The sequence below is a fragment of the Saccoglossus kowalevskii genome, chromosome 10 (genome assembly GCF_978046115.1).
Source record: "Saccoglossus kowalevskii chromosome 10, keSacKowa6.1, whole genome shotgun sequence".
NCBI lineage: Eukaryota > Metazoa > Hemichordata > Enteropneusta > Harrimaniidae > Saccoglossus > Saccoglossus kowalevskii.
The window spans coordinates 29,755,849-29,857,847 of NC_140650.1; the positions used below are offsets into that span (position 1 = coordinate 29,755,849).

A 101,999-nucleotide genomic window follows, 5' to 3' on the forward strand; every position below is an offset into this window, starting at 1 on the left:
ACTGTCTGAATAATTCTAAGTGTTGCCGTATAAGAGGCATATATACAGCACTTCGTTTTTTTCAGCATTGAATTTCGTCTTACGAGTGTTTGCGAAATAATGGTTCAATCGCGTGGTGGTCGTCAGTATCCAAAGTTTTAAAAAAGATCAACGAATAAAGCCTAAATGGTGTTGGTTTTCTGAAAAATAAACTGTTAAGTATATAAGAATCTCGATGTACTCAATGTTTCAAACTATAACTATTGTTTGTTTTTTTTCGATATTTCTAAAATTCCCGTTATAATTTCTGCATACTCACTCCAAGGCATACTAGTATCTTGGCGAATCTGGACCAGTCTCAGTTTCATTGTTTGTTCAGGAAATGTATTACAGTTGTTCATACTCTCTGAATGTAACGAATGGTATAGTTGGATGTCCATCGTAAACTCCGAAGGAAGGAACTTCGGAGCCATATCATAACTCCAAAAACTTTTTAATCAAATTTACGTCTATGTGTATTCAAACTTGTTTTTGTATACTGGAAATATTTTAGGTATAAGCATTACTATAACAGGGTCGGACAATATTCAACTTTATATATATATATATACACAAAATAAACTCACACAAATACATCATTAATTATTAATTAATTCTATTGTGAATATTTTTCCAAAATATTAAAGAAAATAGTGTTGTGCTAGTGTTGTAGCACATTACATCACACATACAGTAATCCAGACTCGGCAAATTAAAACAGTTAAAGATAAACACATGGTTGAATAGGAAGACATTGTTTAAGGCATTTCAGCCATATGAGAGAAAAACTCATCTCTCTGGTAACATTCATAATGTACCCATTTTAATATTTCATCATTATGAGAATACACTTTTTAATTAATTGGCTACATCTTGAATTAGCAAAATTTCAGATTAGAGCTAAATTATCTAAAATAACATGCTTGCTAAAAAGACATCTTTTGCAGTGTATGAATAGAAGATATAAAAATGGTCCTGTTGTTATTTGGTTGTGAAATCCAATGACCAGTTAATGTCGAATGGCAAGTCACAATAGATAAAAAACGACTTAGTAAAAGATCATGGACAATATTGGCTGGATCCATTGGGAGTCCCCATCCTTGACAAACCGGCGACAAACCCTAGCCCACCCCACGGGATTAGCGCGATGTGGATTACCTTCATGATTTCACTAAAAAGGAGAACAAGTGTTGACTATTTACTCATAATTTAGTCTGATCACTACGTACAAACCTCTCACACAGTATACCTGCATTATTACGACTGTAATTGGTGTTTTGAAGCTTATTCAACTGATTGTATAATCACTGTGACAGGTACAGCAATGACGTGAACAGTGCAAATAGTAGAGAAACGCGTAGTTTCTAATTCCAAGATGTACAAAAACAATTAAGCACTACTATTATGCTCAGAAATCTAAATGAATAAAATGTTACTAAAGCCAGAAAGAAACAATTAGCGACCAACCGAAATAAATACAGCAGCTTGTCAAAGGTTAACCCATGTTATCATGTAAATTAGTATTTCAAAGCAAACATGTGCTTGTCTTCAAGTACTCTGTCGTCGTATTTATCGAGGGGCTGCTTTTAACTTTTGCTGGATGGACATTTGAATATCCATTGTCCACACAGTATATTTAATACCTATCACGTAACTCGGTGTGACCATACTAGCACGGTGCACCTTATCACGCACACACCACACTGATCACCACTACGGAGAGCAGTGTAGATTTTACCGGACTCCAGTTTAACTCATTATCCAAGTACGTCAGATATGCACACCTGATTTGAACACTTCATCATGCGAACGAAATTTATCGCTGCGGTTTTAGTCGTTTGCCAAATTCGAGGTGAGTTTTTAAAATTATTGCAACTACGTCAAACCACAACTTGGTTAGATTGTTAGTAAGGAATATAACGGTGAACTGCCACAGTTATGTACATGCACCAAACTTGAGATCGCCAGAACTGGAACTATTTTAAATGATATGTCCTACGTTGTTAGTATTGTCAACTCCTATGGTCGACGGTCGACCGTGTTTTGTTAAAATAATACTTGACCATGGCCCGTGACCGTGGAAGTTGATGGTCAGTCATATAATGACTAGTTCATTTTAACATTTGACTTATGTAATAATATCTTCAGTTAATTTCTTTTAATTTGTTTTGCTTCAACCGTTACAAGTACCTATTTATATTCATTTAATACACGATGTATCTTACATTACATATAATTTAGGTTGCGTTGAAAGAAATATAATTATTTCATAATTGATTACATACCAAACACAAGCCGGTGGGCTGATTTCCGACCCACTCCGACCGACAACATTTTTTTGGGTGTTGCCATTGTAGGCCATGAACGTAAAGCTAACGTCGGTTTATAATTAAATTAAAACCCCATGTACGAAGTTCGGAAAGAGCATCTAGTCTTCAGAAGTCACTTCACGTTATTACTAGCGCGTCTTTTGCTGTTATAATTATCATATTCACACAGGTTGGCCATTTGATCAAGACTGTGCAATATTCCGTTAGAATAGTGAAATATGAAACCACTTTTTATTTTTCACTATGACACCAGGGACGGACTGGGATAAAAAAACAATCATTTGCTTTTCCGCCAATAGGTCCACCAAACAAAACGGGACAGGGGTAATAGTGATAGCTATAGTGCCTGTGGGTATATTGTCTGTCATAACTGAATTCATACAATTGAACTATTTATGATTTTTTATTCACGAACTTAAGAACACTAATATTCAAAAACTACTAAAAATCACTTGCATCTTCTAAACAAAAATGAACACATCCATATTGCAGTCATGTCTATGCTTGCATTTTAATAAGGAACAAAATAAATACCACTGTTATTTGTAAAAGTTTAGAGCAATTAGCTAATACGGCCGTAGACTGGACGGCCGTTCTTTACTTTTCCATAATGCAGAGATTATCAGTCCGCCCCTGTGACAGGTTACTACATTTTAGTTACCATTTATCCATCCCCGGTATGATGCGTTTGATTTTCTATAATAATTGTCCACGGACCACGTCTATTATACTACATTGATCACTGTACCCCAAGCACTCTGTCGGCAGTTGTATTGCGTTCTACCTTTTTTTCTTTGAAATGTGCCTGTTGATGCCGTCATCTGATGAGTTGCAAATACTTGTCTACGGACGATCGGTATTTTCGTTTCAGGGTAAAACAACTAAATTTGTTCGCATTTCGAAGTGAAGCGTGATTTGCTTGTGAAAAATGTTTCCGTGACTTGTATTCAATGCGTAGACGTAGTTTGCGGCATGTTTATAAAATATAGAACCACAAAATAAAGTCACTGAGTGAATTGTCGGCTACAGAGCTCGTGATAACCAGTTTGTCTATTTCATATCTTGGATTTGTTATACTGCAATTATCGGACCAATGTCATCCATGGTCAGATCCGAGGGTCAGATCTTCTCTGATCATAGTCAAAGACAGTTCTACTTTCATGTAGTGTATCTGGTCAGGATCATTGCATTCGATGGTTGACCATCAAATGCCTTACGATCATTAAAAAAACGTTAAAAAAAGATCGACCATGGCCAACATTTTGCCGGGGGACATCAATCCGGCCATCTACTGACTTACCTCATCAATTTACTGACCAAAAGCCAAGCTGGGCGGTGGTCTTAGTAAGCCTGATACATTTTCTGACAATTGATACACTTACCATCCTCATATTTTAATGAATTAACATTGCTCGTGATATTGTTAATCTTTATTCCGGGGGTTCTAGTCTGGTTTGGTTAGGTGAGCGAAAATATGGGAACACTGATCATTTGTTGAGGTCTGGATACACACACTCAACAATAGAATAATTTGATTCTTTGCAAATTGTTTGCAGTCTCCCCTAACAACTTATACGCTTACGTCACAATTATACAGTTTGAAGATGACGATACACACGATAGAAGGAATGTGCATATAATATGCATACAGTGAAATGACTTTTCACTAAAATTGTAACTCTACAGTCGATGGGCATTGTTTTAACGACATTATAGCATGGACGATGAAAGTCATATGATGTCCGTTTTTGGAAATAGCAAAAGCAATTTGTATCCGTATGTAAACAAACATGTTTAGATTTTTTCTCAATAAAAAACCGACGTGGGAAGATCAAACACAGAACGCCAATATTTCTAATTACTGAACCCATAAGATTTGCAATCACAGCACAACCCACAGTATATGCAGCAGTATCACACAATGCCGGGAACAAATGTGTTTGTATCGATTTTGCAATATTGACACACATTGTCGCCGAATCAAACAAGGGTACCGGTATTTATTTTCCCCTAGTGACGATAACAACTATTTGTTTTGTTTTTTCTGTGGTCGACATTATTTTTTCGAAATGTACTGAGTCTAATGTTCAAGAATTAAGATTGAAAGAAGACAATTTATCACAAATGTGCACACTGTTTGAAAACAATAATTTAATCCAGCGAAGTGTCTTTTCAAAGTCGATGGGTTCTGTGGAATTCTCGTGACGTTACTTCACCATCTGAACCAATATATGTATTGTTTCAAGATTTGATTTCCATGTTGCTAATGAAAAGTATAGTTCGTGTTAATTCAAAACTGTCGATTGATTGTGTCGACTCGTATTGAAACGGCAAACTAAACTGCGCATTACTACAGTGATTTTAATAACCAGATCAAATTCGCAGCCTTGTACACGTGTGGCGTTCACATGTGTAGCAAATCGCGGAGCTTCACCGGAGTTTATTTTAACCCACTGTTGAAAAACACGGTGAACGGATTAACTCAGTCTCAACCCAGGTTCTTTTAGCTGGTAGTCAAAAGACAGGTAACGACCTCGAGTTCTGCTACCATTTCATGGGTGAATACTTTGAGTCGTATCAGTGAAACTAAAAAAAATGGGTGACATGAAAGAATTATTGTTCGTGAGAGAATTCTCACATATTATGTTACAAGTATGTTATGTCACCCGCACGCAAAACTCGGTCGCCGTGTTGTGTACAAGTAAAGTTATGATCATGTGGTTTACGACGACCATCTCGTCGAAAGACCATTTCGAAATGTAGTGTGTTCCAGGGGCTCCTACTAAGAATCATGACGCGTGTTCACAGCATTCGCAAACAAGGATTACAGAAGAGCATTGTGCGTCATAGGTTGCGTGCAGACATTCTTTGCAATCCTTCAGAAATCTCGTTTTGAAAGACCCATTGTCTTGTTGGTACCAAATAAATATAGTCTTTTTAGAAGTTAGCTCAATAATTATTTAAAACCCCTCAATAAGTTTTTAAAAACCTTGAAACAACTTCCTCGGTTCGTTTGCCCCTTTTCGTATGATCGATGTTAAAGTGACTGGTGAGCAAGCAGAGTTTTAACGAGTCGCTTATGTCGCACCTGTTATTGTTGCCATAACGACACATAAACACAGGGATCATCGTACATCTCCCTTCATCCCCGAACAAGTGCGATTTTGAAGTTGTATTTCAAAATTCTATCCGTGTTTCAAAATAATTTGTGTTATTGCTGCATAGCACGCTACAATTTTGTAATCGGCGTTTACGCTATTTTATTTAAATTTGTACACGCGATCTTTGTCCGAGTACATCGTCAATTCCACCATTTTGTACATCATAGTTGGTAACGAGAATTGTAGTAGGTAATAGTAGCTCTTGGTGATTATTATATATAACCAGACATTTCGAGCAAAGACTCCCAGCACATCGTTTGTTTGGGGCATCAGCAACTTTCCGATTTAGTTTGTAGCTAAGTAAATAATTTGACACAAATTATGTATTCGCACGCATAAATAATAATAATAATAATAATAATAATAATAATAATAATAATAATAATAATAATAATAATAATAATAATAATAATAATAATGAGGGTATAAATGGCGAAAGCCGAGTTATCGAGAAAAAACAAGGGACTCTTTCGAGATATACCCGCTTTCGCGGTAACACGGTTTTCGCCATTTGTACACTCGCATACAATTTTCTTTCATTGACAACACACACATTAAGACAAGCGAGAATGCATACAAGTGTAATTAGCACCTTGGACTTAGTAGATTCAGTATCGCCTATTGACTTTATTGCCCAATCAGTTGATGGAATTATCAAGGCTTTAATAGTTCGGTGTAAATAACCTAGCTTGACCGGTGTTCCTTGTTCTATATATTCATTGTACTGGACCACGGGTCTTTTAGTGCCACAATGAAGACGGAGAGGCTTTATTATTGGACATATTACATACATATTATGTCTATTACTAGTACAATGAAAGTCGCGGTGACTTTGACACAGATAATCCAATGGTAAAGCATTCCAATAATAAATGAGCGTCATTCTGGTGACCGCCAATTTTAATATTTTTATATTGTCCGAGACTATTTTAATTTTTGAGTATGCTTCTTCCTTAAAGGTAATATCCAGTATGTTAAACATTAAACGAACTGTATATTCAATTTCAAGTCAGCTTGCAACATATAATTTCCAACTTAGCGAACCAATCAAAACATATTCGTATCCACGAACTCGATATTTAATAACCCCAATATATATAATTATACAAAACATTGTCCATTTAGAGAAAATAGTGAAATGACACAGCATCATGTTTTTTTTTCTAGTTAACTCTTTACAAACCCCATAAAGATGAGTGTCTTAGCCACTAAAAGTCTTCCTTCCATTCTTCAACAAACACGTTTACAATTTATAAATGTACTCACAATTCTTATTAAATTAAGTAATCAAATGAAAAACTTCCCAATCAATAGGACTTTCGACAAATTTGAATAGTGTTGTGATTCTGTGCATACAATGCTAGCATTGTGAACTAAAATGTTCCGTTTGATCCCAGACAACTAATAAATTCATCATTCTGATGTTTGATGACTCATAATTAATTACAGATATACGCATGTACATTTAATTAATAGTACGTACCCGTAATTCATGTACACTTATTAAAGTATGAATGTTTTCAATGGATTTCGATTGTTTGTTTTTTTAAATACAAAATGATAATATTAGTGTGACGTATCGGTGTTTAGGTTTTGTTACTATTACAATATATTAGGGCATACTTCAGGCCGCGAATGTCTGTAGATATTCCAATAAAATAATGTTTTTGTTTTACAGTGTCGCTCTCTGTTGTCGCCACAGGACCAAAAGTTGACAAGATTTCACCGTCATTTGGTAGCGTCAGAGGTGCAACTAAAATCAGAATAGAAGGGTCAGGTAAGGTCAATTAGAATATTGCTACGCTGTCATTATAAATCAAACAAGGGGGTTGTTTTTATTAAGGGTGTACCAATATTCCTTCTTCTGATGGGGACTGAAGTCTGGGACGATTACGCGTAGACGCCACCAACGACCAACTTAGTCATTTTTTAGAATGAGCTTAGGCCGGCGTTATGTTACTTTCAAGTTGTTGGCGATAAGAGGGTAACTGTACCAATCATGTGATTTCGATGATAAATAAATAAATAAATAATAATAATAACTCTAATTGAATGTATCTGTTTTCAACTATCCAGGATTCAGCCGGAATCCTTTCAATTTTGGTCGTGGAAATGAACACCGTGGCAACAAGGTATTTTTGGTATCAAAGACGTCATCGATCAGATGTGATGTAAATACGTATTATTCAACTGATACTCGTATCGTCTGCGATACAAGGTATTACACCATTAATCATTATTTGTATATATGTGAACACTGTTATTGATAATCCGATGTGAGTATATACAAACTTTTGGGACTTCTTGAGATTCGCGTGCTTGCATTAGTCCACGGTTACTAAAAACCGTGATTAATCTGAACTCTGAATAGTTAAAGGGTGGTGGTCGTCGCGCCGAGTCCTGTTCGATATGAGACTCAGAGCGACGTATACAACGCGTGTAAAATACATTGTTTATTTACATGAAATTTGAACACGCGCTGCGTGACAACCACCGCGCTTTAACAGCTGTTTGACTTGATTTGATTATTTAATAACTACCAAGGATAGAAAAGCTCCGCTTCTCGGGAAATTGTAAAATGGACCAATTTTATCGTTTTACATTATGTAGTGACATTCACTGAGTGATGCAAAGTTATTAATTATTCCATGCTGCGTGTTTCTCTGTCGTGATACAGGAGAGCATCCCCAGGAAGCTATACAATCCGTGTGGCGGTCGACGGAAAATTCATAGAAGATATTGGGGGACAATATTGTGACGATATGGACGATTGCATTTTCACGGTAGGTTTAAAAACAGTAGCCCTATTACACGGAAAAGAGACTTACAAAATAGAAACCTTTATTCAATGGTGGCATGGTCACATAATTCCTGCATATTTGAAAAACAGCACATGTACAGTAAAATGACGTCAGATCTATTTTTCAATTTGTCTATTAGTGAATGTGATACAAATGTTGAAATTTCCGGTATTCTGGTTAGTTCTATGGAAACGTAGCGCACATTGTACAAAGTAGTACCGAGCTCACCAAGGAGTGGAGTTAGCACGGAGAAAGATGACTTCGAGACGCTTTACGCAAAAGTGAAAATACGAATACGTGTCACGATAGCTTGAATATAATATTGTTTTTGTTTACAGTATTCCGTAGCGGACTGGTCGCCGAAGATTTTGTCAATAACACCATCGAGTATGGTGCCAGGTAATAGTAATACTTTATATGCCTTATTTAAAGAACATTCCTATGTAATGCATGTGTAAGGTAGCATTGTTCGATCTGTTTCAGCTTTTCGGACCAGTTTGATGATAAGTTTATAAATATTGCGAACAAATAGAATAATTTCAGATATTTGAACATAATTGTTTTCTTCTCAGTGCCAGTAGACATGCTTGGCAAAAAGGAACATTGAACGGATTATTGTTGTCAATTTTACATGTGACTTGTACATAACCAATTTTTACTGGTTCATTTCAGGAACTATTCTGGATGTCAGAGGTCAAATCTTTACTGACAAATATTTTCAAAATGACGCAGAAAAGGACGAGGATGCTCCAAGCATTTTAAGGTAGAAAAGTTGTTCGTATGTTATAATTTATTGCGACAGGCGCCAATTGTAAAATTTTTATTGTTTTACAATCTATATCATATATCGGACTATAAAAAAGGCACAAAACAAAGGCTTCGTTTATAAACGTGCCGATATTTAAAAAAAATAGTAAAAACCGATTATCACAGCTTTAATTCATATTCAAATATCCAATAATAATTGACTCAAGAGCTAAATATCGTCTACGCCCATAAAGCGCGTGCATGCATTCACGTAACTGCGACCAGCCACGTAATCTAAATGAGGCGCTCGCTGATATACATACGTTGACGTCTATTCCTTTTCTTCATCGGTCAATTTGAATTCTAACATCCATTTTGATTTATAAAAATATATATTTATTTTTCCGAACTCAGCTATAAACCATTTACTGTATATATCCAGCACGTTTTGATGAATAATTAATTCTATTATAACCGGACAATCTTCCATCTAGTAAATTTATACCCCATACAAATGCTTATGAATGCGCATTGCGAGTAAACTTTGTATTTTTAATTTACGTTACTATTACTCAAGCAAGGCCTGAAAAAAAGAAAAGTTCTCATATTACCCACAATTCAATGCACAACCATAACAAGATGGCGGAAACTTTAAAGTTGTTGTTTGCGGGCTATCTGGTATTTACACTATTTTTCTCACTCCATACGCTGCCTCCATGAATCATGTCTATTATTTTTATAATGGTTGGCTAATTTTAGGTCAATTTCGAGCAGGTTTGAGGTTCGACAATATATTCTGAATATATATTTTGAGTCTTTTGGTGATCGGCAGACGGTAAACAACTCGAGCAATTTTTCCGGAAATGGAGATTACTGTAGTATCTCCAAATCGGCAGACATTTTCCAAATTAGTAATGCATTATAGCACAGTGTAGCGGTAACATTGGTTTAGGTTGTATTACTGGCCGACTGCATCACTGGGCTTTATTTTTGACAATTCATCCTTGGCTTAAAATAAAGTTTCACGAAAAATAAAAAAAAAAAAAAAAATTCTCATTTTTGGTACACTTGGAATTTTTTTTTATTGTAATCTATTAGCAATAATGAAAATCAGTGCTCATCGACCCAGTTTTTGACAAATTTGTGTGTTTATATTACGCAGCTATGTGAAGAAAAAGTAAAACATGACTTTTTCAAAGATATAATTTATAAAAAACAACAACATTGTAATGATGGGGTTTGTACATTACTACAAATATAAATAATGGATAACCGACCTTTGTAAAGTGGTATTGCCATGGTATATAAACAAACTTGTCTTTGATACTTATGCCATGGCTAGTGTTGTGCAGCCCAGGCTGGCTATGTTGAGAGCAGTCTTCTTATATTTGTATTTTGTTCTCAATTTGTAGAATCTATAATACAGGCCAAGAATGCAGCTTGTTATACACAGATGAAAATGGGAAAAAACAACTGTGAGTGAGAAACTTCATATACATTTAAATGATATAATTCCACTTGCTATTTGCCCTAGGGCAGCAGGGCAGCAGGGCAATGTAGTAGGATTATAGATTATTCTTTGTTTCATATGTTGAGGAAGTGTTGAGTATAATTTGGAAATGCCATACAGTGCAGTACATGTATTGGAACCGGATTTAATTTGTTTCCACATTTATGACAAAACAATGCTACAATCAGGTGGTCATTAGAAGAAAACTTGTTCATCTATGAACCAGTGGGAGTCAATGCCAATGGAAAACTACAACCCTATAACAATTTTTTTTCTGCGATATATATATAATCATATTATAATTATAACTCTGGTTGGGTTGGTTCGATGTGAGGGATCAAATTTCTATTAAAATAAAATACACTCATTCTAATTCCTCATTTAGTCTCATTTCTTTTTGTCACCAGAAATGTTTCCAGTATAATAATTTGAAGGCATTTGTGAGGAATTAAATATGAAATATTCTGCGACTACATAATTTCATGAAATACTGTCTTTGTCATTGTTACTACATAATTTCACAAAATACTCCTGTCATTATCATTGCTACAGGAAATTAATACCCTGATGTGAGGGCGCAATTCCTATACTGCTACAAGGGCGGGCAATACTTGGTATATTTAACATTTATGGCAGAAAACATTTATAATTTATTCACCATTTTTGTTATTTTATTGTTCATTAGATATGGTATCACACTTGATAGTGATAGTACTTGGGGTAATTTCCAGTGTCGTCCAGGAGGCACATTTATTGGTAAGTACCAATATATATTTAGTGACTACATACTTTTGAATAATATTTAATGAAATGGGCTCACATGAGAATCTTTGTTTCTCAGACAAACCTAATATGTTAGTGAATACATGCATATACAGTATTTTTAATACTCTGTTAGAAGTGCATCTCCAATAGAAGCGCACATAACCCCAAATTGCATGTACGTGTATGTATACTGGGTCATTAAAATAACACTTATTTTGATCATAGATACACCTTTGTCATTTATATAAGCTCATGTGCTACTAGGAGAGCAAATACTGTATTGGAAAGTAATCTTTTTTACCTTGCCTGTATCATCAAAGATGGAAGGGAAAGGTATATTAAGGGAAAAATGTCTAATATCGTCGTTGTTAATTATTGTTTATGTTTGCACGATAACTTTACTAATTCTATTCCAAACTTTATCAAACTTAGGCACCTTATTCATCAATATAAAATCTTCTCTTAGTTTGAACAACAGATGTCCTGTATAGAAATATCATGCAAAAATTGAGAAAATCTGTACTAAAAAATAGTTTTTTTGCTGAAATATATAAATTTTGAAAATCAAAATTCACAGGAATTTGTTTCAGCTATTTTAACAGAATGATAGAGCTTTTGTAATACTAATTTAAAAACGCACTTCAAAAAGAAAGATTGCATGTTTGAAGTACTGTTGACTTCTCTCTTCACTGGACACCAGCGAACTATTTCCATTCTTTGGCAATTCAACATCTGTCCATTGTCATATGCTATGTCAACTCTAATTAGCCATATGCTTTACATGCATTCCAATCACTATAACTATCTGAGTTGATTTGCAAACAGAGCAGAGCTTGCAACATGATAGGTATTCCTTGAGGGCGTTTTTTTACTTTTCAAATAATACAGTAGTCACACAATGAATATAATAAAGCAGTTCATATTTGTCTCAGTGAATCGTTAATTTTTGACAGACACCTATACAAAATACTTGGGCAAAAGCCAGCTAAGATTTTCTGTTATCTTGTATGTTTTACAATTCACATCTAAATGCAGAACTTTTTTTCTGAGATTTGTTTTTATCCTTAAATATTTGAAATTATGTCCCTTAAAATAGTTAAACAAATTAAGCACCAATGTTTTTGTAAGATATTTACATCAATCAAGGACATTCGATAGACTGCTTTGCCACTGCTGTTTCAATCCTTAAACTTGTTTTAAGTCAAAATTAATTATGACAATGCATATTCATATTGAAACAAACTATGATAAAGGGAATTATATTATACAACAAAGGGCAAGGTCACAAGAGTTCAACTATGTTATTGAAACTACTGATAAATAAGTCTGATGAAACCTGCAAAATTTGTGTACTGTGAAATATTTTAGCAAAAAAAAGTCACCTTACCATCCCATTTTAGACCAGAAATATTTTTTATTCGGAGGCCTAGTACGTTTATTCAACTTGTGTATTTTTTCCACAATTCATTGGTACATGTGACAAGTTGAAGGTTTATGAGTTGTAAAGAATGTGTTTACTTGTTTATGCCTGTACATCTTTAAATTGTACCTCATGTTTGGTATCACAAAGGTACTCAACTACTTTTTGTGATGTCCTCCACCCTGGGGAAAAAGGGATGAGTCTACTTATTAAAAATGAATGTTTACATTCCAGGCTCACAGAATGTATCTATGATTGTTTCTGGTTATGGACGTTCCTTGGCTTTACCTCAGTTGTTGAAAGTCAGTGCACAAAATAAGCTGTACATGTTTCAGACTCATGCAGGTGAGTACATCTGCAACCTTATCTCTACAAACAACCTAATTCAAATTGTTCTTGATTTTACCAGAAACAGTTTTATATTTCTTAGTACTAGTGAAAACTATTTTTTTAGTTCTACTTAATAACATATACGGGTAATGATAAACCATTGTTTTTTAATTTTTTATTCCATGATTACATTCCAATAAAATGTCTGGTTTATAGAAATCATCTCTGTTAATCCAAGTACTGGCAGCACTGAAGGTGGAACTCATTTGACAATTACTGGAAAACATTTTGATACTGATTCTACAGTTTTAGTAGGAGGTAGGTGAAGTCATACTGTTAAATAGACATCTGATTGGGTGGTACATTATACCTGTATAGCTTTTCCATGAAAGGCCCCTTCTCCCCTGGGAATATATAAAGAAGTTGATAAATGATGAGCATGTCAACTGCCATGAGGGAGTTTGATGAGTCTGACCATTGGATACATTCCTGTTCTCAGGAGTTCCTTGTATCATTGATGACATCACCACAACTAGCATCACATGTGTGACTGGAGCCCAGGCTGCAGCACAGTCACCATATCCTGGAAATAGAGGACTACTCCGGGAGGTATGGACTGGCACCACTGTCAACATGTAAGATATACAATATTTAGTTGTTTTGAATTGATTAGCAAAACACGGCTTTCATTATAGGAGTAAACCAGACATCTTTTATTAACACTTCAAATTGATTTGTTTTACCTTTCCACCACCAGTATTAGTGAGATTGCAACCCTGGATGAATCGTCACCTGGATACTTTGATGAGATTGTTGTTGATGGATCCAGTGAGTCTGGTTCTGATGCCGGTGACAATTATGTCTCCAGATTGAGTGGATATTTTGTGGCTCCTTATGACAGTGACTTTACATTCTTCATCGTAGCCGATGAGGAGGCTCAACTCTACTTCAGTGAGACTGAGAATAGGAGTGATAAGGTAAACACCATTAGTGTTTAGTAAACTTACTTGTTCAATTAGAAGTTGGATACACAATATTAATTGTGCTTCTATAATTAATTGATCATCTGATCAATTAGTTCCTGCTCGAACACAATCTGAAAACAAGGACTTATGAATTGACCTCTGTGTGTGTGCGCCCTTCTCTATTTCGGCTGATTACATTCACGATCTGATCCAAGATCATGGTAGCCATCTCTACGCCTAAAATTTCGTGTAAAGATGTATTTCACTCAGCCATTGATACATACATCAAGCATAATTAGACCTTTATGCACATCATTTCTTTTCCGATTAGATTCAAAATAGGCATACTTGCGACCATTCTCAAATTTGTTTTAATAAATGCTGTTTTACAGCCATATTTCTGACATGCCTTGACCGATCATGTTCAAACTTTATATATACATCTTGTCACACATGTGCACACTCATTGTTAGATGGTCTTATTCAAGGTGGCTAATTTTTAATGTTAAAAGATCATCAAAATCAATTATTTCTACTATTCTAGAACCAGATCTTGGTTGTGTATAGGTAGATTTTGTTCAAACTTGGTAGATACAAATTGGATATAATAAAACCTTGATGCACGTCAATCTTGTTGTTCAGATTGGATTCAAAATAGCTCACCAATGGCCGTTCTGTTTTTCAAACTCCATATTTAAATTATAAATCAAGATGGCCAAATGGTAGCCATTTTAATATTAAAGATGCATCAAAATGAAGCATTTCTGCCATGCTGGGCCTGGATTATAAACACACTATTCCATGGATAACTTGTACTTAGTCTATAATTCAGAATTCTCCCATTTTTCGTGACAGTCATATGTAGCCCTCATAACACTACATATCATTTGTCAGCATGGGTCACGGAACAACATTTTGGGATATGATGGAATGTTTCTGCCATAGGAACAAATTGTAAACTACTCATAAAATGCATTTTTTCAAACAACCTTAAGTGTTGGACATGCTGAATATCAATACATATCAATAAATTTCCTTTTCAATTTAAATCATGCAATAAGGCAAAGCGCTGTTTGGTGAATGGCAAAATTATTAAAAAAGTGATAATAAATCTGTCGCTGGTCATGTTTACTAGTGCATGTACAAGGTTCGAAATTGTCTGATTGTCCCGGCAACCCTTTTTGGCATGGTACAAACAAATCTTGAAACCGATTGCCCATTGGGACAATCATTTTTTTTTAATTTCAGTGCAGTTGTAATATTTGTTTAAATCAATAAAAATTATTGTACAATTACATTTTCCTGTGAACAACCAGGCTTTTATAGTTGTCCCACTGGACAATCAGGTATTTTTTTCAAATTTTTGAGAATTGGTGTACTAGATTCATGGATTTCTTTTTGTTGCTTTGGTCATTGCATTGTGTTCCCAAATATATTTGCTCTATTTTCAATGTTGCTTGTTTCACTGAATTGACAAACCACCTGCTGTTCTGTTGTTTCTGATTTATATTTTTCTTTACAGCAACTGATTGCCTCCTGTTCCTCACCTACATCAGATTGGTTTAGTTTTGATGAACAGAAATCTGAATTATTCTCCCTTACTGGTGGCACTAAGTATTATATTGAAGCATTGCATAGGGAATACTCTGGTGAAGGCTCTGTGAAGATAGGGGTCTTGGTTGATGATACTCCATTTGTACATAGCCAGATTGAATCTGCTGTGAATGAATTTCAGAAAATACAAATAACATCTGTGACAAAACCAGAGATACAGGTGAGTGTAGGGACATATTATGATAATAATATTAGACTATTAAATAATTATTTTTTACTGAAAATATGTGCACTTTATTAATTTTGGTGAGAAACTTCTGTGAAAGAGATGAAATATTACATTATAATTTGTAATGTGGTCTTTACCATAAAGTTTCTCTGGTGTTTTTTAGAGGCACATCATGTGAGTTGTATAATGCCTGGGGAAGTCATAATATACTTTCTTTACTAAAATTGTTCATTAATTTAACCCTTAACAATAATCAATGTACATAGAATGTATTTCAAATATCATTTTTATTTTTTCCATTCCAGAGTGTCACACTCTTCACGGAAGATGTGTTTCAATTTGTGTATGACGGGATTAATTCAGATCCTCTGTCAATATTATCTGAGGCTGCCGAGGTAAGTAACACTGGTCATCAGATTTCCTGTGGTATTTCATGGCTCTCAGTAACACTGGTCAGCAGATTTCCTGTGGTATTCTATGGCTCTCAGTAACACTGGTCATCAGATTTCCTGTGGTATTTCATGGCTCTCAGTAACACAGGTCAGCAGATTCCCTGTGGTATTTCATGGCTCTCAGTAGCACAGGTCATCAGATTTCCTGTGGTATTTCATGACTTTCAGTAACATTGGTCAGCAGATTTCCTGTGATATTACATGGATCTCAGTAATGCAGGTCAGCAGATTTCCTGTGATATTCCATGGATCTCAGTAACGCAAGTCAGCAGATTTCCTGTGACATCATGCTTGATGCTTAAAATCAAAGACATAGGCCCAAATATTAAGCATACCAATTCTTTTTAATTTTTTTTGTAAGGCCAAAAAAAAAATCTCATTTTAACTTACAGGCCAAAAAAATGTGTTCCTTGGACAGTTCTTTTTGATAAAATAGAAAAAGTTTGAGCCTAATTAATTAATTAATCGATAATGAAAATGCCTCCCTTTTCAATCAAAATGGTTTGCTTTTGTTGTGTTAGTTGTATCCACCACCTCTCATGAGCCATGTCAATAAAAAAAGAATTAACAAATTTCCAACTTCAAATGATACAAGTACAGCTTTTTTCCTGGCCAAGTGGTTGCTGCTGAAACACATCATCCTTTACTGTAAACACAACACTACTATGGGAAGACTGTCTGATTGTGTTTGTGTAAGATGCCAGGGTGGCTTTGAGTCAGTTATGAATTAAAAACATACCGGGTAGTGCTTTTTATGTAAATTAATAATAAATTTATTACATCCTTAGAAATAGTTTCTATTGGTTGACAGCAATAAAATGTTAATTAATGATAAAATATAATACATGTATATAATACAAAAGTAAAAATGTCAGTTATTGCTATTCTAAGGGTGTTTTGGGTAGCCAATATCTACCTTTCTCTATTTCTAATAAATACCAGTAACTTACTGCTTATTCTGAAACAAGTCATTATGTTTCAGATTATGTAAGAGCAAATATGATTACAAATATGTATTAGTCTTTATATATGTTCTTAGTATCTTATTATCATTCGTTACACTCAACTTCCGAAACGAATATTATTTTGTACGTGTTTTATTTTACTGGGTGTCAATTTTTGAGGACTGGTGTGACAGACAAAAGACAAATTTTCAGTATTTTCAGAGACCATGTTTTTACTGATGTTCACCAATGTAAATTTTGTAAAGCTTGTTTGTATATTATTGTCTACTAAATCACTAATATGATACCTATATTTAATAGGATTGTCCTGAATATCTTTGAGTAATGGAATGTATACATTCTAGCCTTATCTCAACTCTTTATCCTATCCCACTATCAACAGTACTTGGTAGTACATGAATTTCGAAAATCTGAATGACTCCAGATCTAAGGGAGGTGGCTTCTTGACTTGCAGAGTTGAGTTGATCATTTCTTTACTTTACTTTAATCTGTTTGTAATTTATTCACATAATTTTTCTAGATGCAAAGTGCCCTACTCAAAATGTTCAGTGTACAATGTCTAGAAACCCAGAGAGCTCCAACTTGGTTCCTAGATGATTTTGAAAATGATGTTGGCCTACATGAAACTGGTGAGAGAGTTCAAGACGAAGAACCATTTTGTGGACAGACCTCTTTGAAGAATCCAACCGATGTATATGTAGCTCCTGATGAAGATGGATTTCCTGTTTCAGTGTATAACACTGTAAGTCAATTGTGCTTGCTTGGATTTCAGTGAATAATAGAATTGGAGTACAAATAACAGTTTTTGTAACACTTAGAAGTTTGGTGAGAACACCCACATAGCATCATTGTGAAGCAGAATAAGTTCCTGTATCTAGTCTTTGTTACAATATTTCCAAGTACTATTTCCAATATAATCGCCATTCATACTTTTCAGAATTTATGAGAGCAATGTCAGAAACATTGTCATAATGAAATGTGATGCATAATTCTGTGGTACCTACTTATGAGTGCATATATAAATGTAGTAATGCTTTTTTCTTCCAGTTCTGTTTTGCTTACAGAGGGGCTATCAACCCACACTTCAAACTAAAGTTGACATGGACCGATAGGTATTCAAAACGTAAAAAGCGTGATGGATGGTATTATTTTGGCGATGATTTTGTTGTGCCTTCTGATGCAGAGTAAGTACTTGTTGAAGTAGAATCATTTTTAGTCTTCACCTGGCAATGGGAGCTTACGGATTGATCTCTGTGTGTTCATCCCTGGTCCGATCACATTCAAACTTCACACATACATCTTGGGATACATTGTCCAATAAAACTATTATGTTTTTCGAATCAGGGTAAAAAATGGACGAATAACAGAAATTTTGTATTAAAGAATGCTGTTATAGAACTGAATGACTTTACACTATCATGAATTTGTTTGAAGTTCTGATTCATTTCTGTTTTGTTTACTATTGAACCAACAGGCATTTTGTCATGTCATGTCTTGTAATAATTATAGTACATTTTCATAAAATAATTTAGTTTCATGTTATATTGTTATGTTTTATGGAGGGTTTTAAGATAACAGTGTGTTGTACTGGTATATTGATTTGTGGTTTTATTAAAATTATTACTCTTCTTTATACAAGATAATACATGTAATTTATATTTGTAGTGGCATAATTATAGTACATTTTCATAAAATAATTTAGTTTCATGTTATATTGTTATGTTTTATGGAGGGTTTTAAGATAACAGTGTGTTGTACTGGTATATTGATTTGTGGTTTTATTAAAATTATTACTCTTCTTTATACAAGATAATAATTTATATTTGTAGTGGCATTCCTCATGTAAGCTGATCAGGGATTAATTAACCTGTGAATATATAAACTACATTTATGTTTGTTTAATATAAAATGCTTTTACTTCTAGTCAGTGGTTTCATACTTGTGTTGATTTAGAAGATATATTGCAAGCCGGTTCTAAACTCCCAAGGGAAGTCGCCTTTTATATTTTGTCTATAACTTTAAAAGGAGAATACGAAGAAGATTTCTATGTTGACAACATATTCATTGGTTCTGGTCGTGTAAGCTGTGAGTATTAATTTATGATTAGGAAAAAATATTTGGCCATAATTATTATCCATGGGGTATTACATCAAAATATACATGAATGAGAGTAGCAGCTACTATATTGTAGTATACATTTTTTGGTTTAACCATCTGAATACTACACTCCGCTTTGATTGCCTTTCAGAAAATCGAACTTGCCTACATTTTTTTCCAAAATTAGGACCTGCATAATCAGTAGGAATGTATGTTAATTTGGTCAAAAATTAACAAAGAAATCACAGAAAAACACATAAAATTTTGCAAAATGTGGTACAAAAACTTTGGTGGGAAAAATTAATACATTCAATAAGTTACAATTGGGTATTCAGTGTCAACTGGTATTTTCTTTTATCCCAAGTTTCAAGTCACTTCCATATGCTACTTTCATAACTGTAGTTTTATGTTTACATATTCTGTAAATTCAACTAACTTTAAAGTACAAATTATGTAGTGTAACAGACAAGTATTCGACAAGATGAGTGGTATTTTTAGGATGAACCTTCATCATTTTGTGTGTAATTGGTGATTACTTTGCATGTCTTGTATGTAAATTATTACCTTCAATAATTTTTCAAAAAATATGTTTTCTTATTCAGACCTTATCACATCACCTGCTGCAAAACCGAATGGAATATTTGTCTCAAATGTTAACGTCGAAAAAATCAACAATGCTTTTGACATTGTTATGTTCCCAGAAAAATGTGGATTTGATTTTCCATTATTTGGGATAAGAGATGTTGGTATTATCTCTGGGAGTAGAGATGCTGATAGTGACTATGTTGAGTACTGTACCAGTGCTGCTTGCGGTGATGGTGCTGATATTGTCATTAATAGGGAGCAGTCTGCAACACCGCCAGTTGGTGGTACATTCCAGATTGAACTTGATGGCAAAAGAGCAGTAGGTATGTTGAGTACGGTAATTGTTATTTTCATCTAAGAAAAATCAATTGAAAATTGGATGTTATTTTTTAGTTGTTTTTCTACAAGGTTTATCGTTATGTACAGATCTGTGTTCATATTTGTTTCAAAATAGCTGTCTGATTTTTAGGTACACACCTAAAACTATCTTGCATAATAAAAATGTCAGCAGCTGACTTAAAAGCTACAGAAACAGTGTAAACACTTATAAAATGTTGTAGCAGGTAAAATATAACATAGTTGATATTTTGTATAAAAAATGCATAAATAACATTCATGTTTTGTAATTGATATTGCAGTCCCAGCTGATGCTACAGAAAGTGATATGCAAGAAATATTTGACAACAGTTTTGACATTGGTGTGTCTGTGGTAAGAACTGATACATGTGCTGGCTACACTTGGACTATAGAATTCGTCAAGGCTGGTGGAAATCATCCTCCTATGAGTGTAAGTTATTTGATTTTGTTGGTTTGACTCCTGTTGTCAGCTTTCTTCTCACCAGTGCTAGAAGAATGGCTTTTAACATTGTGTATGGTAAATTTCTGAAACAGATATTGAAAGTTGACTTGTATATGAACTCATGATAGATGCAGTAATACAATACACCATACTTTAATTTGTAGGTTGACAACAGTGGTTTAACTGGCTTGGATGTAGAAACTGTGACAGAAACATTGAGTGATGGTGGATTATACCTGTTTCCAATTCCTGGTGATTATCTGAGAACTCGAGATGAGACTCCTCAAGTAACTGTCAGTGTCAACCAGATTCCTTCTACTTGTACTGGAGATTGTAGTTTTGAATTCTTGGCTGACCTTGCACCGCAAGTGACCGGTATATCTCCAGTTTCAGGTATTTTATAAACTTTGTTTGCCAATTAGACATCATAGATGAACAACTATTACAGTATTGTTATCAGCAGGGTTTTTAAACAGCGCCCCCTATCTTAGATATAGTGCCCTTATGCTGTCATTTTGATAAGATTGAGTATACCATATTTGCTGTAATAGCACATGTCCTTATGTAATTGACAGAGGTGTGTCTATGGTCAAAACAAGTCATATTTTAATGATCCAGCATACAATAGATGCAAACTTGTTGGCTTATGTGAGCTTCTATTAGAGATCTGTTTCTGATAGAGCATATACGGGATGTGAGCTTCATTCTTGTGATAATTGTAATTTTATTTATTATTGTTGTTGTATTGAGGTGTTGTACAACTCATGCTTTGATTAGTTTTGATGATGTGGCCAATTGTACATGTTTGAGTAATAACATCGCGAAAATTCAAATTGCTGTGATTTTTTTTATTAAAAGGTTCAGCCTCATCATCAACTGAAGTGACTGTCCTAGGAGTTGGATTCAGTGGAACCACAGATGACAATAAAGTCACCATTGGTGGTGTGAACTGTGTTGTTACAAATGCTTTAGACACAATGATAATGTGCCTGATTGGTGAAGCTCCTGGCGGTACTCAAGATGTAGTAGTGTATGTTGCACCAGATGGTTTAGCCACACACCCTAGTGGCACTGTGCAATTCCAGTATGAAGTGGGAATTACTGATGTCAATCCATCTAGTGGCAATACTGGGGGTAAGTTTTAACTATGTTTACACTAGATTAAGAAGGAATTTAGTGGTGTATATTGCACCAGATGGTTTAGCCACACACCCTAGCTGCACTGTGCAATTCTAAGTATTGAATGGGAATTACTGATGTCAAACCATCTAGTGGCAATACTGGCAGTAAGCCTTTATTTCTGTCTCCATTACTGGACGAATAGTAATGAACCAAACTGTTGACTCTAAAAGCTCTGTAATTTGTCATGTTGATTACAGAAATTTGCTGAGAAATCTGTAATTGGTAACTGGGTTATATTTCAAATTAAATTCTTTATAAAGTTCAATGCAGTCTTTCTCAAATTGGCTGCTGTTTTGGTATTTATTTTTACAATTGCTGTTTTAGCATTGAAATGATGATTTTCCATTGTCAAGTCACTGATATTTAATACGAATTATTGACTTATGTGTTGGTATTTCAGACTTTTAATGTGCCCTTTGTATTGGCTTGTTTGGTGCAAATATTTAGTGTTACTTTATAATTCATAATTGTTTGTCAATGATTGTTTTTCAGGAGGCTTGGAGATTACAATTACAGGTTATGGATATTCAAATAATGTTGATGATTTAATAGTACTCATTGGTGGCGCACTCTGTGATGTGACATCATCAAGTCAAAATACCATAATATGTATATTACCAGCTGGGGTAAGTTTCACATTTATTGATATCCCTTTATAAGACATAGTTGTTGGAATTCAAGATTCATCCCAGTTTGTAGTCGGTTAATCAAATTTTGGGTTTTTTCTTTTTACTTCATTATTTTTGGTTATGTCAGATCTCATTTGGTGATCTTCCCGGGCTTTCACATTCAGACAAAAAATCTAGCTGTCATAAAAAAAAGCCAAAACTATACAAAAATAAAACAATATACCAGGTAACTAATTCAATAAAATTGATAATATAAGACCTTACTTCAATTATATTGATTAATCTCAAACATTCTTGTATATTAGGTTGCAGGCAGTGTGGATGTGAGTGTCAGTATTAGTGATGTATCAGCTACCAGTGTGAATGGTTTTCAATACGATGCCAGTCCCACTCCATCTATCACACAGTTGAGTGTCACCCAGAGTAATGTTGCAGGTGAGTGTCGCATCAATATTAGCAACTAAATCTCATTTGTTGAAAAATAAAACCCTTTTTTTGGAAGTTATGTTTAGACCCTATTTTTAATAGTTTTGACAAAAGAAGATAATTTTTCAGTCTTTAAAAAGCTATCTTTTGCTGTATTCAATCAAATACTGTAGCATAATGTTTGACCAACTATTATCAGAATCATCCCTAGTTCAAATCTTGCCTTTGATTGTCTGCAAAAAATGAGCACCCAAATGAGTGACTACTGTGTAGGTGGAAGCGAGGTGAGGGAGGGAAAGGGATGTGAGGGGAGAAGACATAGAAAAGATGAAAAGAAATACAAGGTATAGTCGGAGATGAATATAGCAATGTGGAGGGTAATGAAGAGGAGGAGGAGGGTTAACATTTACGATACTGTATTTCTAAGGTGGTGCAACATTGGTTGTGAGTGGTACAGGATTTGGTACAGATGAGGCAAGTAGTGATGCTCTGAAGATTGGTGATGTTCCATGTCAGCTAATATCCTATTCTGATAACACAATAGAGTGCATATTACCAGCCCAATCACCTGGTGTATATGATGTCAGACTTTATGTTGATAATGTAGGATATGCAGATTCTAGGTAGGTTAACTGTAAAAATCATGGTTAATGTCATTACCACAAAAAACTACCAAACAAACTGTAATTCCATTTGCGGAAAAAAGTTTGTTATTGCTATAGGCCCTCCCTTGTACTGTGACATAATTTGTTTACATTTTTGCCAACCAGCTTGCGAATGTCTGATGAAAAATATCAGTTACTAATCTAGCTATCTTTTATATCTTCTAAACAACATTGCCCAGAAGTTGTTTTATTAACAGGAACACATATGTGTATATTTAATAGCAGCAGCGAATGGCAGTATTATTTTATCTTTGGGTGCAAACACTTCAGTGGTTCTCACCAATTGGTTACAACATATGTGTGTAAAGTGTGTAAACAAATGCAAGGTTGTGTTTTTTTGACTCCCATGTGCGAAGCACAAAATGGGAGTCTTTGCAGTTAGTGTGTCTGTATGTGTGTGTGTGTGTGTGTGTGTGTGTGTGTGTGTGTGTGTGTATGTGTGTATGTGTGTCCGACTGTTCCACTGCTATCTCAAGAACCATACATCGGTATTTGATGAAACTTGGTGCATAGATGCTCTGGGCCAATGCGCAGATTTGATTAGGTTTTGGTAAAAATCCATGCTCGTTAATTACCTAATTTGCATGATAATTAGCTAATTTTTAGCTGTTCTATGACTGTTCCACTGATATCTAAAGAACCACTCATTGGATTTTGATGAAACTAGGTACATAGATGCTCTGAACATATGCGCAGATTTGATTAGTTTTTGGTAAAAATCCGTGCATATTAATTACCTAATTTGCATGATAATTAGCCATTATTGTTCTCAATGTACATGCCTCCATTGGGCGAGTTATTGCGACGTCACGGCGTAAAATATCATTTTTACGCCGATGACACACAGATTTATTTATCGGTTTCTGAAGATGATCAAATTCACGCCCGGGTGATATACTTCAGACATGTATTCAAGATGTTAGCGATTGGATGTCTTGTAATTTCCTACTTTTGAATGTGTCGAAAACTGAATTTGTGTGCATGTCGTCTCGGAGATTCTCACAAGACTCGTGTCCTTTGTCTAGTATCGCAATTGGTGAAGAATTGGTTAGTGCTTCGTCAAGTGCTAGAAACTTAGGTGTCTTGTTTGATTCGCAGCTATCTATGGAAACACACATTTCTACTATTTGTAGATCTGGATATTCCCATCTAAGAAATATTAATCGTATTCGTAAATCATTATCCCAATCTGATACTGAAAAGTTGGTACATGCTTTCATATCTTCTCGCTTAGACAGCTGTAATTCATTATTGTCTGGTCTCCTTGTAACTAAGATAAAAGCTCTTATTCGTGTACAAAATGCAGCAGCCTGTCACTCGTGCTCGAAAATATGACCACATTACAGACATTTTTATTAAACTTCATAATTGGTTACCAGTTGTACAAAGAATCAATTTCAAATTACTTTTACTAGTGTATAAATCTTTGTATGGTTTTGCCCCAAACTATCTATGTGAATTAATCGAATTTTATGTATCGAGTCGTAGTTTAAGATCTGAATCGAAGTTTCTTATTAAAACTCGTCAGATGTGTAGTAAAAAGTCCAAGGTGTTATATGTACAAAGACCGAGCTTTTGAAAATTTAGGTCCTAAACTTTTTAATGAATTACCTGTCTGTTCGTTCTAGTCCTTCAGTAGACATTTTTAAATCCAGACTGAAAACGCACTTATTTAAATGTGCTTCTAATTTTTGACTGATTGTTTATTGTATCAGCACCTTTGGTCTTCATATGTTGGAATTGTTGCGCTTAATTAAATAAAGTTATTATTATTATTATTATTTTTTAGTGGTTCCATGACTGTTCCACTGATATCTAAACAACCACTCATTGGATTTTGATGAAACTTGGTACATAGATGCTCTGAACTAATGCTAGGTTTTGATTAGTTTTTGGTAATAATCCGTGGATACTAATTACCTAATTTGCATAATGATTAGTCAATTTTCGGTTTTTCCACTGATATCTCAAGTACTAATCATCACATTTCAATGAAACTTGGTACATAGATGTCATATGACACTGCACAGACCTGATAGTTTTTATGGTAATATCAGTACATATAATTTACCTAATTTGCATAATTAATTAATTTTCAGCTTTCACACTGATATCTAAAGTACTAATTTCCATTTTAATGAAACTTAGTACAAAGATGCTCTAGGACAATGTACAAACCTAATTAGTTTGGGGCAAAACTCTGTTCATATTATTTCCCTAATTAGCATAATAATTCATAATTTTTTGGTTCTAATCACATTTCAATTAAACTTGGTACATAGAGTTTTTGACTCCCGTGTGCGAAGCACAAAAGGGAGTCTTTGCAGTTACCCTGTCTGTATGTCTGTATGTATGTATGTATGTCACTTTTTTTGTTCCACCGTTATCTCATGAACCACTAATCAAATTTTGGTGAAACTTGGTACGTAGATGCTCTGGGATAATGCGCAGAGTTGGTTAGGTTTTGGTAAAAATCTATGAATATTTATTACCTAATTTACATGATAATTAGCTGATTTTTAGCTGTTCCAAGACTGTTCCACTGATATCTGAAGAACCACTCATTGGATTTTGATGAAATTTGGCACATGGATGCTCTGAACTAGTGCACAGATTTGATTAGTTTTGGGTAAAAATCTATGAATATTAATTACCTAATTTGCATGATAATTAACTGTTTTTAAGCTGTTCTATGACTGTTCCACTGATTTTTGAAGAACCACTCATTGGATTTCAATGAAACTTGGCACATGGATGCTCTGAACTAATGCGCAGATTTGATTAGTCTTGAGTAAAAATCTGTAAATATTATTAATTACCTAATTTACATAATGATAATGATTAATCAATTTTCGGCTTTTCCACTGATATCTCAAGTACTAATCATAACATTTCAATAAAACTTGGTACATAGGTGTCATATGACACTGCACATACCTGATAGTTTTTAGGGTAATATCAGTACATATTAATTACCTAATTTGCATAATTAATTAATTTTCAGCTTTTGATATTTCGAGTAGTAATGATCACGTTTCAATGAAACTTGGTACATAGTTACTTGAGGACTGTGCAGAGACCTAATTAGTTTTTGGGTAAATATTTGTGCATATTAATCACCTTATTAGCATAATTAGTTAATTTTCAGCTTTTCACCTGATATCTCAAGTACTAATCATCACATTTCAATGAGACTTGCGACATAGATATTCTAGGACTATGCAGAGACCTGATTAATTTTGGGATAAATAATTGTGCCTATTAATTACCTAATTTGCATAATTAGTTAATTTTTTGCTGTTCTATGATGTCTAAAAACCACTCATTGGATTTCAATGAAACTTTTAAAGAGTACCCATCACCATCACATTTCAATGAACCTAAGACTATGCACCATATTAGTTTTTGGTAAATATTTATGCTTCTTAATCACCTAATTAACATAATTAATTAATACTGATATCTCAAGTATTGATCATCACATTTGAATAAAACTTGGTACATAAATGCTCTAGGACAATAGACAGTCTGATTAATTTTTGGTTAAAATCTGTTCATATTAATTCTCTAATTAGCATAATAATTAATATTTTTTTGGTTCTAATCACATTTCAATGAAATTTGGTACATTGTGCAGACCTTATTAGTTTTACACTTGAATCTGTTCATATTAGTTACCTTATTTGCATTAGTTTTCAGCTATTCCATCAATATCTCAAGTATAAGTAATTTTGAATTAATTTTTAATGTGTCTCCAAAACTCTCAGCACACGGGAGTTCTTTCTAAGCTTTCCTTGATTGTTACATTGCGCAGACCTCATTAGTTTTAAAATCAAATCTGTTCATGTTAATTTTCTGATTTGCATAATTAGTTTTCAGCTACATTGTAAGTAATTTCAAATTATATTTAATGTGTCTCCAATACTCTCAGCACATGGGAGTTCTTTCTAAGCTTTCTTTGATTTTTGTCTGTTCTGAGTTCATTTATTCATTGTTTGTCTTATTCTTTTATTTTTGTACACAGTTCTGGAACAGCTATTACCTATCAGTTGAGTGTGACTGCAATCAATCCAGGTTATGGATCCATCAAGGGAGGCACTCTGGTAACAATATCCGGGGAGGGATTCAGTAATGTCAATTCTGAAAATGTAGTATTATTTGGTAACATTGAATGTCTGGTTATAAGCAGTAATTCTAATGAGATACAATGCATTGCTGGAGACAGTGGCACCACACATAATGTTGATAATTCAGGACTTCATGCAGGTAAGAATGTATTGCAATATTATCATCATCATTTTTTATCTGTCCCCATGTCAAGAGTGCTGTGTGAAATGTATTTAAAACAGAAAACATGTGAATCAGTGCACATTGTCGGATTGTAGAAAGGTGAATGATATCCCCAGCATTTACATGTAGGTACAAACTCTCATCTTGGGCAGGTTACTGTAAACCATTAAAATCTTGTTACTAGCCATTGATTTTCCTTCCAGTCCGAAAACACTCAACATTTTCGTTTTATAGTACACAAACTACTGTATCAGGAATCAGTGGCTGCAACCATACAATATTTTGTCATCATCTTCAACAGATTATGGTTTAGGTTATAAATGGAGTCCACAGAGCATAACAATAGAAGCTGGTGACACCGTACTGTGGGAATGGGGCTTACCAGGATACATCCAGGGTATCACTTATGGTGTTCAGCAGACTCGGGATGCTAAATCTGTTGTGTATGATGGATCAGGATTCAAAACACAAAGCAGATCACCAACAGGTATAACACTAACCTCTGATATTTAAAATATTTCCGAACACTGTTTCTAACCAGTTTTGATATCAAAGTCCATGTATGCACAATTTTTAATTCAGATAATGTCACTCCACTGGGTTTGTCAAAAATATTGTTAGGAATATAAATATACCATAAAATTTGACAAAAATATTGTTAGCGTTATAAATATACCACAAAATTTGACAAAAATATTGTTAGCAATAGAAATATACCCCAAAATTGACAAAAATGTTATTAGTGATATAAATATACCATAAAATTTGACAAAAATATTGTTAGCGATAGAAATATACCACAAAATTGACAAAAATGTGTTATTAGTGATATAAATATACCATAAAATTTTGACAAAAATATTGTTAGTGTTATAATATACCACAAAATTTGACAAAAATATTGTTAGCGATATAAATATACCACAAAATTGACTAAAATGTTGTTAGCGATATAAATATACCCCAAAATTGACAAAAATGTTGTTAGCAATATAAATATATCACAAAATTTGACAAAAATATTGTTAGCGATATAAATATACCACAAAATTGACAAAAATGTTATTAGTGATATAAATATACCATAAAATTTGACAAAAATATTGTTAGCGTTATAAATATACCACAAAATTTGACAAAAATATTGTTAGCGATATAAATATACCACAAAATTGACAAAAATGTTATTAGTGATATAAATATACCACAAAATTTGACAAAAATATTGTTAGCAATATAAATATACCACAAAATTGACAAAAATAATGTTATTAGTGATATAAATATACCACAAAATCTGACAAAAATATTGTTAGCATTATAAATATACCACAAAATTTGACAAAAATATTGTTAGCGATAGAAATATACCACAAGATTTGACCAAAATAATGTTAATTATATTATACCAGTATATTGATGGTGTTAATCCATTGATTTGATTGGTCCAAACACAAAATTTGCATATGCAATCCATGGTATATTGGCTGATAATGCACGGCTAAACCAAGTGGCCCTGGAACATGAATTGACTACAGGTTTAATACGAAAATGCATAAAACCGGTATTATTTGATTTTTAGGTAAATATAGTGGTTTTAGAAGAATATTGAAAAAAAAAACTGAATTAAAAACATCTGAAAAGTTATATAACTATAATATTGCTTTTTGACTCCCATGTGCGAAGCACAAAATGGGAGTCTTTGCAGTTAGTGTGTGTGTATGTGTGTATGTGTGTGTGTATGTGTGTCCGACTGTTCCACTGCTATCTCAAGAACCATACATCGGTTTTTGATGAAACTTGGTGCATAGATGCTCTGGGCCAATGCGCAGATTTGATTAGGTTTTGGTAAAAATCCATGCTCGTTAATTACCTAATTTGCATGATAATTAGCTAATTTTTAGCTGTTCTATGACTGTTCCACTGATATCTAAAGAACCACTCATTGGATTCTGATGAAACTTGGTACATAGATGCTCTGAACATATGCGCAGATTTGATTAATTTTTGGTAAAAATCCGTGCATATTAATTACCTAATTTGCATGATAATTAGCTATTTTTTAGTGGTTCCATGACTGTTCCACTGATATCTAAACAACCACTCATTGGATTTTGATGAAACTTGGTACATAGATGCTCTGAACTAATGCTAGGTTTTGATTAGTTTTTGGTAATAATCCGTGGATACTAATTACCTAATTTGCATAATGATTAGTCAATTTTCGGTTTTTCCACTGATATCTCAAGTACTAATCATCACATTTTAATGAAACTTGGTACATAGATGTCATACGACACTGCACAGACCTGATAGTTTTTATGGTAATATCAGTACATATTAATTACCTAATTTGCATAATTAATTAATTTTCAGCATTTGATATAAGTATTTAGCATTACATTTCAATGAAACTTGGTACTTACATACTCAAGGACTATGCAGAGATTGATTGTTTTCGATAAATATTTGTGCATATTAATCACCTAATTTGCATAATTAGTTAATTTTCAGCTTTTCCATGGGTATCTCAAGTACTAATCATCGCATTTCAATGAAACTTGGTACATAGATCCTTTAGGACTATGCAGAGACCTGATTAGTTTTAGGGTAAATAATTGTGCATATTAATTACCTAATTTGCATAATTAATTTTCAGCTTTTCTACTGATATCTAAAGTACTAATCATCACATTTCAATGAATCTAGAATTATGCAGACCCAATTAGTTTCCGGTAAATATTTGTGCATATTGATCACCTAATTTGCATAATTAACCAACTTTCACACTGATATCTCAGGTACTATACATCACATATCAATGAATGTACATGGATGCTGTAGGACAATAGACAGACCTGAATAATTGTGGGTTACAATCTGTACATATTAATTACCTAATTTGCATAATTAACCAATTTTAAGCTTTCACACTGATATCTAAAGTACCGTAAAAACTCCAAAATTTCGACCGGTTTTAAACAATTGGTGTTAGAAATGTGACGTGTTTTTAGAGTCAAAATTAAGGTGCATTTTCGGACGGTCGAATTTTTCAGAATAGAAATCAGCAAATGAAAAAATGGGGATGATAGACAGTGTGCTTCATTAGTTTTTAAAAAATGCAATGTCCGTCAATTGACGTAAACTTCCTCATGTTTCACGGTAAAAGCAAAGGTCGTGGCCGAGTTGTAACTCAAAATCTAAACAAAGTCATCAATCAGTGAGTATTATGACAAGCAAAACAAAACATCAAGGCGGAGAAGAGGTCAGCACAAAACTAATAGGTCAAAAGACAAAGCTGTCTCGCACTACCTAGGAAAACTTGCGAATGTTTGAAGTACAGGTACCCATTGGACAAAAGATACATGGAAGTTTAGCAAACTATCTCCCCGACCCAGTGCAATGTATCCGGTTAGAATCAAAGCTCACGTGTCCCTTATTTGAACACCGTACCGGTGATTTGAGGGACCAAATTCTGCCGTAAATTCGCCCTTGGATTAAAAAATATAATGGGATTTAAGAAAATAAAATGGGACTTTTAAGGTGTATTTTGGCGTCATTTTTCGGACATTTCAATCAATCCTGCCGGCTAAAATAGAGTCTAAGTTTTACCGTAGTCATTGACGTCTGTCTATTCAAGAGTACACGTGTATGATTTTTATCGTGACTAGCGTGAGCGGGTAAGCTTCCTTTCGAGAATGAGCTGTTATCACTGTGAACAATGTTAAATTATTCTTCAGATGACCAGTTTATTTTTTAAAAAAACTAATTTTTTTATTTAAAAAAAATCATGCCGTTTTCGCATCAAAATCCAAGCCAAAATATCGTACTACAACATCAATCTCTTCCGCATTGCGTTCAATAACATTAACATATTTAAATAAGCTATGGTAATTTGAACACGTTGGCATCATCCAGCTTTTTGATTGGTTAATTAGCGATTTGACCTATTTGACCTAAGAGAACATGGCGGATATCCTACAGCATCAAACGTTTATACGAGACCGGAATCATTCGCTTACGATGAAACTAAGTTGACTTTTATTTGTATTTCATAACCATTCAACAAATTTATTTTGTGTACATTATTATAATCACTACTGAGTACAGTAATAATCAACAATTCAGAAACGCAGCATGCCGAGATTTTTGTGTTCGTTTTTATTTGAAACTTCGTTTATTTAGAATATATTTTCGTTACCAATAAAATAAAAATCTCTCAGTCAATCAGAAACTCGGATTCATGCCTTCGAGGAAGGTCCCGTTTGAACGCTCACATCAGGTTTTTTTTTTCGGTTGGGGGAAAACTAAAACTGGTCGCAATTTTCGAATAAGAATGAGTCGGCAATTTTTAGTGGAGTCGAAAATTTGGAGGTAAATAAAACACCGAAACCCGGCAAACAAATAGGCGATCGAATTTTTAGAGGGGTCGAAATTTTGGAGTTTTCACGGTACTAATTATTCCATTTCAATGATACTTAGTACAAAGATGCTCTAGGACAATGTACAAACCTAATTAGTTTGGGGTAAAAATCTGTTCATATTAATTCCCTAATAAGCATAATAATTCATAATTTTTTGGTTCTAATCACATTTCAATTAAACTTGGAGACATAGATTTTCTGTTACATTGCGCAGACCTCATTAGTTTTACACTCAAATCTGGTCATATTAATTTTCTGATTTGCATAATTAGTTTTCAGCTAAGTAATTTCGAATTATATTTAATGTGTCTCCAATACTCTCAGCACATGGGAGTTCTTTCTAAGCTTTCTTTGATTGTTAATGGTGGGATCCAAGTTGTGAGCGTCGGTCGTTGGGTGATTGTCGTTCGCCACACAAACCTAAACCTCCGTCCCTTAACACCGTGAGGTGCCGACACGAACGCCAGAACGCTATGTTCTCAGTGCTGTTACTTTGAGATGGATTGCGAACTTCCAACAAAGAAAACATGATCTTTAAGTACAAGATATAATTGAGGGATTTAATGACATAAAAATGCAAAAAAACTATGAGTCACAGGCAAAAATGTATGCCAGTTTGCCACTAATAACAACCGGTGTCCGGTAGCGGCAGCTGACAAAATTGCAGTGCACCCGGGTAATTGTCATCTGTTTCAAAAAACACGGGACAACGCAGGATTCGACGACGATATATGGTATTGCAATTCTTCACTATGGGTGAATAAATTACAGGAGATGATGAAAGTAATTTCGAAAGCTACAGATTTGTGCCGAGTCTACACCAACCACTGTATTAGAGCGACGGCATGCAAAGTCTTTCGGCCTTAGTTGAGACAAGGCATATCATGTACGTGTCACAAAAACGATGTGAAAATCCGATCTTACACCATCAAACTTACCCCAGAACAACGACAAAACTTGTCAGTCATACTGTCACAAAACTTTGGTTATACCAGAGGTATCCAGGTCAGATGTTTGAACTGAGGTCACTGTGCTGGTCGCTGTACATGATACACCGCGTCCCGCCGCGTACCGCTGAACATCAAATATACACAGTTACAAGTAGTATGATGAGTCACAAAACCGGTTTATTTCACAACTGTACTTTCAATGGGCAAATTACAGTCCAAATTGTACAAAAAACGGAATGAAAACGTGGAAAATCCGTTGTTTAAATGATCCAAACTGTACACGACCCTGTATTTCAAATCGCGTTGTGCGTCAGTAAAAGGTCAGAAAGGTCATCCTTTGTTATGCTAATTTGTGTGTTTACGCTGCTCTATTCAACGTGGATGTTTTTTTTCATGTGGAATAAAAATTAGTTTGTATTCAATTTGAACTGTGTTGCGCATGTAATTTTTGTATGCATTCAGCGTACAACTACATACTATTCTTATAAATATTCATGTTCAAGGGCCATAATCATGATCTTTTAGTAGATGAAAGTAAACTCTTTTTTTACAAGTTTTATCGAATTGTCAATATACTGGTATAATATAATAGCAATAACCCCCGCCGAAGTTGGGTATACCACTTGATATTGCACAATTCACTCCATATATGCACTCGTCTGCGGCTCGTGCATATATGTCGTGAATTGTGCAATATCTCTGGGTATACCCGCCTTCGGCGGGGGTTATTGCTTAATTATATAATATTCAATTGCATTGCATTGATCTTCACTAAGTGTCTGTTGATACAATCGCCATACTGCCTTCATACAACCACATATTATTCAAATTGTGTAGTGTTGTTAGCGGTCACAGTGATGCTGGATACAACTTATATGGACTTTTACTTTCATTACAGGTTCATTTTCCCATACATTCACTGTACCTGGGACATACTACTATTCCAGTGGTCCAGTTGACAGTGACGGGGAACTTTTCATGAAAGGAGTTGTTATTGTCTCTGATCCAGTAGCTACTGCTAAACCGCTAAGTCTAACTGTCAGTGGATTTGAAGCTTTGCACGAGACCAACTCTGGTATGTAAATTGAAAACAAATCATGTATGACAAATGGTCGAATTTGTTAGTGAGGACTGACTTGTTTGTACAAAAAGCCATAACATCGCAATATATAGTTCTTATAGATTTATGTATTCATAGTAGGTTGTGTCAACAATAATTGCAGGAACTTGGTAGAAATATTTATCTTTGCATTTAATAAATAATTTATTTTTAGGTGTGTCAGTCACTTCATCATCATCTTGTCTGGCTGCTGATCCGTCCTGTGCTACTTCCCAGCCAGTTGGTGTTGACAGCAACATATTCTACTTTGTATATACTGGATGCTATACTCCAATCATTGACTCTGTGAATCCTACTAGTGGTACCAGTGGTACACAAATAACCATTACTGGAGAAGGATTTGCAACCATGCAATGTGCTAACCAAGTCACTATAGCTGGTCATCCATGTAACGTACAGTCCTGTACTGAGACCATAATTGTATGTGATATAGATACTGAAGATGCATTAACTGTTGGAGTTAAACATCCCATCTCTGTACAAGTGGAGAACCATGGTTTTGCTTTGAACCGTGGATCAGCCACATTTGAACTGATTCCACACATTGATAGTGTTACTCCAGATAGTGGATCCATAGCTGGGGGTGCCAGAGTTACTATCCAGGGTAGTGGGTTCTCCAGTGATGCAGCAGTTGTAGGAATACCATGTGAAGTTGAGTCTGTCGCATACAATGAAATCGTTTGCATCACTTCACCAAATTTAGGAGGAGTGTTTGACGTTTCCATAATGATTGGCTTGACTACAAGTGAATGTCTTGGCTTGTGTTTGTATGAATTTTCAAATGCCATGACTCCTGTTGTGAGTATCATAAGCCCAACTGACATCTTCGGAGCAAGTACAAGCTTGACAATCACAGGTACAGGATTTGGTAATGGAGTTGTGACTGTGACAGTTGGTGAGCATGATTGTTCAGTGCAGTCACTAACAGACATTGAAATATCCTGTGATATTGGTTATGTTCCAGTTGGTGAGCATCAAGTTGAAGTCAACAGAGCTGATCAAGGTAGTTCTGTATTAGAAGTAGGGACTGAAACAATAACAAGCATTCCAGTCATTGATTCCATTTCACCATCATCAGGAAGTATTAATGGAGGATCACTAGTCACTGTAACCGGAAGTGGATTCCATGTAGATGACACTTTGGTTGATATCGATGGAACAGAATGCAGTATCCAGTCAATAATCATTTCAGAAATTGTGTGTATCACTTCAGCCCATGCTGATGGTAGTGTTGATCTCACAGTCACATCTGGTGGAGTTGAATACTCACCTGAAGTGTACACTTTCTCTGCTGCCCATACCCCTGAAGTAACAGGACTGTCTCCATCTAATGGTGGTAGTGGGACAACTATTACAATCACTGGTACTGGATTCAGCTCCACATCATCTGATGTTTCAGTAACATTTGATGATGTTACATGTACTGTGATCTCATCATCTTCAACTCAGATTACATGTGATACTGGTGTGCACTCGGCGGGAACATTTGAAGTGAAGGTATCAGTTGCTGGAAAAGGTCATGCCACATCTAATTCTCACACATTTGAGTACAACTTGATGATTGCATCTACTTCTCCTGCTACCTGTAAGTAAATCTTTGCAACTTATACAAGGTTTTTGAAGGCAAACAAATGATTTGAAAGACATCCCTCTTATATTATCAATTATCTGTCTCAACCCTTCATTACTGATACTGTCATAATTATGACAAATTTCTAGTGACAAGATGATTTCTCAGAATTAGAATTAAGAGATGGACTTATAATTTTACTCAACCTGTTTTTTTGGGCAGTGGTCGGTCCAACCGGCACTCAAAATTAGTGATCACCATGGAAACGCTCTGACCAGGACAATTTTCTTATTATTATAATTACGCACTGACCAACACGTATCTTGCCAGTCTTGGATTAGAATTTGTAAACAATGGACCTATGCTCGTCGCACAATGTGGTAGCAGCTTATAAACAATACTAGTCAATTTTCTAAAATTAGCACTTCACGTTTGTACTTTCTGACGATACACAAACTTGTATAATATACATAATTATCTTCAGATTTTAGGGGTTCCTAGATTCACCTTTAAAAATGATGTTAATGTTGACACTTTGTATTATTTTTTAAAAAAGACAAAAAACATGAAAGGATCATCTAGCTTCATCTTGTAATTGTTTAGAATATAATTACGTAACTATTGATAAAGGTACTCACACATCTAGTGTATTCTTGTTTGCAGGTAGCTTTGGTGGTGCTTGTACCCTTGTAGTCACTGGTGATGGTTTTGATGATGAATACACTGTGGTAACCATTGATGGCAATAATTGCCCTATTAGTAGTGTTACAGCTACAAACTTACAGTGTGAAATACCTGCCAACAACAATCTTGGTGAGTTATATCTTGCAAGTCAAGTGATAATATTATGATTTACTTGCTCATTCAATTAATTTTTGATTAATTAATATTACTGACAGTTATTTTTATACCATATGATTGTTGTAATTACATATAACAATTTTCAGGTGATATTTCTCATATTGTTTTGTTTCAGCACTTGGTACATATACCTGTGATATACAAGTGTCCATTTCAACAAGTACAGCTGTAGCCATTGAATCTAATGCACTGACCTATGATAGCTCTATCACACCCATTATAACGTCAGTCAGTCCAAGGAGAGGTGGTACAGGTGGTGGAACTCCTATTACAATTACTGGATCTGGATTTCGGTAAGTGTTATTAGGTATACTAAATTTCAAGAAGAATTTTCTTGGGAATCACAGTACATTTGTTTATTCCTATCGATATAGACAAAAAATAACATTGGTTGCTGGTTAAATGATTGAGGATTATTTGTATTGTAGTGATGGTGAGAACACCGTTACCATAGATGGAAGTTTGTGTGTGATATCATCAGAAAGCACCTCTGAGATCATCTGTGAAACTGAACCCAATTCTAGAAGTATTGAAACTAAAGTAAGAGTTCTGGTAAATGGTGACGGGATAGCAACACAGGTAAGTCTTTGTTGTCACCTCTGCGATATACACTTGTTGCTGTGGCATCAATTGCATTTTATGTTTCCTCGCAATGAAATGTCTAATCTATGTGTCATTACCATATTTGAATATAGATCATTTGTTACATTGCTATACTCCATACATTAGTTTACATGAAAACTAATAAAGTTGAAATAATTGATGTCAATTTTATTCAGTGTCAACAAATTTTAATTGTCTTTTTTATATTACATAGGATGATGCTGATTTTGAATATGTTGATTTGTGGTCCAGTACATGGACTTGGGGAGGAAATCCCTTGCCTATTGAGGGTGACTTTGTTGTCATTCAACAGGGACAGCGCATAGTGTTAGATATTGACACCCCTGTCTTAAAGATGATACTAATTCAAGGTAAATGAGTATTTTTGAAATTGACATAATGTTTATAGTTGTATTTTATTTTTTTTAAAAAACTTAATGGTAAGATTGGGCTACTTCTTGTCTATTTTATTCTACTTTGATTATAAGTGCTTGTTAGTCCCTGTTAGAATGCGGTTTTAAAACAGGGACTTATGGATTGACCCCTGTTTACAATGTGCATCTATGTGTACATGTGCGTTGGTCAGTTCATTCAATTATGTATCTCTGACATGCCTTGGCCATTCACATTCATACATACACAATATATATTTTAGAATGCATATGCTCATATTTTAAGATGGCCAAATGACAGAAAACGCAAATTTCTTTAGGTCTTTACATTTGTTTATTTCTGTGTGCAGGTGGTGCTTTAATCTTTGATGAAGCTGATTTAGAACTGAAAGCTGAAAATATCTTAATTACTGATGGTGGTCTTCTACAAGTTGGAACTGAAGAGGAACCATTCCAGCATAAAGCAATAATTACCATGTATGGTAATGTTCGATCGGTTGAGATGCCGATTTATGGGGCTAAAACTCTGGCTGTTAGGAATGGAACACTGGATCTTCATGGTAAATTTGTTTTAAATCCTCATTACAGCTACATTTTGAATGACTGTAACACTTGACATTTTCAACACCATTAGTTGATGCAATTTTAGGGCAATTACGAAGACAACATTTCGTATTACTTTTACTCCTAATTATTCTCTGCTATTAGGTTTCAAGATTTCCAAGACTAGCAAAAAATGTGTATGTGTTTCTATGGAATCAAATCTGGATACACCAGCTTTTTTGACCCCTGTGTGGAAAGCACACAGTGGGAGTCTTTGCTGTTGATGTGTGTATGTGTGCGTTTGTGGTGTCAACGTAATGACTACTTTCATTTAACGTTACACCTATGACAGACCTACCAAGTCACCACCCTCACTATTTTGGAAATTTATATTTATTTAATATTTAATCAAATTTAAGTCAAATTTTGCGTTCATTAGGGTTAGTAAAGGGGGAGCGTATGGTACACTTTATATTAATATAATTGTACCATACCCTACCCCCTTTACTAAACCTAAACTTCGCAAACACTTCTATGTTAAGTCACAGGATATTTAACTTTTATTAGCTCTGCTGTCGACTTTGTTGAGCCGAGCTTATCATAAGTGATTGTTCGTGGTCGTCTGTGTCAACTTTTTACTTTTTCGACTTGAAAACTACAATTCTTATTGCTATGATACTTGGTGTATATGTATCGTGATGATATCTTTAATTCTCTAATTTTGATGAATATTTTTGTAATTTTTTTGTCACGCCCAATATACATGAAGATCTTGAACACAGACACACATACATTTTTTTTACACAATATTGTCGGCCACCAATCATTTCACTGCGGGATATATTTCAGGGAACATAACATTTTTTGCCAGATCTTTTAATTTATTTCAAGACACATTTGTACTACAGTATTTAAATTGTCGGGAACGTCATATATTAAAAATCAAGAAGCATACTTGACGTATTGTCGGGGGTGTATTTGTTGACGAGCCCCTCGAACAAACTCCGCTATTATCATGTTATCATGACCAACCAGGCCCGTCACATCCACCAATGAACTAATCAAGGCCAGTACCCACAGCTTGGTTTTATATTTTAGGAATTATCATCATATTATAATTAAACTTGATGCATAATTATGAACATACAGCATGCTAATTGCCTAATTTGCATGATGCGCATAATCTTCACATTCCATTGAAATTTTGTTCATAGATGCTCTGGAGTAATCCACAGAAGTGATTACCAGGGTAGTTTAATGTCGTTATTTATTAATAGCCAATTTCTATTGTCAGATTTAAGTTGTGGTATGTGCTCTGGAAATTTTGTAAACCACAGATGTGAAATAAATAATTTTCTTTGAGTATTTTTATAAACTTCAATAATGTGGATCACATTGTTTTCACATTGTGCATCTAAAATAGCAGACAAATATTAGCTGCCAAGCATCTTGTTTGAATAGCTTTATCTTAAATTTTTAATTAATTTTTTCGTATGTCTCAATACCCTCAGCACACTGGAGTTCTTTCTAAGCTTTCTTTGATTGTTTTTCAAGTTCGACACCCAATTTGCCCAATCTTGTAAATATTGTTCCATATTATAGGCATTCCCATTCCCGTGACTTGGACTTACTTGGCTGAAACAGCTCCAGCTGGAGCAACTCAGATAACATTGATGCAAGAGGTTACTTGGCAGGTTGGTGATGAAATCGTTATTGCTACTACAAGTCGCATGGATAGCGTGTTTGAAAATGAACAGCTGACCATTACAGGTGAGGACCATTATTTGAACAATAATTGATTGCCCACCAACGCATAATGCATGTATGGAACTAGTGTATAAAAATGCAATTCTTTTTTCGTAACACTTTTATGGGTAAAATAGCAATAGTCTGTGGGATGATTTTATTTGTGGTTTTGAGTCAACATTTAGACTTTCATACAGTCTCTTGTTTTGCCATTTATACACTCCCATATTTTATTTTATTTAAAAAAACACCCCCCCAAAAAAAGAGACTGTATGCAAGTCTTGTCAACATTGTGAGTGGAGAATAAAGTAAAATGAAATCTGCTGTCTCCATATTGCCACATGCTTTGTTGAGTCTTTCAACGTTGTGAGTGAGAACAATGTTGTGACAAACATATCAACATTGAATGTAAATATTAAGTCTGATTTTTCTGGAGAGACTGTGTTGAAACCATGGTCATCATCTCAATGTCAGCCAAAAACATGACGATATGCTAAGGATATTCACTTAACAGGCAGGAGTTTTTATGTGCGTGGAATCATTGTGGTAGCTGACATGTACAGTGTATATATAGCTGAGTGTGTTGTGAGTGTTGCATCTGTTCATGTTGGGAGTGGAAACAATGTTGTGATGAAAGCTATCATCATCGGTACTGTATTTAAATAAATAAGTCTGGTAAGAGTTCGTTAGAGCCTCCTCACCCCTAACCATCTCCCTCCAGTGCTTCTCCCCTATTTCAATTGTATATACACTTTAGGTTACTTATAGTTATTTGAAGGGGCATACTGAAAAAAATTGGGGGGCTGGATTGTTAGGGTTAGTGTTCGAGTTAGAGATTAGAGGTGTCTTAAGGAACTCTTTCCATAAGCCTGATGAATGTATTACGTTTTTTTGTGAAGAAACTCTGACATCCCTTGGTCTTTGGCGAGTACGTTAGATTCAATTCTTTGGAGAATGCAAAAAGTGTTGCCGACCGTATCAGGCTATTCCTTCCTCAGTTGCTATGAACATGGACACTGAGAGTCTCAGCTTCACACACAATTGAATTTTTGTGATTGCAAAGAACACATTCTTGAAATGAATTTTAATATTATGGAAGTTGGAGTACAACCCATTGTCATTGCTTTCACTGCATGATATTTTATTTAAAGAAATTATTAGCACTTTTTAAATATAACTCCAGTATTGACAGTGTTTTGATAATAGATAAAATGTATTCACACAATAATGTTTATGTCTTTTCTTCAGTGCTTAGTCAGTCGTAATATGTTTGTTCTTGGGCCAAATAATGCACCTTGGATGGAAAATGTCTTTGTCATTGCTAATTTTTATTCCGAAAATTCAACCAGACAAAATTTCTTTTCTGAAAACCTGACCGTTTTTCAAAACTTATTATTCAAATGTAGTTGACATTTTTGTGGTATTATATTATTATATCAGCTGATTTTGTACACTGTACATTGCTTATTTTATTCTCTTTATTTCAGCTGTATCCAATAATGGTCTGACTATAGAATTCCAGCCTGCATTAGAATATGAGCACATCTCAATGGAAGAGACAATAGATGGTGTAGTTTTAACAACTAGAGCAGAAGTAGGTTTACTAACACGCAATGTACTTGTTAGAGGATCTGTGCACAGTCAATGGAATGATGTTATTGAAGCTTGTCCTGAAGAGTTTGATACAGGTATGTACTTAATTATATACTTTAATAAATATGTTTCTTAACAACTCTACTACTATATAAGGACAGTAAATTGTCACATACTGTACCAATGTAACACTTCTGGTTTGACTGGTGGCCATTTGTAGTTCCTGTTGAACGCCATTTGATACTGGGACCTATATCTTAGACATGCCTGGACCAATTACATTCAAACTCCACATATACATCACACATAATATTATACATATGCACATCAATTTGTTTCACAATCTGATGCAAGATGCTGAGTGGCGGCCATTTTTGTGCTAAAATCATCAAAATCAAGCATTTCTGGCATTCTGAAACTGTATCTTGACTGTTTACAGATGGATTTATTCAAACTTAGTACATACATTGGACATTATGGGACCTTGATAGTCATCATTTTAATTATCAGATTTTTTTTCAAAATGAATGACTGACTGCCATTTTGTTTTAATGAATGTGGTTCTAGAGCCATATCTCAGACATGCTTTGACTGATTATGTTCAAATTTTATTTATTCATTATACATCATGTCATAAATATATAGATGTATTTCTTTGACGATTCGATTCAAAATGGCCGAATGTTGGCCAAAAATCACAAAAAATTAAGCATTTCTGGCATTCCGGAACTTGTCAATTACTATGAAATGTTAACCAAGTCTAATTTTGGTGTGACTAGAAAGTGTAATTTTCAAGATTAAAATTATGCACAGAAAGGAAGCATTTATACTGCTTATAATAAGAACTACATGTTAGTAATAAGATCTCTGAGATATGTGTATCAGATAAGTGTTGTCAATAGGTTATTTTTATTATGTAGTATAATTATAAATAAAAAATGTACTGTACCCCGGTACTTTTCCCACGAAATACGGCTAGTATTTGCCTAGCTAGATTTTGCTTATAGATATTACTGTTCTGTGCTATTATTTGGGAACTTTTATAAAGTTTATGTAATATTATTGTACAAGGAACATTATTATAAAAAGTAGTTACATTGTATTTGAGGATTATAAATACATGTAATAAATATCTTTTTATGTTATTATCATATGACTTCATTGTTTTTCTCTATTTTTGGTCTGAATTGTTTCACCTAAATTTTAGCCAGTATTTTTAGTGAAAATATTAAAATACATTATTATTGCATTGTTTCAAGACTTCATTGTTTCAAGAAAATTCAGTCAAATTCGGTCCTTGTGTGTCCATCCTCATTTCTTGGAGATGGCTTGACCAATTTTGTTGAGACTTGTTATAAAGACAAAGGGACCACCCATACAGATGCACATTGTTCTACTTTTTTGAAATGATAAAATTTTGATTGTTAATCATTGCTTTTGTCTGTCCATTGATATTTCTCAGAAATGCCTTGACTGATTTCATTGATACTAGGTACAAAGACATAGTGAAGAGGTATACATATTCACATGGATTTATTTCCTGATTTGATCAAATATGGCTGTCTGGCGGCCATTTTAAATGTCAAAATCCTGTAAAATTTTTGGGTGTGTCCATCATTTCTCGGAGATGCCTGGACCGAATTTGCTGAGACAAAGACAGAGTGATCACTGGTACAGATGCACTTTGATTTATTTTTTCAAGGAATCAATTAATTAGCTCATTTGCATATTTAATTATTAATTTGAATTCTTGTTAATGTATTGTGAACTAATAGTCCAAATCAGACCAAGCTTGGTAGAGACTTGATTTGTCAATATAAGATATATGCTATGCAATATTGTGTTTCATTTTAATTAACAAGCTCATTTGCATATTTAATGAACTTTGAATTTTTGTTGATATCTTGCAAACTAATAGTCCAAATGAGACCAAAGTTGGTATAGACTTACTTGATCAGTCAATATACGATATGTGCTGTGCAATATTGAGTTTCAACTTAATTAACAAGCTCATTTGCATATTTAATTAATTTTGAATTTTTTTTAATATCTTGTGAATAGTTCATGTATTTGCTATTTAATATTGTCTCAATTGAATTTCTATATTCAATTGATTGTGAATTTTTGTTAAAATCGATGCAAATTTTACAATATTTAATAGATGTCCTAACTGTTAACTTTGATACTTTTGATTTTCAACTTAATCTTCCTACCCGATTTTATACATATCAACTATAATCACATCTGACAAGTGGGGGGGCTGTGTCATCTTCATGTGTCATGTAGCTTCTTAATGGGCATAGTCGCACTATGTTCTTTCATTGTATTGAAATTGATTGCTCGGGCACAGCATTATATGTGTTATGCAAGCAAAGTCACATACTTTCACTCGATAATTCAGTAATGCAATCCCAGGAAATGTGAATTTCATTGTAATGGCGACGGAGATACTAGCACAGAGTTTCAATTGGTGCCTTCTTTTTTTGGTGCCAAATCCTGTGTCCCACTTTTTGTGGAATAAACATCATTCAAGTTTTATTGAATTGCAATTTTTCAACTTTTATTGAGATGCAAATTTATTCCTGTATCTCAACTTCATATCACAACTTAAAGCGGGTCCGTCGTCGCGCTGCGCATGTCCAGAGTTTTTATTTACAAACACCTTTTGTTGCCCACAATGCACCTCGCTATTTTTTTCTAATTCAAAATGGCGGCAAACTACGATTTAGCGATGATTGAGGAAGCACTGCGAACAGTTGAAAACGTTGATGAACCAAGGTCCTGCAAATGCAAAGGTGCCTGTATGCGGAAACACGGACGTGGAGCTTGTCCTTGCAAGACATGGGACGAATTGTGCAACGATGCATGTAGTTGTGGTAAACACCGGCCATGCATGAATAAGGCATCGGTAAGCGAAACTTTATATTTCTATTTTTTACTCCATGTAAATTTTACATTGGTTTTTGTACATTTTGGGTGGATCATTTATTCATAATCACGTACCTCAAATGAGACAAACATGTAATAGTTATCAGGTATTAAATATGATAATACCGTCATTGCGGTAAATCACCACCTAGCCAAATACAGTTCTGTAGCTCACGATTACCGGTCTTCGGGTTCCAAGGGTGGGTGGGTCGCTAAGTATTCGGAACACACAGTTATCGAAGCACACGCAGGGTTATCCACTGCCTAGCATGCGTATATTATTAATAGCCATTTTAATTTTAGTAATTTTGTATTATTTAGTAATTTAGTGATTGTATTTTGTTATTTAGCATATTGTTTTATATTTGTTGCTTGTACCTTGTGACCATTTCCTTTCCCTTTTCATAAAATAAAAATAAACAAATAAAACAGATGTCAAAGTCATTACAAGCAGGAATTTATAACTTAAAAAGATGCTGCTAATGCAACACTAAAACAGTAGTTGGAAGGGCTTGTGTGTTTTGTTTATTGACAGTCATTGGCCTTGTAAATGATAGTCCAGGAAGTTATATAATCAAATGCACAGACTATGTGTCTCTTCTTGATATTCCATGACACAGTATTTATCCAATTATATTGATCATGTGAATACTTGTAAGCTTGCTTTGTTTATTTTGGAATTCTATTACATGCTGCTAATATTTTATTGCCTGAATGTCACACCGAGTAGTAGTGTGTATTGACACAACAATGCTCTTGCAGCCAAATAATATGATTTTGTACTATTTGTTGAGAACATCTTCAGAAAGAAATATTGATTGATAGTGATTGATCCTACCAAAATACTATACACCCACCAAAAAAATTTTCACCTCACCTATTTATCAAAAATAGTTATGGTACCCCCCCCCCCAATATTTTGTGTGGGGTACAAAAGGAAGTCTTTCTTTAAATTCATCCTTGAAATTGTTTGTATCGTTTTCTTGAATTTTAGTTTCCAGTGCCCCAACATTTTGATTCATAGATTATAACTGATTTGTTTAAGATGTTAAATAATCTCATTTTTAGGTCTATATATCTAAAATTCTAGAGAGATTATTTTAAATGTAAATTGATTTGTCTGTTTTTGTAGCCAGATGTGACATTACATTTTTGAAACTTGCCATATGATTTTATTACTATTCCCAGATATGTGTAGTTGTAATTTTACAAAGTTAATTTTGTGGAAATCAATGGTAAATTTAGACTTGTTACATGCCTCAACTGTATGAAGTTTGATGTACGCCAGTTTTTATTCCACGAACAGCATTCAAAATTTACTAATCAAAACTATATTGTTGTATATAAATTTAGATTAAAATTAAACCATTCAGGACTAGTTGTCATGAAAATATATTTTTCTTTTTATTCAACCTACCATTATAGTCACCTAATATGACAAACACCCATATCATGTACAATTATCAAGGGAAATAATTTAGACATATACCCTTTGTGTACACCTCTGAAATTTTGTTTATTGGTTTGTGGGGATATTTAGGGTGAAAATAAAATCATAAAATAGAAGTATATACAATATGGATTAGATGATATGCTGAATGTGATTTTTGTTCAACTATGTTTACAGTAGAGATTTTTAATTTACACCTGGCTATGAAGCATAATTTACCTACATTTCAATGTTTTTCCCATGAATATATAATTTATTGCATTAATAACCTTTTCATTTTTTTTTTTTACCTAATTCAATATTTTTGTGGCTGTAAACTAATAAAAATATTATTTCCAAGCATTTAATATTATGTTATCTTTGTTTTTAGGATTCTACATCTGAAGACTCAGATGGGGCTGAAGATGCAGTAGCAGTGAACACTCGCATCCCTCAGAGAAAACGACGACTAGTGGTGCAGAGACAGGTGCCGCTCAGTGAGGAGGATAAACAAAGAGACCACAAAAGAAAAATGCAGGTAAAGATTTGATAGCGCTTACACATATTCTGTGACCTGGAGACAACAAACCGGAAGCTAGGACATATTTTGAATGTTCCAAACGCACAGAGTTGCAGTGCACCGAACATCAATGTTTCCAAATCTCAACGCAAAAATTCACCTGAAATAAAACTGCCACCTTCTTTCAACTAACTCGTACCAGCCTCTGACAATTTGCACACTATTCTGCCTAAGCAAGAATAACGAGCATGCAAATTATCTTTGGCTATAGCATAATATTTTTATATTTTTTGGGAGTTGAAAAACTGTCGTATTCACACACATACACATACCATCTCTATTTCAGTCTGTTTTTTTCTGAAAATCACCTTTTTAACTGACAATTCATGTTTCTCAGCTGTCTTAAATAGTTCTTCCAGCTGCCCTTGTTTGTAGCCACCCACAATCACTCCACTATCTTTAAAAAACTTTTTCAAATATGTCACTGACTTCACTGACTTCCGGGTTGCATGTCGACCGGTGTTCATTTGACTTTTTATATTTTTGTCCTACCCTCACCTGTTGCTATGTAGGTTACGCATGTGCAAATAGAATTACACCACGTCTGACAATAATTCAGAAATAGGGATTTGTGCTCATAAATGTTATTCTTTTTTTAAATCGCCCCTTTTCAGAAGTGCATAAGACCTAAGTGCAGAATTAAGACAATCTATTTCCATTTTTTATGAGCAGTACTTGAATTTGTTATTCAACCCTCCCCCCAAAACAAAAACTATGTTTACTGTGTGCGTGTTTCAATTACCCATGTCATTTTAGTCAGTGGTATGATTGTTGTTTACAGTTGCAAATACATGTATGAAATTTCTTATTTTTCAGGAATTTGTTAGTGGTCTACCCAGAGAAAGGCTTGAGCATATAACATTAGAGTTGTTCAGACGTCAACCAGGTGCGTGTGCTGACTTGGTATTACAAGAAGGCTCAGACCCCACCATCAGTAATCCACCTCCAGATCCACTACCTGTTCCCAAGCCTAATGAGACTACTCCACCATGGTGCAAGTGTGGACAATGCATAAATATGCCAACTCAGATTGAGAACAAATGTTGTGTTGTCAGACAAGGCCAAGAGTGTCTTACTGGTTCTTGGTTATTCCAACATTTAGTATTAGATGGTGATGTCCTTGAAGTAGCAATGAGAGTGGTGGCTGATGTATATGCTGAGAATCCTCTTAGAGACAATGCATGTTTTCGTCACTATGCCTATAGGCAATTTATTTATTGGCAATATGGACGTTTGGGGAAAGGTAACCGTCGTGTTGTACCATCATGCTGTGTTTGGGCAGTAAGGCGAAGATTTCCTAGCCCCAATAATGTATATGTTGGCTTTAAAGAAGGTGCAATACAGGATTGATCATCTCTGGTCTTGATTTATATTATAAATACTAATCAGTTAGTCACATTTAATAATGCACTTTGTAACAACTGTATAAATAAGAGAATAAAAAAATTAGCAGCTAGATTCCAAACAGAATTTATATGATAGTTAATCTCAATAGCCATACTGTAAACCGCTTTAATTTTGCTTGCTATACATTTTTACGAAAACCTGAAAATCATGTTTAAAACAGTATCATCGTTTAAATCTGGCGACGTTCAAAGCTTTGGCAGGCATTGTAATTGTTAAACGTAGCACAGATACAAATACCAGTATGAGAGAGTCAATAAAAAAATTATGTGGCTTTAAATTCCAGGCAACTTTCACAAAATTCAATTGCCGCTGATGTGCCTCAAATTAAAAAATCATGAAATTTTCTAGCCGCCAAATTGTAACTGTTTACAGTATTCTCTGGTCACATTGGGTTTTAAACTTGGATGTTAGCAATAATAGAGTTCCCTTTGATCTATGTGGTCAGATGACTAACATGGCCTTTCAAACTGCCAAATTTGTTCAGCTGCTGTAGTCATACTTCTATGTAGTGTACAATATAGAAAAATAAACTTTTCACATTCAGTTTTCTTGGTTGGCATTCGATGTTATTCATGGTTTTCTTACTACAGCACTTCTGGCATATTACAGAGTATGACATGGTAGGAGTGTGTACAAATCTTTTGCTGAGCAGTCAATACAGGAGAAGGGACAGAAGCATGCACACTGCGTACACAATATGCTAATGACCTTTAAAAGGAAAGTCAAGGCTAACAACATAATACTCCCAAAAAAACATGTAAATAAATATTTTCAGTTCTGTTTCCATGACAACTATTTTAGAAGCACAAGTACATATATGCTACCATGTTCTAAACTTTCAGCCAATTTGAAGTTTTCACTTTTGAAGTTATAGATGAAATCATTTTCTCAATTTCTGACAACAGATTCTATGATGTCAGACTTTACCCATAATCCTTTGCTTGCTTGACTACATACGGTAATACGGATGAAAAGTTGAATATCTAGAGAATGAAAACATTGCATTCTCCTACATTTATGGAGCTTTTTCTTGAGGGGTCATTATGTTGTTTGGCTTGACTTTTTCTTTAACAAGGTTATGATGAATATCATTTGAAAGTGCATTTATTGATAGAAAATATTTATTATGAAACGCTGGAACCACGAATATTCAGTCTTGACCCACTTTCTATCATACTAAACTGGACACCATATTTAACAACTGTTTCTGGCCTTTACACTGTAGTATGCACGCCGAAACAGGTTTTGATTGTATACAGCGTCATCAGTGGCTGTTCCTGGCCCCATGTGTCAAGTAGTCTGTAATAAGGAAAAAGAAACAAATTTTGAGAAAACTTGTCAGCCTGAAACTAGTTGCAGATGGTAAAATTAATGTGAGAAACAAATACAGACTTTTCCTGCACGTTGTATTATAAAGCAGAAAACCCTCCATACATCAATAACACGGTTACTCTTATAAATTATGTTGTTCAAGGTCTATTTGTATTTGTTGATTGTATTATAGGGTCATAAGCAGTGTTGAGTGAACCTATATTTTTATTATGATTTGGCTGTTAGCTTTTAATGTACTAGTGAGGCGCATATGAAATTTGGCCGGTTCCAAAAAAAATATTGCTGCACATGTTAGTCAGTACAGCCACAGGAAAAATCATGCCATGGTTGTACTTAGAAACATGTACAGCAAGATTTGTTTGTACCCAGTCATTTTTAATAAGGACTTCATTAGTACAATATACAACTGACCCATAACAAAAATACACAAAACTTATGAATACAGGAATCAACAAGGGGTTTCCAAGAAAGTGCGAATGTTACGTTTAAAAAACCTGCTCCATTTTGAAATAAAAATTTCAAGATTTTTACTGAAACTCTGGGTGGTTTCTGGTTTCTTGTATCAAAACCCAAACTTGTTACTGACCCATGGCTGATTTGGAGCAGAATCCAGTACTAATATAAATAACACTAAAGTAATTAGATTCTGTTACAATACCTGGTTAGATGTAGTACAATCTGATGTAGATGATCTTGAAAATCTACTCAGATGTTGTGAAACAAGATCTGACAAGCTTGGTGGGTCCATAAGAGATCTTCTCCTGTGGATTCGGCGTGGATCATCTTCAGCAAATGATATGTGCTGAGACAAATGCCCTTCAACAGTAGATCTCATCCTGAATACAAGTTCTTGTAGCTCAGTAATATAAGTATATTGTTTTGGAACCAATACAGCTGACGGGTAGAATCTTTTTGACTGTTTTGAATAGTTGATTTTGAACCTAGATAGAAAAAACATGTCCAGTCATACAAAGTATGGAAGCAAGAAATAACAACAGTTTTCTAAAGTAAAATTAGGAGCCATTCACAAAATAGATCTGCTCAAATTCTACTCATGATCACTTTGACCAAAAACTAATAGTAGTTTCGATTTGTATGAGTAGCGTCACCAACACAAAAATGGGATACCAAAAAACGTTATCATTCAACCCATCTGTCCAAAATATCCTGGACAGGCTATTGAATTACAAAGTTTAGTAAAGAAAGTATTTTTTACTTATGAAAAATTGATCAGATTCAGATCAATGAATGAGATCTGATTTTTGTTCAGTGGAAATCAATTCATAAACACAATTTCTAACAAGATCTAATTTTGTCACTGGCAGTGTTTTGTTACGTACTTTGGTTGTCCATCTTCACTAACAGCTTGTTCACGTCCAGCATGCATGTTAAAATCTATGGCAGCGAGCTGGGTCCTAGCCTTATATCCAACAAATCTGAAAGAACCATACATTGAACATTTATTATTAGATTTTATTGAGAGTAGCTTGATAAGTCATAAGTTTTTCTACTACAAAGTTGCATATGATAATATACTTACGTGTACGAGTGTCGTTTGGGAGCATACATCAACATGTGGCTATGAAAAGATTCCAAGAAACCAGTATGTCTGATGATGTAAACCAAAAAATACATATTTTAATTAATCATATAAAATAGCAGAAATGAAAATGTGTAACAAGTTCATGTACACTATGTTTAAAATCCTGCGCTGAAAGATAGTCATAAAATACAATGATAATGTGCACCTGAAGTTAGTGTAGTGCCCAAGATTTTTCAGCAGGCGCTTATCCTCTACAATATTTCTAAGGGCCAAATGAGCAGGTGATCCTTTTTTGAGCCAAGGCTTACACTGGTTTTCTACAGACAGGGGTTCATGAGCACATCCACCATATGTACCATCAACATTCAATAACCACTCATGTTCATTAACCACATGATGCAGAATGCCAAACCAAATTGCCTGCAAAAGATCAACATGATATTTGTACCCATGTAATTATAATATAATTATATAGAAGAATACACAACACTCTAGTGCTCAACTAAAACACATAAACTAAATATGACATATACCTTCATTTTCCTCTCATCACCACCACATTCCTTGGAAGCATACCAAAAATGGTTTCTAACCGCAGTTGCCCACACAAGTAGTTCCTTACAATTCTTTGATTTTGATGCCTGAAAACAAAATGCTAATTTGTTGATCATCAGATGGAAACCATTACATGAAAACGGAAAATTGGAAAGCTTGGAAGTTGGCTGGTGGGGATTAAGTCAATGAAAAACTAAAATATAGCAATATTATGTGATATCATTTGTGTACTTCATCAACATTTGTAACCTACCTCTACAACCTTTTTAAGGATATTTTTTCCACCATGCCACAGGTCCCATGAATGTTTTATGTCTGTGTACTTATCACAGTTGCCTGAAAAGAAGCATACCATAAGCATAATGATGGGAAGATCATTTAACTTGTAAATTGGAATGATTCCTGATTTCTTGATTCGCCTCCACATTGCTCACATAACTGCAACATTATCAAATTTTTTAAAGCTGATTGCCATAAAAAAGGATGTTCACTGAACACATGAAGTTGATACTCAGAATAATTTATGAATAATATGCTGTTAATATAAAAATTTATGTCTCAATACAACATATAGTAAGGTATCATTCAAGATGTGTAGTGGCAAGCACAATGTCCGGGCATAAAATGCACGATTTCTGTATTTTGTATAAGCTTGTTATTTTACACCTTTTTATGGTTGAACTGCACAGCAGAGATGCTCAATCTCTTGCAATTCAAACATTCAACAACAAGTCCCAGCACACAAAGAATCAACCAATTTGTTTTAATGACTGGAGGTCAAATAAGAACACATATTACAGCTTTATTTTAACTGAAAGTACTCTAATAGTTGTGTTTCATCATGACTGCAACAACTAGAATGGTACAAGTCAGTTATGTAATTGTGCACTGTTGTATAAGAAATACGGAGACAAAAGTGGACAATGTAATTACTTACGCATGAGTGCTGCAATCTGTATATGAGCATCTGTGACAACTTCTTCAATCCTAATTATTGTCTTTAGTTGGTCAATGGATCTTTCAAAGCCAAGGCGTTCCATGTTTGGACTTTTTCCACCAACTTCTCTAACATCTACTACTTCCGTGTGTAAAATGGTTTTAGAGGCAGAATCTCCAAAATTATATGATAAGTATTGAGCAGAATGGCCCGGCGAATCATTACGCCCATCTCCACAAAGAATAACACTTCCATCATATGACTCAAGCAAGTCCTTTCGCAATGTATTCCAGTATGCTTGGATGGCAGGAGCAGCATAAATTTTCTGAACACGCAAAAAAGTAGTTTCTGAAATGCAGGCGATATTGACAAACCGAAACAAAAGTTCAATTTTCCTAAAACTGTTTCCTGATAATAATGTAGACATGGAAAGTTGCAGATTGGTAGCGAATATACCATCATAACGTGGTTGCGATTGCCATCTGCCATTTCTATGAGTGTCAGAACAAACCCATTCAATTGTGAGAGCAGTTCCAACCAGAGAATGGCTGTAGGTGAGTTTTTTCTCACATTCGTTACGACAGCACACATCTCCATGAAGCTTTTTCACCAGGTTAACAATTGTAGACACATAAGCTATACACTTAGGAGCTTTTATCATATCAACAGCATCAACAGATGAATCGTCACCATCATCATCATCATCATCATCTTGAGTGACTCCATTGTCATCAGTACCATGACAATCAAAATTAAGCACAACATCCTCAACAGAGCAGTTTTGGATATTTCTGTAAATAAATTATATATAATACTTTGAAAGCATCGAGATATGGAGCAAGCACATACTGTATTCATTATTAACGGTCACGGTTCACGGTCAAGCTACACTTCCTTACTGTCAATGAATGAGCAAATATGGAAGAGAACCACACCGCTAATTCTAAGTAGCGGTATTGTGAGAAGTAAAAAATTCAGTTTTGACCCCAATTTTGCCAAAAACACAAAACATTAGAGATACAGATAGATACACAAACATTGCCACAACAATAAGTATTGCAAACCTGATATTGCTAGATATATATATCTCATTGTCATATTCATCACCATCATCTTCTTCTTCACTTGCAGTTAGCGTTTCTTCAGGATCAATCCTATGGTAATAGTTGAAAGTAATAGAGGGCTGAGTATATATTCAGAAAGGTGACAAGTAAATGCATTCAGCACTGGCAACAACAAAAAGGGACCAGAGACAACAACCCCTTCAGCATGTTTGTCAGAATAATGACTTTTAATAATGCTGAACTTCATTCAGCAATCAATATCAAATATATTGCCACACTGGAATGTAAAAATGTTACATCTGCTAAGTAATCATGTGTATTGATGACAAATAATAAATAAAAATTGTACTAGCATTACACTTACATGACTTGTGGTTCACAATGCCTAGGGCGTACAGGAGTAGACGAAGCAACTGGAACAGGTTCTACAACTGTGAAAAATGAATAGCAATGGAATTTATCAATATAAGCATGTACAGTACCAAGTATATATGCAGTCCTGTATGAGATTGTTATGGAGTGTGCTTTGTATTTAGTGTTAAAACTAAAATATATTCAGCTCAGAAAAAAAAAACATTGCTCAATATATCAAAAAGCATTTCATAATTGAAATCATATGACAAGCTTAGCATATCTATATGACACACAATAAATTTAATTAACCAGGTCTATGGTAATAAACTTGGTTTATTCTACAAACAGGGCACTGATAAATCAACAAGTTAAATGTCAATCAGCGTCACATTGATATGGCTTATAAATAAATAGTAGTTATTCTGATTTATCAAAAACAGATAGTAGCTGAACTACAGATTTTAATGTTTCTTTCCAATTTTATATCAAATCAGGTAATAACAAAACATACACCCATTGCTATTACCAGGGGTATATGTATGTAAAATATCAATGAAACAATGAAAAATAAACAATTATCTGATAAACAAATTATTTCAAAAAAAATTTATACCTAGTAGTATATAACATTTAAAACTCAACAATGCATTGATTAAAAACAGAAAACAATTTAAATTTTTACTAACTACATAGAAACAATTTTACATATTAGAAAAAATAACAGGGGGGAAACAAATATAAGTATTAGTATTCATTGAAATTATATTATACTTATTGGAATTTCAAAATCAAAATTTGTTGCAGAAAAACAACCCTATACTTTGTAAACAGAAATACCTGAATCTTTGACCTTAATAGGTGATAACACACTATGAGAATAAATACATAATATTGAATGAATGACTTTCATTTGTATTTATAGGTAAATTGTTTTAATTGGTAAAAGTATATTTCAATGTTGCGAAACAGAGTGAATAATAAACAGGGGAATGCAGTCCATATTCTTTTACTGCACTATTTATATATGTCGAATTGTTAGAAGAAAAAAAAACACTCAGCGCAAGACATTTGTTAGTACAGTATCACGGTTACGCTCTCATATGTCATGACTGCATCGGCGGTTTCTCCGTGATCGGATATTGCGGCGTAAACACTACGATCGCCGCACGATGGTTTGATTTATCCAGTAAATACTGGCTTAGTACCTCAGTTTTTTTGAATTCGAGTAATCTATACACGTTCATGATAATACTGTAAATTTTCTATCACTGGACGACGACAGCTGCATGAGAATGACGTGATGTGATCAGCCCCCAATGAACACGACTGCGGTTAGTGACGAGATCAGCTGTGAACAAATTGTTATGACTGATTTCATCTTGTAAATTGTATAAAGATAAAACGTGTATACATTCAAAAACACATGATGAATTGCACTTACTTCAATGTCGACTCTTCTTCATGAACAGTATCAAGTTCAAGTTGACCAACAACATCACACTCGCGTTCCGATTCCGAGTTTTCCGGGAAGCAATCGCGACAGTATCTACGATGCACATCTAAAAGATGTGCTGCAAAGATTGCATTTGACTTTCCAGAAAATTGTACGTTCTTGGTGTCACACCAATTGCCGTGGGAAGCTCCCAAGTAGATTTTAGTTTTGTCCCGGTTTCTATATTTCATCGCTTTCGCCGCCATTTTGTGTGTTGGTACTCAAGAGTGACAGATTGCATTATGGGAAATATTTCGACTGGTGGGACTCACCACCCAAACATGCGCAGCGCGACGACGGTACCGCTTTAAGTGAAATTGTGTCTCTTTTGAGAATAAACATTGAATTTCTCAAGCAAACCATATGAGAATCGATTTTTAATATTTACAAAATAGAGAGTGGTGTTAATGTTCAAAATGTATGAAAAACAATCATTAATTCTGCTCTTGATCGATCTTAAACATATGTAGACATCAATTGTTCAAACTTAGTACAAATAGGACTTTGATGCACGTCATTTTGTTTTCCAGATTAGCTGACTGATGGAAAATTTGTGTGAATAAGGAAAGGCGACCATAGATATAGCCAAAACAAATTAGAAAAAGCGACATTATAAACCAGTTCTGATTAAAAATGACTGACTCAATTCAGTTTTATTTACTATTGACCAACAAGACATGACTTGTTTTAATTTTTTTTTTATAGATCAGTTTGCCACTCAGACATGTATCCAAGGTAGATTTGGTGAAGAGACTGGCAGTGACAGTTTTGGCATTCAAATTAAACTTGGTGCTAAGGAGCAGGATGCAAACTTGGTTACTGGAAGAATTGAATACATTGAAGTAACACATGCTGGTCAGGCTTTTCGCCTTGGTCGTTACCCGATTCATTTCCACATGAGCGGTGATGTGTCTGGTTCCTATGTCCGTGGATGTGGTATTCATCACACATTCAATCGTGCTGTGACCATACATGGTGTACGTAATCTGTTAGTTGAACACAACGTAGCATTTGATATTATGGGTCATGCTTATTTCATGGAGGATGGCATAGAAACTAACAATATTATACAATATAACTTGGGTATCTTTGTAAGGGCAACTTCTAGTTTACTCAATGGTGACATAACACCGGCTGTTTTCTGGGTTAGCAATCCGGATAATATTGTTCGACACAACGCTGCAGCTGGGAGTACACATTTTGGTTTTTGGTATAAAATGCTTGCACATCCTGATGGCCCATCTTTTACTTCCACAATATGCCCAAGGAACATCCCAGTAAAAGAGTTCAAGAACAATACAGCGCATTCCCTAGGGTGGTATGGACTATGGGTTTTCCCAGAATACACACCGATGGAAGGCGGTACATGCAGTTCAAAAACACCAACACTTAGTCATTTTTACGACCTGACTTCATGGAACAATGAACAAGGAGCCGAAGTTGTTCACTCTGGTCCTGTGCAGCTGCATGAATTTGTGGTATTCAACAATGACAAGGCTGGAATTGTAATGGGTGAAGTGAGCGGTGGTTATGTTGATGGTCCTATGGTGAAAGATTCAGTTGTCATTGGTCATAGCAGCATTATCAATGCATCAGCATCATGTACTATTGCAGGGATAAAAACACCCAAGTCAGCTTTTTTGACTGTCGATGGCGTTAAATTTATCAATTTTGATGAGGACCGTTGTGCAGCTCTGAGAGCCTGTGCACATTGCAAAACCCGACAAGGAGGATGGAAAACTAAATTTCAGAATTTAGAATTTTTTAACTCACCAAACAAAGTTGGTTTTCAGTGGGAGCATGAAGCTGTATATGTTGATTTGGATGGTTCACTGACTGGCAGTGCTAATTATATTGTAACCCCTAATAATGGTCTTCTTCCATCCGATCACTGTGATGCCACTGATCTAGCATTCAACATGGGTACTTCACCAGGGGCTGTGTGTGATAACTCTGTGAAAATACATCGTTTCGCATTCAACCGTCCCACTTCCTCTTTGCTATACAAAGGTGTTAACTTCATAAATGACTATGGCTCAAGCATCGTCCCATATGAAAAGGTGCGTCTCACTCACTTAAATGGTTGGATGATTACTCTGGTAGATGGAAAGAATTACAACATGGTATGGGAAGATGCTGAACAACTCACAAATATCTCATACGTTGGCACTCTCTATAATATGGAACCTACTGATTATGTTACTATAAGTCACTCTGTTGCACAAACTCCTGACCGCTTCTCTATTCTTGGTCATATGGCTGACACTACTGAAAAAATGGTGACCTATGATGATAATGACAATGGTGACTTCTACTTTGATAATGCTACTCATTCTGTGTCATATCTGTGTAAGTATAGAATTTTATTGTTGTACATGCTTTCTATATTACACCCACACTTGTAAGCCTGACTTTGGTTGTATTAATCAACTAAACTGTAGCTGAACTGTTTGTTATATGATTTTGAAAAATACATAATAGCCATTTGCATATACAGTCCATATTTTTGGTTTTGTGCATCCGGTGTAAATTCTCAACATGCCTGGACTGATTATATTACATCATTATAATACATATAGGGTATACATGCATGTCATTTGTTTAACATTTTGTTGACTGACACATGTAGTCATGTATTTTAACCATTTTTTTCAGGTACACTTTCACTGATTTGATCACTCTGGAAATAAATCTCAGTCATTTTGCAGCTGCATTTTCATTATTTCACAAATCTGACATTTTTATTATTCCACTAGTTTTGTATGGGCGGATTTGGTACCAACCGTAAACAATATATAGGAACTTGGGGATTCATGTTTTTATCTAAACCTTTGATTCTGCTCGTAATATTAAATTTTTTTTCCTTGTCTGTATCGTCATAGATGAAAAGCAGGGTATATGCGAGGGGAATGTGTGTCTTTGTTGTTAGTCCCCGTTCGGACGCAGTCCGAAAACGGGGACTTATGTTTTGCCCTGTGTGTGTCCGTGCGTCCGTGATCACCTGTATCTCGAACATGCATGGACCGATTAAGTTCAAACTTCACTCATACATCACACCTTATATGGGACATATGCACATGCATTTTTTTCATGATCCGATTAACGATAGCCGAATAGCGGCCATTTTAAGGCCGAAAATGCATCAAAATCGCACATTTTCACCATTCCGGACCCGGATCTCAGTTATGCATGGATGGATTTTGTTCAAATTTGGTACATACATTAAACATAATAGGACCTTGATGCACGTCATTTTTTTTTGGATCGGGTTCGAAATGGCCGACTGGCGGCCATTTTGTTTTAAAGAATTCAGTTCTGGATCCGTATCTGAGACATGCTTGGATTGATCGAGTTCAAACTTCACACACACAAGGTACATCATGTCACAAATATGTATGTGCATTTGTTTCATGATCTCATTAACGATAGCCAAATGGCGGCCGCTTTAAGGCCGAAAATGCATTGAAATCGCACATTTTCACCATTCCGGACCCGGATCTCAGTTATGCATGGACGGATTTCATTCAAATTTGGTACATACATTAAACATAATAGGACCTTGATGCACGTCATTTTTTTTTCGGATCAAGTTCGAAATAGCCGACTGGCGGCCATTTTGTTTTAAAGAATTCAGTTCTGGATCCGTATCCGAGACATGTCTGGATTGATCAAGTTCAAACTTCACACACACAAGGTACATCATGTCACAAATATGTATGTGCATTTGTTTCATGATCTCATTAACGATAGCCGAATAGCGGCCATTTTAAGGCCGAAAATGCATCAAAATCGCACATTTTCACCATTCCGGACCCGGATCTCAGTTATGCATGGACGGATTTTGTTCAAATTTGGTACATACATTAAACATAATAGGACCTTGATGCACGTCATTTTTTTTTGGGATTGGGTTCGAAATGGCCGACTGGCGGCCATTTTGTTTTAAAGAATTCAGTTCTGGATCCGTATCTGAGACATGCTTGGATTGATCGAGTTCAAACTTCACACACACAAGGTACATCATGTCACAAATATGTATGTGCATTTGTTTCATGATCTCATTAACGATAGCCAAATGGCGGCCGCTTTAAGGCCGAAAATGCATTGAAATCGCACATTTTCACCATTCCGGACCCGGATCTCAGTTATGCATGGACGGATTTCATTCAAATTTGGTACATACATTAAACATAATAGGACCTTGATGCACGTCATTTTTTTTTCGGATCAAGTTCGAAATAGCCGACTGGCGGCCATTTTGTTTTAAAGAATTCAGTTCTGGATCCGTATCCGAGACATGTCTGGATTGATCAAGTTCAAACTTCACACACACAAGGTACATCATGTCACAAATATGTATGTGCATTTGTTTCATGATCTCATTAACGATAGCCAAATGGGGGCAGCTTTAAGGCCGAAAATGCATTGAAATGGCACATTTTCACCATTCCGGACCCGTATCTCAGTTATGCATGGATGGATTTTGTTCAAATTTGGTACATACATTAAACATAATAGGACCTTGATGCATGTCTTTTTTTTTTCGGATCAAGTTCGAAATGGCCGACTGGCGGCCATTTTGTTAAAGAATTCAGTTCTGGATCCGTATCCAAGACATGTCTGGATTGATCAAGTTCAAACTTCACACACACATGGTACATCATGTCACAAATAGATATGTGCATTTGTTTCATGATCTGCTTAACAATAGCGGAATGATGGCCATTTTAAGGCCGAAAATGCATCAAAATCACATATTTTCACAATTCCAGAACCGGATCTCAGTCATGCATGGATGGATTTTGTTCAGATTTAGCACAATGTGTTGTACATATGCAGGTGCATTTCGGTCATGATCTGCTTTGAATGTATATGTCACTCAAATATGAACGGAACGGGGACGTGTCATTGACAATGACTTGTTGTTGTTGTTGTTGTTGTTGTCACAACCACCGTTGTTGATTGCTCTGATGTAAAAACTTTTTCTTGTGTTTACAATAATTCAAACAGGTTTATTAATTTTTTTTCAAAGTTGGATATTACCGGTATATTAACCAGATTGGGATCTTTGTTCTATGTATATTTTTGAAGATATTCAATGAATTTAATTTAAAATTATCTTCTTGTGGTTAAAATAAATAATTTGTATTTGGACATCTTCAAATTTGGGAATCTTATTTAATCACTATAAAATTCGCACCCTTTTTCAAATCTGGCTAGTATTTTATTGTGCTATAATATATATTACTGCACTATTATTTGTGAATGTTTTATTTTACATTTCTTGCTACATGTATATTATTTTATAAGGGATGTTGAAATTCATACAATATATGTAGTAATTGAGGAACACATAAGGAACCTTATTTACTTTTAGGACCTTGTATACAAGTCAAGTTATATTATTCTATGAGGAACATTAAGATTAAGGTAGAGATTCAGTTTACCTGACAGGTATTTTAATTAGTTAATTAGGAAACTAAGATGACCTTCCTTGTCCACAAAACTATATATTTTCGGAAAGCTTATTGTATGAATTTGAAATTTTTTTAAGTATTTTTTTTTTATGGACACTTTAGTTTGAAATATGCACAAAAATGTGCTTTTTTTGTCAAAAGTGATTTAAAAAAAATAGCTTCTAAACCATACTTCTGTTTCCTGTCAAAATTGGTTTACGGGTACCGGTACATATGTTTGTTATGAGGAAAGTGCTGTCTTGAAAACTGTCTACCAGTTGTCAATTTTGCTGGGCAGCAGCTCAAATTTTACTAATTCAAGTTTATGCATAAATTAACACCCAGGCTAGTTGTCTGTACGATTGTTGTAACACTATTCAAGCAAAAACAAAGCCCCAACGGCGTTTTGAAGATAAACACATTGTCCATAATTTGTGAAAATATCAAAATAAAAGGTCAAAGCGTCTAGGAGCTATTTTTTTTAAAGTTCTGGAATGTGCACTAAAAAGAAGCTGAGATAATTGCTAATTTGCATAACAATTCACTCAGTAAGAAGTTTGCTAATGCTCATAATTAAAATGGCTGTAACAGTTCCAAATTTAAATGTATTATCGTTTTGTAAAAAGTTAAATATAGTGCATAATATGGAGATCCCGTCATTACTTTTTTTCACCATGTTTTTTTTTTATTATTTATGTACAGCCTTGCTAAATCTTGCTAAGCATTCAAAAGAGAGGATGTTTACCCTGTTATCTATATTTTAAAATCGTCTTTTGAGTATGTTCCACAATTCAAAATTCTACAAAATTTTAACAATCTGTAGCCATGACTGTTTGGATAATAAAAAGCTAAAAAAAAAAAATTTCACTCCCAAGTGCCCACGAACCTGCATCTCTACCTTAATACAGTACAATTTTTGGTCAGAATTGATCCCATCTAATTTTTAGCCTGTATTTGCCACGCAAAATGCTTTCAAATTGACTTTTATACCCATTTTTGCCATGCAAAGATAAAATATTGCATTGTTTGTTTGTTATCCATTCATACATTTGTTATTTAATCTACTGTTACAGTAGGTTTTACAATAAACAATGTAAGTTGTAATAGTTATGCTATGTTTTTTTTTCAGTATCTGGTAAAGGAGGGTCTGAAGAAGTTAACCGTGATGTTACCTTCAATGTGTACCGTTGTCTGTACCCAGACTGTATTACACCAGTACCCCAGCCACCACCTGAAGCACGTCCTACCAATGCAATCCTGTGGTCTGACGTTGCTTCCTGGGCTGGTGTGGAAGATGGTTGGGGTGGAAGTAATGGTGTATTACCTGCTGATGGTGATGATGTCATGATCTTACCAGGTTAGCATGTCTAATAATTGTTGTTATCATTTCAAACCATTTGTGTCTCACTGCTAGGCAATGATCTTTCTAACCACTTCCTCTTCCTTTGATGGTGCTCTTCAGTTTTTTCTACCTTCACAGCGTTTAAATTTGCATTGTTTTCTTGTACCTTAATAATTTACTCCATGGGCTCCATAATAATTTACTTTTTGGGGCTCAATAAAAAAAAAATTGGACATTTGTGTTCAAACACAGTCTGAAATCATGGACTTTGCATGCCTTGACTGATCAAATTCATTCCTTACGCATACATCACACATCCTATCACACATACATTTTTTGTAAGCACATGCACTTGTTTTTGTGTTTCAATTCAAGGTGGTCAAGTAGTGGCCATTTTACATGTAGTTAAAATTAAGAATTTATGCATGGGCATGATGAACCGCACCAGATTTGCAAATTGCTGATTGGTGGCCATTTTGTTTTAACTGATGCTGATAAAGGGTTGTATCTGTGACATGCCTTGAGCTTGATCTCATTCAACACAAATAAACTGGCTGCAGTTTTTTTTTCCCCTGAACATGTTGTTCATCATATTCTGAATGGCCAATCGACCTACACTTTATACATGTAGAGCATTATCTCCAAGTTGTGATTGCTTATTCTTTTAAAACTTGTTAGAATACTGAGGCACATCCTTAATTTTTCAGTTTTTTTTTAAAACTGCTCTCCCATATAATGAAGTGAAGGCAAACTAGTAGTGGCAAAATGTCTGGTGTCTTTGACAATGTTGGTGTTGTTGTCATAAATATTTTTTGTGGACCGGTTAATTGCATTAATATTCAAATGAACACTATCATAATTGTATATGGTTAATATGTATGCATAGATGATGGTGATTGCATCAGTATATGTATATTTATTTGGATATGTAGAGTCCATGGGTTGACCTCATGTCCAGAGCTACCGTAATTGTGATATGGCAAGAGCATTGTGTAAATACTAATATCCATGGCTAATATTAAATATTTCAATTTTGTAACAATAATATAATTTTCTATTTTTACCAAATATTTTTGTCAATTTTGGTAACTAACTGCCTGATTGCTTTGATGTATTTATGTTGTACATAATTTTTGTAAACAATTTGTTCGATGAAGTTAGGTTGGCATGTTCTTAACAAAACCACAAACTTTTTTGTGGGATAACTGCGTTTTGTCTTAAGGGTGTGCATTAGTTGACTTGCCACCACAATGTTCTTGTAGGACAGCAGAGCTATTCAGACCATCAGGTCGCTTGTCATATGTTTTATTACTAATAATTTGATTTCAATTTCTCAGATACTTGGATTGTTGCTGATGTAAAACTGCCCTATATGAATAAGCTGTTCATCTATGGTACCTTAGAGATTGACGACACTATGAACAACATGATAAACGCTACTTACGTTTTCATCCGCGGTGGACGTTTAGTTGTTGGTTGGGAAGATGCACCATTTGAGCATAATTTCAGATTTCTCTTACAAGGAAACCACCTGACTCCAGACATAGTTTTGCCCAGTGGACCTAACTTGGGATCCAAAGTTATAGGTAATGTTTTAAGGCAGTTGACAGTGCATTGTGGAAGAGCAATTCATGTTTTGCATCTACTGAGTATGTTACTGAGCATTATGGAAGAGCAATTCAACTTTTGCATCTTTGTTACAACATTTATTGTAACAATTGCTGCAGAATGTAAGTGTTTACATAAATCCATTCCTTTATCAATTTACAGGTGTCTTTGGTGACTTAGATCTTCATGGAAAAGAACCTAATATCTACTGGACTCATTTAGCTGCTACTGCTAATGTTGGTGATGATATAATAACAATGGAAGATGCAGTGGACTGGAAAGTTGGAGATGAAATTGTCATAGCACCAACAGACTATGAGCCTTTCCATACGGAGATATTTACTGTCTTGAACGTCATTGATAATTATACGCTGCAACTTGATAACAGTTTGCAGTACACACATCTTGGTAAGTGCACATAGATTTCATTGATAACTCTACACTACAACTAGATAACAGTTTACAGTACACATATCTCAGTGAGTGCACACAGATTTCATTGATAACTCTACACTACAACTAGATACCAGTTTACAGTACACACATCTCAGTGAGTGCACACAGATTTCATTGATAACTCTACACTACAACTAGATACCAGTTTACAGTACACACATCTCAGTGATTGTACACAGATTTCATTGATAACTACGCTACAACTAAATAACAGTTTACAGTACACACATCTCAGTGATTGTACACAGATTTCATTGATAACTCTACACTACAACTAGATAACAGTTTGCAGTACACACATCTCAGTGATTGTACACAGATTTCATTGATAACTCTACACTACAACTAGATAACAGTTTGCAGTACACACATCTCAGTGAGTGGACACAGATTTCATTGATAACTCTACACTACAACTAGATACCAGTTTACAGTACACACATCTCAGTGATTGTACACAGATTTCATTGATGACTACGCTACAACTAAATAACAGTTTACAGTACACACATCTCAGTGATTGTACACAGATTTCATTGATAACTCTACACTACAACTAGATAACAGTTTACAGTACACACATCTCAGTGATTGTACACAGATTTCATTGATAACTCTACACTATAACTAGATAACAGTTTACAGTACACACATCTCAGTGATTGTACACAGATTTCATTGATAACTCTACACTATAACTTGATAACAGTTTACAGTACACACATCTCAGTGATTGTACACAGATTTCATTGATAACTACGCTACAACTAAATAACAGTTTACAGTACACACATCTCAGTGATTGTACACAAATTTCATTGATAACTACACTACAACTAGATAACAGTTTACAGTACACACATCTCAGATTGTGGTACACAGATTTCATTGATAACTCTACACTATAACTAGATAACAGTTTACAGTACACACATCTCAGTGATTGTACACAGATTTCATTGATAACTCTACACTATAACTTGATAACAGTTTACAGTACACACATCTCAGTGATTGTACACAGATTTCATTGATAACTCTACACTATAACTAGATAACAGTTTGCAGTACACACATCTCAGTTAGTGCACACAGATTTCATTGATAACTCTACACTACAACTAGATAACAGTTTGCAGTACACACATCTCAGTGATTGTACACAGATTTCATTGATAACTCTACACTATAACTAGATAACAGTTTGCAGTACACACATCTCAGTTAGTGCACACAGATTACATTGATAACACTTCACTCTATTTGTTTCTCTAATAGGTGTAAGTCATACTCTTGCCGATGGATCCTGGTCCTACACACTAGCAGCTGAAGTAGGATTATTAACACATAATATTGTGATTGAAGGTGCAGATAACCCAGCTGGTACTCTATTTGATGAGTCGTTTGGTTGTCGGGTAATCGTTGGGAGGTTTATGGAAGAAGGCATAAATTATGTGGGTAAGTTGAGTAACCATCAATCTGTTTTATTCTCAAAGTCTTCCAAAATGAAGACTTTGGGTTCTGTCCATGCATGTGTCTGTTCACTGTCTATCCCTGGACATTAGTCCAAAAACAAGTCAGAATGGAATACATATGCATATTGATTTGTTTAGTGTTTTGTTGATCTTTGTCGGCTGGTAGGCCATTTACGATGGTACTCAAATGTAAAAAAAAAAATACTTTTTATGTAAAAAAAATAATTACACATTTATGCTGGTGATAAAAAGCTGTTTTTTCACTTTTCCTAGTTGTTCATTAGTCTGCTAAATTGAATGCGTCTCGTTTTAAAAAGTAGTGTGCTGAATTTTAATTTCAGTTTTAGTCGCATTGTCCCAACTCAAACCACAACACATTGGAAAAGAATCCACAAAATCGTTTGTCTGGACACATTCAAGTTCCTCCCATTGTCACCTGAAAATTTTATGTTAATCCTATGACATACTTTATTTTATACCTTGTATTTTGGAAAACATAAACTTCTAGAAAACATTGATGAAGTCACAACAATGATTTTCAAGCTTGTTTATTGGCATAACCAATTTGTTTTCACATCAAGATCTGTTTTAACATGTGTAGGATCATCCAAATGTATAAGGCTATTGGAAACCAAAAAAATAAAGGAATGGGATAGTTATATTTTGGTAAAATGGCTGACACATGGATATGCAATTGACTAATCTGTGAAACAAACAGGGGCGGAGACTAACCACTCAAGTGTTTGTAAGCACTCATTGCGTGTCAGATAGCTACTGATAACACATCGTAACATTATGGATTACATGAGATAGCGAAAGAGTGCAAGACCCCCAAAGACAGACGGGCAGCAATTAATTTTAAGGCCACAAAACATTTGGCAACGTAAACTCAAGGCTTGAGCAGTCATAGTGCAATCAGGTGTACCACTGATGCTCCCAGAGCTTTGATTAGTTTTGAAAAATATCGATCGTTCAGCGTGAGTAAGGAATTCAGAGAACATACTTCAAGATTCATACTTCTCGGTACTCCTAGTATGTCAGACCTTTCAGTAGTTAGCAGCGGGAAAAATTAATTATGAATACTGTTAATTTTGTTCGTTAGAACATGGAGGCACCTCCATGGTTAGAACGAATAATATCTGGCACTTCACTGTCACGTTGTCGGACAAGATGCCGTTTTTTTTTTTTCCGACACAAACATATTGTTGATATGACAGTCGTCACTGCCTGTTACTATAATCCATTCGTCAGGCTGGTTGTAATACTAACCATGGTCGCTATCCTTCAACTTTCCAGCAGCGTCTGGGTGCATGCACCTTAACCTTGTACTACTTTGGTCTGCAACGCTTTCTTCTAATCTTGCTCGGAATAGGATGAATATTATATTATATTAATACATGATTGGCAAAATTTAATAACATAAGACCAGCTTTATTGTAAACATGGCGACACGAACTATCCTAGAAAAATCAAGTGCTGTGTTCCAGTAAAAATCGTTCTTTTTTCATAATTATACATTCAAGAAAATTACTATGAAGATAGTCTATACATTCAAATAGCCCTACTTTCTTAAAATATTGTCAATTTTGGCTGAAAAATATATTATTCGGCAACTCGAAGTAAAACTCTCTCGGTGATCTGATCTGAACTGAATACAGAGAATGACTAAAATGCACACAAGACCAAGGATTTCGATGTGTGTACTCGGCATTCGTCAAAATTCGGCAAAGCGTGGACCACCAGCGTAGCCAAGACACACCTTCACCGGGGATTAGACCTATTGATACCTCTGAACAATAGCGTTGCCAGTCTGTTTATTAGTGTCTGAGAGAATATCTACATTTTAACAAACTTGCATGATATTCTATGTTATGTTTACTCTATCATTTGAAAGTGTATAGTTCATTTCATCAATTAATAAATAAATGTGAAAATCGCAAATTTTCAGCACCAATAATAGTCTTGCTACCTTACAACCCTAATATTTTATTACTATCCTGCCTAAATTGAATTGTTTCATTATGGTGTAATAGATTATTATTATTACTATTATCAAATGAAACACAACGTGGTCTAGTAGCTTCTAGATGAAACAATATTTTTCTGATTTGAACGAAATCACTCACATTCTCAGACTGACTGTACCTTTTTAAATATCTGATTTAATAGTGCTGATAGTGTCTTATCATTATCATCTTTGTAGGGAATGGTAGAATTGAAAATGTGGAATTTAAGAATTGTGGTCAAGAAGGTTGGCCTGATTACTCTGATCCAAGGTATGCCTTGGCATTCCGAGATGTTGGTGATATAATCCAGAATTCATCCTACATCCGAGGCAATAGTTTCCATCATGGTTTCAATACTGGTATTGGTGTGTATACAACGAATGGACTGAATATAGAAAACAATGTCATACACCATACTGTTGGTGCAGGTAGATACGCTGTTTTGTTTTGCTTCAGTTTAGACCAGTTTTTTCTTCTTTATCACATCAACAAGCTAATAGCTAATAGGATGTGACACGGTTGTATTTGCTACTAGCTAAACAGGTAGCAAAATCCCTTTGCTACCACTGTTGAACAATTCTGCTACCAAGAAGCATGGTTTTAATAAAAAAATATTGTGCAAAATGAAATATAGTTTGAATCAGACATTTACACCTATAATTTCTTGTTCATATTCATCCCAACTGTGCCGTTCCTCATGGCAACACATACTGCATACTGCATCCAGGTTAATCTCAGGAAAGTGTCTGGGATGTTGCAAAGTCCCTCAATCTTCTTGTCTTATTTTTTTGTGTGAATTCCCTGGCTAACCCGCTGGCGAAGTACGCAAATAGAGTATGTATTTAATGTTTTTGTACTAAAATGGAATATTTTTTGCAAATCTTCATCACATTTAGTGGCTCTTCTAAAAATTCATTTTCGAGCATGCTCTAATATTCGAGTACCCCCCTCTTTGGAGAGGCCATAGCGTTGGATAGGGCCTAATCGGTACTTGTTACTGATTACTGTAACACCACACTTCAGAACATTTGGGAATTAATGGTAATCTGAATTCAACAAACAAACATCCATAACAAATCAAAAGTAACTTGTCATATGATTTACAAAAAAGAATGAATAAAATAACTGCTTCTGGGGTCCTGTAAACATCCTGTCACGTCATAATATTGGTGTCTGTCAGAGAATGTCTGGTGACAACATGCAATAGACAAAGCGTGATGCGCCACTGTCATGTTATATGAAATTCTCATGTTAGGTAAAAATAAAATAATGAATATGAATCATAATTTTTGCTGTTTTGAGGCACTCATACATACCTCATATATGACTGTAACTTCCTGTTATTGTAGGTATCATCGTTGCTGGCAGTGACAATCGCTTAGAACATAATTTGGTAACTTTAACAATATTTCCTGGTACATATCAAGATAGATTTGAGCCTGTGAATCTTATATGGATGGGTGGTATTGAAGTAAACAAGGCAATGAGGGTAGTCATGAAAAACAACGCTGTTGGTGGCTCAGAGCGAGTTGGATTCAAAATCTCTGGTGAGCCATGCTACTCTGAACCAGATCCTGAAAACAAATGGGAAGGCAATGTAGCGCATACAACTCTACATGGTATCCATATGTACTACAGTGATGGCCTGACAGGATGTTCCAAGATCTCCAACTTCCTTGTCTATCGAAGCTATGACTTTGGAGTCTGGTTTCATCCTCAGTGCAGTGTTATGATGTCTAATTTAGTGCTTGTTGATAACTACGCAAGTGTGATGCCAATGGTGTATGGACCACCTGCACTCAGTCACCAGACTTCTGATAAATTTGTCAGTATTGATAATTCTTTGTTTGTTGGTACAAGTCCAAGCTTTGATTGCAGTACTGCTCAGGTATGTAACTGTGGACCTTTGATTTCCAGTCATATGAAGAAACAACAATTCTCTTCTTATTCATACATAATCAAATTAAAACTTTTAATGTCTCCATGAAAAAAACATCTATCTTTTTTTTTTTATCTATCTGCACATACCAATACCATTATAGAGGGCATTTGAATCAAGAAATTTTATTCTATAAACATGCGCTAACTCACTCTGATCTGTTAATTTTACCTTTTTTGCCAAGGTCATTTAAGCACCCTCATTACTTTGAGGCAAAGATTAAAGACTAAGTTTAATTCGTGTCCCTTTATGTTATCTTAGTTTGTATAAATAAGGTGTCATGTGATCTCATTGATATGCATAATTGTAATATCTCAAGCACCGCTGCAGATAGGACTATATATTCAGTTCAATATCGAAGGCAATGAACAAAGCATCTGGCCAACACATTATTTGACCATATTTAGTCATGTAATCTAATTAATATGTATAATTCCAATATATAGAGAAAAAAACTATATATCATAGCTCCTTAGGTTTTTTAGCAACATAACAGATCATAATATTAGTATAATTATAGTATTTGGCATAAATTTTACCTCATTTTCAGGAACCATATATGTATTTTTTACTCAAAATAAACACATTTAATGATTATTCTATCATGTAATAACTGTGTGCATGTCATATATTGAAATAAACAATATTTCAAAATATAAACTGTAAATCTGAAGTATTTTTGTAGACTGAACAATGTGAGCAGTGCAATATATTGAAGGATTGTGACAAGAGTTGTGACCAACATATCAAATGATGATATATGGTCATGCAACATAATTATAACTGCAATATCTCAATGCTATAATATAAGCATTAGACAAGAGATACATTACTAATTAACATATCAGTTAACCATGTATGGTAATATGACCACATTAACATACATAACTGTATTATTTCAAGTACTGTTACTAAAATGATGTACAACAGAATTATTACGTCTACATTATTTATAAATATTACCCCATTATATTTGTGTATGGTCCAAATGGGACATCCTGTAAAATAACTAATTTTCACTGGGTTTAAATTTCACTGATTTAGCATTTCAGGCATATTCATTGGGTTTTAAATTCATGGTTTTATCATTTAGATAATGTGTTCTATGCTAAATTTTACATATTCACTGGGTTTTAATTTAGCTCATTTTCCAGTCAGCGAAATAAGCAAAATTAAAACCCAGTGAATAATTAACCCTTTTACAGTATTTCTGTGACTTTGTATTAAAAAAGTATTTACTTTATGTACTTCTAATAGTGAATGTGATATTTCTAATTTGCTCTTCATGCCTGCTATACCCTTATTACACTGGAGGTTTTTCTAAAGTTTCTTCGATTATTGTAACATTTTTGATGTTACAAAATGTACCTGTTTAACAGTAGGCACGAGAGTTATTATATTTCACCAGTGTGTCACACACATGTATCACATTTGATTTATGGTGATTTGAAGTTATTTCTGTATCTCAGAATGACCTTTAAAATGAAGTAGGTATAATATAATAGACATAACCACCCCAGAGGTGACTGATACTACCGTAAAATCTGTATTAAAAGCTGCATCCCTAATAGAAGCCGCACCCATTCTTTTTAACATTTGAGAAGCAAAAATTCACCATTTCTCGTATATATAGAAGACTCATTCCCTCTGTCAGAATATGCCATTGTAATACAAGTCGCTGCTTCTAGTACACATTTTTCAGTACTCTATTTTGAGCAGTTCACTTCATATACACACTTGCTATAGCTTGTGTGTATATGTCGTGAAACAGGCTCAAATTTTGTGGTTTACTCGTCTCTGGGGGATTGTTATTCCTTATAGGGTGGTGGTGGTCACACAGCATGTGTTTGAATGTGTTGTGTACATCGTTATGAGTCCCGTATCAACACAGCACGACGATCACCCTTTAACAATATAATCATGCAAAAGATTATGCTTGATCAACATTGATTAATATTTTTCTCTCTCCAGTCAAAATCTGATGCTGTACAACAATCCTTCACACATCGTGCACCAAGAACTCCCTCCGGTGGCAAATCTGGTTTCACCTGGGCTTCGTTCACCTCAACCACTTCAGGTGCACCATTTTTCCGATTTCATGGATTTGAAGGATACCCCGCAATTAGCGGCAAGACAATGATAACAGGTGCGTATTGTGTTGTGGGTGCATGTTTTGAGAAATATTTGTTATGAGTGTGTTGATGTGAACTTTAAACAGCACCACTAATTGTAGAATGAACAATAAATTGGAAAAAATAGAATTCTACTTGAATGTCTACATAAATTTTTAGTTCCGTGTAAAGTACTTTAAAGTACTATTTTTACTTATAATATATTTTGGCTGAAGGGATATAAAACAGCTAGAATATTGTTTCAGTAAAAATTAACTTCAGCTAAAATAAAGTTTTTTTACAGCAGTTTTTGTATTTATCACAAACTTTTCAATATCATCACCATATCTGTCTTTAAATGTACATGTTCATTTTATGTACTACCCACTATTTTCTGTCCAAATCAAGCTACTTCATGAATAGCTAAAGGACACATGGCTGCAGGTTTTGACAATTGTTTTTGGTATTTTTCTTCCATGTTTAAATACTGAGCCATTATTTAAATTTTTAGGGTGTTCATCTATTCACAATGCATACAGCGCCTTATCAGCTGGAAAATAGATTTTTGAATTACGAATATTATTCCAGGAACTCGCATGTTATTATGATAAATATATGCCGGCCATCTTACATCCATATTACTAACTATATGTGTTGTTCATTTTGTTCATCAAAGGTAATTTTGGCTCATAAATCCTGGTAATGATGGATTTTGAAAAATGGAGAATGCTGATCTGACCATTTAGATATAACGTTTCAAACCTCTGGCACCTTCAGAATATTCTTTCACTCTTTTGTCTTTCAGACGTCACATTCTCCAACTTCGGTAGTGCTTGTGGAAAAACAGATGTTGCTATTATCACAAATCCTCTCAATGGTGATGCTATGCATCCAATCTTTATGAAAGGGGCAAAGTTTGTGGACGTCCTACCCACATCAAAAGTTTTTATACATTGGCCATCTTTAGGGTAAGTTGCTTTATTTGATTTTCTCAGACATATTTCAACAATAGAGTTCACAACACTCAGATACATGTGCATGCACATATTTTATTGGTTTACCATATTTTGTGCTAATAATTTCAAACAAAATGATAAATGAGCAGGGAGAAGGAACATATCCCTGTTCATATCCGTAAAGAACCCCTCCCTCCAAAATTTCAAACCATGTGGAGACAAAAAGTCAGTTTTAAATCAGTATGACAAAGCATGTCTTATTTTCTGGCCTGAAATCATTCATTGGTACATCAATATTATTCATTTTTATGTTTCCAAGCATAAAATATTTGTTTAATGTAAAAAAATGCGTTTCAAATTCAGTCTAGGACAACTTTATTTTTGTGTATTTTAAAACGAGGCTTCTCATTAGCTTCTCATTTGCATACAAAAAATTCCCCCTGTGACGTCAGAAGGGGAACTTGCTGGGCAGCTTGCATTGTCGATACATGTATATAAGGCACATTTCTTGTATAGTTTTCTCATCTTTGACTGAATTGCCACTTATGTACTTGTTCGTCGAGGAAGAATGGACCATAAAGAACACATAATATCAAGTTTGTCGCATAGGGTTGAGATAGATGCAAAATAAGTCCTTTCTGGCGTAGCTGGTCATGGTGGTTGTCATCTTCGCTTGTTTGTACACAACGGGATTGGTCAGGACTGCACAATTACTTATATGGTAGTCAGTTGAAGTGTCGACTTCTATTTCCATGGAACTCTACGCCTATGTCGATCATCGCTGAGTTTGTTTAAATTGAATTTGACGCCTGAATTGTCTCGTTATTTAGTAGGTTACTAGGCATTTCACTGCACTGTTTTATTTCATCGATCGCCTGAGTAAAAAAAATTTTGACATTCTAAATATTTGACTATAGTAAGCAATAAAATAGAGAAATAAAATTTTAAAAATCGACCGATCACAGTAGAAATGAATTGATATTCTGTTGAAATGGGTGAACATGTCGGGACCCGGCGAGGACAAGTGCGTGAATGGCGATGGTTGATTGGACATCAAAAATAATTGAAATACAGACAAATTCAGAGTGGATTCGAGTTAGCATGATTGTCAATTATGACATGATATTAAAATTTACTTGGTCGAAACGCATTGACATCCCAAGCCCGGATTCTTATTCCATAAATTATTACGCAGATCAAGCTGCAAGTACAGGTAACAGAGGTGTGAATTTGACATTCAACACTAATCACCGAACAATTCAGAAACTTTTAGTCTGCGAAAATGAAAACAATTAGCCACGTGTAAGTGCTGTTTAATTTCCCGTTTGTCCGATGCTTCATTTTCGCGTCACTATCAAAATTATTGCTACTTCTTACATAACACGAACTAAATGGTCTCTATAAAGCGATATTCAAGATCGCAATAAAGTCAAATCATTTGAAACACTTACCTAATGTCTCTTCTCTTCTGAAATCCGCCTCAATGAACATGGGCTGGTCCGGAATCTATTTCTTTAAAAAACTCTCTCTCTCTCTAAACAAATAAAATAAAAACATCCTAAAAATGTATAATCGTTTAAAAGTATGTTGAATGACACAGTGTTATAAAAGTACGGTACACGAGTATGGCTTCCTCTCAAATTTTGGCATTTGATGGCGTACTTTGACTTCGGCGAGAGTCGGAAATCCGATAACAGTCAACCGTTTCAGGATAGGTGGGCGTGGCTACAACACTAGAAATATCTCTAATTTACTTGGATACAAGTAATCATTTTCAAAAACAAAAATCAATAACAGCGGGACACAGATCTAAAATGGGAAACGTGTGGGTGTGCATTTCACAGGCACTTTAAATTGAGGATATTTACATGCATCTCCAAACTGATACCTAAAATCATGCTGTATAAATCTATAGATTACTTTTCAGAAGATTTATGTTGTAAACTGTCATAGTGCTTAGTGTAGCAGGCTACAATTTACCACTATGCACAATTGCAATAACTACAATATGTTTTCAAATCATGTATAGAGAAAGCATGGATTGATCAAGTGGGTTTAAGCTCCAAGTGATTTTACTCCACAAGCACAAGCATGGTATTGCATTATAAATAACATCCATCTTATAATAACATTATTTTCTATGATTTCAGTTTTGTAAATCCAGCAGATTGTGTAGACATGGATTGTGATGGAAAGAAGAAAGCCATTATCAAAGATCTTGATGGTGGATTGTTGGGGACACCAGGAACAGTGATACCAAAGTCTGAATATGAATGGGATGGTGATAGAAGACATGGAGTTGGTGATTACCGTATTCCATTACCTCTGCTGACCAATCTAGATGGAAGTCGTAAGAACATTGATGATGTAGCACCAAAAAAAGGTTGGTCCATCCAGATAACGTTATAAAAAGTCAACTAATAACTAATTAATCAGTACTGTAATATTATGCATGCATAAACTGACTATTTTTGAAAGTATAGAAATCCTTTGCTTATGTTAAAAGCTGTTGCATATATGGAATGTGAATATGTGGAAGAATTTCTTTTTAGTGCTTATCATATTGAGAGATGTACATTTGTCTTTGATTCAGGTATTATACGGAATGATGAGTGTGTATATCATGATGACTGGCATGCCTATGAATGTCATGATTTAGACTACATTATGATGGTAATTGAGAGTATGGATGAAGATACCGAAACACGACGTGTATCACCAATTGGTCTTGTAGCTGATGGTTACATAGATTTAATTAATGGACCCATGGATCAAGGATGGTGTCTTGGGTACACGTGTCAGGAACGCATTAGCACCTTCTATACTATTGTTTCCAGTGGAAAGATTTATGACATGGCATTCACTGACACTAATCCTCAAAACCTTCGTTTTCACCTCCTGAATGCTGATGATGATGAAACTGTGCGAATTGATCTGTGGGGAGCAAATTCACAACGTTTAGATGTCTACCGCAATGATGCGTATATTGCACCAACAAATGCTAAGTTGTCTGGCTCTTCCTTCACCTGGTTACCCAAGAATCCTTCTCTTCCTGATGACCAGTATCTCCCCATGCTAGGTGGTCCGAGTGGACAAAATTTTCATGACAAAAAGATTCAAACTCTGTATTTTCTGATCCGTGGATCTGATGTAATAGAAGTTCGCCTTAGTCCTGTAATAATTGTTGCATTCGGTATTGATCCTGTCCATATTGATGACTTCTTTGAGACTAACTTGATTTCAAACCTCGCTAACATGTTCGGTATCAGCACAGATCAAATCCGGGTAGTTGACATTGTCAGACAGAGCAAGAGACGTCGAAGAGCTGTAGATCCTGCAACTGTGACTGTGGAAATTGGTGATCCCCCAACATCAAGTATTGATTCATTCAGTGAGTAATGAATTTCTTTTTATTTTTGACTCTAGTGTCAAGCACACAATGAAAGTCATTGCGGTTAGTGCATCTGTGTGTGTGTGTATGTATGTATGGGCGTTTGTCTGTGTGTGTGTGTGTGTCTGTTCCACTGATGCTCTGGGATAATATGCAGACCTGATTTGTTTCTGGTTGAAACCTTGCATATTAATGACCTTAGTTGCATCTTACTTTTTCTCAACTACATTTGTAGTCCCTGTTCGGATGCAGTTCGAAAACGAGGACTTATGTTTTTACCTTTGTGCGTCCGTGTGTACGTGTATCTTAGAAATGCCTGGACTAATCACAATCAAACTTCACACATACATCATACATGATATTATAAATATGCACATCAATTTGTTTCACGATCTGATTGAAGATGATCGAATGCATGGTGGCCATTTTTGTGTTAAAAAGTCATTAAAATCAAGCATTTATGGATGGATTTTGCTTAAACTTGGTACATACATTGGACATTATGGGACCTTGATGCACATATTTTATTAAAATTAAAAATTAAAAATGGCCGACTGGCAGCCATTTTGTTTTAATGAATGCAGTTCTAGTGCCATATCTCTGCCATGCTTTGACTGATTATGTTCAAATTTTATATATTCATTATATATCATAGCATAGATATATTGGTTTGACTATCTGATTCAAAATGGCAGCCATTTTTGTGCTAAAAAATCATCAAAAATTAAAGAATTTCTGGCATTCCAGAACTTGATCTTGACGTTTATGGATGGATTTGTTCAAACTTGGTACATACTTTAAAGATTATGGATTTCTGATGCACATCATTTTGTTTGTCAGATTGGATTGAAATTGTTGTCTGGTGGCTGTTTTGTTTAAATCATGAATGCGCTTCTAGAGCCATATCTCTGATATGCTTTGACTGATTATGTTCAAATTTTATATATTCATTATACATCATGTTATAAAAATACAGATATATTGGTTTGACAGATTCTATTCAAAGTGACCGAATGGTGGCCATTTTTGTGCTATCAAGCATTTCTTGCATTTCTGAATGGATTTCATTCTTAGAACATACATTAGACATCACGGGTTCCTGATGCATGTTATTTCTTAGATCGGATTCAGAATGGCTGACTAGTGGCCATTTTTTTTAATGAATGGGCTTCTAGAGCCATATCTCTGACATGCTTTGACTGACTATGTTCAAATGTTCAAATTTTATATATATTCATTATACATGTATTCAAAATGGCTGTCAATCATTTTTAATGTTAAACAATCATCATAATCATATTCCTGACATGGTTATATTCTAGCTATATTACTATAAACAAAACTACATGTATATATAAATTCAATAACTAACGGGGACTGTTCCATGCAAGGCTTGTTTAATGATACATACTTCAGTTGAGATGTGCATTGGTAACAGTGGAGTTATTTCAGCTGAGAGGCTGCTTGTTTGATTGAGATGTGCATTGGTAACAGTGGAGTTATTTCAGCTGAGAGGCTGCTTGTTTGATTGAGATGTGCATTGGTAACAGTGGAGTTTTTTCAGCTGAGAGGCTGCTTGTTTGATTGAGATGTGCATTGGTAACAGTGGAGTTATTTCAGCTGAGAGGCTGCTTGTTTGATTGAGATGTGCATTGCTAACAGTGGAGTTATTTCAGCTGAGAGGCTGCTTGTTTGATTGAGATGTGCATTGCTAACAGTGGAGTTATTTCAGCTGAGAGGCTGCTTGTTTGATTGAGATGTGCATTGGTAACAGTGGAGTTTTTTCAGCTGAGAGGCTGCTTGTTTGATTGAGATGTGCATTGGTAACAGTGGAGTTATTTCAGCTGAGAGGCTGCTTGTTTGATTGAGATGTGCATTGCTAACAGTGGAGTTATTTCAGCTGAGAGGCTGCTTGTTTGATTGAGATGTGCATTGCTAACAGTGGAGTTATTTCAGCTGAGAGGCTGTTTGTTTGATTGAGATGTGCGCTGCTAACAGCTGAGGCTGATTTTTATTTGGTTCAAATGTAAACATATTTTCTATTTATCAGATTCCAATTATACTGGTCTCAATGATAGTTTATCATTTGAGGAATTAGAAGAGATAGCATCCACCCTTGTAAATGAAGGTCAGAGTGGTGGATTGGATAATGCATTGGGTGTAGAAGTATTAACATTATCAGTCACTGATCCAGTAGCACCCGCAGTAGATTCAACTGGTGGTGTGAGAGCAACAAATGAAACTGGTGGGCCAGCTGATGGAGATGTCAGGTATTTTTTTTATTGTTCACTCTGCAGCAAAACACTTTGAAAATCTATCTACATAACGTTAGGCACACAATTCAAACTGATACCAATAACTAATCTATTGTTTGTAGGTATGATGAATTGGCTAAAAAAGCTGATGATGAGATTGCTCTGATATATCAAATTCCTAAACGATTGAATATTTACCATGAAATCTCAGGAGCCTATGAAGGAGCAATTTTTCAACAGCAACCAGTCATTAATGCTCTTGATGCTCTGGTAACTATGGAGTTTTTGAATTTTTTTGTATTTATATACATGTATAATGTTTTATATCTTGAGATAAGAACAAAGTTTGAAGTGAATATTATTTCATGGAATAAATGACTTTTAAACTTGTCAAATATGACAGAGCTCAGTTTACTAGTTTGTATGAAATGTATTTATCTTTTGATTTTCTGTTCATTCAGGGTGACAACGTTGAGAACCTCGGTCATAGTTCATCACCATGGCAACTGAGTGTATCACTAAGACCTAACATAGGTGATACCAGAGCACAGTTGCTTGGTAAAACCAGTGTGGTATTTGTTAATGGATATGCTAGTTTCACCAATTTAGCCATCACACATGCCGGAGATTACATCCTAGACTTCGTCATCACTGTCCCAGAAAACACAACATTAGGTGTTGTTTCCATTTCATTCACTGTATCCAATCGTCCATACTCTCTGGGTGTTGTAGCTGTTCCTGATTCTGCTTATGAAGGCGAGTTATTCACACCACAGCCTATCATTGAAATTGTTGATGTCATCCTAGGTGAAACTGCAGAAGATATTTCATGGAAGGTACGTGCTTAGGGAACTGATCATTACCACCCAGCCGGTTTCCTGTGAGTTTGACTCGGTTTACCGTACCGGTCGTTGCTTTACCGTACCGACCGTTGCGTTACCGTACCGACCGTTGCGTTACCGTACCGACCGTTGCGTTACCGTACCGGCCGGTGCTTTACTGTACCGGCTGGACAATTACCGTACTGATGGGACCAATACCGACTATTTATCACCTTCGATTAATGAATGCGTGGTAAACAAAGCCCCGGTAACTGATCGGCGCCCTGCCGGTAACCGTGAGTCATGCATGAATTAATTGGGCATTTTGCAAACAATAAGAATTTTTTTTTAGGACTTGTACAACAGAGTGTTACGTCCCAGTCGACTAGAGGACTCGATGGTTTAATTATTTGTTTATATTTGTCAGTAGCTCACACAGTGGAAAGAAAGTCGGGCAACCGTCGAAATACAAATAAATAAATAAATTAAATAAAAAAGTCTTTCTGAAATTCTTCGCATGTGTTTTTTTCAATATATGTGTGTTATTCACATATTCATGATCGCCTGTAACGCTATAAAACGACAGTCCTAAATCGTAGCTTACCCACAACGTTGAATAAAACGTCTCAACCTGTCGCATGAATTCGATGATACTTGCATAATCTGTCAGCGTGACTCGCTTGGCCGAGCTCACATGTATTTAAATTCGGGCTTGGGCGTTCAAAAATCTGTTTTGATACTTTGTCGACAATAACACGCGCAACGCGTGCACGTAGTCCAGATAAAATTCAAGTGCGTAAAACGGAATTTGACCTTGCTCTAGTTCAACATTTTTCCATTGCTTTTCGACCTCATTTTGTGATTTTGCTTATGGAATTGACCAAACATATTTACACATCCCTTCCAACAATCCCCAATGTAACTTTATTATAACAAAACAGAGTGTGCAAGTGTGCCGGTACATCTCTTTTTGGAACATGTGATTGGCCCTGAAAAGGGCTGTTTGGTTTGGGGCAGAATACGTTTTAGACTGGAAAGGTCGGGACTTTTTTTTGTTTTACAAAAAAAAAAAAATAATTACAGCCAATACAAAGTCAGCTTGGACATTCAGTTGTGAGACATAACAAAATAAACGGTGCCAGCGATAGATTTTGCGAATGAAAGAACAAACTAAACGCAATCAAAGGCGCCGACCACTCGCGTTGGAAATAAACTAATAAAACGCGTTGCGACGAGAAATCTCGTCTGCATCTATCATTCGCGCACACGCACACACATGCTATTTTCGTATGTTGAATACGTTGGCAACGTCGTCAAATATTTAGCCCAATCACTGAATAAAAAAACATCCAAGCACACGTGCACTGGCGCCAGATAAAGTGAAAAAATGAAAACAAAATTACGTCTGCACTGTGCATTTGTAACAATAACCAAAACCATTAGGTTACATGCCAAAACTACCGACTCAGGATTCATCATACACAAATATAGCCACTTTCATGGAACTGTTATTTTTGTAATCCACTTTGTCGGCTCAGTTGATTTGGGAGCACTGATCCCGATTTAAAAAAAAAAATCGTATAAAATAAAGACGCAGTTCCGTCTGTAGTCATATCCAACAGTTCACTTGGACGTACTGGGAGCTCCATGGTCTCACAAAAATCATGTGTAGCATTATCACGCGCAACTTGAATGTAAATATTATGCAATAATAATGGTAAAGTTTAATCTCTGACAAATAAAAAGACGCAACAAATTGCCCTGGTGGTGTATTTGACCTCGAAAGCTACCGTATAGCAAACATGAACAAAATGATTTATAAACAGTCTATAACTACAAACTAAACAAATTCTACTCAAATTAATTCTACAGTTCTGCTTTCTCTGGCGATCCTGTGCATAAAACTGAAATTTAAACAGGTCGGCATTTTACCTGTAAACCGGAAAATCAATGCATAAATTAACTTGTCAGAAGTGTGAATTGCCTCCTGCCAGTACGGTAACGGCCTTGCCGGTACGGCTAATGACCTTCGGGTACGGTAAAGCAGCGGCCGGTACGGTAAAGCAACGGCCGGTACGGTAAAGCAGCGGCCGGTACGGTAAAGCAACGACCGGTACGGTAAAGCAACGCATGCCGCAGGAGACTCACAGGAAACCGGCTTGGTGGTAATGATCAGTTCCCTTAACTGGAATATAAAATATTTATGATTAATACAGAATATTGGTTTCATGATGAGTCCATTCTTGTTTAAGCATATATGTAAACCATCGTCCAGCCTAGTATACCTAGTGATATTTCACAGAAATATAACATGTAATAGTGAGTTCAGATGTGAAATATTGAGTTTTACATAAATGAGTGCTGGTTTTTGATAGAGTAGTAGTAGAGTCCAAATTTACTATTAAAATACACTTAAAACCTACACAAAAATTCTGTACTCATTACATAAATCCATGTTTTTAAAAAAATGGTGGAAATGTGAGTGAGTGAATTATGACATCACTTTGTTTTATGTTCATTTTAGGGTCACACATGGACATCACACATCAAGTTGTTCATGCCTTCATTGTATCTGGGCAATCTTAAAGGAGATCTGTCTGTCCCTGTCCAAGCAGACACCTCACAGGCTGCATACTCTGATTTATACATTGATACATATGGCAAGGACTATATTCTTGAAGTGACAGTGACATCCAGTCCAGCTGACTATGAACTAACTGTTGTATTGTCAAGCTTTGATGTGATTGATCCTGGTGCACCTATTCTATCTGGCACCACAAAGAGTGTGACGTTGACATTTGATGAGAATTACAAAAGTGTAGTTTCCGGTTTAGAAACTTACTTTGCTATAATGTTTATCAACCATATGAATGCAAGATATACAAATGTGATAGTGAGCAATGTCCAGCTTTCTGAAGGTATGTATGCTTGATATGAATGCAAGATATACAAATGTGACTATTAATGACCTAATTTGCATAGTGATTAGTCAATTTTCAGCTTTTCCACTGATATCCACTAAAGTACTAATCATCACATTACAATGAAACTTGATACATAGATGTCATAGGATGTTGCACAGACCTGATAAGCTTTGGTTAATATTCATGCATATTAATTACATAATTTGCATAATAATACATTTTTAGTATTTCCACTGATATCTCAAGTACTTAGATCATGCTATTTCAATCTAAAGTACTTATCATCTTATTTCAATGAATCTTGGTACATAAATTCTCTGATTCAATGCAACGATCTAATTAGTTTTTGGTTCGTATATATTCATAATAATTACCTAACTTGCATAATAATTTATTTTTCAGCTTTTTAATTTTTTAAGAACTACTCATCACATTATAATAAAACTTTGTTCAATTGTGCTCTGGAACAATACACAGGCCTAATTAGTTTGGGGTTGAAATCTGTACATAATAATTGCTTATTTTGCATAATAATTACCCAATTTTTTTAAAACCAATTATTGCATTTCAATGAGACTTGGTATATAAATGCCTGGGAAATGCAGTTTTGAAATGAAATTCGAGCATACTAATCGCTCAATTTGCTCAATGAGTATAATTTCACATTTTATTGAAATTTGGTTCATAGATGTTCTGAGGTAATCCACAGACATGATTAGTCTAATAATGAAAATCAATACAAATTGATTATCTAATTATTATTATTTCTAATTTGTCAACAAATAAGATTTAAATTGAAGTGCTTTGGAATAAATTGGTCTGAAAACCGCAGATGTAAAATGTATTTTCTCCAAGTATTCTAAACTTCAATTATGTAGATCACATTGTTTGTTTTTTTAAGTTGTGCATCTCAAATAACAGACAAAATGTATTTTCTCCAAGTATTCTAAACTTCAATTATGTAGATCACATTGTTTGTTTTTTTAAGTAACAAATAACAGACAAATATTAGGTGCCAAGCTTCTTGTTTTTTAATATGTCTCCAATACTCTCAGCACACAGGAGTTTTTTCTAAACTTGTTAGACCCCGTTCGAACGTGGTCAATTTGTTTCACGATCAGATTCAAGATGGCCGAATGGTACCGGTAGCCATTTTTGTGCTAAAAAATCATCATAATCAAGCAATTAGTATGGATTTTGTTTAAACTTGGTACATACGTTGGACATTATAAGACCTTGATGCAAATCATTTTATTTTTCAGATCCCATTCAAAATGCCTCATTTTGTTTTAATGAATGCAGTTCTAGTGCCATATCTCTGCCATGCTTTGACTGATTATGATCAAATTTTATATATTCATTTTACATCATGTTATAAATATATAGATGTATTCAAAATGGCTGACTGGTGGCTATTTTGTTTTAATTAATGCTGTTCCAGAGCAATATCTCTCAATATGGACAAGTACTTGTTTGATCGACGATCAGATACAAATGTCAATCATTTTAATGTTAAAAAATCATATTCCTGACATGGTTATATTCCAGCTATATTATTATAAACAAAGCTATATATCTGAAATTTGATAACTAACGGGGACTGTGCCATGCATGGCTTGTTGATTTTATGCATGTATCTATATTCTGTGATGCACAACATGCTCAAATATAAAATATTGCTTTTTTGAAAACAAATAAATTACCCAAATGCTTGCACTAAGAAGCTGTTCTCATGTTAAAGGGCGGCAGTCGTCGTGCCGCGTCCTGTTCGATATGAGACTCATAGCGACGTATACAACGCGTGTAAAATACATTGTTTATTTACATGAAATTCGAACACGCGCTGCGCGACAACCACCGTGCTTTAACTATTATTATAGTATTAGTAGTTCAGTTGTCTGCTAAACTCAGCAGTCCATGCACTGTGTTTTAAAAAGTAGTGTGCTGAATTCCAAGATTCAGTCTTAGTCACATTTCTCACATCTAAACTATCATACATTGAAAAATAATCTATGAAATAGTTTGTCTGTATACATTCTAGTTTCTCTCAATGTCATCTTAAAGCTGTTCAAATTTGATGTTAATCCAACGAGACTTAGTATACATTACTTTCTGTTGAAGACCTTGAATTTTGAAAAACTTAAATACCTAGAAAACGTTGAAGTTACGGCAATAATCAGGTTGTTCTCGCATGACATTCTGTTATAACCTTTGTAAGGGAATCAAAAGGTACAAAGCTATTTGAAACAAATTAAAGGAATGGGCTAGCTATAATTTGGTAAAATTGGCAGATGGAAAATGACAAATCCGCTCATTTCCAAAATGGTAGCGAGACCTTGTGTCAGACATATTGATATGCAAATGACTACTCTGTGAAACAAACAGGGGCTGAGACTACCTGCTTAGTGTTTGTAAACACTCATTGCAGCAGCTACATTTACCACACAGTGAGTCATGTTTTGTAAATAATGTCTTAGCTGCGTGTGTATGCTGGTGTCCATAGGAAAAAAAGTATACACAATTGCCCAATCATTCTCCCATACTTTTTTATGGTACATTTATTTTATTTAAAGTACTGTTGCAGATAGGGACATGCAGCTGGTGATATAATTTTGTTGTCTGACAAGTTATATGACCAAAATACCAAATCATCATATATGGTCATTATTTCATTAAATATTTATAATTGTTAAACTATAGCTACTTGGAACCACCCTAATCATTGCTTGCTATTAGAAGCACATGTGCTAATTGTGAATACGCAGTACTTCATGCCTCCAATACCCTTCAGTACATGGAAGTTCTTTCTAAGCTTTTTTTGATTATATCCTACAGGGAGTATAGTGGTTACATTTGATGCAACAGGCTCTCCAGATGACTTGGATAATACTCTTATTGTAATGTGGGAAGATGTGAAAAATGGGCTGATATTAACGTTCAATGGGACTGAATTAGTTGCAATGGAAACCATGCAGGTCAATGGGGAGGATTACTATGGCACTAGTCTAAAGGTACCGGTAAAGTGCATAGCTTAATTTAGAATATTCCAGATAGGAAGATATATACAATTAAAGTTATATTACTCTGTAAGGGTCATTGAGATAACACAGTACATGTATTATTTGAAGAATTGTAGGCTATTATTTTGCTTGTTGCTGTAAAGGAACATTAATAAATTTTAAATATTTTTCATGCACAATGTTTATTGTATTGTTTCAAGATTTGTATACTCATTTTTGCCATGCAAAGAAAAGACTGCATCATTAATCAATATCCTTACATAAATTAGTGGAAATTTGACAAATATAATTATTAATGTTAGCACATGCTGTAGGTTCTGATATACTAAATGAAACTTTTTCTTCCTTTCTAGACTTTATCAGAATCATATGCATTGGTCATTGTTTTATCCAGCTTGTTTGGTTTTATAGCTGTTTTTACTATTGGTGTTTGTATCTATCTTATCTACAAGAAACAACACTCGGGTATGTTTATACACTTGTAACTGCTGGTATAATTGTTGTTTCTTTCTTGTCCACAAGAAAAAAACACTTGTGTGGCAGTTGCATAGATTACAGTTTTGATCCACATTGTTAACTGTTCTCACACCACTACTACATTATTCCAAGACTCACATAGACTAGTTTTGATTCCCATCGCTGACTCTTCACTAAGCAGGATAACTGCATTTTGTTCGGACTGCTATAAGCTAAAGTTTTGATCTTCAATTGCTGACTCTTCACTCAGCAGTATACTTGAAACTACATTCTTCCCAGTACTACAGTTTTGATTATATTCGTCTGCAGGCTAATTGTACAATGCATGCTGTTCTGTCCTTCATTGTAGTTATCATTTTGAATGAAGATATATTTTCTACAATTATTGGCAGCTAATTTTTTACTGCATATAGATAAAATTTATTGAGACATTCTACAAATCACATTGATAATTCCTAATCTTGTGAATAGATCATGCCATTGATCTCTAAGCATGTATTTGTGTTATCATTTGGCATGCTGGCTTTTATAGTTGTTGAGATGTATATTTTCTTTGAAAATTAGTTTATTGAAGTGGTTGATCTGCATGAATGACTAACTTCTCTTGTTCATTCTGCTGCTCATGTGAAAGAAGTCTTGATTATTTTGATTTGTATCATTTAAAAGTACTTAATATTCAATTTCTTAAAAGATTGAAATATTGAACAAAAGTTTTGCTGTATAATATGAGGTTATTACGAGAATACCTCAAAGTATGCATGAATATTAATAGAAAAGCTTGTGCAATATTATGTTTCTCTTGCACACTATTGACGTTGCTCTGAATATAGGGACATGGGAGTGGAGTGATAGCATAGAGCTAGAGATGTAGCATTAATAGAGGAGCTTGTGCAATATTATGTTTCTCTTGACTTTTGTTCGTTTATCTTGTGTGAGCAGGCAAAGATGTGGTGCAGGCTGAATCAATCCCAATAACAGATAAATTCCCAGATAAGAGAACAATTTCCGAAAGATTACTGGGGGATAATACCAGTGATTGTAGTAGTGAGTCTGGTATAGCAAGTACTCCTGAAACATTTGAGTAAGTAGACAACTCAATCTTAATTATCACTGTCACTACTTAAACAAAGTTACTTTGTGATAAACTTTTTGATTTCTGTTCATTTCTAGCTCCCCTTTCAACTTTGAGCTTATCATATTAGTGATTGTCTTCTTCATCAATTTTTTTATTTCCTGTTCGGACACAGTCTGGAAACGGGGACTCGTGTTTTGACCTCCGTGCGTGCATCCGGACCTGTATCTTAAAAATGCTTGGACCAATCACAATCAGACTTCACACATACATTATACATGACATTATACATATACACATCCATTTGTTTTATGATCTGATTCAAGATGGCTGAATGGCAGCCATTTTTGTATTGAAAAATCATCAAAATTAAGCATTTCTCTGCTGTTTACAGATGGGTTTTGTCCAAACTTGGTATATACATTGGACAATATAGGAGCTTGATGCACATCATTTTGTTTTTTAGATGAGATTCACAATGGCCGATTGGCGGCCATTTTGTTTTAATGAATGTGGTTCTAGTGCCATATCTCTGACTTGCTTTGACTGATTATGTTCAAATTTTAAAAATTCAGTATACACCGTGCCATAGATATACAGATATATTAGTTTGACGATCCTATTCAAAGTGGCCAAATATCAAGCATTTATGGATGGATTTTGTTCAAACTTGGTACATACATTAGTCATTACGAGTTCCTAGTGCACGTCATTTTATTTTTCAGATCGGATTCAAAATGGCTGACTGGCGGTCATTTTGTTTTAATGAATGGGCTTCTAGAGCCATCTCTGACATACTTTGACTGATTATGTTCAAATTTTATATATTCATTATACATCATGTTATAGATATATACCGGTACATGTATTCAAAATGACTGATTTTGTTTTAATTAATGCTGTTCCAGAACAATATCTCTCAATGTGGACAAGTACTTGTTTGACGATCAGATACAAATGTCAGTCATTTTAATGTTAAACAATCATCATAATCATATTCCTGACATGGTTATATTCCAGCTATATTACTATAAACAACACTATATATCTTAATTCAATAATTAACGGGGACTGTGCCATGCATGGCTTGTACTTTTTCGACTTCTTCTTGAAAACTACAAGTCTGATTGCTTTGATACTTTGTGTATATGTACCTTGGGTAGACCTCTCTCAGATTTGTTCATTTGGTGATGATATTTCCTTTACCCCAAAACACTAAAACTGCTTTTTATCTATTAATTATTTTACCGGTATTGTGATCATGTTTTTTTACAGATTTACCAAAGAGGATTTTGAGAGCATGAACGTATCAAGCAGACCAGTCAGTGCCATGTCTGCGCGATCTGGTTTCAACACACCAATCAGATCTCCAACTATTATAGTTGAGTCTCTACCACCTGGTTCCGCCACACCCTCTGGTAATCAAGAAACTGGTGAGTTTCAATGCATAGAGATGTGTCTGTTGGTACATACTGATTTGGTTCTAACATGCACTCAGATCACAAACTATTATATAGGAGCTGCTACCATGTGGTGTTTTGAGAGGTGTCTGGCTCATAGTGAAATATAATAATTATATTACAGCATTTGGGATGGTAGTAAATATAAAGTAGATTTAGAACTTTATGATATTGGTCATGTTGACAACACTTGATTTCACTATCTCAGCACAATTTGGTGGTGGAGGCGGAGTGTTGCTTGCTATCAAGCTTGGTCTCCTACTTTTAAGTTTCACTCAGTTTGGCACAAAGGGAGTTTGGCTTCATAATTCAGAGTATTAAACATCATGGGGGACAAACTAAAAGTTCATTTCCATGGAAACAACTCTCGTTACCCTGTCTTGTTCCCCTTTTAACTGAAATCTAATGGGTAAATCTGTAAAGTATTAAAATATCAAGAATATTTTCCACAAGTTGTACTTTTGGGAATTGTTTCAATACCATGTGATATTTGTGTCTTTTGAATGGTCATTTATTATCCTGGTCACAGTACTTCATCAGTAGACATCAATGTAAAACAATTGTTGGCAAATAGAACTAATGAATCAAGAACCAAAAATTTTACGAACTTTTTTTTAACTCAAAATAGTAAATGGCGTCAACTCAGTTTTGGTTTCTGAACATTATGGTGGTGACAGTATTAAAGCATTGATCATTCCAGCATCATAAACTGTTTTCTTCAGTTTGGGAATTTTATTGCATTCATGAAGACACAATTTTGCAAACGTCATTGTTGTGGGACCTCAAAGAGATTTCCTTTGCTACAAAATGTCACTGACTTGCAAAAATTTATTTAGTTGATCCATCCTAGTAAATGTTGTTACCTTTGTGTATTTATATATTTTTTTCATTTTCCAGAACTAGATGTGAATGAAAGCATGAATGTTATTGCAATGAATGATGATCACACCTTCAGTGGACTTGGCAATGTGGTGGTCAGTTTGTCTGGCAGTATGGACAGATTGAGAAATGAACTTGTCAAAGCATTGCCCAGCAAACTGAAAGGGAAGCCGTTTGTGTTTCTGCAAGAAACTTTGAATGTTCTGGAAACTGTGAAAGAGAGTAAAGTTGTTGTATCTGAGATCTATGGAGGTGACTGTATTATGCTGAAGATGCTACCTGATTCTGGTGAGTCCTTGTAGTGGCACACAGCTCACATTCTATGTATGGAAATTTTACCTCCAAATAAGGTAGTATGCATCTTAGTTGCACAACTCTTATACTCCTAATATGGGAATTGTATTTCCTAATAAGGTAGAATGCTTCATGGTCACAAACATTACTAATGTGGAAATTATATTTCAAAATTAGGTACCATGCTTAACAGAGTTACATAGCCAGAAAATGAAAAGTGCTTGTCTGTTTGGTGATTATTGTTAATTATGAGAAATTTTCTATTAAAAGTGGACATGTTTGTTGAAATTATGCCTGTCAAATAAAATTGTATATTGGTGTAAATGGCAGGTAGACAGATGACTAGCTAAGATGGTTCTCCCTCAATCAATCACAAATGTTCTTGTTGGGCTACTGATAACAACTCCCCTGTAAGGCTACTGATAACAACTCCCCTGTAAGGCTACTGATAATAACTTCCCTGTAAGGCTACTGATAACAACTCCCCTGTAAGGCTACTGATAACAACTCCCCTGTAAGGCTACTGATAATAACTTCCCTGTAAGGCTACTGATAATAACTCCCCTGTAAGGCTACTGATAATAACTCCCCTGTAAGGCTACTGATAATAACTCCCCTGTAAGGCTACTGATAATAACTTCCCTGTAAGGCTACTGATAACAACTCCCCTGTAAGGCTACTGATAATAACTTCCCTGTAAGGCTACTGATAATAACTTCCCTGTAAGGCTACTGATAACAACTCCCCTGTAAGGCTACTGATAATAACTTCCCTGTAAGGCTACTGATAATAACTTCCCTGTAAGGCTACTGATAACAACTTCCCTGTAAGGCTACTGATAACAACTTCCCTGTAAGGCTACTGATAACAACTCCCCTGTAAGGCTACTGATAATAACTTCCCTGTAAGGCTACTGATAATAACTTCCCTGTGAAGCTACTGATAATAACTCACCTGTAAGGCTACTGATAATAACTCCCCTGTAAGGCTACTGATAATAACTTCCCTGTGAAGCTACTGATAATAACTTCCCTGTAAGGCTACTGATAACAACTCCCCTGTAAGGCTACTGATAATAACTTCCCTGTAAGGCTACTGATAACAACTTCCCTGTAAGGCTACTGATAACAACTTCCCTGTAAGGCTACTGATAACAACTCCCCTGTAAGGCTACTGATAATAACTTCCCTGTAAGGCTACTGATAATAACTTCCCTGTGAAGCTACTGATAATAACTCACCTGTAAGGCTACTGATAATAACTCCCCTGTAAGGCTACTGATAATAACTTCCCTGTGAAGCTACTGATAATAACTTCCCTGTAAGGCTACTGATAACAACTCCCCTGTAAGGCTACTGATAATAATTTCCATGTAATGATACTAATAATAATTTCCCTGTAATGATACTGTTGATAAATTCCCTGTAATGATACTGTTGATAAATTCCCTGTAATGATACTGTAAATAATTTCCCTGTTAGGCTACTGATAATAACTTCCCTGTAAGGCTACTGATAATAACTTCCCTGTAAGGCTACTGATAACAACTCCCCTGTAAGGCTACTGATAATAACTTCCCTGTAAGGCTACTGATAATAACTCCCCTGTAAGGCTACTGATAATAACTCCCCTGTAAGGCTACTGATAATAACTCCCCTGTAAGGCTACTGATAATAACTCCCCTGTAAGGCTACTGATAATAACTTCCCTGTAATGCTACTGATAACAACTCCCCTGTAAGGCTACTGATAATAATTTCCCTGTAATGATACTAATAATAATTTCCCTGTAATGATACTGTTGATAAATTCCCTGTAATGATACTGATAACAACTCCCCTGTAAGGCTACTGATAATAACTCCCCTGTAAGGCTACTGATAATAACTTCCCTGTAATGCTACTGATAACAACTCCCCTGTAAGGCTACTGATAATAATTTCCCTGTAATGATACTAATAATAATTTCCCTGTAATGATACTGTTGATAAATTCCCTGTAATGATACTGTAAATAATTTCCCCGTTAGGCTACTGATAATAACTGCCCTGTAAGGCTACTGATAATAACTTCCCTGTTAGGCTACTGATAATAACTCCCCTGTAAGGCTACTAATAATAACTTCCCTGTAAGGCTACTGATAACAACTCCCCTGTAAGGCTACTGATAATAACTTTCCTGTAAGGCTACTGATAACAACTTCCCTGTTAGGCTACTGATAATAACTTCCCTGTAAGGCTACTGATAATAACTTTCCTGTAAGGCTACTGATAACAACTTCCCTGTTAGGCTACTGATAATAACTTCCCTGTTAGGCTACTGATAATAACTCCCCTGTTAGGCTACTGATAATAACTTCCCTGTAAAGGCTACTGATAATAACTTCCCTGTAAGGCTACTGATAATAACTCCCCTGTAAGGCTACTGATAATAACTTCCCTGTAAGGCTACTGATAATAACTTTCCTGTAAGGCTACTGATAACGACTTCCCTGTTAGGCTACTGATAATAACTTCCCTGTTAGGCTACTGATAATAACTCCCCTGTTAGGCTACTGATAATAACTCCCCTGTAAGGCTACTGATAATAACTTCCCTGTTAGGCTACTGATAATAACTCCCCTGTAAGGCTACTGATAATAATTTCCCTGTAAGGCTACTGATAATAATTCCCCTGTTGGGCTACTGATAATAATTTCCCTGTTGGGCTACTGTTAATAATTTTCCTGTTGGGCTACTGTTAATAATTCCCCTGTTGGGCTACTGATAATAATTTCCCTGTAAGGCTACTGATAATAATTTCCCTATAAGGCTACTGATAATAACTTCCCTGTTAGGCTACTGATAATAACTCCCCTGTAATGCTACTGATAATAACTTCCCTGTTAGGCTACTGATAATAACTCCCCTGTAAGGCTACTGATAATAATTTCCCTGTAAGGCTACTGATAATAATTCCCCTGTTGGGCTACTGATAATAATTTCCCTGTTGGGCTACTGTTAATAATTTTCCTGTTGGGCTACTGTTAATAATTCCCCTGTTGGGCTACTGATAATAATTTCCCTGTAAGGCTACTGATAATAATTTCCCTATAAGGCTACTGATAATAATTTCCCTGTAAGGATACTGTTGATAAATTCCCTGTAATGATATTGTAAATAATTTCCCTGTAAGGCTACTGATAATAATTCCCCTGTTGGGCTACTGATAATAATTTCCCTGTAAGGCTACTGATAATAATTCCCCTGTTGGGCTACTGATAATAATTTCCCTGTAATGATACTAATAATAATTTCCCTGTAATGATACTGTTGATAAATTCCCTGTAATGATACTGTAAATAATTTCCCTGTTAGGCTACTGATAATAACTTCCCTGTAAGGCTACTGATAATAACTCCCCTGTAAGGCTACTGATAATAACTTCCCTGTAAGGCTACTGATAACAACTCCCCTGTAAGGCTACTGATAATAATTTCCCTGTAATGATACTAATAATAATTTCCCTGTAATGATACTGTTGATAAATTCCCTGTAATGATACTGTAAATAATTTCCCTAATAGGCTACTGATAATAATTTCCCTGTTAGGCTACTGATAATAATTTCCCTGTTAGGCTACTGATAATAACTGCCCTGTAAGGCTACTGATAATAACTTCCCTGTTAGGCTACTGATAATAACTCCCCTGTAAGGCTACTGATAATAATTTCCCTGTAAGGATACTGTTGATAAATTCCCTGTAATGATACTGTAAATAATTTCCCTGTTAGGCTACTGATAATAATTTCCCTGTAAGGCTACTGATAATAATTCCCCTGTTGGGCTACTGATAATAATTTCCCTGTTGGGCTACTGTTAATAATTTTCCTGTTGGGCTACTGTTAATAATTTCCCTGTTAGGATACTGATAATAATTTCCCTGTTGGGCTACTGATAATAATTTCCCTGTAAGGCTACTGATAATAACTTCCCTGTTAGGCTACTGATAATAACTCCCCTGTAAGGCTACTGATAATAATTCCCCTGTTGGGCTACTGATAATAATTTCCCTGTAAGGCTACTGATAATAATTCCCCTGTAAGGCTACTGATAATAACTCCCCTGTAAGGCTACTGATAACAACTCCCCTGTAAGGCTACTGATAACAACTCCCCTGTAAGGCTACTGATAACAACTCCCCTGTAAGGCTACTGATAATAATTTCCCTGTAATGATACTGTTGATAAATTCCCTGTAATGATACTGTAAATAATTCCCCTGTTGGGCTACTGATAATAATTTCCCTGTTGGGCTACTGATAATAATATACCTTTTGGGCTACTGTTGATAATTTCCCTGTAATGATAAGGTTGATAATTTCCCTGTAAGGATACTGTAAATAATTTCCCTGTAAGGCTACTGTAAATAATTTCCCTGTAAGGCTACTGATAATAATTTCCCTGTTAGGATACTGATAATAATTTCCCTGTTAGGCTACTGATAATAATTTCCCTGTTGGGCTACTGTTAATAATTTTCCTGTTGGGCTACTGATAATAAATTCCCTGTTAGGATACTGATAATAATTTTCCTGTTGGGCTACTGATAATAATTTTCCTGTTGGGCTACTGATAATAATATACCTTTTGGGCTACTGTTGATAATTTCCCTGTAATGATAAGGTTGATAATTTCCCTGTAAGGATACTGTAAATAATTTCCCTGTTAGGCTACTGATCATAATTTCCCTGTTGGGTTACTGTTAATAATTCCCATGTAGGACTGCGGATAATAACTACCCTGTTGGACATAGAACTTATTTCACAAGGTTGTAAAGTAATATGACATGTGGCACTAATAACCTGTGTAGTGTCACATCAAACTGAGTTTGACATTTTTAAAATACTTTACAGAATATTGTGTTTTAACAACAGTATGAATCAATGTGTCATAGATAGTGTCATGAAATATGAAACAGACTTACATATCCCCCTCCCATAATATGTACTGCTACTTCCATAATGATAATAAAAAAAGTTTCTGCTGTTCTTTGTGCTGTTTAAATTTATGATGTAATTTAATTTGTTCTCTCAATTTGTTTTCCAGCTGCTGAACGTTTCTTCTGCCGATGTGGTGCTGTATCTCAGATAGATTGCACACTGTGTGGAAAGCAGTCTTATTGCAGTGCAAAGTGCCAGAGTGCTGATTGGCCAAAACACATGCTAGTATGCCTGAAGGCTGACAATAAACTCCTTTCACAATGAAACATACGGCACAAATGATATTCAGTTCTTGTACTTAGACACAAACCTACTATTGCGTAATACTGTATACTCAAAACCTGTCTAAAACTGAAAACTGTCGAAACTGAATTCTGCGAAAACCAGAACCTGTGTAAACTAAACTTTGCCTATACTAGAGCATTATTTAATCTAATCCTGCAAAAACCATGATATATCTGAGCTGAATTCTCCCTGAACCAGAATCTGACTTAACCGAATCCGGGGAAAAAACATATCTAAACAAAATTATATGTATAACCAGAAAAGTAAACCTTTTTTTCCAATTCCACATACTTACTTCTATAGAATTGTTTTGATTAGAACCAAATTCTTCTCTTGAGATTTTTGTGTTCAGCAGTGCAATGGTTGCACTATAATATACCCTTTTATAATACTCAGAGCGTAGTCACACCTTTAAATAGTGGAATGATCAACAGTGTATTTTATATTGTATACGGAACAATGTCATTTATATTGAATACAGTACATGTAAGATTTGACTTATTTTGTACAACTTTCTAGCTGTCCCTGTACATACCCCTATGCACTTCAATAGGTGATTGCAGGCTCCGAAAATGCTTTGTGAAAATCTAAATTGTTGCCGACTGATTTGGAAACTCTGAACGAAGAAGGTACTGAATGTTGTGTTATAAACCTTGCTTGAATACAAAAATGTCTAATCTTGTTATTCAGCTTGACATCTTACAGTGGCAAAAATAACAACACAAAGTAAGCAGGGCCTTAGTTGATGACATGGCAATCTAATAAGGTGTAGAAATTTGATTGCACAAATCCTGGTAATCACCTCTGGAAATACATAAGGCTGTGGTGTTTCCCCATAAACACAGCACTATACTTGGGGCTAACTGTCAGCAATTGAGAAGTTTGGTCAATTTGCAAGTTTATAAAATCATTCAACCAGGTTGGCAAATTTGGTATACATTACTATTTTGAATATCAACCTGGTAAATAATCATTATCTGAAAAATGTTTCAAACCTTGAATCATGTTGAAACTTAACCAAAACCTTTGCAATGTATGGACTTCCAACAAATAAAGTAGTTCATTTGTGTATAAACTTCATGTATACTATAAAACATTGACAGTGACAGAGAAGGCATTCTGACTCATTCAGTTATATCATTTATTATCTATTCATATTTGGAATTTGTATAAATATATAAAAACGCTAATTCATAGAATGATTTTTAACAAAATGGTGAAAATTCACCGTTGCATAATATGATCATTTATGTACAACCATATTTGTTAGTTATGAGAAGTATAATTAAGGTTGCTGTTTTTATATTATATATATATATGTTTGGAATGTGTAGTTGTTTGTTTTTTATGCAATTATAGATTGTTGTTGGCACAATAAAGATTGATTCATCAGAACATGCAATTGTAAGGCTACTGATAGTAATATACCTGTTAGGCTACTGATAATAACTCCCAATTTTGAGCTACCGATAATAATTCCTCTGATACAACCCGTACAGCCATCTGTCAGGTTTTCATTCCATCCATGGTTGACTTCCTGTCGGCTCAATGCCTGGGTGTAGTAGGCATTAATTCCCTTATTTGATTTGAATCCTGCTCGGCCAGTGGACTGGCTTAGTACTTTGGTATGGACTACAGATGGCCAGGGGCTCTGGTACTGTGTCTTGGCACAGACCCTGTGCAGTTCCATATTCAGTAGAGAAATGTTTTTGCCACATATGACCAATAGTATGTTCCTGTACGGTACCCTTACTACTGTCAAACAATTGCTATGATCTATTTTAGGTATCATTTGACCACTAGTATCGTTTCTGTAGGGCAGTGTCTGGCAATTGTTCCTACTCCATAGTGGTTTGCAGACAAACCTTTGGTATGGTTCCCACTATGGACCTCCTACTAGCTTGTCTGGTATGGTTCCATATTTGGATTCTGATTTTATATAATGAGTAGTGCATATTTCTCCATACAGAAAGCCTTGGATGGCATACGTTTTCTGTAACCTTGTTTCAGGCTCATTATAAGCATAGTTAGGCGCTCCCCATCAACCCAGTATAGATCTTTTTGTTCAATATCACTGTACCTGTCAGGTACAGTAGTCCTGAGTCTTGTGTGTCATTTGTCACCCCAAGTTGGTTTGTACAAGTTTCTGACACTTTGAATGTGGCCTCCATTGCTGCCAAAGGAAAGCCCTTTTGCATGTCCCACTGCAAACTCATCCTAAAACTAAACTTGGCAAAAGTATTTGCCTCCACACAAGAATTATTTAAATCACTTATCCTTCTCACCATCAGTGCCCTCTTCTCATCATGAACTAGTTTCGTTTATAGTCTGCGCTTTCTTTCCGAAGATTGGGGCAATAGCCAAAATTTGTCAGTAAAATCCAAAATTAGGGTTCATTTCCAGCAATATTGAATATCAGAAAAAGTGCAGAAAAAATTGAGCGAAAGGGGTGGTGAAAAAGTTATACTGCACCAAGGATTACATTGGTTTGGCTTTGCACGGAGTGGATGGATGTGATAACTTGTTAGCACATAGCATTATGTACAGGCAGTTGTGACTGCCCACTAAGTAGAGGATTCTGGAAGGTTCTCACCAGCACCAGTGGTTTTTATGAGGTTGATAAATGTTCTTGTGTGTATTTAACCGTACTCTGGCTGGAACATAAAGCACTACAAGAGAACCGTACAGAAACTGAAGAAAAAATGACAGATGTTTCAAACACTATACAGAGGGGACATGGACAAAAAAACTCGCTGTCATATGAATGTGTCTTGTCTGGAATATATATATGTATGGTTCTCATGAACTATTACCAGCCAAAAGTTTAAAATAGACTAAAATGAGAGATGAACCACTTAAAATCCTGTAAACAGTTATTTTAGAACTCAACCCTATGCGCAATATGAATAAAGTACAAGGTAAATAAATTCAATTCAATGTAAACAATAAAACACAAACATTTTGGTTTTGTACTTTTGTCATAATTTCTTTCTGCTAATGAGGTGATGGTTGATCCAGGATTAAATTTTAAAAGCCTGTATTACCTCTGTACAAAAGATTGCTTTTAACCACCGTAACTTAAGGGGTTTTACACTCTTGGATGAAGGTTGGATTCCAGAATGTTTCCAGGGCCTTTTTTCTCTTAATTGTTTTTTTATTTTTTAACTCGCTGTAAGGATTTACGTGGGCAAAATGTCTTCACAGACCCTTTCATGGCTTTTACCGATTCGTGTAAATGGCCTTGCTAATATTGAGATCGAAACAATTTTTGACATTGAGTATATCAGTGTTTTGGTCAAACAGGGGACTTCTCACGGCGAGATCAAATCCCGGAGGGGGCGGGGGGGGGGGGGTCACTGGCTTTTCAGTTTAGTAGGGGTGTGGAGCCAGTAAGTAAAACCCCAGACCCCATCATAGACAAATTTCACCCCAAAAACCATACTTCATTATAGAACAAATAGTGATTTTGTATATCCCATCAGAGACCAAATTTTCACTAAATTTATTCAGTTATAAGTTGAATCTACTCATCAATAGGACTCATCAATAAAAGTACTGAAACTCGTGTAAATACATGGAAATTAACAAAAACAGACCCCCACCCACCCTGACATTGAACCTTAAACCAAACCTTTACCCCATTCTAGAAAAAAAACAGCTAAAATTAGACCCAAAAGGACGGCACGTCTCCATAATATGATTTGCATTATTAAGTACCCCCTCAGGATAGATGACGGTTGGCTACAACTACATACAACTAATTTTCGTTACAGACAATGAAAAATCTGACTGTTCTATGGTGTGCATAGCAGGTCAACCGCGAGATCATTAGGTAGATGAAGCGTGGGAAAATAACTGACTGGATGCATTGTTGATTCCGCTTGCTTTTGATCTATTATCGTTAAGTTGGACCCGCGGCAGTATGCCCTAGCGCGTCAATGAAACGAAAAGCCTCTAATTGAAAATAGGATTTTGATTTTCGTTGTTTCATCTGAAGACAAATTACAAACTGAATGACAAATTGTACTGAAAATGTCAAAACTCTAGGCTAATATCGCTATTGAAATGCACAGAAATTGTGGTTCCTTGTGAATCCGTGACACCTGGTGGCCATTCATTGATATATAAAATGCATGGCACATAAAGTAAATATTATTATGCCAAAAAATCATTTCTCAATATTGAAAAAGACAACGGAAATTGAATTTTACCAATATTTTCAAATGCGCATTAATTTTGTCGAATTGAAATAAAAAATAGAAAATTACATTAGCTGCGGTATATAATACGGCCATTTATTATTTATTTACGAACGTTCCCATGAACATATATCACAATATGTGATGAATTCAATATCAAACATCAAACAAAAATATCCCTCTACAAAAATATGCATTTCATCAATTATCTACAGAAAGAATGACCGAGCTGTCAATCACACTATTGAGGAATATTGACAACACCACATACATTGATAACAGCAACATTGAAAGTGATGTACACCTAGTAGATACAGTACATCTTACTGATTAAGGCACAGCAACATTAGTGAAGAATATTAAAGATATTAATGGACCACTCATTGGGGTCAACAGATCATATAGAAAGGGCCGACACTTCAAAGCCTACAACCAGAGGAATACAAGAAATCAGTATAAAAACAAAAACAACATGCCATACCCAACAAGAGGAAACCCATATCAGTCTCCAATGACTCCTTTCCCAGGTATGCCATTCCATTTTGACTGGGCAAAGACCAAACTTCAACTGATGATGGACATGACAACAAACAGGAAAGCAAATCATTCTTCAGCTCCAAGAAAAAGGAACATTTCCCAGAAAAATGCACTATCACTGTCAGACTGAAACATACAAAATGTGAAAAGAAAACTTGACGATGGTGACTTTATAAAAAAACATAACATGCCATGATATCATTGGTCTCGGTGAGACATGGTTGAATAAAAATTCTCACAGTTCCCTTACAATACCAGGATACTACGCCCGTTCAGTTACTAGGAACAGCCAACAAGGAGGAAGAATATCTATACTGGTGAAACACGATCTATAACAAGTGAAAAGAAAATGTTTGATGATATACTATGGTGTAAACGTAAAAAAGGAATTCTTCAGTTTAAAAAAAAGACATATATCTTTATTTAATTTACAATCCTCCTTCAAATTCAAAACACTGCCGAACTGACTTTTTGATTACTTGGAAGCATATCTTTGTAATTATTCTAAATGTGGAGATATTATAATACTTTGAGACTTTAATAGCAGGACAGGGAATATGACTGACTTTGTAAATACTGATGGCGACTCATTCATGCCTACCCCAAACTGTTATACAAATGATGATACCATATTACAACGTGGTAACAGACACACTTATAAACACACACGGTAAATCACTATTGGAACTATGTATGAACACTAATATTAGAACCCTAAATGGAAGAATTCCTGGTGACTCATGTGGTAACTTCACACGTAATCATTACAATGGCAATAGCACAATAGGTTATGCTTTAGCTTCATCAAACTTGCTCTGTAATTTTAAATATTTCCAAGTTCATAATTTTACCATCTTGTCAGATCATTGCCAGATATCATGTTTGTTTACATTAGAAAAATTCATCAATTTTCTAAGAAAATTAATTCAAAATATAACAAAAATAACCTCCCTAAAAGTTGGATCTGAGACAAACTGTCTATCTTTGATTATTATGAAAACTTATCATCTGAAAAAACTCAAAATTTAATTAAAACTTTCTTAGACAACAAATATAACTTGGATAACGATGGAATATATGATGTAGTGCTGAATTTCAACTCAATTATTGGTGATGTAGCTGATCAAACCTTTAAAAAGAAGAAATCAAACATCAAAACAAAACGAAAACAAAAACATAAACAGAAAAAGTGGTTTGACAAAGATTGTAGAGCCCATAAGAAAGACTTGATTTACTGTGCTAAACTGATTAGCAAACAACCTTTTGATAAAAAGTTAAGAGAAATATATTTTGTGAAGAAAAAGAAATATAAAAAATTGATCAAAACTAAACAAAAAAAGGGAGAGCTGTTAATTGTAAATAAATTAACACATTTGAGAAATACAAATCCCAATCAATTTTGGAAAATCATTAATGAATTGAAAAATTCTCACAAAAATCAATCTTATCCTATTTCTGTAGAACAGTGGGAAAAATACTATAAAATATTAAACAAAGCTGATCAGAACAACAATAAAATAACAGAAAAAGAGATAAAAAATGCTATTAAAAAACTTAATAAACAAAGCACCTGGTTATGATGGCTTCTGCTCTGAGCTTTTGAAATACAGCTCAGATTCCTTGATAAAACCATTAAAAAAACTTGTCTGGAATTTAACCAAAGTCGTGGAATAATAGTATTATTTCACACATCTATACAAAGGGTGATTCACACGACCCAGGACACTACCGGGGAATAGCTGTATCAAGTTGTGTGGGAAAAACATTCTGTACTATAATAAATAATAGAATTACCCAAAACCTTGAAACAAATAACATAAGTAACAATAATCAAGCAAGTTTCGGTAAAGGCTACCTCCCACAACAGACCACATTTTTGTACTGAAAACAATTGTTAAAAAATACCTCCACCTAAATGGAAAATTTATAGACTTTCAAAAAGCCTTCGATAATGTCTGGTGTAATGGATTGTTTTATAAAAAATTACTCAAAAATGAAATAAATGGCAAAATGTATAATATTATTAAAAATATGTATTGTAATCCGAAAGCATGCATTCGTTTAGAAAACACAATCACAAATATATTTGAGACAACAAAAGGTGTGAGACAAGGCTGTGTTATAAGCCCCACAATATTTAATTTGTATGTTAATGATGTGAGTAAATACATGGAAGACAAATCCCTTGATCAGGTCACACTACATAACACTAAAATTAACTCGCTACTTTACGCCGATGATCTGGTGCTAATTTCAATAACAGAAAAAGGCCTACAAAATGCATTAAATAAACTGCAAGATAATTGCCAAAAATGGAAAATCAAAGTAAATCTTGCGAAAACTAAAATTCTTGTATTCAGAAGGGGAACACTACAAAGAAATGAACAATTCTATTATCAAAATGAAAAACTTTGCTGTGTCAACTCGTATAATTATCTTGGAATAATCTTTCAGTCAAATGGTAAATTTACAGAAGCTAAAGACAAACTAGCAGATAAAGCAATCAAAGCCATGTATGCACTAAAGCAGTCTTTACCAAGAGAAACAGATTGTAAAACGTATATCCATCTATTTAATATATGTATCAAACCAATTTTACTGTATGGATCTGACATTTGGGAAATGGAAAATATGAGTAACAATAACTGAGACAAAACTAAAACAGAAAAAGTGCATCTAAAATTCATTAAACAACTACTTGGGCTTAATAGATACA

The 101,999-nt window shown here is 34.9% G+C and overlaps 3 protein-coding genes across 3 annotated transcripts; 2 read left to right on the forward strand and 1 right to left on the reverse strand.

Moving 5' to 3' along the window:
* The first annotated feature begins 1,692 nt into the window (after positions 1 to 1,692).
* On the forward strand, positions 1,693 to 95,949 carry LOC100374499 (fibrocystin-L-like). The gene is made up of 56 exons (XM_085504477.1): positions 1,693 to 1,870; positions 7,188 to 7,286; positions 7,586 to 7,727; positions 8,187 to 8,292; positions 8,649 to 8,709; positions 8,983 to 9,073; positions 10,470 to 10,532; positions 11,253 to 11,323; positions 12,987 to 13,097; positions 13,299 to 13,400; positions 13,582 to 13,717; positions 13,840 to 14,059; positions 15,570 to 15,821; positions 16,136 to 16,225; positions 17,768 to 17,989; positions 18,295 to 18,431; positions 19,172 to 19,332; positions 19,947 to 20,252; positions 20,568 to 20,716; positions 20,893 to 21,121; positions 21,587 to 21,862; positions 22,403 to 22,536; positions 22,845 to 22,974; positions 23,393 to 23,588; positions 27,655 to 27,896; positions 28,222 to 28,407; positions 34,193 to 34,369; positions 34,569 to 35,999; positions 36,648 to 36,797; positions 36,961 to 37,138; positions 37,274 to 37,424; positions 37,663 to 37,819; positions 38,191 to 38,400; positions 39,986 to 40,153; positions 41,617 to 41,817; positions 56,049 to 57,692; positions 61,929 to 62,156; positions 63,479 to 63,727; positions 63,912 to 64,157; positions 65,484 to 65,663; positions 67,884 to 68,114; positions 69,036 to 69,574; positions 71,597 to 71,771; positions 72,542 to 72,704; positions 74,843 to 75,075; positions 75,286 to 76,083; positions 78,134 to 78,353; positions 78,461 to 78,608; positions 78,800 to 79,174; positions 81,684 to 82,077; positions 84,919 to 85,094; positions 85,457 to 85,568; positions 86,520 to 86,661; positions 87,928 to 88,085; positions 89,010 to 89,279; positions 94,369 to 95,949. The coding sequence occupies exons 1-56, from the start codon at positions 1,822 to 1,824 to the stop codon at positions 94,524 to 94,526; spliced, it is 13,623 nt and encodes a 4,540-aa protein (XP_085360603.1). The 5' UTR covers positions 1,693 to 1,821; the 3' UTR covers positions 94,527 to 95,949.
* On the forward strand, positions 44,374 to 48,609 carry LOC100368389 (uncharacterized). Its single transcript, XM_085504478.1, has 3 exons — positions 44,374 to 44,630; positions 46,471 to 46,617; positions 47,476 to 48,609. Exons 1-3 carry the CDS (start codon positions 44,430 to 44,432, stop codon positions 48,007 to 48,009), a joined length of 882 nt encoding a protein of 293 aa, XP_085360604.1. The 5' UTR covers positions 44,374 to 44,429; the 3' UTR covers positions 48,010 to 48,609.
* Positions 49,170 to 55,566, reverse strand: LOC146738006 (uncharacterized). Its single transcript, XM_085504816.1, has 11 exons — positions 55,293 to 55,566; positions 53,862 to 54,044; positions 53,498 to 53,587; positions 52,434 to 53,224; positions 51,750 to 51,832; positions 51,475 to 51,582; positions 51,147 to 51,361; positions 50,939 to 51,007; positions 50,739 to 50,834; positions 50,057 to 50,339; positions 49,170 to 49,365 (listed from the first exon to the last, which is right to left on the reverse strand). The coding sequence occupies exons 1-11, from the start codon at positions 55,547 to 55,549 to the stop codon at positions 49,357 to 49,359; spliced, it is 2,184 nt and encodes a 727-aa protein (XP_085360942.1). The 5' UTR covers positions 55,550 to 55,566; the 3' UTR covers positions 49,170 to 49,356.
* Positions 95,950 to 101,999: the final 6,050 nt, after the last annotated feature.

Excerpts from the sequence above, each read along its gene's own strand:
- LOC100374499 (XM_085504477.1), top strand. The coding sequence starts at position 1,822 with ATGCGAACGAAATTTATCGCTGCGGTTTTAGTCGTTTGCCAAATTCGA. Across the intron at positions 23,589-27,654 it reads GTAGGATATGCAGATTCTAG|TTCTGGAACAGCTATTACCT; the intron begins GTAGGTTAACTG and ends TTTTGTACACAG. Across the intron at positions 89,280-94,368 it reads GAAGATGCTACCTGATTCTG|CTGCTGAACGTTTCTTCTGC; the intron begins GTGAGTCCTTGT and ends TTTGTTTTCCAG.
- LOC100368389 (XM_085504478.1), top strand. The coding sequence starts at position 44,430 with ATGGCGGCAAACTACGATTTAGCGATGATTGAGGAAGCACTGCGAACA. Across the intron at positions 44,631-46,470 it reads CATGCATGAATAAGGCATCG|GATTCTACATCTGAAGACTC; the intron begins GTAAGCGAAACT and ends CTTTGTTTTTAG. Across the intron at positions 46,618-47,475 it reads ACCACAAAAGAAAAATGCAG|GAATTTGTTAGTGGTCTACC; the intron begins GTAAAGATTTGA and ends CTTATTTTTCAG.
- LOC146738006 (XM_085504816.1), bottom strand. The coding sequence starts at position 55,549 with ATGGCGGCGAAAGCGATGAAATATAGAAACCGGGACAAAACTAAAATC. Across the intron at positions 53,588-53,861 it reads CATTGTGAACCACAAGTCAT|GATTGATCCTGAAGAAACGC; the intron begins GTAAGTGTAATG and ends CTATTACCATAG. Across the intron at positions 51,362-51,474 it reads GTGATGAGAGGAAAATGAAG|GCAATTTGGTTTGGCATTCT; the intron begins GTATATGTCATA and ends GATCTTTTGCAG.